The sequence below is a fragment of the Symsagittifera roscoffensis genome, chromosome 8 (genome assembly GCF_963678635.1).
Source record: "Symsagittifera roscoffensis chromosome 8, txSymRosc1.1, whole genome shotgun sequence".
Classification (NCBI taxonomy): domain Eukaryota; kingdom Metazoa; phylum Xenacoelomorpha; order Acoela; family Convolutidae; genus Symsagittifera; species Symsagittifera roscoffensis.
The window spans coordinates 35,530,972-35,667,449 of NC_087069.1; the positions used below are offsets into that span (position 1 = coordinate 35,530,972).

Consider the following 136,478-nt stretch of genomic DNA (forward strand, 5'->3'; position numbering starts at 1 on the left):
ATTTTAAAAGCCACATTTTCACTTTGGCATTCAAGAAAGTTTCAGAGCCAATCTATGCAAATACGCGAGTTTTGAAAGTGTTAGTTGAACATAGGCATAAGTTCGTGTATCTTTACCTGATTTTTCTTAAACAAACTTCATTTAAGTTCTCTGCTGTCGAATTTGTTGGGTCATTATAGCAAAAAATGTGATCAGTTGCTGTCAATAGAGAAAAGCTTGATTGAAATAATTTTCAATGAAATTGGCATTGAATCCATGCAGGTTGGTGGCTTACATTTTAACTAGCGTCGGATTCTTTTTTATTTTTAATATCATTCCGCGACTCAGAACTTATAGTCTGAACAAGGCTTTAAAGTCGTGTAAAAAGCCTGAAAATGTTTTTCTTTTCGGTCGCTTCAGTCTGGAAGTTATTCACAAAAGAGGAGATTAGAAGTGATGGTCTGGGCATAAGTCACGCAAAACTGGATGTTTAAGCAGCAGTAATTATCTGAAATTAAAATCGAGATCTAATTCATTTCTTAATAGGGATTGCCAAAGCGTTTCAATTTTAGTTATTTGACTTCTACGAAATATTTCGGAGCAGGCTACAGTTCTTGTCAATAAGCAAGTAGTCATTCGCTTGCTCTCTCGAACTTAGGAAACTAACACATTATTTTTGTGCAACATGATGAGAAAACATTTAGAAAAACAAACAAGGATAGCCGGTTACTGTGCTATTCGTCTTAACAAAATACAACACAGTTTTCACAGATTTTTCAAATGATTGTTTTTTTCGGCGTGGTAAAAGGAGCTTGAAAAAACTGGAGATTAGTTATTTTTGACATTTTAAGTAAAATAAGCAAATTGAAAACATTTTTGCAAAAAAAATACTTGAAAACGAAAAAAAAAAAAAAAAAAAAGAGTTTTTTTAGATTTTGCAGTTTTTTTTGAATCTTTGAAAATTTTGATTCCAAAAAAGCACAAAAATATTCAGAGTAAATTGACGTGACTCAAGTAAAACTATTTTTCTACGTTATAAATTGAGCTATTGTAAGCTATTAAGCAATTAAAATAAGACTGCTTGCTTGAATTAAAAGTTTCAAATCCGTTTTTCTCGAAATTGAAAAAACAACACATTTTTTTTAATGTGGTTCAAATCTCGACTGTAAGGGCTCTAATACGATATATCACTCAACCTAGTCCGATGATTATTTGCGGTACCTGATCTTGCGTGAAAAAAAAAAAAACACACCCGAATACAAAGTTCCTCCCCATTTTCAGTGACCGGAACAAAAATGTCATCACCCGATAATGGAACGAGCAAGATGATAACTAAGCTTCCTTCCTTGATGTGTTGCACAAACTTCAGAAGCACAAACGTCAGATTAATTTTATAATCGATTTTATACAGATTCTATACAGATTTTATACCGAGTTGACCTCCATTGACCAAACCTGCTAAACATACAATTCCATAAACTGAATCTATGAAAGAATACTAGTCATTCAAAATTCAAACATTTTCTTAAACTGCTGTCATCGAATTTAAAATAACTATTTTCTTGTTTTGGCATAAAACTCGGTGTTTCGTACTAAATATAAGAGAAAAATCTTTTTGTCAAAAATAAAATGATAATCATACAATTTTTGTTGTATATGGAAATTGTATGACTAGCGTTTTTTGATAGCGACAACAAAGTAGTTTTTTAAATTGCCCCACAATTTTTTTGTAATGTTCAACCGCAAACCGAGTTTTGTATTTCGTACTCAAACAAACATTTTCCGAAAGAAAATTTCTGCATGCAAAACTTCAATTTTTGTTTGCATAACTTAGTCCTGGATTCACAAAAATTGGATTTTTTCCCGTTTCTCCGGATAACTTTTTTTAAAAAACTCCTATTTCTTTTGCATTGCATGTTTATGTAAGTCTTGATCAATGTCTGATAGTTTAAATTCAAACATTAAAAATCATCAATTTTAAAAGTTTGATGCCTTCAGTATATCGTTTGTATAAGAAAACTCTTTTACATTTGAGGTCGTTTCAAATGCATTGTAAATGCGAGACGATAAACCTTTGGTGACTCTAGTTTTGAGTAAACCCAGATTTTTGTCACTTATGTTCGGAGAAATTGAGTTTTCAAAAAAATCATTTTTTTTATTTATGGGAAAATGCTAGTCATACATTTTCCATATATGAGTACTCACTAATCATAGACCTTTCAGCAATTTTCTTTACTTATGGAATTGCATGAAAAGTGCATGATTAGCATTTTTCTATATATGAAAATTGTATGATTATCATTATGGTCAAACCGGGAAACCGCAAAAAAAAGATACTTTCTAGATTATATACTCGATTTTTCTGAACTGTATAAAATCTCTATATTATCCATTTTAAGGTCTAATTGTTGGGTTACATACAATCGATTTTATAACAAGTAAAAATCTGTATAACAATCGATTATAATCGGTTGTAATCTTAGTTTTGCCAATGCGGGAACATATTAACATGTTTAAAGACTGTCTCTGGAATCCAGGAACATACAGACGCAAAATTGTGCGCCTATCAAGTGCACAGTTTGGCCTCGTAAGGCAGAATCAAGAATACTAAAGGACTTTCCCTGTATCGGAAATTTACGTTTCTTAAATAATATAGGTGGTTATTTTTCTGGAGCAACGTTGTCGTATAATTGAAGCCATTAACGAACTGATTTCAATTCAGTGTTTACCTGCTTGTTCCTCCGTCTGCTTAAAATTAGATGATTGAGAGCAGTTTTGTTCTAACTTGAAACTTGAACCACGTTTAAATATTTCAAAACTTGCAGCAGTGTTAAAACTAGCTGTTCAAGGAATCCGCAAAAGTCGGTCATGGTCTATAAAATCTGTCATGACCAAACCACATGCGGGTTTCGTGAACAAGGTATTGAACAAAACCTACGGAATCCGATAACAAAGCTTGAAAATTCTACATAAAATGGACAAAACCAACTTCAAAACTCAGTTAAACTCGAAAAAATCAAGAGACATTACAAAGTACAGACGTAGCGCCCAAACGCTGCCGCATACTGAAAACTGCCCATGCTGCGGTGGTCATCATCGCGCTGATCAAAATTTCAAATTCCATGGAACACGCCTGTATGAACAACGAGAAGACGTAACGTCAACATATGTAAGCTTCATCGATGCTTCAATCAATTCATGCTTCGATTAAGGTTCAAACGAAGTCGCGACTGTGAGGCGAAATCTCACGTTACTACTTACCTTTGCTGATCCAATTTAACCAACCAGTCAAACAAATAATTTCAAGTTCTGGGGTGCAACATTGTTGGTAGCCACCTCGATTCAAAAAACAACCTCAAACGAAAACTATCTTTAATTTCTGAGCTTTGCTAGGTTGTAAATTCTAAGATGGCCTTGAGACAAAAAACTGCACACAGTGACTTTAAATGGCAATCAAGAAGACTAAACTCCAGCTAAATCGAGCTTAGGGAGAAGATGAAAGAGTCGAAGCTCGGTTTATTAATCTAGATATTGTGGAAATCAGAAAAATGTTCTAGAAATTAAAGCATCCAAAACTTTGATTTTCCTCCTAGAGAAACAGCGGAGTTCGTACATGTATGGATTTAAATGAACGCAAACTATTAGATCCTGACTTCGATAAACCTATCAAAATAGACCCTTTCTTTGTTTGTATAGTCAGTCCACAATGACTTTGATATTCACGGGAAAAATAAGCTCGCATTCAAAATCAAAACTCATATCGCAATAGTTAGATGGAGTCTTAACGGTACAACTATCAGTTCATAGTCAACCCTTGTCAAGGCATTTTATGATTTATGATTGACGATAGAAGGGAACTTTGGGATTTGGGAGATCTCCTCGATTCAATTCCAGAAATCACAAAAAAGTTTCACGAATCTGATGATAGTAGTTTATACTATCTACTACATTATTGACATTAAAAAAAACAAATTTAAGGCTAAAACGATTGAGTGATTTTGATAGATCTTCAACAACTTGCTCTGGATAATTTTTATGGAATATTTCGATTGGTACGTGCAATTTTAGCCAACTCCAATAGCGCTGTATCCTGAAAAACCAATTTTGCCAGTCGTTTTGGAAAGTAAATCTAAAAAATTTCATCGTAGACTAGTGGGATCATACAACCCTGATAAATTATTTATCTCAGAAAGAATGATGCAAGTTATTGAAAGAATTGCTAATGTTTCACTCAACAAGTTGTCTCAAAAAAGGATCAGATGGATCATGAAGAAAACCTGCGAAATGGAGTCTCAAAACTTTTTTTTTCGTTGATGACTTTCATCGTGCAGCCAAAGATACTTCAGAAACCAGAAATATTACCACTGCTTTGCAAAAGGCAACCGGGAAAACATTTCGAATCATGGGAAAATGCTGGTTTTAAGTTGATAACAGCAGAATAAGATCAATGTGAATCAACCTGTAGAAAACTATGGAGTCCAGCGCTTTTGGCGGCAATTTTGCATCCAGCTGTCGCTCAAGTCAAACCTTCAATTTTTTGATGGCAGTGCAAAGCGTCAATTCAGCCACTTGGAACAATTTCTTGAGCAGATTTCAGATCTTAGAAAGCAATTACATCTTTCAACGACAGTTTTTTTATCAAAGCGACCAATGAAAGAACAACCGTCCAAATAGTGTCAAAATTTGATTAAAAAATTCAAGTATCTGATAGATCAATTGTCTACAGAGACGATTCATCGTCTCAAAAAAGTGTGTTTTTATTAAATCTACAAAAATTTTCTCCGGATAATCTTCAATTGATACTTTTAATTTAGCCAACTCTCGCTTTTGAGAAAATAGAAAAATCTATTGTAATGGAATTTCGTGGTGTAAATTATTATCAATGTAATTGATCCCATTTTACGCTCAGACAACAAAATTGGATTGAGAATTGATTTAAATCCATTTTTACCGCAAAAACATGATGCTTTATATTTAATTTGATATCCATTATAATGGTTTTATGATAAGAAGAATCGAATTATTTCACTTCGGTTGTTGTTCCGAATTTCGATACGAAAGTGACAGAATATTTGTGCTCGGGGTGGGTTTTTTTTCTTCAGACAATTTTCTTCAGACAATTTCTTCAGACAATTTTCATACTTTTTAACTAGCCATTTTGACGAAATTTTAACCAGCCATTTTTATATCATTCAAAAGGTATTGTTTTCCTGACCTTAAACTTGAAAAGATATTTCATCTGTGATCAATTTTTGTAAAGTTATGGGGGTTTAAAGATTGTCATTTTGGCCAATTTGGGACAATTAACGCTCGATATGTTTCGCGCTATTAATGTTTCGCGCCCGATATCCGTCTTGAAATCGTTCCAAATTTGTTGAAATAAGCTTTTTTGCCACAAATAATTTGTTACAGTGGGCGAAATCTATTCTTTTAAACTTTATATGGCGTGTGTGGGGATAATTTCATTAAAAAAGTCAAATTTTAGAAAATTTTAATTTTTTTTTATGTTACTACTGCTCGATAAACCTTAAAAGGCAGTCGAAACATTAAGGGCTTCGCCCTGTTATGAGCAGTCTTGTTTTGTTTCGTTTTGTAAAAAAAATATTAGAAAAAATCCGAATTGATGATATGATGTTAAAACACGTTCTAAAACCAAAAAAATTAGATTGAAAACATGTATCAAACCTAAACCAACCCCTCCTACCCCCACCCTGACCTGAATCAAATCAGCCAGAACGGTCTGGGGGGTTAGAGTTTGATTATGGCGCGGGAGGTTGGTTCAGGTGAGGGGAGTGGGTCAGGTGGCCAGGCGTGTGTGTGATGGGGTTTGCTTAAGAAAATTCTTGAAACGAACAAAATTGAGATAATGAGTTAGATAGAAACAGTATCAAAAATTAAACATGCGCAGAAGAAAGTTGAAATTGAAAACCAAGTAACCAACTTTAGCTTTAAACAAAAAACAACACTATACACATTGAATTTCGCACATTAATAAAGTGAGAAAAAAAATATTATAATGGAGTTTTATTGTCTTTATCTACATAACTGATACATAATCGATTAGAATTGACGTGCAATGGATTTGAACACATTGAATTTCTGAGCGGGCTGCTCTGTATTAGCAAAAAAAATCTAATTTTTCATCCAAAGCTATGGTGATCCAACAAATCCGATGAATTATGTGTTTCACTCAACAAACATTTCTCTCATGAAAATGTTTTTTTTTCAATCAAAATTTTAACTCAAAGATACACCGGGCAAAGATAAATCAGAAGCAGAAAATATTTAGGAATTTAATTTGTAGGTTTTTTTTGCTAAAATTGACAAGTAGTTTTGTATCATTTGAAGTCAATTTTAACAAAAGTAATCTTGCAATTTAAATTCAAAAAAAATTTTTTCTGCTTCTGATTTATCCTTGCCCGGTGTATCTTCGAGTTAGTTAAAGACGTGCCTGAGTAAAAGCAGAGCATGCTAGCAAAAATAGATGCAAACCCCGGATTTCCAATTGTAACTGGATTTTTTTGGAAAGATATGGGTAAGTGAAAAAAAGAGCACTCGAAGAAAAACATGTAAAATTTTTAGAGCGGAAAGCAGTGACAGTAGTAACCTCGGACGATACAGAAACACGATGCGGAATCAACCTAGGTACAGAAAGAGAGAGATAGCGAAACTGGAAAAAGTAGACAAACAAACATAGGCCAAACTCATAGGCCAAACTCAGGAGGAAGTCAAACTCATACTTTCGGGGAAAAAAACCAACAGCGCAAGAAGCTAGAAAAAAAACTGCAGCTACGAAATGCACTCTTGATGCGACAGGACTAAAAGTGGCAGTAAAAGAAAAAAGAAAATATGCCGACGACGCCAACTCTATTGTGACAGGGGAAACAAGAAAAAACTTATCTCATCTGAAGAAAGGGGGTTTTGAAAAAGACAAAAAGACACGCAAGGAGCGATTAGAAAAGGCAGAATAAATCATACAAAGTGGGATAGAGAAGATAGTTGAAAGGACTTGTTCGAAGGATAACTTTCTACCAGTGCCATGGACGAATTGGCGGAAACGTCAGCAGATCGATCAATCATTGCAGATGCACTGAGGCGACAAACCAATCAGATGAAGTGTTTAAGATTACCGAAACAACGGAAAACCCAAAAAAAAGCATACAATCCAATAAGAACAAGCAACTGGCAAAATATGAGGAACCGGAGAAACCCTCGGTAAAAGAAAATGAGGAGCAACCAGAAAAAGACGACGACATTTCTGAAGAGATACAAAGATCTTGCATTGGAAGCACTTTGCACAGAGCATTTTGCACAGGAAGCAATTTGGACAGAGCTAGCAGTAAGAAACCAACCGAGGGTTGCAACATAGCACTTTTTCCATCAACTAGAGTGGTATTTGTTTACTTGGAATTACGAGGCAAAGTCGTTGAAAATAGACAACATTTGGAGAGCCGACTGAACCACGGGCCTGGAAAATGAATCCTTATCAAAAAAAGTAAAGGTGAATGAACAGTCAGTGGTAAAGGAAAATTCTAAATGAAAAAACTTTCTGACTAGGTAAAACTCAGATGAGAAATAAAATGGTTTGATTATGGATATTTTATGGATATTATATCGCTAATTGTTACAATGTAGCGTTTATTCCCACAGGAGGGGGAATGTGGTACTGTTATGGAAGTAGCAAGAGAGACCAGAAATGTTATTGTTGTTATATGAGGTAATGTCGGTCAATGCACTGAGGCGGTCAGTGCACTGAGTTCAGCCAGAGTGATTGACTAACGACTGTATCTTAAATTTAGTTTGAGGCGATTTTGATATAGATTTCATTAAGAGGCCAGAGCATTCGGTGCATTGATTCCGCAACAGGCCAAACTCAGATTTGTCGCGGAATCTGCAACATTGCTACTTTTTTGATCTTCTTTGCTGTTTTGCATTCCACAAACGAAAACTTAAAAGATTGTATCGCTTAAAAATTTCTCCAAAAATAAGCGAATATGCGGAATCCGCAACTGTATTTGCGGAATCCAGAACACTTTGGGGAATCCACAAACAAATAATAAAACATGTGTTTAGTTACATTGAGCGGTTGCGAAACCCGCAACTGTAAGCGGAATCCGCAAATTGCAAGTGGAATCCGCAAATTTTAAGTGGAATCCGCAAATTGTAAGTGGAATCCGCATTTTGTTTGCGGATTCCACTCGAATTTGCGGTTTCCACTCGATATTGCGGATTGAACTTACATTTTGCGAAATCCACTTACAGTTGCGGAATCCAGAACAGCTAGGTTTATTTGATTGTAGCGGAATCCGCAACAAAACAAAATGTGCCAACAAAACTTACGTTACAGGTATTTGTACGCGGAATCCACGAAACTTTTGTAAGTGGAACCCCCTTAAATTTTTGAACTAACAGTTTGGCCTCGTAATGTTAGACGTTTTCGCATACTCGAATGAATAAGAGTCGTAATAACTTGAATTCACCATTACGCTCAGAAAGTTGTTTTTACCGATCATAGGATATCACGAAGTGTTCAGAGTTCAAGGGTATCCAAAGTGTATCCTTGGTACTATGGGACGATATCCATCTGCGGTTTAACAAACCATGAGTTGCTTCTGAAAGGGCATTCAGAGACAGTATTCACAAGTTTTGAAGGGGAGCGCGCACCTAAAATTACAAAAGCTTCTGCCAAAATTCACAAGTTTTGAAAGGGGAAAAGTGAACCAAAAAACAGTTTCAGGTTATCAGTTTACCAAATGGGGTCTCAAAGAAGAAGAAAAACTTGTTACATTTTAGGTGGCAATCTTTCTCGTTACGATCATAGTTAATACTTACTGCTTAGCGGTTGTTGGAACAAAGAAAGATCTACAATCACCGGACTATTTCTTGGTGACTTTTCAGTCATTTACAGATTTAATATTTTCTGGTTATTTGGCTCTCCTTTATTTCATATACGAGTTTTTTCTTAATGCAATTGTGGTTTGTTCTGGATTCTCAAACAATGTTCATCCGTTTACAGAGGACATCGATTGGTAATAATTGAAAAAGCGAAACTTCAAACCTTCAGTTTATCAATTTCGCGTCAATAACAAAGTTTAAAACAGCCGCATTTTCCTTTTCTTTTCGGAGATAAAGCGATGTTTTATAGCTCAAACAGGTTTCGCAATTTCAAAACATTGAGCCAACTTCGTTATCCATCGATGAAAACAATCTGCAACTTCATCACAAAACCGGGGTCCTAAAATTATTTCAAAAAATTGCACTTGGTTTCAGTCATTAAGCTGTAGACTTATTTTGTAATTGAATAAAACTAGCAAACCCGATTTCAAAAATCAGTCGGCTCGCAAAAAAGTTGTTGCTCTGATCACGCTATTCAAGCAATTATACTTCAAAAACTTTCAAGTTTGGCCATAGGGTAAATCGGCCGAACGTATTTCAAGTTATTTCATGAAGCAAGTGGATGGCAAAATGTTAAAATTTTTCTATTGAAGCCATTGAAGCAATAATTTTGAAGGGCTTCATGTCGTTTCTGAGGGTGAATCAGTCCGCAAAAAACATATTTTTCCTATGCAAGCTATTCAAACTATGAAAAATTTCAAATTATTTATTAAAAATTGGATGGCAAAACACCTAAAATTTTTTGAAACCATTCAAGCAAGAAAACTTTCAAATACTTAATGTTGGTTTTATCAAAATCTTTTGCGCAAATTTTAAATTTTTCTATGGCAGTTATTAAAGCAAAGAAACTTTGAGCAATTTCAGGTTGTTTTATTGAACAAATCAGCTGCGGAAAAATTGATTTTTTTAGTAAGCCATCCAAGCAATGAAAATTTAAAATTTTCCATATTTTAAAACGCGAATTGGTTTGCAAAAGATTTGAAATTTTCTATGCAAGTTTTTGAGCAAAAAAACTTTGAAATATTTCAAATTAAATCACAGAACAAATCAGTCCAGGAAAAACGAAATTTTTCATAAGCAAGTAATTCAAGCTAAAAAACTTTGAAATGAAGCCAGTCGGATGAGAAAAAATATAAGTTTTTCTATCAAAGCCATTAAAGCTTAAATTTTTTGAAGTTTTACAAAATTATCCATAGACCAAATTACTTTTCAAAGAATTCAAATTTTCCTAAGCAATCAAATCAAGCTAGAAAATTTAAAAGTTTTTAGAGCAAATCGGTCCGCAAAAAATTCAAGTTTTTCAAGGCAAACTGTTCAGATATCAAAAAATTGATTCAAAGCAAATCGGATGGCGAAAATGGTACTGTGTTTCCTATTACGCAGTTCCAGCAATGAAAAAAAGCAAGGGAAGTAAATCAAGATAGTTACCGAATGAATTTGTATTTCATAGTAACAAAAAGTTATTTTTTTCTATTGGGCCATTCAATCCACGAATTTTAGAAATTTTACAATTTTTTTACTGGCCGAATTGGTTTCCAAAACATTTAAGTTTTTCTTGCGCAAAAAATCAAGCTACGAAAATTTAGAAGAGATAATGTTTTTTCAAAGAGCGAATCGGTTCTCGAAAAGTTCAAGTTTATCTATGGAAGCTATTCAAGCTATGAAACTTTGAAACTAAGCAAACCGAATGGCAAAAAAGTGTAAGTTTTGTATTGAAGCCGTTCAAGAAACGAAGTTTTGAAGTATTAGAAAAAATCCATAGAACAAATATAATTTCGAAAAACTTAAGTTTTTAAAAAAACTCAAAAATATTTTGAGCAAGCAAGTCAAGCTAGGAAACTTTAAAATATTATGTGTTTTTGTAAAGCAAAAAATGTCGGGAAATTCTTCAGTTTTTCTAAACTTCTTCAAGCTACTAAAATTTGCAACTTAGCGAATTGGTTTGCGAAAAATTTAAATTTTACTGAATCCATTCAAGTGATGACATTTTAAAAATTTCCAACATGATCCATAACATAAACCTAATTGGTTTTCGAAAAATCAAACTTTCCTAAGCAAGCAAATCAAGCTAAGAAACTTTAAATTTTTTTAAGTTATTCTAAAGAGCGAATCGGTTTGCAAAAAACTTCAAGTTTATCTAGGATAACTACTTCAAATATAAAATTTTGGTTCGAAGCGGATCGGATAGGAAAAAAGTAAGTATTTCTATTGCAGCACTTCATATGATGAATTTTTGAAGTATTTGAATCTTTTGCCAAAATGAAATTGTTTTTCTGGGTAGCGAAAAGCTTAACTTTTTCTATTGGAACCATTCAAGCGATGCATTTTCGAAATTTTACAGGCGGCATCATAGACAGAAGCGGTTTTCAGTGAATTAAAGTTTGTTTTGAGTAAGCAAATCCAGCAGCGAAACTTTAAGATATGTATAACTTTTTCATAGAGCAAATCAGTTTGCGAAAAATTCAGTTTTATCAAAGCAAGTTATTCAAGCTATGAAAAATTGAAACAAAGCGAAGCGGAGGGCAAAAAATTTAAGTTTTTCTATTGGAGCTATACAAGCGCCAAATTTTTAAGCCGAAGTGAATCGGAAAACAAAAGAGTTTTTAATTTAATGGAGACAATGAAGCGATGAATTACTGAACCAATTCAAGTTTTGCTCATAAAACTGAAATGGTTCGCATAAATTAGAAATTTTTTATGCGAGCTATGGAGCAAAAATCTTTGAAGCATTGCAACTTAGTTTATTGAGCAAGTCAGATTGCAAAAAAAAACAAGTTTTCTGAAAACAAGTTTTTCAAGCTATAAAACTTTGAAAGTTTTCAAGTTATTTTATGAACCCAATTGGTTCGTCAAAAATTCAAACTTTGCTAAGCAAGGTATTCAAACTAAGAAATTTTTCAAAGGAAGCGAACTGGATGGCAAAAAGTGTATCTTTTTTTCAACGAAGCCATTCAAGTAATGAAAATTTGAAGTATTTCAGATTGTTTCATTGAGCAAACCAGTTGGCAAAATAATAAAGTGTTCCATAGTGAGGTCTCTGAGCAAAGCAAAAAATTTTTGAAAAATTTCAGGTTTGTTCATAGAATGAACTGTTCCGCCAAAGATTCAAGTTTTTCTTTGCAAGTTATTAGGTAAAAATTTTTGGCCCTTTTTCAATTTTTTTCATAAAGTGAAGCACTCCGCAAAAAAAAACTTCTGGAGTTAGCAATTCAAACTTTGAAAATTTGAGATATTTCAATTTCTTTTATGAAAACCAATGCAAAACATTTGGCTTTGCTATTGAAGCTTTTTCACCGATGAAACAACAAAATGTTGTCAAAAAATTAAGTTTATTTTAAACAGGCTAATCAAGCCATGAACCATTGAAACATTTCAAGTTATTTTATGAACCGAATCTGTTCGCGATAAGTTTTTCCTAACTAAACTCTCAAAGCTACGAGTTTTTGAAATGAAGCGAATTGAAGGGCTAGAACTAAAATTTTTCTGTTGACACCATTCAACGATGAAACTTTGGAATACTTCAAATTATTTCTTAGACCAAAAAATATCAATTAAAGCCATCCAGCAAAAAAATTGAAAAACTTCAGGTTGTTTCATGGAACAAATCACCTGGCAAAAGTTTGAAGTTTTTAGTCGTAAACTATACCAGCAATTAAATGTTGAAATGTTTCAAGTAATTTTGTGAAAGGAATCGTCTTGTAGGAAAGGGATAAATTTAAGATTTTCTATTTAAGCCATTCAACGGCTGAAACTTTTCTAATTCTTTCAAACCAAATTTTTTTGAGCGAGAAAATTAAGCTAGGAAGCTTCAAAACAAAGCAAATTGGAATGCGTAAAATGTAAGTTGTCTTAATGAAGCCTTTCATAAAATGCAGAAAGTTCCAAATTAATCTATAAATGGAGTTGTATTTCATGATAGTAAGAAGTCTAAGTTTTCTATTGGAGCCATTCAACCGCTGAAACAACTCAATTTCCAATTTCTATCAAAGAATGATTCGGTCCGCGAAAAAATCGCGTTTTTTAAACAAGCTTTTCAAGCTATGAAATATTAAATTGGTTCATTTTAATAAATAGACTGATTCAGTTTTCGAAACTATCAAGTTTTTTAAAGCAAATTATTCAAGCTATGTAACTTTGAAATATTTCAAGATAAATATAAAGAAACCAAAGACATTTTTGACCAAATGGTTTTAAAGAGTTAGCTTTACCATGCAAGCTCTTCATGAAAAAAGAGTTTGAAATATTTCAAGTTGATTTTTGAAAATAACTGAATTTTGAGCAAACTTTCATGAGCAAACTTTCCAACGTACAATTTTTGGAAGCTTTTCAAGTTATTTCATAAAGCGAATTGATTCAAAAAAATTGAAATTTTTTAAGCTAATTATGGTGTACTAGCTAGCTACTTGGAGTAAATTCAATAAGCTATAATTTTAATTGTAATTTTAATAATATTAAGTTATTTCAGTAACCGAAAATTTTAGTCGTGAAAATTATAGGGTTTTCTAAGCAAGATTCTCAAGCTAGAAAACTTTAAAATATGCAAAAAAATTTATATAGAGAGAAATTGGTTTGCGAAAAAAAACTGAGCAAATTATTGATTTGCAAAAAATCAAATTTTCTAAGCAAGCTATACATGCTATGAAACTTTGGTGTATTTCAAGTCATAACATAGGTGAGATGGTACAGAAAATTTTAAGTTTTTTGAGGAAGATATTCAAATGTTTCAAACCGTTTCGTATACTGAATCGATTTGCAAAACAATTAATTTTTTCAAGCAAGCTACTCTAGCTATATATATCAAGCTTTTTCATAGACCGAAACTTTAAAGCTTTTCTAAGCGAGGTGTTCATGCTGTTTAATTTAAATAAATTTCAATTTAGTTCACAGACGCATCTGGTTGGCAGTTAGTTAAAAAAATTTCCAAGCAAGCTATCAAAGTGAAGAATTTTGAAACATTTCAAAGTTTTTTTCTATAGATTGAATCGTTTTGCGAAATGTTTAAATTTTTCCAAGCGAGATAATAAAGATGTGTTCATGCGAGGTGTTCATGCTGTTGATTTTTAATAAATTTCAATTTAGCTCATAGCCGGATCTGGTTGGCAGTTAGTTTAAAAAAATTTCCAAGCAAGCTATCAAAGTGAAGAATTTTTGAAATATTTCAAAGTTTTTTTCTATAGATTGAATCGTTTTGCAAAATGTTTAGTTTTTCCAAGCGAGATAATAAAGATGAAAAAAATTTGAAAATAATTTTGAAAATAAATTTTCAGTTATCTCACAGACTGAGTCGTTTCGCAAAACGCATAAGTTTTGCCAGGCAAGCGATTCTGGCTATGACACTTCAAATAATTCATAGACAAGATCGGCTCGCAAAAACCTTAAGTGTATCCATTCAAGCTATTTAAGTCATGAAATTTTGAAGTTATTTCACAGACTGAATTGGTTCGCGAAACCTGTAAGTTTTTTTAAGCAAGGTTTTGAAGATAAGAAATTTTGAATTAATTCAAAAAGTTTCACAGACTGAATCAGTTTGCGATAAGTTTAAGTTTTTTTTCCAAGTAAGCTATTGAAACAAGAAACTTAGTATTATTTGAAGTTATTTCATCTTTTGAATCGGTTCGAGAAAACTTCAAATTTTCTAACAAGCTATTCCAGCGAAAAACCTGGGAAAACTTCAAATAATTATTAGAGCGAATTTGTTTGATCAAAATCAATTTTTTCCAGTCAAGCCATTGAAGCTAAGAAAAAAAGTTTAAAAACTCATTTAATTTAAATAGACTGTTTCAGTTCGCAAAAAATTCGAGTTTTTCTAAGCAAGGTTTTGAATCTAGGAAAATTCAAAATAATTCAGGTTCTTTCATATACTGAATCGGCTCACAATATTTTTTTTCAAATTTAACAAGCTTTTACGGCAAAAAAAACCTTGAAAAGGTTTCAAGTTATTTGGTAGAATGAATTTGTTTGTTGAAACAATAATTTTAAGACAAACTAAAAAAGCTAAGAAAATCATTTCAGACTGAATCGGTTTGCGGTTAGCTTGAAATTTTTTCCATGCTAGTTTTTCAAGTTTCAAGACTTTGAATAATTTTTTTTTTCGTAGACAAAATTGGTTCGCAAACAATCTAGTTTACGTCTGGGCACGCTGTTCTAGCTAAGATTCGATCATTTAAAACTTTTCCAATCAAACTATAAAAACAAGGAAAGCTAGAACTGTTTTGAAGAATTTCATAGGCTGAAATTATTCAAAAAAAGATTATTCTTATCTAAGTACTGTTCCTGCTATAAGATTTTGAAATATTTCAAGTTATTGCATAGACCCAATCGATTTTTCTAATTAAAAATTTCAATGCAAACTATTAAGGCTACAAAAGCTCAACATTTCAAGATAATTCAAAGACTGAACTGATTTGCGAAAAGACTGAAGTTTTGCGAACAAGCTATTTCTGCTACGAAATTTTTAAACATTCCAAGTTATGCCATAAAACAAATTGGGTGCTAACTTTTTTTTCTAAGCACGCTAATAAAAAAATACAAATTTGAAGTCAATCAAATTATTAATTTTTTTTGTACAGATTTGTTTCGCGAAAGTTTTAATATGTTTATCAAGCTAGTCCAGCAACGAAACCTCAAAATATTTCAAATTTTCTCGTAGGATGACTTGGTTAATTGGAAATTAAATCTTTCCAGTCAGGCTATTAGAGCATTAGAGCAAACTTTTTCAAGATTTTCCGTAGGCTGAATTGAGTCGCAAAAAAAATCAAGTTTTTTTCAAGCAAATGAGTCCGGTTACGACACTTAAAAATTTTTCAAGTTAATTTGAGTTTTTTTGAGATATTTCATAGATTGATTGGTGTCAAAAATGATTACATATTTCTTAGCACACTGCTCCTGCTTTGAAAGTTTGAAATATTTCAAAATAGTTCAAAGATCAAATCGGTTTGCTATAAATTTAAATATTCCAATGCGAGCCATTAAAACTACAAAAAATCAACTTTTGCAAATATTTTCAGAAATTGAATCGAGAAAAATTATTGTAAGCAATTTATTCCTGCTACTAAATTTCAATCTAAGTAACATTTTAGTTTTTTGGAAAATTTTTAAAAGTTCATATTTATGAAGTATTTAAAATTACTTGTTATGCTAAAATTGTTTTTATGTTAAAATTATTTGTTATGCTAAAATTGTTTTTATGGTAAAATTATTGATATGCCAAAATTTAATATGTTTGGCAAGCTAATCCAGCAACGAATGCTTGAAATTTTTCAATTTATAACGTAGACCGAACTGATTAGCTGAAAAGTAAGTTTTTCCAGTCAAGCTGTTAGAGCAAAGTTTTCGAGATTTTTCGTAGGCTGATTTGATTTGCAAAAAAAAATTCAGCTATTATTCAGCAAACAATACCTGCTTTGAATTTTTAAATTACCTTACGTTTTTTCAAAAACCGAATTAATTTGCGAAAAACCTTTAGTTGTTCAAGCAAGCCGTTCCGGCTACGAAACTTTGAAGTTTTTCAAGTTATTTTGAAAAATTGGCGTGCAACAAAAAGTAAGTTTTTCTAAGCAAACTTTTCCAGCCATAAAGCCTTGTTTTATTTCATCTAATTTGGTAGACTGATTGCGTTCACAAAAAAACTAAATTTTTTAAGCTTGAGTTTTTAGCAAACAATTCTAACTATGAATTTATGAAATTTTTGGTTCGCAAAAAGCTTATGTTTTATAAAGCAAGCTATTAAAATTTTGAAACTTTGAAAGATTTCAAATTTTTTCATAGGCTGAAGTAATTCGCGAAAAGCTTAAGTTTTTCCAAGCAAGCTTTTCCGGTTATGAAATTTTACAATGTTTCAAATTAATTCAGTGATCAATTTTATTCGCAAAAGTTTAATTTTTTCAAGCAAAGTATTCAAGACGAGAACTTCCGAAATTCTTTATGTTCTTCCATAGACTGATTCGGTTTGTGCTTAGCTCAAAGCTTTTCCAAAAAAGCTTTTCAAAAATTTCTAGCTATTTCGTTGAATAAACTAGCTAAAATTTTAATTCTTTCCTGGCAAGCTTTTAAAAACTCAAAAAAGTGAAGTACTTCAAGTTATTGGTAATACTGAATTTTATGTTTTAGAAAGCAAATTCATCTAAAAACCTTGAAATAGTTCATATTGTTTTGTAGAACAAGTTTGTTTGTAAAAAAACAGTTTCAGTCAAGCTTTTCAGCTAAGAAAATATAAAATATTTCGTAGACTGAATTGATTCGCAAAAAAAAAGTTTTTTGTAAGCAAACTTTTACTGCTAAGAAAAGTTGATTCATGTACCGAATCGGTTTGCAAAAATCGTAGGTTTTCCAAGCAAGCTATTCAATCATTGAAACTTAAAGCATTTCAAGCTATTTCATAGACTGAAGTGGTTCAAAACACATGTAATTTTTCAAACAAGGTTTTCAAGCTGAAAAACTTTGAAGTTTTTCAAATTATTTCATAAAACTAATCGGATTGCTATAAGTTCAAGTTTTTTCAAGCAAGCTTTGAAAGCTATGAAAGTTGGAAATGTTTGAAGTTGTTTTATATACTGAATCAGCTCGCAATAAATTCGATTTTTTGAAGCAAGCTATTCAAGTTATAAAACTTAAAACGTTTCAAGCTATTTCATAGACTGAAGAGGTTCAAAAAAAATTAAATTTTCTAGGCAAAACTTTCAAGCTGTAAAACTTTGAATTTTTCAACGTATTCCGGAAAACGAATCAGATTGCTAAAAGTTCAAGTTTTTTGATGCCAACTGTTAAGGCTTTGAAAATTGGAAATAATTCAAGCTAATTCAAAAACTGAATTGATTCACGAAAAAATTAAACTTTTTGATCAAGATGTTCAAGTCACGAAACTTAAATTTTTTTTTTCATAGGGTCAATTGGTATGCTAAAAGTTACTGTTTCCAAGACTGAAGGTTGTTGTTTTTAGATGATTCGTTTAAGACTGAAATAAATCTAAAAACGCAAAGTTTTGAATAAAAAGTGGGAAAAAACTGCCTAGTTTTGAAGTGGAGTTGAGTACAATTTGTTCAAAGAGCGTCGGATTTTTAAAAAAAATTTTCTGGAATTTTCCAACTTAAAAAAAAATGAATGAATCTTCTAGAAAATTTTTGCGTAAACGCCTCCTTAACTTTCATCAATTCTCCAACCAAGCACTAGTCGATTGACAAAAGAAAAATGAAATTTAAAAAAGCGAATTTTGATCACCAAACACCATGTTAAGCACAAAGTGAAAAATTTGGCTGGTAGTAACGTATAATATTACAGAATGCCTAAATATCATTTTGAAACAAATTTTTGAGATCTGTTAACTCGCCGCTTAAGCGCTGATAGCACAACCAAAAGTATCTTGTGTTAAGGTTCCAATTTTGCTAGTTTGACAATTTCCCAGACCCAAATTTTTTCCTTATAGAAATAATCACAGATAAAAATAACTTTGAAAAATCGGATCAAATTTTTGATAGCTTTCAGATGGTAAAAAATGTCCTCAGAAAGTTTATAGTTAAACGGACGCACTTCGTCTGAAGAAAATAATCATCGTGAGCACAAATATGCTGTCCTTTTCTCCGAAAGTTGGAACAATCTGAACGAAAAACGTATTTCTTAACCCATGGGCGGATCTAGGATTTTCATAAATTTTCAGAAAATTTGTTGACCTTTTTTTAGGTCAACAAAATTGTTTTCTTGAGCTCTCCCAAAGCAGTGAAAAGTCCCTATTGTGGCCAAAAGTTTTGCGCCGCTGGCAAAGTTTTGAAAAACAGGGCTTTTATAGGCACTTTTTGGAAAATTGCGTTTTTTTCGGCGCGCTACCCCCTCAAAATTAGTATATATTGGCGCGAAACGCGCCTTAATTTAGGGTTCGTCCCAAAAAATGGATATCTCAAAATAGCACAAAGGGAAGACCGTTTGGGTCGGCGGGGGGTCAAATCCCTAATGGGGGCCTCCGATCCCCCCTCCTAAATCCATCTTCGCTCGCCAGGTATACTATTTATGTTTCAGTTGCAAAACATGTCGCCCAAATCACGAACAAAAAACTGGTCCGTTTGTGTTTTTTTTTCATGTCTTCATGTCCTCAAGTCCGCCCCTGCCTTAACCTTCAATGTTTTCTCAGTCTTCAAGAAAACAGCTTCAATTTTTTTTGCTCGTCAATTTTTTAGGGCAAATAATTTTCATCTACGCTAAAAAGCTGTAACAAAATTAACAGTCGCGAAGTAGCTAAGACGCCAAAAAAATGATAAAAGAAAAATCATTCTCAAACCAAAACACTATTATAGTGAATTTTTTTTGAAAAAACGTGTTTTAGTGAGTTCGGTCAACTATTGCAAAAATAGTCCATTTTTAGTGGATCACGAAAACCCCAAAACAAATCAGTTTATGAAAATTTTCTGTACCGCATTATTATTGGAATATCTGAGACAAAAATCACTCTTCATTTCGGCGCGCACTGCGCTACCTTTCAAAAGTATGTGGTATTGGCACAAAAGGTGATTTAGGCTGAATTTAGTGCTTATGGGCAAGAAATGGCTATCGTAAAGTCATATTCATGGCAAGACTTTTTCGAAAAAAATGTCAACCCCGATTAGCACGCTATACATTTAGTCTTTTATCTAGTTATTTACTCTTTTATCTAGTTTTCGCTATCTCAAATCAGCTTACTTTTTGTTCCAAATTGCAAAAAATTTCTAAAAACTAATGCTCGGGGTAAACTTTAAGTGAAATCTTTATCGGCAATCAAAACAAGCTTGTTGCTTTTTTCTATAACAATTGAACGAAATTCAAACACAAACAAAACATTCAAACACAAACAAAACAAAACTTGACTTGTTTTTTTTTTCGAAAAGGTTTGGGGCCAAAAACTACTTTAAATATTGAGTTCAGATAAAACTATTGGTCTCAATAATTGAGTCCAGATTCAATTTAAATTAATTAATTACTTACGGTCCTGAAAATCAAGCAGCTGTAGGATTAATGAGCGTTTTGCGGATATGCGGAAAAAATACATTTTGTAATCACACTCACCAGCAGGGGCGGATTTAGGGGGGGGGGGGTAGAGGCAAACGGACGCCTCCCCCCCCCCTCAAGGATTGGATCCCGTGGATCCCCTGCCGACCCAAAGGGTTGCCCCTTTGAACTGTTTTGAGATATCCGTTTTTGGCTGACGGAACCTAAATTTTTTTCTAAAAGCGCTTGCGTTTACTTACTATTTTTAAGGGGGGAGCGCGCGCCGAAAAAACGCGATTTTTCGGTAAAAATTTTCCAAAAAGTGCCTTAAAATGCCTTTTTGCCAGTTTTTTCAAAATTTTATCAAAATTCTAGTGCTTTGAGAGATCTCGGAAATGAATTTGGTCCACCTAAAAAAAAGGTCGACAAAATTTCAAAAAATCCCCCCCCCCTCGAGAAAATCTTAGATCTTCCAAAAAAATAATTAGAAAAATTATACATCCTCGACGAAACAGAAATTTTCAAACTCCCCGAGTTCATTTTGATATACCTCAATCCCCATCACAAAACACTCCAGAAAACCCCATTGGTATATTACCAGAAACCCCTACGCTTCTTTCACAACGTAGCACCTCAAGCCTACCATCAGATTACTTAGGTTCAACACCAACATCTGAACAAATACGTGAAAATCCCTTTAACCCCCCAAACCAGGCATCACGACTACCATATTGGACAACACATTCATTTACACAAGGTGAATTAAATTTAGTCAATAATCCAATAGATATTTCTACGGATACAACAACATCCTCATCACTACCAGAAACATTATCACTACCATCAACACCATCAATACGCCAGATTTCACCACCACCTTTTAACTTAAATTTTCCAAATAATCTCGACGCCAGATATCGAGAACAATCATCAATAAATATTCCTTTAAGATTAGATTGGAATACATTTACAGCACCTCCACCATTATTTGGACAACATCAAGAAAGTAACCGCCTTCATAACTGGGCACTTAATAGATTACAATATCGCCAAGATATTCACAACGATATCCGTGATCACAATATTCAAATACTCCAACAAAACAGTTTACAATTAAAGTTTGAAATCACAGTTAAGTTAAACAATATTACCCAACATCCCTACCCATTAAACCCACCTAACATAACAGCTCAATCACTACCACCACCGTTTATAACTACTGAAGTAATATACAAATACGACAGATATACCAAAAACACAATTGGCTACATTACATTTTATAATCCATACTCAGGATTATCATACACATGTATATTCTAAAATTATTAATTTTTCTCCAACTCCTTTTTCTAGTAATCTCAAATCAAAACATAAACCCTTCCCCTCGTACAGGACCACAAGATTTATTAGTAACACATTACGATTGTGAAGAAAATGAACAAAAAACACTACACAAATATGCAATAAATCAAGTATCACAATGTGAAACAGAACCACAAGCTATAGAAACCACAAATGTAATAGCAGCACTCTATTCAAAAGCCCGAGCAACAACAGTTACAGGTTATAAATTCACAGCAACATTTTCCGAAAAGAAAGTACATTGTTCACAAGTCTCGAACGGAAACAAAAACCGACTTGACCATGAATCATTCTATCAGAGTAATATAGAACGTCTTTTACATCTCAATCCCGACGATTGTAAAAATGAATTACTTAGACTAAACATCACACAAAATAAAAACTCCGAAAGAAAGTTAGTTAACTTTCAAGTTTTTTCAGACTCTGTACATCAATCACAACTTGAAAGACACCAAGGACATATAAAACTAGACGACAAATACCCGTATAACGGCGCACACGGACGATTAACCTATGACCTACACGATAAACATTGGATACCACACATTGGTATAAATAACCCATCAAACTGCAAAGCAGACACAAAAAATAAAGGATACCAAGAAAAAATGTTTTTCGATTGGAAAATACAACTCGAAAAAATACAACTAACACGAGATTTATCAGATAATACAATGATCTATCAAGGAATCCGATTACCTTGTAAAAATGATCAAGGTTATTGCGACCCTACAACGAGAACACAAGCAACAATTGTTTGGTTCCCCGAAGATACATGTACAACATTTCAAGTAGCAAGAATACACGCTCGTATGATAAAATTTCACGAAAAATACTTTATACAATCAATTCCATATGAACAAGTACATCCATCACGAAAACAAAGTACTAATTTTAGAAACATACACAATATAGAAAATAAATTGACACGTTTTCAAATATATCAAGAAACAGAACTTGCATGTAAATACAGGAATCCACTTCACAGAACACAATACTCTGAAATATTAGTTGAATACGAAAAAGGATTCGACATGACCACTGGAAAAATAAAACTTGACCCATATGCCACAGGTCATCCTCCAAACGAAGGAACATCCTATATACCAGTTAATTTTGAAAAAAGCAACGGACAACCTGGTGGACATCTAAAACCCCATGACACCAGAAGCACACGCTTACAAGAATTATCACTAATGAATACTACATATTTCGGTAATATCCACTATGATATTCATTTAGATATGAAACTAGATTATACAATTAGCCGAATTTTTCAAGAAATGTCACTCTCCGAATTAGAAACACTACACCAACTATGCGAATTAGAACGAACACAAATATTACAATCACTTGCACTAGCAGTATTAAAAATACCCTATGCAGGATACTTATTATCTGGAAATAGATCAAATTTTTTAGACTATGAAGGAAACATCTTATGGTTTTATACTTGTACTAAAAAAGTATCACCACTATACGTTTTTGAAGATAAACGATGTTATGAAAGAATCCCTATCTTTTATAAAAAAAAAGTACATTTCGTGGATACACTTTCACGAAGAACCTATTTCTGGGATACCGCAGTCCCATGTGGATCAGAAAACAGCCACAATGTAGTACAACTAAACCCTGATGAAAATAAATATTATCTTCTCACTCCATATCCCACATTAATGCAATCACTCAAAAAATTTTCACCAGAAAGCATTCGCGCTATTGCTCGAAACCCAAATATAGACTTACAATCAATAGGAATCTATTCAAAATCAGATATTCAACATCACATTAGAACACAACAATTCCAAGAATTATTAACACAAATGGACACTATACAAAGACAATCAATAGATCAAAATTTACGCAAACTTGCAGAAACCGCAGGATTTGCCGATATCTACACGCAAGACTATAGCGGATATTTTAAAGACATTAAAGATTATATATATCTAAACGGTGAAAAATACCGTCCCCAAGATATATCACCAATTAACATTTTTAGCTTTGTTACACTCAAAAATGAGATCCTCGATTTTCTAGGATGGCCCTACTACATCTTAGAAAAATTGACTATTTTATACGCAATGTTTAACTTTATTGGATTTCTTTTCTCACTTTTAAAAGGAATCTACAACACATGTGCTATACACACACAAGTAAACAGACAAGCAAGCGTAGCACGCATACTCTTTGCAGGATTTTTTGGAATCTTTTCTACATCTATAAACAAAATTCTTTTAGACGCACAAATAAAAGAATATAACACAAAAATAGCAACACGACAAAATACATACGACGAAGAACATAACAATGTAGACATAACGCCAACGGCACCACAATTACCACCCCTACCAAATAACCATCCACTATCCCTAGTCCCACGAAATTTTCGAAATTTAGCCATCACACATAATCCAAATTTTCGACTCACCACATCACAAAGTCCCATCCAACATATAATGACACACCAGTCACAAGATCATAATACTTATGAACAAATTATTGAACAACCCCATACCACCGCTTTTCAGTCTCAAAATAATCATTTTTTTAGCCCACGATGAGCCGCCAACTTGGATCACTACACCGATCAAATTCCCACCCAACCAATCTTACCTCTCCAATCCCAATAATACCACTTTTTGCTTTTCCGCCACCCGATTTTCCATCTAGTAATGTAACATCAGGCATGAATTCCGACACTAATTCACACATCTCAGTTTTATATTCCATCTCACAACTCAATAACCCGAATATTGAAACCCCCGATGAATTTGCCGACTCAGAACCATCCCCATCCAATAATTTTCATAACTCTTCTAATTTTTCTCAACCCCCTTTTCAACCCATATTATCCAATAACCCTGACCCAATCACTTCCACACCCTCTTATGCTTCCCAAGTTACCCCAACCTACTCCTCACTTCATTCTGACCAATCATCTCATTCTCCAGACACCCCCCGAATCTCCCCAGAGCTAGATAATTTTATTACCCTTCAACAACAACCCTACCACCTCCATACCCCAACAATAAACCAAATCTCCTCCACAATAAATTCATCCAACCCCCCTACCCCTACACCCTCTTCAAATTATACTGAATCATTAGCACCATCATCCACATCAACTGAATCTTCACTCAACACTAATAGAGCTTACCGCACTTTTAAAAGAAAGTTCCCCAACCATCCTTTCCCAGCAAAACCAGGAACAGCCCGTGAATACATCAACCACCCCAAGCATACTAACACAAAAGAATTTTTAGCCATCACCTTACCCTCATTCCCACAATACACCTTAAACACCCCCCACGACACTAACGAAACACGCAACTTTGTAGATGAATACGTTTTAATGCCCACTCTCTCTTGGACCTCATATTATCATTTTACTAACCCTCTTTGCTTACCTTTATCTAACACTCACATCGATATAGAGCGAAATACGGACATGCTATATCGACTCACTACACCACTAACCGCTAGACAATTTACTTACGTTGGATATAAAAAATCACTAAAAACACACACTGCACCTAGAGCTAACGAATATACACTCGAATACTATGATCACAACATCATCAGAGCTAACCAAGATCAATTTTTAGACGACGATCGCTTCGCTAATCCACAAATTACCGAGAAATTTTTCATCAAGACACCATATATATTTACACTAAACATCTTCGACCGAAAGTTTGATCACATTATTTCAGAAGCACTAACAGACACACAAGCATACGAAAGTTTTAAAGAACGCTTCCAAATATTTTCACTAACCTTTCATTTCCTTGCACCACACGAAAGAGATTTACACAGCTCACACGATATTATGTTGCGCACTAAACAAACCCACACATATAGTTATTATCGCTTCATCCAAAATCACTTTGACCTACACACACCCTCTAGACAACCACACCATCGTTTTCAATTCATTAATTCCAAATACACTTCACCATTTTTCCTAAATTTCACATATTGCATTAAAGATACTAACCTTCATGGTATTCTTCGCAATTATGATCCCATAACCCAAATGTACATCTTCTGTCCCATCACCAAGACCTTCAACGCCGAAGAATCCCGACCCTTCCTTATCCCGCACGAGTTTGTACAACCTATAGAAATCCCAATTTTAGAATTCATCCACAACACTAAATTCAATCACAAATTATATAATCTAATCCAAAACACACCTTATGAGTTTGCAGTTGGCACTGAAGAACTAACCACTATCAAGGCACTTCAATTGCTTTGGCCACTGCTTCAGACTAAAAATATCATCCGCATCTTAGCTAAACTACTAACAACTTCCGATCTCATCCACGACATCTTCCCCCACGGTTTTTTCCCCGACGACTAACAGGTAAGTATGAATTAAATAAATATTACTAACTAATTAAAATATTAAAAAACTCACCATACTTTATCCATGTTTTCTTTAGGTTTTTAGCCTTCATCCGACAATCACCTACAAAAACCACAAAAGACAAATAAAAATCGCAAATTTCATCAAACAGATTTCAAAAATTCTATTAATCTCTTACACTTATAAATTTATAAATTTAATAACAATGCAGTAAATTCATTTCTAAAATTTTCCCCACAAGCAGTAAATCTAATTATGATGAAAATTTGTAACTTAAAATTCCCCCATAACTAGCAGTATTTCCAAATTCTATGCAGTAAATTAATAAAATGCAAATGCAGTACTAACCTTTTGATATTTTCATTCATTCGCACAGAAATTCTATCCACACTCGCACAGCTCGCCCACGAAGAATTGTTTAAAATAATGAATTTCAGTTTCAAGTTTTCACACTCAACAACTCTAACATATAATAACATGTTTCAAACCTTCCTTTAACCCGGTTGGAAAGGAATCATATACTAAACAAAACTAACCAACGCAGCTTACTAAATACCACAAATCATAGAATAACAGCATGACTAAGAAAAGGAAACCAACGGTACCCAAACCGGATTAACCCAGTTTAAAACTGGATAATTTATTCTTTTGAAGACTATTATAAAGTCTAAAAAAGAAATAATAAAACACAAAAAAGTCGAAAGACAAACCCATACCACGAACAATTTGCTTTTTGGAAAAAGGACATAACCAACAAGACATAAGAAAAACCACAACAAACCCAACATAAAACGTTGTCACATAACAGGACCCCTCATAAAAACCGCATGAAATCATACTCCCACTCCTGGCCTAACCCACCAGGAAGGACGTCCTGAGCATGCTCTATAGCCGGCCTAACCCACCGCGCTACATCCACGCTTTGTGACCACACCTCTATTTTTAATAAGAGCTACTCAAGGGTGAGTAACTCTTCAAAATAACCGAACTAAAACAAAAAGCTTTTGTGAAAACAACTAACTAAAATCATAATTAAAAAATATTAAACTAATAAATGTTTTATAAAATGTAAATTACATTATGCAATACATAGATCAGAATACAACACCAAGGACGAACATCTAAAGACAAAACGACCCCACTACACTCGAGAGAGAATGACCAACCACAATCGATATGCCACTCACAATCACAACTCAAAGGATTTAGAGTACGACTTGACTTCGCAGAAAAGGACTTCATTGAACTAGACCAATGACCACCTCGATGTTCAAGTATACGTACAGATCCGAGTAACCAGGCATCCCCTCCACGCACAATCTCCACGCCATTCCCAAACTAGATCAGACACAAAAGAAGTTCTCCACGCAGAACAGAAAAACCTGACATAGCCAACCATTCTGAAATCAGATTTGAGTTTGTTGCAAAGACTTAGTCGTTGTCACTAGAAGACACAACGTCTTATGTCTCTAACTCCAGCTTCCTGGAACTTCTTTAACAAAGAGGAAACGGAAGAAAATGATGTTCGCCAAAAACCAACGTCCATCATCCATCCTTCAAATTGCAGAAGAACTATTCTAAAAAACTCTGTAAAACCCGGATGGGTGGAACCTGATCTAAACTACATTTTATGATTGGATAAATTAGATATTTTACCAATGTAAAGTATTTAATATTAACCAATCATGATCCATCTAACTAACAACCCACTTATTTGTAAGTGCTGAAGTTACTTGTAATTTCAGCACCAGAGAGATTTGAATTTAACTTAGAAATTAGTTGGACTCTCCCGAGCACTTCAGCAGCCGCAATAAACCAGTATACCCTAGATCTATTGAGCCTAGCAGAGACTAGTTAAACAACCTGAGACTAGATAGTATAAGAGTAAGATTAGGATCGGTATTAGACTAAGAAGTTGCACGAATCTATCCGGCCGAAAATAAGATAGCGTGACGAGCAGACGGTGTACCCTATCCGAAATTACTCTATGAGTTATACACTCCAGTCCTAACTCACCTGCTCACGAGGGTTAGTTTAGATGTACTCTATGATTTAAGAGTCGAATAAAAAATAAAAGAACGTGGCTTGCATCCGCAGTTTTTCGATGAGAATTTGGCCCATTCCGCTTTTCTAAATCAAAAAGACATCAATTAACTACTAAAAGAACCAAAATAAATGATATGCAATTTCATGAACTTATCAGCTGATTGTATTCAATTTGGGATTTGTTTTGAATGTTTAACTGTTTGTCTGCTCAAGTAGTTTTTTTGCAATGCCTTGCTGTTTGCGAGTTCCTTGCTGTAAAATTTTCCTGTTAACCTCACGGCCAAAGTCAAAGCTCTTCTAATTGCATAGATTAGCCTGAATGAATCTAGCTTTAACCAGTGCCTTCTCAATTTTGATCAGAAAAGATGCAGCTCTGTGATTAACAAAAGTCAGCGATGAATCTGCGACGAATCAGCAATGCAAAAACACTGAGCTAAGACTAACTATAGAGGTTTCAGGGCGTATTCAGCGCTGATATACTACAAAATTTGCAATCATTCAGCAAATATTTAGCAATATATCAATGATGCAAAACGCTGGAACAACGCTGAAAAAAACGCTTAATCGGTGATCAACTCTGATTACCCAAGAAAGATAGCTGACAAAAAATGGCGTAGATTTCAACCTTGAGGTTTCGTCATAACAATATGAGCAAAAATTGAGATAAAAAGTAACTAGCAGAGTAGGGACATCATTAGGCTCCCAATAACTGACTGTGGTCTGATGTAATAACTGATCCAATAGAAAGGAACCCTAGTGTCAGAAATGGATAAAAATCAATTATCTATAGAAAACATACAGATTTCAGATCTGTTGTAGTTTTATATATTAAAACTTCGATTATGTAGTTTTGATAATCGATTATAAGGCTATTTGTTTTGCAAAAGTTTTATACAGCATATCTTTTTATATAATCATTGCCAAGACACTCTGAAACATTTTATCTGTATCAAATTTTTTGCATACTATAAACTGATTATATACACATTATCTACAGATTACCTACAGATTATCTACAGAATATATACTGATTATCTACAGATTATATACAGATTTTATGCAGACTCTATACATATTATGTACAGATTATATACTCATTTTCTCAACATTCTCGCCAATTAGATAGAATGAATATATTGAAATAAAAATATAAGGTAGGCTTTTTATCGAGATTTTTGTACTGATGTTTGATCTGACAAAAAAAATTAGATTCCTTTTTAATTAAATAAAACGCAGCAAAAAGCAATCTGCGTTATGTTAATTTTTCTAATTTTGCATTGATCTTTTTCTCAGAAAATTGCGCTGAAGAAGTTGATCTTTTAAATGGCATAAAGGGAACTTTTCCGGATTGCAATTTTTGTTGAATTTGTCAAAAAAATCATGATTTTAAGCCATTATTGATTTAGCCAAATTAATTAACTATTCAAACCACTTTTTCTCTTTATTTACTGGTGAAATTTCCTCAAATTCTGTGTTTGGTCCAAGCATATTTAGAATTGATTTTAAAAATATTGGAAAAAAGAGCCAAAAAATAAACAACTTAAAACCATTGTGTTCTACATTTCTCATACACTTTTGTTTTATTTGTTGTTAGAAAAAAACCGTTAATCTTCCATAAACTGATTGTTATTACTGACGGTATCAAAAACTCTTTATGCACTGAATTGAAGCATGTTGAAATTAAAATTTATAGTAATTTTTTGATAATTACCAAACAACTTTTGCCTAACGGTGTTTAGCTCTTCAGCTGCTTTGGAACAGAATTTAGGCATCAAATGACAATTTTTACACTAGTAAAAAAATTAAATTAGTAAAATGATTGCCAAGCTGGTAATTAACACAATATTTTGTTTTTCGCGAGATTTGAAGTATCCAGAGTTTGAACCATGCCCTTACATATTCAAAAAAGAATAGTCTAATTTTCATGGATAAAAGTATTTTCCAACTGTTTCTATATCTGATCTCTTATATAGTTAATACTAAACAAACTCATCAAACTTTGGTTGTTTTTGCTTCTTCAACCTCACAGATTTTGATAATCGTAAGGTTTTTCAAACTTTCAACATGAAAAAAACTTTCTCGAAATTGTTTAGAATCGTTTTGTAGAATTTTAGCCAGCTTGAAAATTTATGGTTCAATTGTTCCTTCAGAGTAGACTTCAAAAGCAGAGAAAAACCTAAATTGGTATTTTAGTTTCAATGAAATGGTCTTTTTTGGGAAAACTTTCATTTAGCTACTACATCTAAAGTTTTCGACAAGTGTTGATGTACATTGAAAATTATATGAAAATTATATGAAAACATTTTGATTCTTTCCAATCATTTTAAGTTGCAATGATAGTTGAAATTAAAGTTTTTTAGTAACTTTTTGATAAACGTAACAATTTTTGAATGTGCTTAGTTCTTCAACCACTATGAATTCCATATTAAGCATCAAATGGCAAGGTTTTTATGCATAAAAAATTCTAAGTTAAAAAATGCTAAGCTGCTTATTTAACAGGATTGGTTTTCCTTTTTCAGGATTTCCTAGGATTGCAGTGTGCAGATAAGGGCCATACAGATTCAAAAGAAGATAGTCGAATTTTAATGAAAGGAAAGTATTCCACTATTACTTTTACATCTGATCTTTTATATAATTCATAATAAATACGATCTTCAAATTTGCGCTAGATGTGTTTTCCCACTTCAGATAACCATCAGGGGTGTAAAGAGTGGGTTTCAAACGTTAAGTATGAAAACTAAATACATGATTCTCGAAATCTTAGCGAGCTTTGACATTTTTTTAGTTAATTGGTTCTTCAGAGTAAAATTTCGTTAACAGGAAAACCTGAACCGGTATTTTTCTTTCAATTAAAACCTTAAATTTTTCGGAGAAATTTTTTTAACTAATAAATCTAAAGTTATCAGGTTTTTGACAAGTGAAAGTTTTTGACAAGTAACACAAGTGAAAGTCATTTTAAAAACAGTTCGATTCTCTCCATAGATTTTTCTCATGGATTCCACCAAAAAATTGTAAGCATCAATCACTACCTTAATCTTTTCCAAACAACATTATTCTATTAAATACAAGGTGTAAGAGAGAGCAGTTGGCGTGCATAACAAAAGTGTTACAATGGTTTCTGAGATTGCTTAAATTGCCGCTGACACGACGCGTTAGAAATATGATAAAAAGCCCGAATTAAATATCCCAATTCAGTCCCGGGTTGATCAACCTAGAAAAATTCCCCTACGGTAGAATTTCTTTAAAAGATTTCTAGGAAAACTCGCTAATCTTACAACTTTCTCACAAAAATACTAAGGTTATTTTTTCAAAATGAATTTACTTTTTGAGAACACTAAAATTAAAAAAACCTTTCCGACTAAATTTTAGTGATTAGACTTTTTTTCTCAAAGTTCTCACAAAAAATTATCAAAGTAAATAAATTTGGTTTTAAAGTTTCGCAAATGCCGAGTCTGTATTGAAAAAAAAATTGTTTCATTCATTCAAACTAGGAAGAAAATTTTTGTATAGGATATTTCTTCTATCTTACAACTTTTCTTATAAGAAAAACTCTAAAATAGGAGCTTTTTCCTGCAAGTAAAAAATGTAATTTTGAAAAAAATTTGCCTCAAAATCTACGCGAAGAATCGGAAAACGATGAAAATAGTTTGTTGAGCTCATATTTATATAATTTGTTGAGCTCAATGTCTAAAAAGACATTCACCCAAAATAATTCTTTATAAAGTATCGAGTGTTTGAATTCGGATATTTTTGATTTTTGGTTATTTTTGAAACGTTTTAACATAAGCAAAGATATCCGAATTCAAACACTCAAAAGTTTATAAAATATAATCACAGGTGAATGTCTTTTTAATTTGAGCTCAAGATACGTTTTTAACTTAATGCTATTAAAAAATTGCCGTCAAAAACGCATAATTTAAAAATCTGGCATACATTTCTTCGTGGCTTCCGGCCTATAGTTGGAAAGGACAATTGTCGAAAAAAATTGAATTTTACTAAGCGTTTTCCACCTTTTGTTTTGCTAATGGGGAAATTCGCCATTAGTTTTAAAATCTGCATGTGCTTGACCGTCGATATTTTTCCGAATGTGGCGCCAAATCGATACTAGATGCTTCAGTGAAAGCATTTTACAAAATCGAATAAATAACTTTCCAACACAAAGGCACCTGGTATCTACTATTCAAGACACGAAGATGATTACTTTTACGATGGCTACAAATATACCAAAAGGCACAGTGACAATGCAATATTATCGATTTGGGAGGAAATCCGATTATACAAGAAAATTTTGAAGTATATTCCTGACTCGTTTTCTTTTTGGTCTCAAACATTTCTCATGACAGCTTTGGCAATCGAACGTTACATATTAATCGTTTTGGGACAGGATGCCAAAACTATTTTGAATTCCAAAAGGAGAAAACTATTGTATTCATTAACGGTTATTTTCAGTTTTGTCGTGCCATCTGTGCATGTGATAGATAGTTTCAGAGCTGAGTTTCTTGGAAAAAAAACACAATACGATTCGAGTAATTCGGATAATTACGAAAACTTTGCGTTTGTTGATTATTATTTCCTATCTGGTGGGAGGAGGAATGACCAAAGTGTAAGTATATAAATTGAAGTGTAAGCATATAAATTAATTGTGTATGTCGCTATCAGCAACACAGAAAAACAAAGTTGTTAATTGGTAACACAGGAAATTTGAATTTAGGTAACCTTTTTTCGGAAATTTTAAGGACGAAAAAATCAGTTTTTCGTTTCTGAGTTTTTCGGAGTTAATCATTGTTTTCTAGAGTAAACTAATTGAATTTTTTGCCTAGTTTTTCAACTGATCTAGCGTTTTTCATAATTTATCTTCATTTGAGTTACTTTCTCTTGAAGGAAAAACGAGCAAAAAGCGAAAATGTTAGATGTTTTTTTCTCTCAACAAGCAGAAATATTGCAGAGGAAAAATTCGAAAGACGATCAAGACGGTTTTTTTACGAAACACCTGATATTTATATGTTTTAGTATAGAGAAAAAGAGAAACAAAAAATCAAAGTACTGGCATTCCGGGTTGCGAAATCCGATACAATTCAGCAAACTGCATTATATTTAGTTTCAGGATTTAACAAGACTGCTCGTATTACAGCGAACGTCTGAATGTCCCAACTGCCTTTTAAGAGTTGTGGTCGTCTATTGAAATTGATGAAAATCAAAGCGAAAGAACTGATATTTAAAAATGTATGATTTTTTTTTGAAAAACAGTCCCAGAAACTTTATATAAATTTCAAAGTAAAATATTCTACATAAAAATATTAACAGACAAAATAGCATGCCTCTATTCAACTTAGGACACTTTTTGAGACGCATAAAACATCTAATACTGAATAATAGCACGAAAAGTACCGCGCTGTAATTGTCCCAACATGGCAATCTATAAACACCCATAACTTAATAAAAAATGATAACAAGCAAAGCATTTGTTTAAATTTTAGATTAGGATAATAATACTTTTCATTGGTAGAAGAAATTTCTGTCAAAAAAACTAGTTAAAAAATCTACCTTGGTCTGGAGAAAAATCACTCCGAGCAAAAAAAAATCACTCTTTCTTCAAAAATCTCAAAAAAGTGCCTTTCTTACTTCAAAAAAAAATTAAGATTTCGACATTACAATTTTTACACAGTTTTTGAATAGTTAGAGTTAAGAAACTGTTCTTGGTTTTTTCTTGCATTGTTTCGCTGATTTAGTAGAAAAGTCTTAGTTCAAGGTTGAAAGCATTTCTTTGAGTTTTAGGAACATTTTGAGCTTAAAGACGAACATGCCAAAACCTTTTTGATGATATTTCTTTGAGATTAAAAATTGTTTCCATGAAAATGTTGCTGAGTTGCAAAAGCTATTGATAGTGATATGTAAATAAGACGACAAGACATTAAGAGGGCAAATAAGCAAATATGAGTTATTACAAGCAAAACGAATAGTTCAAGCTTAAGCTGTTTGATTTTCTCAGCAAAACAATGTGGATATTAGCGTGTAGCCTTGTTTTAAAGTACCACCAAAAGCGGTTTCTGTCTTTGCAGCTGAGTTCTTATTGACCGTATACTTTTGTTAATGATTTTTCAATGTGCTTTTAAAAAATCTTAAAGAGATTACTTGAGTGGTAATTGAAAAAAATTTCTGTCAAAAAATGAACACTGACGTAATCACACAGGGGTCACTAGGAATGCTATTGTAAGCTACTTGGATCGGAATTTTTCTCTACAAAATGGCAAAAATTGGAAAACTGCCGTCATCTCAATGTTTACTGAAAGTTAGCCTCGATAAGCATATTCCAGGGTCGTTGTGAGTACATTGTGAGCTATTTTGGTCGGATTTTTAAGACAATGGTCAAAATGGAACCTCGTCGAACTCTCACACATGGACCAGTGTCAAAAAATTTTTTTAAATGGAGCACCGCGGTCATCTCAATGAATAATGAAATTAAATATGTGAAACATATTCTAAGGCAACCGAATATGATGTCAAAAGCTAGCTGGGTCAGAAATCCACAATTGTCAAATTTTTTTTTTAGAGAATTAGTAAAAGTAGCCTTGATAAACATACTTTTGGATCAACGCACATACATGATGTTGTAAGTTCATCAGTTCGGAGTTGCTTTGAAAAACAGATTCTAGACCATCGAACATGTTGTTTTAAGCTAGTTGTGTTAGAATTTCTACTGTTAGAATTTCAACAGATGAAGCAACTTCAATTTTGGCTAGTATGCCTGTCAATTGTTATTCTGCGTGAATCTTGCAAAGATAAACATACGTTACTTCGATTCATGCAAAAGCAACATAATCTTGCAAGATCTTGCAGGAAAGCATAATTTGCAAGATCTTGCAAGGTAAACAATGTCTGTCGAGTAGGGGCAATTTCTTGGGTTTAATTTTTTTCTGTAACAGAAAACTATGACAAAAAACCTTTGATGTCATTGGGTTTAGCATACTAATAAAATGCTGATTTGAATTATCCCGACAAAACGCAAAATCTTAGATTTTAAGACAGTATTTTCTGAAAGTGGATTGCTTTTTAGCTAAAATTGATCAGGACAAAACTTGCTCAGATTTCCAAAAGAAATAATATGGTGCAACTTATTTTGTGCAAATTTTGACCCAAAGTTCCCAAAAAAATTGAAAGTTTTTGGCTTTTTTAGTCAATCATAATTTACGCCGGAGCTACCAAGTCAATCTTAGACATAAGTAACTGTCTTTGAGCCTCTCACATGGCCCAACAAACTTTAGGAAGGATACAAGCTGTAAAACATGACTTTATTTAATTTATTTTTGTTTGAAAGACATAAAAGGTGTTTTAACTATATAAAACACCAATTTTCATTGAGAAACAAATTTTGAACTTTTTGCTCAGTTTTTTTAGAGATTAAAGCGCTCTTGATTTTTTTAGTCTAAGTAAGAGGCTTTTTTTAAATAAATTCGTTAAGGATTGATTTGGTAGTTCTGGAATAAATTCTGATACACTAACAAAGCCAAAAAACGATACATTTTGGGGCAAAATTCCGAGTTTTTTTATAACAAACTGCACCATTTTTAATTCTGTTAAAAATCTAAGCACGTTTTGCTTCCATCCTTTTTAACCTAACTTAACGTCAATTCAATTAGAAAAAAACGCGTGTTGAATTTCAAAATTAATGAGTTCTGTCCGAGTACTTCAAATCAGTACTTTGGTCGATTCCTTGATGCAGCATATACCAGGGTCGGATGAAGAATTGTCTCGAGGGGTGGGGGGGGGGGATGTTGTGTGTTGGTTTTTAGCGTTTTTTCAACAAAAACATTTCAAGTTTTTTGTCTAGTTTTTTAGATTGAACAAATCGATTTTCCGAGCACTCCCAGCACTCTATAAAAACCCAATTTTCTGCATCGCAGCCAAACTTTGAAAAAAAATCAGGTCAGAAATGACGTTGTTTGGAACTTTTTGACTTTTTTTACAACAGATTGTGATTTTTCGGCGCGCTCCCTTTCAAAGTTAGTAAATATTGGCGCAAGAGGAGCCTTTAGAAAAAACGTTGGGGAGCCGAAAACAAATGTCATAAATTAAAACTAAAGAGGTGACCCTCTGATTGGTGAAGGGTTTGAATCCATGAGAGAAAGGGGTGTTTGCACCACCGTTCTCCCACCCCCAAAACCGCACCTGGTATAAATTGTTCAAACTCCACAATAAATTCTTATTTTTAGATTTCGAATTCTTTTGATAGATTATTCTAATACCACAATATTTATAAGAGGACACGCTTATGAAACCGGTTTCTGTCTAACCTAAATATTTTATTATTTCAGTGCGAAAATTGCAAAGCTGATTTTACCGTCAAAGTGCTGATGCCGCTGCTTTTATATACACCTATGGTGATTGTATCCGGATATCTATACTGGAAAACGGCTCAAACTTTGAAAACTCTAAAGCACAATGACAGAAAAGATCTGCTGGCTACGTCTTTCATATCGCTTTGGGCTTGCTGGGTGATATGCTTGACGCCGTACACGATTAACACCGCATTATTCTTTTCGTTCAAATGGGATTATGTTGAGGATACTGGTTACGATGAATTGTATCATGTTGATTTTTACTATTTTCTTACAAAATCAAACTTTTTAGATCAGAGTCATCAAAATGGCACTTTTTATCAAGACATATCTGAAAAGCACAGACGCTTTTTCCAGCTCGAAACTTCTCTACGGTTGCTTAAAATATCCTACAGTTTCCTGAATTCTTTGTTGCTTATCATCCTGCTCAAACCATTTAACGAGCCACTAATCAAAATCTACAGGAACGCATTGAACAAGCTGAAGCAAGGAAGGAATGCCTTAAGCTCATTCGCGTCCAATAGGTTTCATCGCAAGAAATGAGAGCGAATCAAGCGCAAAAGATTTTCACCGAAATTTGTAATTCTATTTCTATCCAAATTCCGCACTCTCCCTCAATGTGTCGTACCTTTTAGCACTAAAAATATTTAGCTCAACAAATATTGATTTGGTCCCATATTTATATATGGGTTTGTTTTTACTAGCATCGATACATAGAGAAGGTTCAAGTATTTTTGACCATAATTTCTGATGGAGTTTTTTTTCGTCCTGCGGCTCTAGATAATAATTTGATTCACGCCACCCTGGCAGTTCCCTGGATTGATCACCTCTTTGTTCACCACAAGCTTTTTGACTATCCTTAATTTTATTTGCGCAACTTTTGCACGAAAAACGGTTGAAATTTACTGTTTATTAAAATTGATCTCATCGTGTAACCATATATTCTTCATCCTTGCAATCTTTCTCCTCGATATCATTCTACTTTTTTCTCACACCGTTTTATCTTTTTCTCGGTATCGTAAATTTTACTGCAGGTAATCAGTGCTCGTAGTTAACAAGTATTGCACCAGAATGCAGAAATTGTCCTTCAGACCATGTTTCTCGACACTGAGACCAAATTTTTGAAATGATAATCAAGACCAAAAGGGCGTTTTTAAGTTGACAGAATTAGTTCCCTATATTTTTTCCCAAAATTTTTGCATCGAGGCAGAAAAATCACTCTTCTTGATAGTTCCCTGACAAGGCCAGGTAGGCGAGGAGCAGTTGGGTATATCACTTGTGGATAGTATTGCTTGTCTTCATCAGTGAGTGGGTGAGGGGTTACCTCTATACCTCACATACCCACTACGTTTTCAAATGGGCGTGATGTGCTGCCTTGTTTATATAGCTTTGTTTGTATTTTTGTAGCAACCTTCAGTTCAAGTAAACTTGTTTCCACACTATGGTTAAGCCAATGATTTACAATTGGTTACACTAAAGCAGGGGAATTCCAGATACAATTGATAAACATGATCGCGATATTTAAACTTATACACGGGTTTTCATAATGAAATTCTTCGACCATGAACATACCCTCGCGGCCACCCTAAACACAGCTTAAAAGCGGAGCAGGTTAAGCGCGGCCAAGCATGCGGCCAGGCAGTGGGATTTAACATGGAGTCCACTTTTCAAGTACCCGGGATGACCGAAACTTCTTATCATACAATTCCCATATATGAGAAACTTCTTGTCATACAATTCCATACGTACAGAACATTGTATGAAATCTCTATGATAAACATTTTTCCATAAATGAAAATTGTATGATAGATGTTTTTCCATAAACCAAAAATTTTTAGTTTTTTCAAATTAATTTCTGAAAAGTTTTCGGTTGTGTTTGCAGCCGGACACAAGTGACAAAGACGTTGGTTACTCAAAGCACCAAAGTTTGGACGGTCTTTGCATTTAAAATGCATAGAAAATGACCTGCGTTCCGCTGTCTTTCACAATTGATATAACAAAAGCAACAAACTTTTAGTTTTTGGCAAAATTTTTTAATGGTGATTATTTTAAATTTTTGAATTTTCAAACTATCAGACATTGATCAAGGCATATATAAACACCCCATACAAAGGAAATAGGAATTTTCAGCGTTTATGAAGAAAACAAAGTTAAGTCAAAAGGAAATAAAAGCCAATATTATTGTAACCAGGACTACGTTATGCTCACAAAAAATTAAATTTTGCATGCAAAAAAAATTTTTCGAAAAATGTTTGTTTGCGTTTGAAATTCGATTTGCAGTTGAAAAAAAAAAACAAAAAGTTTTTGGGCCAAATTTTCAAAATTACTTGAAAAATTTTTGTGTCGCCATCAAAAAATGCCAGTCATACAATTTCCATATATGGGAATTGTATGATAAGCATTTTTTTTAAAAAACGAAAACCTCGGTTTGTTTTTACCAAACTGTTTTATTAGAATCAAACAGCCACAGAAATAAGTTATATCTTTTTTCAACCATTTTTAGAAATTGTATGAAAATTGTTTGACAAGCATTTTTGGTGTATGGAGGTCAACCCGGGTATATAGTCAATATCGCCATGAGGCGCAATTCAATTGAACGATTTAGCATAATGCGTTTCAGAATTTTCTGGTCTAGATTGAGCGGTAACTTCCGTCGTTACTGTTTGGCACCAAGAAAACTAGAACTGTGGTCACTAAATAAAACTAAGTTGGTTGTCTTCCACGGGAAACGAAGCTTCGCATAGCCGAAGTGTAAATTGCTCAAGTAAAGTTCTCGGAATAATCTAAGCGAATTGCTTTTGTCACGGGACAGTTAAACAGGTAGATGTAAGTTTTTGTTCTTCCGTTTTCTGCGACAGTAAACAACCCAATGCAACCGAGGCCAGCATTAAAATGTAAAAGAATTTCATTCTGTGGGATCATGATGCAAGCAAGTCCACCATTGGAGATGGAAGCTTCCAGCAGCAAATCGTCGATGCTATTTTGTGTAGGGAGTCTCGAAGGTCAAAAACGTAGCACGTCTGCTGAACAATGTTTGGAATGTGTTATGTTCCAAAAAAATTACATTTAATTTGGCACTCGAGTGAAAACAAACGTTTTATAACTCTTTTAGCAACTGCGTTTTTTGTGCACAATTGCATATTTAATATTAATCCCATTTGCGAAAATCAGTGCAAAAGTACTCAACAGCCTATTTTCTGTGACGATTTTTAATCTTCGGTGAGTTTAAGAAAACGAGGTCACACGAACAGTGGAATCAGCATCAATTTTCACTCTTCGGCTTCTGCAGGTCCAAACTTTTATTCATCAAATCTGTACAAGGGTCAAAAGATATTAATTTCTTCGCAGCTAAGTTTTCCAGACCGATTTCGATTTCTTAATTGTTCTTTTTTGACATTTCTTATATCATTCGGAGGTATTGTTGTCTTGAAAAAAAAACAAATACTTCTGTAAAAACAAGACACGTGACAAAACTTGAAGTGGACTTTCGAAAATTTGTTTTAAAAAAATTGATTTTTTTTTAATTTTTCAGAATAGAAATGGTTTATTTCTAACCTAAGATAAGAAATAAGAAATTTCTGTACAGAAAAAACGGGAAAACTTGAGGAGATAATCTACATAGAATTTCTATCTAGAAAAACAGCTTCCGCTCAGTACGGGTATCTCTTCTTTCAGTTTTTCCACTTACTCAAAAATTGTTTTTGTAAACAAAACGAGATAGTTGTCACATATTGTTTGTCTGTAATATCATTTCTATGTGTGCAATATCATTTCCCAAGGCTTTCTGATGCAAAAATTTGATCAAGCAGTCAAGGGTTTTTTTGAAAAATTTGGAAGATAGAACGCGGCGACGCTTAGAGTAGCAACTTTTTGCCTTGAAAAACCATTGCAGTTTCAAGCAAATGTTTCAACAAGATTAGAACTTTGTTATGTCTATGACTGGCTTCAAATTGGATACTTTTTGCATTGAAATTGTCGATTCACTTAATGCATATTTAGTCCATAGTTCTTCATTGTGAAGTTGAAGGAAATCTCAAAGGAACTCTTGTTTTGTCTCGAATCTCATGCTCGGGGAAGTTTTTAACTTTTAATGCAGCTAAGTACAGCTGTGCTGTCCCAGCAAAGTGTTTGTTTTAGGTTTCATTTAGTTGTTAGATGTTATTCGGTGACAAAGTGAGCTAACGAGCTGCTCCAGGAATAGCTGGTGGTAATTCTAGTTTGGATAAGCTAATCTTTTTGATCTACATAAATTGATACCTTTTGCTAGATCAAGATTTTGAAATGTAAACATCAAAAGGTTTTGATAGAAAGAAAAGCTAGGTTATTGTCAATCCAAACATGAAAATATTGGCGTTTGTTTTTCGGAAGCAGGTCAAACCATGCCAGGCCTTCTTTAAAAACTTCTTGCGGTTAATCTTACGGTTAGATTAAATGGGTGGTGCAAAGATTTAAAAAATATTCGAATAAACAAACCAGCACATACAGGAATTTCCGTATAGTGTAGTTTTCTCATGCAGTATCCAGTTTCATTATATTTCAGCGCTCGAAGACGTTTTTGTTTTCATTTCACATTTTACCAAGTGTTTGATTCTTTGATTCGTCTGTGTCGTCAGCTTGATCCAACCAAATCAATGACCACAGTTATTTGATTAGAAAAAAGTTTGAAAAGGTGGATTTAAAAAAAAATGTAAGGACATTATTGCTATTTTTCTCATTTCCAAACGACTGGAGAGGTTGTTCTTTAGAAACTGTATCATGTTGGCTGCATAATTTCTTCAGTCGTAGCAAATTCATTAGTTGTTTGCTGCGAACGATAGTTTTTGATGGATAGCACATCGCTCCAGATACCAGCCGTAAATAATGACACTGTTTTGTCGTGTTCAGTGTTGATCATTTTCCGTGATCGTAATGCACATGAACATGTTTTCCTCATCTGCTTTGACAACGAGATGGTTTTCTGCAAACCGTGGGTTCAAACCATCCAGGTTGTTAATAAGATAAGGACCATCTAGCAAGTTGCTGTTGAATTAGCATATTGTTTTTGAGTTCTCTTCGAAATTTGTTGCTGATTTGGAGCTCTTCAAACTTTTCTCGGGTTGTTGGCGTTTGAGACGCGCTGATGGGAAAAACATGAAAATGATTTGAATAGTTTTTGTGATGTCTTTTTCTAGATCTCTATGGCACATCTCTTTTTTTACAATCACTTTCGGAGGTTTAGAGGTTGTGATTTATTCGATTTGCAAGTGCTGAGTGAGATGACTTTGTCCTTCCACCAAAATTTTCTTTTGTTATTGGTCACCTGTATGTCGTATGGTTTCATGGATATTTGTTTGGTTCTGTTCATGACTCACGAGAGACAATTTAGGGTGATAGCATTCTATCCTGATGACTCGACTGATCAAATGATATGTAAATTCTCCATTGAAGGCTTTATAGCTATTTGAAAGAAGAAAAAATCCTGAAAAGTTTTCTATTCATGCTTCTTGATTGTCATATATTGTCCAGGTTAGAAGATTTCGTATGGCAACTTATTTTTTTTAAGGCCAGAGCTGAAGTTCTTGCATAACGATGTACTGCATTGCGTCAATGCATAAATTAACTTGAATGATGTTGCTTGGAACATAAGGATAGGGGTAAGGATAGAATGCACAAAATTGGTCGAGATCTGTTACTTGAGCATCAATGAAATGCCAGTTTTCAATGAAGTGAGCGTTGTTTAAGCGGAAAAAAGTTTGCTGCTGTTGTAATGCCTACTTTCAAACGGACTAGATTTGGGTTTAATGATGAGTCCACAAAAACTGTTGCTGCAGATAGAGTTGTTTGTTTCTCAGAGCAAAACGTTTCTCTATATTTGTTTCACTGAAGTTGTGGTCACGAAGCATAGAATGATGTTTGCACTTGCACCGGCAAGATACTTTAGACACGCATTTTCTTTTTGTAGTTTGGGTGAAAATTTTCCAAACTTCGGCTTTTCAGAACATAAAGATCTGGCTGAGTCAGCGGGCAGTTTTTAATATTGCAGATTGGGACAATGAGGCAGTGTTTGAATCAAAATTGATACTGCTACTGTTGCCTAAATTTTGATCTTTGCTTTTGTTTGGTTGTGTAAAAACTTTTTCTAGTGATTTGGATATCAACTATCGTTTTTTCTTGCATTATGAAAGTTACTGTTTGATGGGGGATGGATTTTTGGTGGGAGATGATTTTCAACTTTGTTCTTAGGCCCCTCCATGGCAAACCTACGATTCCCAGATATACTGAGCGTTTCTAAATCAGATATCCAATCTGCTTCATTTTTAGTGAAAAATTTAACTCCATGGATGTTCACAGCAATAAGCTGCCCGCACCGAAGTTTCGCCGATTATTATCGATTATCTGGCGATTTTGTGGTCGAACCAAAAATTATTATTTTAATAATCAATTATCTGGTGATTTTGTGGTCGCAGAGTAAAATAATCGGTTATATGGAGAAAACAATCCATTAAAAAGCTTTATTTTTATGACGATTATGTTGGAATTATAATAGATTATAAAAGATTATAAAAGATTATAATATAAACAAAATTGATATAAAAATTCGATCAAAAACACAAAAATGTGCGACCTCAACTTTTTCAAATTCTTAGTTGCCTGAGCATGGAAATATAAGATTTTTAGCAGTAAAACAAGCTTTTAAGTAAATTTCGAACTGAATTTCAAGTTTTGTTACGTGTCTTGTTCTTACATCATTCTCAATCCCATCAGAACTCGAAATAATAAATTTGATTTGAATGGGCGGGATGAGCGGCAGGTATGAAAAATGACTTAACTCAACAAAAAAGACTTCGTAAATTTGTTTAATTTGCATCGTATTGTAAAAAGGGATTTGGATAATGTATCTTAGAATAAAATCTAAAAGTCTTTTCTGTTGAATGAAGGCATCTTTCATGCCTGCTGCCAATCCGACTCATATTTGATTTGGTGAATACTATGATGTTTTTCTAATGTTTTTAATTTTCAGATCAAGTTTTAATGTTCACGATGATCATGACGAAGAAAGATTTGAACAACAAGAAACCAGAAATGTTGAAAAATACACCCAACAGAACCCAAAGCAAAAGAAAACACGCGGAAAAAGCCAGGAAAAAGGGGCACAGATAAGAATAGAGCAACAAATGCCCAAGAACTAGAGGAGCGGACGAAACAACGTACGAGAAGTAGCTAACGGGACATTACGCATTCAACAAAAAGGGGTAAAATTCATCATTGAGTCAAAAAACAATCAATATACGTTCAGTCAAAAAAAGCTGAGAGAAACATGAAACTACGATAACGAACCCAGACGGCCAAATGACTTGGAAACAAGGCAACAAAAAAAGGTCAGAGGTCGGAGTCGAGCAACGAAGGCCCAATAACTACAGGATCGGACGAAACAGGGCATAAGAAGTAGTTGAAGACGTTTTTGCCGGATCAAAGAAACAACAGAAAGATAGAAAACAAAAAGAATTGAAAGCGACGAAGAGAGGGGACAAAACACATCCAATAAACAGAGGGAACATTCATCATTGAAACAGAAATTTCTCAATTCACATTCCGCCAAAAACAGCTGACTGAACGATTTTCTATGATTTCATTGCATACTTTCGAGCTCAAATTTGGTTTATATTGACAATTTTCTGGAATCTTCACAATTGTGTTTGCACAAAATCTGATTTACAATGATGATTTTCTACATTTTGTTGCATATTTTCGAGCTCAAAATGTGATTTATATTGACCCATTTAATCATTTCTTTTAAAAAATTTTGCCCAAGATCTGATTTACAATAATGATTTACTATGATGTCATTGCATACTTTCGAGCTCAAATTTGGTTTATATTGACAATTTTTTGGAATCTTTACCATTGTGTTTGCAAAAAATCTGATTTACAATGATGATTTTCTTCATTTTTGTTGCATATTTTCGAGCTCAAAATGTGATTTATATTGACCCATTTAATCATTTCTTTTAACAATTTTTGCCCAAGATCTGATTTACAATAATGATTTACTATGATTTCATTGCATATTTTTGAGCTCAAATCTGGTTTATATTTACAATATTCTTGAATTTTTACTTATGTTTTTGCACAAAATGTGATTTACAATGATGATGTTTTGTATTTTTGTTGCATGTTTTTTGTGCCAAAAATCTTGTTCATTTTGATGATTTTCATGATTTGTGTCGTTCGGATTGAATTCAACTTTTGCTTTGAATTTTCATATAGCACGCTTTTAAGAAGAGAAAAATTAATTTTTCTGACAATATAATTACATTTTTTGACAACATAATCAATTTTATTGCAATTTTATGGCGATAGCAATAGTTTTTGTTGCAATTTTATGGCAGTTTTATGGCGGAAACAATAGATTTTATTGCAATTTTATGGCAAAAACAATAGATTTTATTGCAATTTTATGGCAAAATTAATCGATTTTATTGCGATTTCATGGCGATTTCAGGGCAAAAAAATAGATTTTATTGAGATTATATGGAGATAAAAATACATTTTAGTGGAATTACAAGGTAATATGTTTTTGATGAAAATAATCTATTTTCTTTTTATTATAATAGAAAATGTTGCTTAAATTGGTTACACATAATCGATTATAATGGCAATATTTTCGGCAACATTTTCTCAATATAATCTATTTTTATCCGAGAAATTTCGGTGCGGGTGGACTTTGGATCAGCGCTGAACCCATGAGCTGCTTTAAATAGTTGAACAATTGACTATTTGGTCCAATTCGTTTAAAATGAATAGTAAAATTTAGTTTTGCAATGGGTTTCCGATTTGGCCTCTTCAGCTGATGCCGCTACCAATCAATGTATGTAGCTGTTGTGATTCAGTATTTTTATTATGTTATAACCTTGACCTCTATTATCTAATTACGTACCAGTCAATGTTAACTCTACGAAGTCCAGTGGACTTCGGAGGACAAGTTGCTCTTTTGAGACTACAGTCAGTTTTTAATTCAACCAATACTTTTATTCTCTTTTAACTTTAGTTAAATACATTAGTTACCAGTGGTACATCTTAAATCTTTATTAGTAGCTCATTTAATTGTTATTTTAAAATGTCTAGTTGATCGTTGCTCTGTAGTGTCGCTGTTGTAACCAGGCCAAGTAAATTTGTGTTTTGGTGATTTTTGATAATTGATTGTTTGGGCAAAATTGAATGCTTTACATTATTGAACTCCCAGTATGAAGATCATTTGAGACAATAGTCATAATTTTTTGAAATTAATGAACGACTGTTTGGAATTTTTGCACTCTTCCCTTGGAAAATCTGGTATAAACATTGAAGACTGTACTGTAAGCCAAACGTTGGTTGTGGCGATTGTTCTAGAAAGAAACATAATGCCTGCTGTGTTGCAACAACTGAAGTTGGTTCTGAAATCTTCTTGGCTTGGAACCTAGCCGAATTCTTCTTGATTTAGAGACTATTGTGATCGGGTTATGTTTTAAGAGTCATATCTCTTTTCCGTTTTTAATTCCAGGATCATTGGAGTTGCTGTAATTGGTAAAAAGAACCTGGAGGAGACATATAACTGTGCGTCAGGGATCTGAGTGCATGACATGTCTGCTATACATCGATTCTTAATGTTGACTGGATAACGGTTGAGTGTATACAGTGATACTAGGTGCAAATTCTGAAGCTACTCATCCAATGCTAGTGGTTGAGTTTCCTTTGATTGGTCTTGGTGTTTCTTGCCAATGAGAAACTTCATCTCGCTTAACGCTGTTCATGATGTTTTGTTTGAAATACAAAAAAGTTTCTGCTTCATCAAATGATTCACCAACAAATGAGCAATCCGATTGATAAAATGTTCTTTTATTTTGAAAAAAATTGGTTTATTTCTAATTTTTATTTACAACTTTTGGTTTGCTCCCATTCACTTGTTTATTTATGTTATCTTGAACTTCGACTCAAACTATATTTTGACTGTGAGTTTAAGGATCTTGATTATAGTTTTAACTGGCTGTTTTCACAGCCCATCTTGTTCTTTGTTCATCCTTATAACTCTAGTACAAATTTGATTTAGTGCAAGTATCAGTTGGCTTTGGAGTGCTGCGGGGTAGCTCTGGGGGGCTTTTGATGGGTGGTGTTAAGGCAACGACTTAGAAAGTAAGGCAACGAGATAGAAAGTACCAACACTACTTGATTTTGCAAAGGTAAGGTTACATTTTTAGGCGCCCTAGTATTTCAACCAAGTATTTACCGAGCCAAATTTTCCTTTTTGGGCAAAAACGTAGGTTCAGAATCTGACACAAAAAAAAGTTTGGTTGTTTCCGCTCGGTTTTCCTGAAGATTCGTCCAGCGTTTTTCTTCAAACCTGGTCTGCTGAGATCAAAATTTTTTTTAGGACTTCTCCGAAATTTAGAACTGATTTCTGTTCCATAGCTGATGAAGAGCAAATTGCTGCTTGACAATCTCTTCTTGTTCGGAACTAGATCTTTATTGGTATGCACAACTTGTATATTGTTGCGTTTTTTGGCTTTTTCTCGAAATCTGAAAAATATCAGGTGCTTTGTTTTTGTAGCAATAGACTTTTCAATTGACTTGAAAACAATATTATCGTTTCTGTTCTCGAATTTATTTTAAAAAAAATTTGCTACGATGATTTTTTGTATGAGACTTGCTGATGTCGCCGTGCTGGATAACAATTTTGCTGTTTTATTTAGAGCGTGTCTGAGAAAAAGGGGTTGTTTTTTTGTTATTGTTCTTATTTAACCTTACTCTGTTAATTGCAATGACTCACTTCTTCAATTCACGCTGTCTTCTTTATAATGGGTTCTGGAGAGCGCGATGTAAAAAGTTTCCGAGAGTCATTGAGAGGTCTTAGAAAAAATTCGTAAGGTTGTTTCACCGGACCAGATTGAAATAATAAATTCAATGTATGTGTTCTTTAGTGTATATTTTTTAAAACCATTTAATACCATTTTAACTTTAGAAGCCGAGTCAATGTTTAATTTACGCAGAGAAGAAGAAAAGGAAAAATGTAGGTGCGGGAGCCCAATGAAAAGCAACTCTGTTTAAAAAACTTTGAACTTTAACTTTTGCTCTCAAAATCCTGAAATTGTTGTCACTCAAAAATTACTCAAGTTGAATTGACGGGATAAAGCGCCAATGATCACAGCCATGTAGTTTTTACGAGAATTTCAAAAATTAGACAATTAGAACAGCAAGCTGAAATTTTATGAAGGATCACAAAAATTTAACTACAATAAAAATTAGGGTTTAAATCTTGATTACGAGAATTCGAAAATGCACAAAGTTACAAAAAGGAGGTTGAATTTTTGAGAAGTTCCCAAAAGGGCAAGAACAATAGGTCTCTCACAAAATGAAAACATTTTAAAAGATTATAAACTATAGCAGGGCGGCTGGAAATATTGCGATTTTCGACTTTGCACAAAACTTACGCACAATTTGTTGCGCTCAATATTACACCATAAATTGAAACTGGGGGTGGGGGTTTAATTTTTGCGCTATTGCACAAAAGGTTATGCAAAATGATGTGCACAAAAACATTCACATACCTCATACGGGTCTAGGACAACAAGCCGACGGGACTTCAAGCCGAAGGGACTTCAGGCCGAAAATTAAACTTTACAAGCACGACGGGACTTCAAGCCGAAGGGACTTCAGGCCGAAAATTAAACTTTACAAGCACCTCAAATCATTATTTTTTAAAACGTGTAAAACGTTGCTTGTCAAAATCGTAAGCTATTTACTCCATAATAAGCGTTATTTATGACAAAGAATCACTTGGGATTGGTATCCGTTCAAAATATCAGCCGGTTTTTGAAATGCATAAACTATAAACAAAAAAACTTACCCTCAAACGTGTTTTACTTTTCAACTTTCCTAAACATCATTTGGAGGCTTAAATTTTATGAAAACGCTAATAATTATCGAATAAAGATCATGAAATTGAGAAATTCTTCAAAAAAGTATCAAATGAATCATATTTCATGACTTAGTGACAAAATTTTCGGTTTGAAGTCCCTAATTTTGCGATTCGGCTTGAAGTCCCGTCGGCTTGATGTCCGGCACCCTGATTTTTGACATAATTCTGGCTCCGATCTTTGTTTTGCCGAAAGGCTTTCCCGTCACCATTTTTAGAGTGTTGCAATTTCCACCCCTTGTCGCTCCCACTTCGGCTTCCAGTATCGGCATCGACATACTTAACGTCTCACTCAACTTCTGCCTTTCGATTTCCTGCTTTAGCCGTTGCTCGTTCTCTTTCGTCGCTAGATCTTGTTTCACTTTGTTGATGGCTTCCGCCGCTGCTTTTTCATAGTTGATCGCTAGAGGATTCTTGTTCTCGGCTTCTATGGCATTCTTAGCTTGCACTACAGCCTTCACCATTTTCGTCGGTAGTTCCGCACTCGGTGCCTCCGTGTTTTTTGTGTCAAACTCGGCTTGCCTGTTTCTCGTATTCTGCACCACCGCTTAAGCTAACTTATGTTTGGGATGACTTTGATTTTTTACCTGAAGTCCATCCTGAAGTGTCCCTCTTGATTTCAGAAGAAGCATCTCGCACCTATCTTGATGATCAAGCCACTATAGAACTCGTGTTCTTCCATCTGGCTCATGTTTTCCTCATCCGGTGCATATCCCAGACTCTTCATGCCTACGTCGTGCAGTCCGTCACATGATGATCCGCTGATCCAAAATTTGCGCATGAGCTACGTTTATCCATATCATCTCTAGGCTTGTACCATGACGTCCTCTGTGGTTGACTCCGCCCTTGCATTTTCCTGTAATCCGAGTATGAGTATTTCTTAGGTTTTATCAGCATGTACTCTCTTGACTTCTGTCTCATTTCTTCTGGAGTCGGTGCACTATCTTTTGACAGTGTATAGTACGTTGCTAACATTGTTCTCAAGCCGTCACTTTTTACCCCATCGATAAATTTCGAGGCAAAGCTGAAGTTCCTATTATTCGTTGATTCTTCAGGGTCACTCCTTCTTCTCAAGCTCTCAAGATTGTCCAGAAACCGATCAATCGATTCGTCGTCCCTCTGTCTTCTCTTTTCAAATTTCATCATCGCTTGGTGACCCTTCATACCCGACCCGAATCGGTTCAATAATATCTCGAAGATTTTGTCTGCAGTATCACGTTCCTCTTCCTTTTTTGCAAACACACATTTTAACGCCCTGCCTTCTAAATTGCTGGGTATCGCTGTGCAGGCTTGTCTCTCGTCATTCAAGTTGTCTTGTTCCAAATGTAGTCTCATGACTTCTACCCAATTGTCAATGCATCCATCTGAGTCATCCTTAAATTCTTTTGGCTTCTTGAAGGTTTTCCTGGATTTGCCACCTCCTCTTTCACTCGAGTCAGTGTTCCTCGTCGCGAACGCTTCTAATGTTCTATTCATCATCTTTCAGGTGCTAACCCACGTTATGGCATCAGGTCCCACATTATTGCTTGTTGTGGAATCCCCTGGGCCATTTGTCGTAGACGAGGTTCCACTCTTCATAATTGTCTTGGCCCCCTGTACCTATGGTCGCTGCACCCTGGGAAAACGGTAATGGCGTTGACTCTCGCTTGTTCCGTTGTGGTTCCACGAAGTCAACTCTGTTACCTTGCGTTCGATCTGTTACCGGCTTGTCTTGTGATGCAGAGTTTCTCAAGATGGCATCCAGTTTGGCCTGTATGGCTCATGAACTCTCAGCCTGGTCTCTGCTCATTGTGTCCATTCTCGTCTCCAAACTCCCTAGCTTACTGTTCTTAGTGTCATATCGTTAATTCATTACTTGCATGTCTTTTTTGATATTCTTCTCGCGGTCTTTGTCAGTGGCCTCTACCTTGTCTGACATCTGCTGAAGCTTCTCCTCCGTCGCCCTCACCAGATTGAAGTAGTTGTCGAGGTTTTCGTTTTTGTTGTATCTTATTTCCTTCTTTATTACTTCTCGATCTTCCTCACTGCACTTCAGTTTTTTGTCGATTTGTTCCTGCTTTGCCATCAAGTCACTTTGTTCAAGAAGAGGTGTTTTCTCTTGGTTTGCTGTTGTCCTACTTTCAACCGTTGCCTCGTGCCTAGCTGTTGCCACAAGGTCACCTCGATCATCGTCTTGATTATCCTCTGTTGCTACTGCAGAAACTGTTCCAAATGTCTTGCCTTTCTCGGTCGTAGGTGCTATTTCATCCTTCTCTCTTGGTTTCATTCCGACCATCACTGCAATCCTCTCTGTAAACGACGTTCTTTTTGTATGATAGTCCTCTTTTATTGTTTCTGACGTGTTGCTCGTTGTATCGTCTACAATGTCAATCGGCGAGAATTCTATCGTCTTCTTTTCTTGTTCCTCCACGTTCGGCATCGGTGTTGACTCTGTTGTTTTCCTTTCCACCTCATCAACACTCTGATCTGGTGTCTCTAGATCGATTTCTGTGGCAGGTACCGTTCACCCCTCTTCAGCGCTTACTCTCGTCTTGTTTTCTTTTGCGCTTCTTGTGTTGACCGTGCTCACTGAAAAGTTCTTTCTCCTTACTTTTTGGACCGACGGCATTGCTTTTCGTTGCGAAGAGTTATGATAAGTCTTTGACTCTAGTACTCTCCTCTCTGCTGTCGGTACCCTACTTCGCCTCATGGTTCTTATTTACATTTTTTTCTATCTATAATATTAACTTTTACAAATTTCTATTCTAAGGATAAAAATTATGAAAAGTATTCCTAATTTTTTTAAGTAAAAAAAATTGCAATTCGCGATCTTATTAGAGCAGATTTTTTTTGATTTTAATCGTTCTGACCGGTCCCTTGATTGCTCCGCTTAAGTATTTGGATGTTTCACACTGCCCCAATGCCTACCACGACCCTTTTCGCTCAGATTTCGGAACACTTCGCACGTCCCAGGACCTCTTGGTACCGTCCCAAGACTTTTCAGTAGTGTCCCAAGACTTTTCTGTACTGTCCCAAAACTTTTCTGTACTTCCCAAGACTTTTCTGTACTGTCCCAAGACTTTTCGGCACTGTCCGAAGACTTTTCTGTACTGTCCCAAGACTTCCTGGTACTGTCCCAAGACTTTTTCGCTCTGTCCCAAGACTTCCTGGTACTGTCCCAAGACTTTTTCGCTCTGTCCCAAGACTTCCTGGTATTGTCCCAAGACTTTTCCGCTCTATCCCAAGACTTCCTGGTACTGTCCCAAGACTTTTCCATTCTGTCCCAAGACTTCCTGGTACTGTCCCAAGACTTTTCCGCTCTTTCCCAAGACTTCCTGGTACTGTTGCACGACTCTTCCGTACCGTCCCAAGGCTTTCTGGTACTGTCCCAAGACTTTTCCGCTCTGTCCCAAGACTTCCTGGTATTGTCCCAAGATTTTTTCTCTCTGTCCCAAGACTTCCTAGTACTGTCCCAAAACTTTTCCACTCTGTCTCAAGACTTTTTGGTACTGTCCCAAGACTTTTCCTCTCTGTCCCAAGACTTCCTCACTTCAGTGTTGGGACACACGCACTTTCCCAAGACCGCTTCTTCCCTAGTGTTGGGACAAAATGATTTCTTCTTCTTCGTTGTTGGGACTCTTGAACCACTATCCTGGTACCACCACTTGAGCTCTAGTATAAAAACTTCCCCAATCTTATTAGAGCAGATTTTTTTTGATTTTAATCGTTCTGACCGGTCCCTTGATTTCTCCGCTTAAGTATTTGGATGTTTCACACTGCCCCAATGCCTACCACGACCCTTTTCGCTCAGATTTCGGAACACTTCGCACGTCCCAGGACCTCTTGGTACCGTCCCAAGACTTTTCAGTAGTGTCCCAAGACTTTTCTGTACTGTCCCAAGACTTTTCTGTACTGTCCCAAAACTTTTCTGTACTGCCCCAAGACTTTTCTGTACTGTCCCAAGACTTTTCGGCACTGTCCCAAGACTTTTCTGTACTGTCCCAAGACTTCCTGGTACTGTCCCAAGACTTTTTCGCTCTGTCCCAAGACTTCCTGGTACTGTCCCAAGACTTTTTCGCTCTGTCCCAAGACTTCCTGGTACTGTCCCAAGACTTTTCCGCTCTGTCCCAAGACTTCCTGGTACTGTCCCAAGACTTTTCCGCTCTGTCCCAAGACTTCCTGGTACTGTCCCAAGACTTTTCCGCTCTGTCCCAAGACTTCCTGGTACTGTTGCAAGACTTTTCCGTACCGTCCCAAGGCTTTCTGGTACTGTCCCAAGACTTTTCCGCTCTGTCCCAAGACTTCCTGGTGTTGTCCCAAGATTTTTTCTCTCTGTCCCAAGACTTCCTGGTACTGTCCCAAAACTTTTCCACTCTGTCTCAAGACTTTTTGGTACTGTCCCAAGACTTTTACGCTCTGTCCCAAGACCCCTTCTTCCCTAGTGTTGGGACAAACTGATTTCTTCTTCTTCGTTGTTGGGACTCTTGAACCACTATCCTGGTACCACCACTTGAGCTCTAGTATAAAAATTTCCCCAAAATCCAACCTTACTGGCCAAAAGTTTCAAATGCTAACCCCCCTGAATTATCTCCCTTTATTAATCTGACACCAGTTGAAATTCAACTTGTTCGCTGATGTGTTGTGATCACCTGTTCGTTAAAAAACTGATAAAATTGGTACCGAAAACGTAAAAACACAAACGATAAAAAATTATAAAAACGGAAAGATGAACCCACCTAAAATCGGAGATGACCAATGTCGCCTTTTCGTAGCGAAATTGTCTGGTACCTGATTGTCACGCGTTTTCCTCCCCCCTCTTAGCGATCTGCTAAGAGGGGGTATTGTACTTCCGGGTTTCAAAAACTGTCTATCTCCGTTCCCCCCACCCGATCCTACCAGGCTACCTACCTTAATTCGATCTTAAATTTGGATATCCACTCTCTATAATTCACGCGTGCAAGAATATAAAGTAACTAAATCGACGCTGTCGATTGATTAGTTACTATAACGTGTCCCCCCTTTTTACAATTTGCAACCGCCAACCTCTAACCTAACCAGCCCCCTTCTAACCTTCCCCCTTTTTAGCCCCCCTCTTAAGCCGAAAATTACCTTAAACACTGGGTGCTAAACCTCTCGAGAGAAAACCGTAGAACCTGTTTCCAAGCTCTGCTCAAGTAAAAACGTTCCTCAAAACGGTGGCGTTCCGCTTATCCAATTTTACACTTATCTCCTATAACGTAATATGGATTCTAACGATACACGATTGACCAACCAGAACACCTCTGTGTGTCTCCCTATGATTGTCCTGATTCCGTTCTGGTTGTCTCCTTGACTCGTCCAGCACCTCTCTCCAGCACCACTTTCCCACTTGGCTGGTCACCTGTTCCAGTCCAGTCTCCCAGTGCTTCGTAGATTGACCAAACCAAAACACCTCTGTGTGCCTTCTCTGTTCGGTCCCGTTGGTGCTGGATGTCCCCTTGTTGGGTCCAGCATTTGTCGGGTTCCCTTATTGTGAACCACTTTCCTGCTTGGTTGGTCATCTTTTCCAGTCAAGTCTCCAAGTGGTCCAGCTAAGTTGCAAGCTATCTGAAAACCCTCGACAACGCCCCACACTCGGGCACTTTTTTAACTTGCTGAAATGATCGAAACGATGGGTGTTATGAAAACAGTTTGGGTATAGTATTTAAATATTAAAAAGGTTTGATCCAACTAATCTGGTGTAAAAGTCACTGTCATTTTTTGTTTTATGGTTTTTTTCCTTTTTCTATTCTTTTTTGGTATTTGTTTGGCTTTTTGTCTTTTTGCTCATTTTTTAGTCCCCCTAGTTACCTCCCCTTACTCAATTAGCTAGGCCTTGTTCGGAGAGCGTACCTGGAAATTTTCTCGAGTTTTCTTAAAAAGCTATCACGTTACGACCGGAAAGTTTACACGTTCCCGCTGAACCGTGCCACCGGTACTCTAGAATGGGCATGTAGCCCGGAGCTGTGTCAAGTGGGTTCGACTCCGTAGTCATGATGTCTTAAAAACACCCAGGAGCGCCATAAAAACACTATGTAACCGTCGCCTACTTCGGTCACATATGAGGTTAAAGAAAAATAGGCCCTATAACCATTGGCTCAAGAGTCAGGGACACTATCTCTTGTGTTTTTCTACCTCGAACAGTCGGAGCCAATTCGGTTCACTTGCGACATGAGACTAAAACCCTTGTTACAGCTTAAAGGCCATTATTAAATTACCCTCCCCCCACTCTAGAAAATAAAACGTCCCCATACTTAGGTCTCAAAATACCCAAAATACGCAAAGGCCGTTAAAAACAGGGTCGGAACAGTCCGTACAGTTACTTTTTATTAGACAGTGGAACTTTGATCCATTTCAGATCAACATAACACTTATAAAACACACTCAAGAAAACTAAATTGGGTGCTCACATACCAGCACACTCGAGAATTGAGGTAACTAAATTAATCAGTAACTCTAGCATTAGGTAATTAAGTTTTAACTCAAGAAGTTTGTAATCAATGAATTCCAGCAAGGAAAATGAGTTTTGACTCGAGAAATAAGTTTTGGAACTGGAACATTGGGATACCCCAGCTGTCCACCTACTACTGAGGGTTCATTCTGGTTCACTTCTTATTTGTCTCTGCTCTGTTTACAATCGCTCTGCTTCCTATTCAGGATAGGGCAGCTCTACTCGCGTTTGATTTATATCTGGAAATTGCGAACAGCAATTTACCGCTGCTTTTTTCAACTACTTTCCCGCGATTGTCACTCGGTTGTTCTGATCTTGGATTTCTGAGATTTTCAGTTTTCGCGAGAAAGTTGAGCATGACAGGCTCAATTCGAGTTTTTGAAAAACTACATTTCACCCCAAAATTACGTTTTTCGTATTCCTCAAGGTCAAACTTCCAAATATGACCGACTGGCCCACAAAAGCAGGAAAATTATATTTGGGTGGTATCAAAAATCAACAGATACAGGTACCGTACTAAATTTTAGAAGCTGCGTCCACCTTCAGTACAAGAGAAGTGTGATTGAAGGAACTGTTCACCGGGTTTTCCGCAGTACGTCAACATGGGAAGAATATGATAAAGTTATGAAAATCAACTGTGAACAGTGTTTGGATAACCACTATCCGCAAAAATGGTCGTCGCGGGTTGCAACCCATGCCTTCGAAAAGATCATCAGGGAGGGCAAAAAAACAAAAAGAACATGGCTGAGAAAAAGAAGCCCTGTGATTATAGCAATGATTCACCACCCAACTTGATGGTCCAATAAAGGGGGAATCACAGTCAGACATTAGCAAAAAAAGTGTGCGATATCACCAATGCGCAGATAATATTCACGACGAGGAAAATGAAAACTTGTATGCCCTCTCTAAAATCCTCCTTTTCCAGTGAACTGAAAACAAAAGTGGTGTACAGACTTGAATGTTGGGGGTGCAAATCCCTCTATGTTGGCCAGATGGTTCGACATCTCACCACAAGGATTGAGGAACACCGGAAAGAGGATACCCCAGTTGGACAGCATATAAGGCAGTATGGTAGTGAGAGTGGTAAGTCTGAATTTAAATGGAAAATAATCGACCAGGCGTCCAGCAGAATCAAGTTACTTACATTAGAAGCGCTGCACATTAGGAAAGAGAGACCGGCAATTAACACGCGCGATGAGTATGGAAGTAGGGAGCTGACACTAAGGCTACATTTTTGAAATTTTTTTTTTTTGAAATAACTTACATGTTGCATAAAAATTAGCGACAAAACGAAATTGTAAAAATAAAAAAGGTGATAACTTTCAGAAATTTGTGACAAAATGTTTAAAATTGTTTCATAATAGATGTTACATAATTTCAGTAATATTTGTAAAGTGATATTTGTAAAGTAATATTTGTATATCAAAAGGAATCAAATTCTAACCTACTTATTAAATAGCTTCAGATAAATTGTTGATATATTGGGACAGCCGTGGTGGTCCCCTGCAATTACTTCAAATTACTTTGACTGGATTCATTTACCACTGCTAACGCTCGTGGACACTATTGGTTGGACACAGGTTGGTGGATCGCATGATTGTAGTTGGAGCAAGCTCATTCAGAAGGACCCTTGACTACCTACCCTACGATCTAAGGGTAAAGTATCGAAGACTAATTTTTGCAAAATTGGGAGGACTAAGCCTCAACTCAAACGACGTGAGTAAACTCAAGAAATTGCAGTGGTTACTTAGAAACGGTTCCCTAAAATCCAGAGAAATCATTCTCCGGCACGACGTGATAAACAATAGTATCACAAAGCATCCCAAAAATTTTAATACGAAGTGTTCCTCGGAGCAGTTAACTGAAATCATCACGAATTTTCAGCATCAAATAGCTGCAATTATATACATTCGTCGAAACGGTACCCTCACTTTTTTGAAAAGTTACGGAAGACAAAACCTCTCATCATCGACGCGATAAAACGATTTCTCCTAAACAAAAACAACAAAACGGCGTTGATACAGTTGTTGCCCTCTCTAATTTACATCCCCCTCCGTCTCTTGAGCTGAAGTTGCTCAACAAAGTACTTTCGAAACGTCACAACCTCCGTTCACTAGTACTTCAGCAAAGATCAAAATCCAGAGTACGGCCCACCAAATCAAAGAGAGCAGCAGCAAAGAAAAAACAAGCAGCCCAATCCTCATCGCACTAGTTCTGGTGAGTCTGATTTTCTTGAGACTAGTCTCTCCTGAGGTTTTTATACCTTGGAGTATCAGTCCAAGGGAATCAAAAAACTCAATAAGTCTTCTCTAGCCTGGTCTTCTCCTGAGGTTTTATACATTGGAGTGTCAGTTCTGAGACGATTTTTTGAGCAATATGGGCTCAGAAGAAAGACGCAGAAATGCTAGCGTCTCGCAAGCATCTGACAAATTTTGTAAAACATGCAAAAAGCCGATCAGAATTAAAAGTCAAATCTTTAATTGCATTGCCTGTGGCGATGTTATGCACATGATAAAAACATGCACTGGAATATCTGAAGCTGCCATCCTTGGAATTTCGGAGATCAGTCAGAACGTCCTCGTGCTCTGTAACTGTTGTGTTGGAAACAATAGGAAAGAGTCGATGATCAACGATTAAATGCAAACCCGTCCATCCATTGCCGAAACAAAACTCAATGAAATCGCCGAACAGTTCTCTACATTTAAACAAGAGATAGATTCACTAAAGCAAAAGATAGATGAAACAAACAAAAAACCACAAAACAGAAATGAACTAAAGCAACATGCCTTAAACAAACAGAATCAAGCTATAACGGAATCCGGATAAGAGAACTGCTTGAACTGGACTCAAAAAATTCAAGAGATAGACACGAACACGACTTGGAAAAGGTGAACAAACTGTTTGCGTTCTTAACAGTTGAAGCAAAAATCACAGATTTAAAACGTTTAGGAAAATATGAAGAAGGAAAAAGGCCACGCACAAAAATGTAAATGTATCAAATGAATGGCAAAAACGACTGATACTAATGCCCTTGGCAAAATTGAAAAACTACGACAAAACTCTTTTTGTGTCAAAAAAAAGCTCAGCCCAAATGAATTTCTGATTGAGAACAAACTTCTTATGAAAAGACAAAAAAAGATAGAAACTGGCGTATCAGCTAAAAACCTAGGGCTAAGGCACCTTGTCCTTTACCATTATGACGAAGAAAGTGGAAATTGGAAAAAAGTCGAAAGCAATTGCTACCTACTGTTGAGTACTTAAAAATTTTATGCCTAAATGTCAGAAGTACTTTAGACATCAACAGAAGAACAGCTCTATCAAATGCCATTTTACAAACAGACTACGATATACTATGCCTCGCAGAGACATGGCTGGTAAATGAAATACCAGATAAAGCTCTGCATTTGGCTGGTTTTAATATAATTCGCAAAGATAGAAAAAACTCCACTTTAAAAACCAATCACGGAGGTGTACTCATGGCGATAAAAGAAAATGTGCATTACGAAGAAGTTGATGCTCAAAAAGAAAATGAAGAAAGCATAGCGGCCGAACTAACAGGTGAAACTGGGCATCATCAAATTCTCTGCTGTGTTTATAATCCCCCGAAAAACAGTAAATACCAATGGAAACAACAAGACTTCTTTAGTTTGTTCGAAAACTTAACAAAATTACAAATACAACACAAGTGTAACGCAGTGTCGATTACGGGAGTTATAAATTTTGAATACACTCGTTGGAAAATGATGCACTCAAAGGACGAATATGAAAATACAGTGTTGAAATAGCTCATTGAACTTGACTATGATCAATTATTCGACTCCAAAAAAAGCAGCTTGATGTTTATTAACAAACAACCCTGGAGTGATACTCAACTGGCACACGTACCAAACAGCAACAAACACATACAGCATTGACAAAATTTCATGCTCAGATCATTATGCTTACTCTGCAACAATTGACATGGAAGCCAGTATCAAAGAAATAAACAAAGGTGAGATTCTGGCATTTAGCAGAGCCGATTGGACAGCAATAAATCAAGAGATTAAAGACAAACTTTTCATACCGTATTGTTACAGTAATGTAAATGAGCTCCTGTGTCAGTGTTATGCATGGTTATGAGACAAAATAAAGAACAATGTACCTAAGGTTACATCACACAGATCAACTCTCCCCCCGTGGGCAACACCAAGTACGTCTCACATGCTAAAAAGAGTACAAACTTTAAAACGGCGTATTGATCGGCAAAACAAACCTACTTTAAACAAACCTACTTTAAGCCTTATCCTAAAACACAAAAAACTGGAAAAAAATCTTCAAATAGCATTGACTGAAGATCAAGCAATTTACGAAGAAAGAGTAACAAGCAGTAGACGATTCAGTGACCTACAAAAATACTTGAACAAAATAAGTAGTTCAAGGCAATATCCCCAAAAAATGTTTTACAAGGAAAAATCCACTAGAGATGACACCCAAAAAGCTACATTTTTTAACGAATTCTTCATCAGTGTATATCAAAGGAATCAAATCTTAACCTTCTCGCACCAAATGCAAACTGTTCTCCTACAGAAGAAATCTGTACACAAATACACATTGAAGAAACCAAAATCGAATTCATGCTCAAAAATCTTTTAACAAATGAAGCATCAAGTTTTGATGGTATAGGTAATATAATTCTAAAAAATCTTTCTGAAACTCTGTCAAAATCGCTCTATCTTCTCTTCCGCACATTCATTAACAAGCGGCTCTTCCCGACCTACTGGAAAACAAGTCAAGTGCCCCCACTTTTTGAAGAAAAGAATAAGGCGTCAGTTGAGTGCTACCGCCCAATTAGCCTTTTATGCTCCGCCTCGAAGGTCTTCGAAAAAATTATCTTTGATAATATATACCCCAAATTTCAACTTTTCTTGGAAAACGCTTAATACAGCTTCCGGCAAAAAAGGTCAGCAGTACTACAAATGGTACAATTTTTGAGCAAAGTATATGAACTCTACGATGACAAAAATGTTCAAACACTATCAGTCCTTTATCTAGGTTTTTCTAAAGCCTTTGATACAGTTCCTCATAGTATTCTAATTGCTAAACTACAGAACATAGGCCTAGGCATTCAAATACAAGATATAATACAAGACTATCTAACAGATAGAATACAATTTGTGAAAATCAATAAAAACTCATCAACTTTGAAAGAAGTAACTAGCGTTGTACCACAGGGCTCAATTCTTGGCCCTCTACTTTCTATCATTTTAATCAACGATTTTCCCAAATGCATTGAGAATTCGGATTGTTTTCAACATCGACAAATGTTGAAAAATGGTGCAAAGATAATAAAATGCCGCTGAAAGAAAATAAATGTAATCTGTTAAACCTCAAAGGGAAAATGGAACTTAAACTATTTAATACAACTGTTGATACCGCAAAGACGCAAAAAGACTTAGGTATTTTAATGTGTGACAACCTTTCGTGGTCAGTAAATGCTGAAAATCGCATTTCAATAGCAATGGGAGTTTTTTACAAAATCAAACGGAATATCTCGAAAAAACATCATTAAAGTCAAAATTAAACTTATACTGTGGATGCATTGTACCAATCATAAGCTATGCATCGCAAACATGGCATCCGAACAAAGAGACACGTCAAACATGGCATCCGAACAAAGAGACACGCAAACATGGTAAAGAGACACGTCTTAACGTGTCTCTTTACCACGTTAAGACGTCTTGTTACTCTCATGTTTTCTATCGACAGTTTTTGTGAACACATTTGTCGATATTGAAGGACAAAAGACTTTGGCCTGACCAAGTTTCTAGTGATTGACGTCCCAGCAAGATGGCGAGAAAACTTCGGTCTGCCAGCAGCAGCGAAGCGACGCGAGATCCACACGCAGGACTGCTCACCCAGAAATCAGAAGACACAGCACCATGCGGTAATGCGGATTGCCCGCACAGCGGTATCGTGAGCTCGAGTGGCGTCCAATGCGACCAGTGTAACAACTGGTACCACATGAGCTGTGCCAAAACTACAAAGAAAGCACTTGCAGCAATGCCCAGAAACTCTCTATTTTACTGTCCCTACTGTGTCACCCCCTCGGTGAACGGATCAACTGGGTTATCTCAACTACTAAGTGATCTCCGGTTGGATCCGGTGGAAACTACTCACGAGGATCTTAAGGTGCTGCATGGGACAATCAGTTATATCTCACTCCATCAAGCCTATTTGAGGATTGTCACCTGGGTACCTAACCTGTTCACCCTTCCACAGGGAAAAGTAGGGAGTCAGTTCCTGGAGGAGTTCATCCGCATTCTGAAAAATTTGACTTCAGACCCAAAGAACGCTCACTCCGCCTCCTTAACTTTTCACTTGTTCCCCGCGCTTATGCTACAGAAACCATCTGCTCGCAGCAAAGTGAAAGAGCACAACAACTGTACTAAAGCCCGTTTAGAGCACTGGTCGAACGGCAATCTAGACGAAATTGTCTCTGAATGCTTGCTAATCCAGGATAAGTTTACAAGCAAGCGCCGAAAGGGAGTCGTCAACCTGTCGAAAACGTACACTGACCTTATCATGCGGGGTAAACTCACCCAAGCCACCCAACTCCTCGAAGGCGAAGAGTCTGGAGGACCTTTGCCCGTAGACGATGACCTCATCGCTCAACTGGAGAGAAAACACCCGGTCGCCGAGCCTTCGCATGCTGACGCCTTGCTCAAGGGACCCGTTGAACCTACTCCTGCATCGATATATTACAACATTACAGGCGCGCTTATCCACAAATGCGCACTCAACAGCACTGGAGGCGCGGGACGTATTCTTTGCTCCGATAGTTTTGGTAAATTAACCGACGACGTCTGCCACGCTCTCGCTGATCTTACCAGAATTCTTGCCACAGAGCAACTACCCGCTTCAGTGATGCAGCCCATAGCAAACTGCCGCATGGTTGGCCTGGACAAATCACCTGGCGTCCGCCCTATTGGAATCGGAGAAATTTTTAGAAGAATAATCACGTCCGCCCTTATCCAGTGCTTTCAAGACGAAGTTAGGGAGATTGTTGGCCCCCTCCAAACCTGCGCTGGTATTAGCGCCGGGATTGAATCTGCTTTCCGATCCATGCAGAAGACCTTCAACGCCGACGAGTGCCAAGCAGCCCTGTTCATTGACGCAGAAAACGCGTTCAATAGACTGAACCGCGGTACGGCTCTCCATAACATTGAAATTCTATGCCCCCAGCTCCACCCCTTCCTCAATAACTTCTACAAACAGCCAGCTATCTTGTTCGTAGGAGGGAAGTCCATCCTGTCATCCGAAGGCACCACTCAAGGAGACGTGGCAGCAATGATCATGTACGCCATCAGCATGATCCCCCTTGTCTATGATAAAACCGTGACCGACATTCACAAGAACTTTTACGCCGATGACGGAGCTGGTGCAGGGAAACTTATCCGTGTCAAAGAATGGTGGGAACTCATGAAAGTTCGAGGCCCGAATTACGGTTACTTCTCGGAGCCCTCCAAAACAGTACTCGTTGTCAAACCACAACACCTCGATGAAGCAGAAGCACTGTTCAAAAGTGACGGGTTGATTATTCGCACTTCGGGAAAGAAGTACTTAGGTGGTGTTATCGGCTCAACAGCTTTCTGCTCTGACTTCATCTTGCAAAAAACAGAGAAGTTCACAAGCATGGTGGAAAAGCTGACTGAAATAGCAGAGCAAGAACCACAAGCCGCATACGCTGGCCTTGTTTTCAGCCTGCAAAGCAAATGATCGTACCTTCAGCGCATCATGGAAACTCCCGCGGAAGCATGGCATAACCTCTCAAGCTCTATCAACAACTTGCTCGAAACCATATTTGGTTGCAAACTGGATCCCACGTCGCTCGAACTTGCGCAGTTACCAGCCAGGTTGGGCGGCCTGAGCATTCGCGACCCAATTAGACAGAGTGCTCTAATGAACCGGGCTTCAGAATACATTTGCGAACCACACGTGGACTTAATATGTACGCAATCTGAAAATCTTCCCTCTGGTTTTGAATCCGATCAGAAATCTAGAAGGGCTTATATTCGGAAACAAAACACCGAGACGCAAACAGAACTCTTGCAAACTATCCGGCCGAAGCTATCTGAGCGCCAAGACAGACTTCTAGAACATACGAGACGGAAAGGCACCTCAGCGTGGTTAACTACCCTCCCTATCAAAGAGTTAGGGTATGCTCTCAACAAAATGGTATTTCAAGACCTCCTCCACCTCCGATACGGTATCAGTCTTGATAACCTTCCCGTTGCCTGCGTCTGTGGGAAACCTTACGACATCACCCACGCCCTTAATTGCACCACTGGTGGTTTTATTCATAAAAGACACAACGAGTTGCGTTACCTGCTGGCGAACATCATACGCGAAACTTGCTTTGACGTCTCCATTGAACCGAGTCTCCAACCAGTTGTCCAAACTAACTCCAACCGTGCCGAAGATGGAGCAAGATTGGATATAGCAGCAAGGGGTTTCTGGCGGACCGGTGAACGCACTCTTTTCGACGTCCGAATTTTCAATCCCGGAGCTACCACCAATATCAACCGGAAAATTTCTGAAACCTTCAAACATCATGAACAAGAGAATGTGACATTCGACCAGAATGGCCAAAATGCAATTTATGCAGGATTCGAATTTTGAGCAGTAAGCCTTCCTAGTTGATGATTTCGAAGGATTAGCGACGTTATTGGAACGTTTAGCCAAACGGTTAGGGCTAGAATATTCTAGTATTTTAAATTTTCAAAAATTCGAATGATGACGTCACATTTCTGAGAAATGCTGAAACGGCCATTTTAACAAAAAGCGAGTGAAAAACAGAACAACTTTTATCTGCGATTGCGAACAGTACGAAAATCGAGATTGGAGAACGACAACGAACTACAGAATAGCAGAGAACGTTCCGAGTTGCAACTATTGTGCTGCTACAATAGTTGCAAGGCCGTTGCTAACAACGGTGAAGGGTGAGAACCAGCCTTCCGGATTAGCGAGAAATCAAGAGTAAGGAGCTTGATTCAGCGGATTCAAGAATCCGGAAGGGTCTCGGGACGGAAACTTTTGTTAACTCACATAAACTTTTAGCATCCTGTCATGTCCTGACTTGAATTTAACTGATATTTTGATTAGTTTTGACAAGGATGAGGTGCTAGGAGTTGGGGGAAAGGGTTGATCCATCTTCGATGGAGATGATGATTTTTATCTACTGAACAAAAACAATAGTAATATAATAAGTAGTAGCCCTGTTTTTAGGAGTGACCTCGTGGTCTGGGGATACTGAGACCCAGCCATGAGCTCACTATTTTTGCATGTAATTCAGTTAATTTGAGCGTTCTGGTCGAAGCCGGAGAACAGTAACGTTTTTGTCAGCCTGATGTAAGAAAGACCACCGAAAAGTACTGGCTTGGTAGAGACGGTGAAAAACATGCAAAGCTCTGTTTAGACGCTAGCCAGTCGTCTTAAGACTTAGTTTTGTTATCCGTCGATATGTATCTTCCGGGCGAATGTTACATGTATGTTTTTATGGCGCTCCTGGGTGTTATTCTTTCGTAACATCATGACCGGCGGAACCGTTAACGAGCACTCCGCGCCGAGCGGATGCTCACATTAACGCCCTTAATAGGCCTAAACTGCCGGGGCGGAAGGGTAGTTCGGAACGCGGAAGCCTTCCGGATTGCCGTGAATAGTTTTTTAACTTAGTTAAGACCGAAAATTCACGAACCAGGAAGGGTGGGGGGAATCGCGAACCCCTCGTCCCCTGAGTGGTTTGTGACCAAAAACACTTAAAGATATAAGTAAAACCAAACAAAAAGTAGTATAGTACCCAAGAAAAACAAAAAAACATAAAAAATAACCGAAAAAACCAAAAACAGTAAAAAAAGTAAAAAATCAGTAGAAATCATCCCCCCAGACAAGATGTGATTCAACCCCCCCGTTTGTTGTTGATAGATATATTGTTGTTACAGGCATTTATATCAGTCAGGATCCTTACGATCAATTTTGAGGCCCGTTTGTGAGGCTTGTACTGTAGGGTTATTTGAGCATTTAAGCACGTTAATGTTAAATTGCGCTCAATCCGGAAGGGTCAGCTGATTTGCGCTCAATTCGGAAGGGTCTTGGGTGAAGACCGATCCGGCAAGCAGTTCAAGGAGCAACAAGAAGGGGCTCAACGGCAACAACAATCGACTGTTGGGTATCGTTAACAAGTTTTGTATCCCTTTTGGTACAAAAAGTAAGATAGTAATCTGTGGGGGGCTCGACAGTGCTGCACTGTAGTGACCCTTCACCGAACTGCGAATATCCGAGTTAAGCACCTTAATTCGGATAATAAACAAACCCGGAGGGGTATAGTATTGCTAATATTATTATTCATATAGCCTATATTAATAGTCATATTACGTTTTTCAGTGAAAAACAACGAAAACAGACCGGTTTTTAGGGTCAAAATAGCGATATTTTGATCCCCCCACAAGTCGCGATTTTTGAGATATCGATATTTTTTGCAACGGAAAAAAGCGCTAAGTTAGTGTGTTACATCGTAACTGCACTACTGTAATAAGTAGAACCGGTTAACTTTAGTTCGGAAGTGGTTGGAACTAGTTTGGTACCAAAAACCAAATTTTCCCAATTTTTGATAGTAAGAAACACTAAAAATTTTGAAAAATTTTTGAAATTTTTGAGGTCGGACAGTAAAAATAGTTGTTCGGACAACGTCCACTAGTGAATCTACAAGTCTTAAAATCCGCTACCCGAAAGCCTTCCGGGTTGCAGAGAAATCGAACATAACGTGTTTGATTTGGTGGATTCATCAATCCGGAGGGGTCCAGGTAGCATAGTTTTTCGCAAATTTTTTCTACAAAAGCGTTTTAGATCGGGTCTTTTACATTGAACTAGAAGAGTATAGGCCTTGTGAGCTCATATCAATAATTTTTAGGTCGAAAGGACCAGATTTGCGGAAAAAGTTAGGCGGAACCTATAAGAGAGAAAATTTTTGAATTTGGAAAAAAGACGTTTTGGTTAATAACTTTGGAACTACAGAGCATATCGAGTCAATCTTGGTACCATTAGATCAGAAATTAGCTGAACTTACTAGTAGGAAAGAGAATTACTCGAAAAAGCGAGCGAGAAATTTTTTTGAGATTGTTTTTAGCAAATTACACAAATCCGGAGGGGTACACCCTTCACGTTTTATAAATTTTTCTGAAAAACCCTTATACCCCTACCAAAAGTTGATAGCGATTGAACTAAGTAACTTAGGACAGTTCTAGACAAAAAGGGAGGGCTGAAGGCACAAGACAACCATAGAAGAGGCGAAATTAGGCAAGTGATAAGACCCTTCACCGTTAGTGTGAATTGTCAAATGAGCGCCTTAACTTCAATCCGGAGGGGTCTAGGAAAGGATCCTATACCCTTCCCAGTTAATTCAAACAGCATAATAGCAACGCAGAACGTATCCGGAGGGGTATAAGCTGAAATTAAGAAAACTACAAAAAGCTACTTTGACAGAGCTAAGGGCTCCCAATCCGGAGGGGTCGAAATTTTTCAAAGTCAGAGGGGTCCGAATCCGGAGGGGTCTACTTTCCACAAAACCGGAGGGGTCCGAATCCGGAGGGGTCTTATAGTTGCTAATTCCGAGGGGTCCCAATCCGGAGGGGTCTATATTCTGACAGTCCGGAAGGGTCCTATTTGTGCCAATCCGGAGGGGTATCATTTTATTAAGGACTTAGGTAAACGAAAGAAAGACTAAAAAGCGAGAGGTATTAGGTTATTAATACACAGGCTAGGTATCAGTGACTGCACTGGTAACTTGCCTCTCAAAAAGAACCAGACTAATACAAAACAGGTCCGAACTCGGATATTCGCGACACTAAGTCTAAATTAAAAAGAGCGTGACTCATTGGTGTGGATTGAAACATAATACGTTTTTGGGAAAAGTGACTGCCCTGAGGATTTTAGTAGGTCTAGCTCGGGCAGTCCAAAGGCAGATAGGTAACACAATACTCGGTGGGTGCAATAGACGCCCACTTGAGCGAATAACTGCCTTCAAGTTTTGTCTGTTTGGTGCAGCACCAAGCAGGGAAAGCTTTTTCTTTAAAAGACAGGTTCGACTATTGTACTGCGACCGACTAAGAGTACAAGACACATACGTTTTTTTATATATACATTCATATTGTGTCAATATATATTTTTTGTTTTTTGATTTTAAATCAACCTAAACTGTGCTTGATTGGGTAGTGAGTACACTATCTTTTAAAATTGACTGATAACATCATATTGTGCTAGTTTCCAGATCTTTGGACCGATAATCGGTCAGTGTGAATAAATTTTATACAAACTGTACTCTGACAACATACAGGGATTCGTGGTCACTTTTTAGTAGAATCTGGTGAAATTTATTGTGTTGTGTCATTATTATTGTTAATAAAACTATAAGGTCTCTAGCAATTGAGTCAAGAGTAGGCATAGGAAAGTGACAAATAAAGAATGAGTTTAGACAAGTCAAGGATACCAAAACGAGGTAATAGCTCTAGGAAATTCATACCTGAAAAGCAAAGAAAAACGATGACCGATCCTTTTGTAGATTGGATCAAGCGGTCCCGGTCTGACAAAAGGGGGACGGTTTCAGGCAGAATGGTTGAAACGAGAAGTCAAAAGACCTCAGATGAGCGAAGAGAACTGTTAGAAGTGGAGGTCAATACGGACCATACCATGAATGACAACCAGGAAGTAAATGAACTGGAAGGGAGAGGCAGAAGGCTGGCGAGTGAATATACTCCGGTAGAACAAGGCCATGATTTTGCCACTTCCACCGGGACATTGGATCGAGAGGAGATGTCGGAACTGTCCGACATCTCAACTGAAGTAACGGCAGCTAGAAGATCTCCGACAGACAACACTATGATGGCAAGCGGAACTGGAAAACAAACAACCTCATCATCGTTCTCAGAAAGAATGAAGAACACCTTCGGAAACATCTTTCCATTCAGCATGGGAGGAGGAGCAGGAAACGATGGGGAGTCCCAGGAGGAAGAGGATGAAGAGGAGCAAGGGGACTTTGGATCTCAAGTCAGTCTCAATAGTTCGATCCAGGAGAGTGAGGCACACGTCGGAAGAGAGACTGGAACCATGGATAAATTTGGTGTAGTGACAACGATAAGCAAAGAGGCAAACACACCGGGCCAGTCCAAGGACTTCGCGATTAGGACAAGTTCGGAGCCACAACCTGAAGAGAGTAGAACCAGAGGGCTTGGCAACGCGTTAGCGGATCCTGAAATAGATAATGTTAAAACGTCAAGACAGAGAGTCAAGGCCCGGATCTCTACCAGCACGAAGCTACCTGGGACCGACAGAGTTACACCACCACTAGTGACGCCACTCATGGATAACGGGGCAGCACTAGAGGAAGCCTTAAACAACATAGTGGGCAGTTTAGGAGAACAAAATGAACAGATGTCGATAAGGATGAGTGAACTGGAAAGAGCAGTTCACATTGAAAGAGAAAGTCTGCGGGAAGAAATAAACCGCAACAGACAAGAAGTTGGCAGAAGCGAAAAACGCTTGAAAGAAAGAACGGACGAACATATGACGAGGAACTTGTCGCGAATGACAAGAGAGGCGGAACAGAGGGAGTTACGCTTAAGAGCCGACATGGAGAAGTTAAGAATTCAGCAAGAGCAGTCTCTTGGGTCTCTTGACACAAAGATAGACGCGATGATGGAGAGGCGAACTCAGGCTATCATGGATAGGTTGGACGGGCTACTAAGCAGCAAGAGTGGACCAAAAGAAGGAGAGCCGAACTCGGGAGGTCCCAGCAGGGAACCGAGGGTGAACTTCAATGAACATCAAAGGAGGAAGACAAATGGATCCACTAGAGGCAGGGGCAGTTCATCAGGCTATGCCACAAGGGGTAATACAGCATGGGGCCCGAACAGTAGAGCAAGTTCAACGGGGAACAGACAAACCTCGAACGAACGACCAACGCAAAGCACACATGCGACCGGGAGAAGCGATTCTGGCAACATGGGGCATACAAGCCCGAGGAGGAGTCACATGGGCCAAGCGGGAAACGCTCATGGTGATTCGGATTGCAGGGATGCACCGCACACAGAGCCTTCGACAAGGTGTGAGGACACTCAGGCGGGACACTCAAGGGATGCTACGGCAATGGCCACAGCATTTGAACCCCTGAACAGGTCTTTGGAGACATTCCTGACGCGGTTATCTAGAACCAATGAACGCAGTGAAAAGTCCAGAAGAGTCTTTAAGAAGCCAAGATGCTACAAGGACGAACCTGATGGCTGTATTGATACCTGGATAGAGGTAATGAAGCTGCATTTCGAGGAAGAGGACTTGTCGGAGAGACAGGAATGCAGCGCGCTCACCAGCAACTTAGAAGGGAATCAACGTGACACTGCTGAGAAAATCTTCGAAATCTTGTTAAACCGTTTCGGATCAGGGGTGCAGGGGCACCAGGCGATGATGCGCTTCGAGAAACGGAGGCAACGAGAAGATGAAACAATAGACAAGTTTCTCGATGATTTGGAAATGCTGAGAAGACGCAGCCAACCGGATGAGTCAAACCGAAGGATGAACCTGGCCGTAGCCTCAAAATTCATCGATGGTGTGAAAAATGATGAACTTCGTACGATGCTAGCAACGCATTACACACCACTATCAACTAATGCGCCAACACCGGAGGAGTTGAGGCTCAAATCAAAAGAGTATCTTTTGTTGAAACCTCCTTCGAGATCTGGATATTACAAGAACAATTATGGCAATTTTAACAACGGACCAGCTAACCAAGGGAACAATTGGTACAAACCGAGGGATGATATGGACAAGAGACGTTCTTGTGCTAATTGCAGTTCAACAGACCATCATGTGTCAGCATGCCCAGCTTACAAACAAGGCATGAAAGCAATAGGCTTTAGCCTCGAGGACGAAGATGCGTCAGAGTTGGATCATGAGGATTTCATGAGAGGAGTAATTGCGAAATTCGGCCCGAGGTGTTTCTTTTGTAACTTGGAAGGTTATTTTAAATCAGATTGTCCGCAATTCTGGGATGCAGTGGCAGACATCAAGCATCCAAGGCATGAAGAAGCTTTGTCAGGAGTGAAAGCAAGCAAGGCTCGACTTTTGAGCGAAGCAGAGGCACGCAGGAAGGACAAACCTCAAGAGCTGGCGGCAAAGAAAATGCAAGCAGTAACAGAAGAGGCACGTGAACCGGAACCAGCAACTGCGGCCGATGACTTCAAGATCGATTATAAGGCAGCCGCAAAGGATGCTTTAAATAGAGTACAGCAGGAATTGGTGACGAAAGAGATCGAACAAAAAGTGAAACTTGAACTGGAAAATGAAAAGCTTCAGGAGCAACTGAATACCTTCGAGGCAACGGAGTTCGAAGAGACGAAAACACCAAGCAGTTTAGATATGAAACTTAAAGTGATCTCCGGTAAGAGGTTCGGCATGGCGCCGCATGGAAAGAAGATACAGTCGATAATCTCAGTGGCTGGACACCAGGTAATAAGAAATTTGAGTGAACCACCAGAGTTCACTTTAATGCATTTGGACACATATGCAGATTATCTGAGGCAGGTGGAGCCACGCACTGAGTCGAGAGCTGTGCGAGCCCTACTAACGACGGGTGGCCCTCGCATGAAGAAACTTCATGGACGCTACTTGGAGGTCTATGGGCCGTATCAAATAATGCTGAACGTGGATGGAATCAGCATCTACACCAGGACTTACATAACAACAGATGATGACCAAATGGGGCAGATCTATTTGGGTGAAGAGGAACTCAAAGTCCGCAGGATAGGCCATGACGCCATGATGGAACAAGACGCGGTACATATTGGATATGAAGCAGATGTGACAGCACACCTGCTTGACACCAACGGAACAAAAATCGGAGTCACAGGGCTTCTGGACACAGGCGCGGTGGTGAGTGTGATGCCGATAAAAACCTGGGAGAGAATGGGCTTCACGCGGGAAGATTTGATTCCTACGAATCTCCGACTAGCCGCTGCAAATCGAGGAGCTATCTACGTAGCCGGAAGAACACCGGTGACGGTCCTTCACATGGGAGGACGGAACCTTTGGATGAGCTTCCTGGTGGTAGAGAATCTGGACGACGCCGACCAATTCATCTTGGGCAGAGATTTTGTCAGGAATTTTGACGTGATGATTGACTTGAACAACGGTCTAATACGGATTAGAAACCCGGACCGAAAGTATGTTAAGAGACCAATTAATAGGATAATAACAGACGAGAATAAGGTACCAGTTTTTTTGGATAGAAAAGTAAAATTACAACCAGGACAAGCTGTAGTAGCGATTTTTAGAATGAGAAATTTAAATTCGTTAAGTGATAGTAAACAGGTTTGCTTAGTACCGAATCCAAATAGTCAGAGTTCGGTGATTTTAGGCCGGAGCTTCTCGGTAACGCGAAACGGACTGTGTGTCAGTGTGTTGTTGAACACACTGGACACCACGGTTTCAATCCAGCGTGGAAAGAAGCTTGGCTACGCCTTGCCGATGAGGACCGACTATGAGGAGACAGAAAACTGGAAGAAATATAGTGTGAAAGACTGTCCTTATCATGCAAATAAAGATAAAATTTTAAAGAGGATTGATGAATTAAAATCTATTCGTAAATTGTTTTCAATGAAATCCGAAACGGACGACGGCTTATCAAGCTGCTCGAATTTTCCGGAACGCCCCTCGTCATGTGAACTAGATTCTCACAAACCGGTTTTGCCAGAAATAGAACATTTAAAAGGAAAAATAGGTGAGGGAGATTTTGAAAAATTGCGGGACCTCCTAGATCGGAACGCCGAAGTATTTTCAAAACATAAGGCGGACATCGGTTGCTGTAATTTCGTCGAACACGAAATCGAACTAGAAGAGGGCGCCGTTCCCCATAGGGAAGGCGCAAGGCGAATGACGCCACATAAATCGGAAGCGTGCCGAGCGGAAATAGAAATGTTGCTTGAATACGACATGATAGAACCCTCGAAATCACCATGGGCTTGCGGAGTAGTAATGGCGAAAAAGAAAGGGGGGCAGCTTAGATTTTGTTGCGACTTTCGTTACTTGAACGCGGTAACGATTAAAGATGCGTACCCGATACCGCGAATAGACGAGAGCCTATCCAAACTTGGTGATGCAAAGTTCTTCACCACATTGGACTTGGGTTCTGCCCTCTGGCAGGTTCCTCTGCGAAAGAAGGACAGGGAGAAAACCGGATTCGCGTGCGAATTGGGGTTGTACCAGTGGAAGAGGATGCCCTTCGGCTTGTGCAATGCAACAGCAACCTTTCAAAGGCTGATGGCTCAGGCTTTGACAGGAGTGACCAAAAAGTACGGGAATCTCTTGATGTGCTACGTGGATGACGTAGTCATAGCGACACCAACCCTGGAGGATCACATTGATCGACTCGATGAGGTCTTCGGATGTATGAAAAGAGCAGGCTTGAAATGCAAACCATCGAAATGTGAAATCCTTAGGGATTCGATCAAGTACCTGGGAAGAATGGTGGACCGGCATGGTGTGAGGCCAGATCCAGAAGCAGTAGAGGCTGTGCTGACATGGAAAGCTCCTAGAACGGACACACAGCTCATGAGCTTCCTAGGGTTTGCCAATTACTACCGAGAATTCATAAAAGGATACGCGGACAAAGTGTACCCGATGCAGAAGCTGATGCGCAACAAAGGGAAAAAGTTCGAATGGAACGATGAGGCACAAGTTGCTTTCGAGAACATAAAGCGGGAACTGTGCGAAGCGCCAGTGCTGGGCATGCCTACAGAAAAGGGCATGTATGTTCTTGACACAGACGCATCGGCGGTGGCCATCTCAGGAATATTGCATCAAGAGCAAGAATGGAACGGAAGAACAGTTCTCCGTCCCATTGCATACGGCAGCAAAGTCTTGAGTGACACAGAGATGAAATATGGCGCACCAAAAGCAGAAATGTTTGCAGTAGTTACCTTCGTGGAGAAGTACCGTGCATACTTGGGGAGCGCTCCCTTCAAGTTACGCGTGGACAACAGAGCGTTATCCTGGTTGAAGACCTACTCGATGGATCAGAGTTATATTGGTAGATGGATAGTAAGACTGGATGGCTACCATATAATAATCGAACACAGGATGCGTGATAAACATCAGAATGCTTACAGTCTCAGCAAGAAAACTGAGTTCTATGAAAGATTGGAGCAGAAGCAGGCCAATCAGGCGGAAGTAAAGGAGGGATTCTCGTTTCTGGACAAAGAAACTTATGAAGCGCTTCCCTTAACGAGATGGTTGGATAAGTCTGGACATCCAATTCCGGGGCATCCTGAGTTACCTGTAGAGAAAGCAGCCGAGATAAAGATCCGGTCAAGGGAGGACCCGGTCCCCTTGGATTTGTTGCTGCGCTCGAACCTGGTCCAGCAAGAACTCTCTCGCATGAATATAAACAGCCTCTCATTATTGGATAAAACGGTGCAAGTCACACCACAAGTGATGCGGATACTGGGTGGATTGTTAGAAAGAGAAGTGACCAGAGATGACCCCGAGTGGACAGCAGCAGTGGCATCGCTAACAGTCAGTGAGAAAGTGAAGATCATGCCGTCCAGACAACAGCACGAAGAGAACAAGAGGGATTGTAGGACAATAGTTCAGCAACTAGTATCCTCAATACCCCAGGAGATTTTAACCAGTACTTCTTACGGACAGAAAGGACGGGAGAGCGGCAAGCAAAAGAAAACTGTCACCTTTGTAGACCGGGAAAAAGAGGGTGAAGAGGTAGAACAAAATCTGCTGCAAGACTATTTGTCCGGGGAGAAGGATGAGGAGAAAAACCAGCGATCACAAGATCAACACCCGGGACAAGGAAATTTGTCCGGGGAGTCCGAGATAGACGAGAAAATTCCTGATGAGAAACAGGACCTAGAGAACAAAGTTTTGTCCGGGGAGTTCAGATGGATGCGAAGGAAATACGGACATGATCTGGAGGAGCGTGCAGTCTCCAGCACAACACCTTCGACGGATGATAAGTCAGAAAGCTCGAGAATGAACACCTATTCAGACAGGGATTCGACCTCGGGATCAGAACTGTCAGAACTGGCGATACACACGCTACTAGTGGAAACTCGGGCGAGAAACCTGGACAGAGAGGTGTACCAGGATCCTGACAGTGATCGCTACCTAATACCAAGCGAAAGAGTCTTTGACAACGCAGCGGATGACTTAGAAACGATAGCGGTATCGAAACGTTCGATAAGCCTGTTGCCGCAGAAAGAGGTAGTCAGGACTGATCTTCAGCCGTTTCAACAAGAAACACAACCGTTGGCGAAGATTTGGTGCGTTAAGATGGAAGAAGACACACATCGGCACAACGAGCTGAACAGTCAGATGAGAGTCATGAAGACGTACTTGAAGGCGAGATACAGACTCTCGGACCTTCTAAGGGCGCAGAGAAATGATCGCATGACAAGCAACCTAAAAAGGTGGATAGAAAACGGTGCACCTGACAAAGGTGACCTGGAAGAAGACAGCTATAGGATCCTGAGACAATACTTCATGCAGAAGGAGGGGAGATTATATCTGAACAAGGACGGGATCGTGGCCTGCAGGAGAAGAGAAGAAGACAAGGTCTTATACAAATATAACGCGATAGTGTTGCCGCAACTCTATCAGACAGAACTATTATTCAGGTCGCATGATCAGATGGGCCATCAAGGGATCGACAAAGTGTATCAGAGGATCCTGAAGCGCTTTGAGTGGCCTGGGATGAAAAAGGCATGCGAGAAATGGGTGACAGCATGTCTGTCATGCCAACAGGTCAAGGATCCTAAGAAGTTGCGATTTCCTTTACAATCAATTGAGTCGTCTGAATTCAACGAGGTGGTGCAGATAGATCACCAGAAGATATGCATGACAGACAGCGGTTACAACCAAGTCTTGGTCATGATAGATCACTTCACGAAGTATGCAGAGGCCGTGCCCTGCATAACTGCCTCGGCGGAAGAGACATGCGACCACCTGATCAATACGTGGATAGCAAGACACGGATGTCCAATGACGTTTCAATCGGACAATGGAACGGCTTTCGTAGGCGAGCTTACGAAAGAGCTTATGAGACGGTCACAAGTCGCTCAGGCTCACTCCACGACATACCACCCTCAGACGAATGGCTTAGTGGAAAGACAGAATAGGACGTTAGTGTCGATGCTGAGGGTATATTGTTCCAGGTACATGACCGATTGGGACAGATACCTTCCACAGGTGATGGGAGCTTATAATAGCACGCAACACTCCACCACTGGAGTCAGTCCACACATGATGCTGACGGGACACGAGAAGTCTTTACCCTTGACATTCTTCTACCCCGAGTATGAGGGAAAGAAAACATCCCCACAGGTCTACGTGAGGGATGTGATCAGACGCCAACAGGAGTTGAACGACTTGTGTAGACGAAACACTCAGCAGGCACAGGCAAGGCAGAGGAAAAGATTCGACAAGAAAGCAGCTGGTGCAAAGGCTTACTCGGTGGGAGACTACGTATGGGTATTTCAGAACGTTATACCACCGAAAGGGACAAAAAAGCTTCTGAAGAAGTGGAGGGGACCCTTCATGATTACAGAGGTGCACCAAGAGGGACGCTTTTATAGACTGAGTACTGGCCGAGCCGCCCACTACGAGAACATCAAGCCACACAATCCATCGACAGAAGACTGGTGTATACCTGCAGACATGGAAGAAGGGGATTATCTAATGATGGATCCTGCTTGTGAGGTCAATGAAAAAGGCACCAGGGAGAAGAACGATGGAAACGAAGTCGTAGAGGAAGGTACGGATACACCATTGGACCTGGATCCAAACGAACAGATCGAAGCGGACGATGAAACCCTGCCCTACGCAGAGGAAGATTGGCAGGATTCCGAACAGACAGAAGTTCCCAAGAACATGGAACCAGATCTTCCGTTCACGATGCAGACTCGTCAGAAAGACGGGACGAGACTAAGAAAGAAATACAATCCTTACGGTGACGACTTTGTAGTGGATAGGATAGATCTAAAGAAAATAGTGGAGGAAGTAGTGGGTTTAGAGGAAATAACCGTGTCACAGGACATTGACATAGTCGATGATCACAACGATGAGTGGGTTGACGACTGGTCGAAACCCGAGGTGGAGTTCGACGATGAGCAACAGCAGTCAAATGAACAAGACCTGACGAACCTGCGTGTCTTAGAGTGGCTGAACGAAATGACATCAGACCCTGAAAAGACCAGCGTTACGATTCAAGACGTAGATCGCGAAAGCGCGAAATACATTAAGACCGAACGAGATGATCCTTCCTGGGCTGCCCAGGAAGGACAACTTCTCATTCCAGCTTCTAATCTTGACTTAATACCCGGTATGCGATCGACGGGGACGCCGATGGATATTTTTGTCCGGGGAGTGGGGGTAGGACTTACCCACACTGAAAACTTGATAATAAAAAAATTGAGAATAGCAAGAGAAACAGGAAACTTAGAAGCAGAAACAGGCGAAGAACCTAAGAAACCTGACATAGGCAGGGTAGTTGAGTCATATTTTAACTTACCAAATGAATATTCAAGTAGCATAATACTAACAGACAGTGATTTCATACTCACAAACAGAACATGTGCGGTAGCAATCACCGCAGACATGAGTTTTAGGACGGCGCTAGCGGCAGATTTTAAGAGGGAATACAATAACGTGGAATTCCTTTGGAAGCAAAGACCAGGGATAGGGGGCGTAGCAGCCTTACCCCCGGCGGTGTCGCAGATACCGGGAAAGTACTTATGCTTCTTGGTAACGAGGGCGACAGAGAAGCAGCACGTGGACCCAGAAAACCTAGTCTTGTCTTTGACGAGGCTGAGGGACTTCCTTGTGGAAATGGACGTGAAGGAGCTTTCGCTTCCAGTGTACGATCCAAATAGAGGAAGACTGCATCCTCGGGAATTGTACGCGCTTGTACACGTGATATTCTCTGATACGAACATACAAGTGTATCTACATAAGAAATATTACTTAAGTATAGGCTGAGTGATGAGCGAGAGGGTGTTAGGCCAAAGACCAAGTTGCATGTAATATGTGATATGTGTGTTATGTTATGTTATGTGTTAGGTTATTAAGATCATGGGTAAGTAAGCGTTAGTGACCATGAACAACTAAATGACGATCTTGGGAATAGATCCAAAGTTTGGACTGTCCAATCTTAGGTCGAATTCCAAAATTTTAGAAACCAATTGATTTTAATAAATTTTAGGATAAGATAAATATCTTTTTATCTGAACTGTCTTTAAGCAAATTTTAACGATATATATTAAGGTGAAACTGACAGGTGTGACAGTCGTGATTCCTTTTCTAGATCCTGATTGATCATTTAATTGCTCACTTGAGTCAAAACTTGAAATCGAAATCAAATCAAACTTGGAAAGAACAGTATGGACAATTTCAACCTGGATGAATTGATGGACCTGGCAGAGGCATATGTAGGACCGATGGTAGATGCGATCTATCGTCGGCTGATCGATTGAGACTTCGCTCTGGAGGACCCAGAGGTGGTCATGTTGCTGACCGCCCTGATTAACATCTTGGGGCACGACAACCGTGGGGACCGCCCCACGGAAGTCCTGTTGATGGCAGCATATGGAGAAAGAGGAGTACTAGACCGCCCGAACATGAGAGTGATGAGGTGGAGAAACGGGGCTCTCTCAGGGAGTGACTTGGCGAATGAGCCTGGGTTGGGAAGTTCTAGGACTTACCAACCAGGTGAGATGCCAATGCCCTCCAAGCCCAAACCTGGGCTGACGAGAATGCATCGGGAGATGAACAGCGAGGCGACCTCGTCTGGTTCACCACTGAGAGCAGCTGTGCCACCAAAAGGGGCGAAAGTAACACAGAAGGTTCAGACGAACCAAACCATACAAGATCTGGACGAGATGAACGATCAGTGGAGAAGTACGAAGAAGGAGTTAGACGATATGACGAAGACCATGCTGGCGATGGAGGAAGACCGGGACATGTGGAGAAAGTTGTTTGAAGACTGCAACAAAAAGCAGGGTCAAGAGATCGAACGCTTAAGGCAGGAATACAAAGAGCGATCGGAGCAGGTGGCGGTGACGACGTCCATTGAGAAAGTGATACCTGCAAGGGATATTCCTCGTGGGCAGTCCCCGATGGAGCTCTTGACACCTCGAGAAATGAGTCAAACAACGGAGACACGGCTTCCAGCAGAGACGAACCGAGTAACAATCCCGGATACTAGTGACACCTTGGGTGATCCCGTCGTAGAACAGACAGTGAGAAAACTGATAGAGACAGCTGGACGACTGGTCGCTAACAAGAATGCACCAGGTTCCGGGGTGACTGCACCCTATGGAACGATTGACGATACGGGCAGAGTACAACTCTCCCAGACAGTAATCAGACAAGGGATGAGTAACGTGACACCACTCATGGGGAACTCGAGAATCCCAGAGAGGAAAGTAAGGAAGATGCCAGCGAAGAAAGTGTCTCGTGTAATAGACGTGCAGAAGAATAATCAATTGAAGTATAATTTCACGGGAGTTCCGGAGACAGATCCGAGAGCCTGCTTCAATCGAGCTACCTGGAGCCCGGCTGTGAACCTGCAGCAACCACCACTCGGGACATCTCACCTGATATTGGGAGACAGCTTAGTCAGAATGCTGTCGAATTTGAGGACCTCATGGGTCACCACGGTGATGGCCTTTGGAGGCGCGACGATTGCCCAATTATATCGCATGGTGGAGCTGATGAATCCAGGGAAGATACCCAATGTGATGATCTTAGTTGGGACGAATGACATCTCCAGAGGATCAGATGAGCAGGAAGCACTGTGGGAAGCAATGATGGTGTGTTTGTTTACTACTCTCTGGCAGAAGTTCAGTTGCGCGGTACTGACCGTTTGCACGGTGCCAATGAACGCAAGAAGCCTGACAGCATCAGGAAGGAGGCACCAACGAGAGAACAATTGCGGAAATTAGATTGTCTAAAAGATTTAGATCTTTTTGAGACAATGTGCAAAGTTCTAAACATTCCGATGGAAGTGAAGAAGATATGGGCAAGAAAACGATTGATGCCATGGTTCAGAGCTAACATGACTGCATGGTTGTACGAGTATGCGAAAAAGCATATGTCGAAACATGGCAGAGTCTACAGTGAATATCAGCTGGACATTGGGGCAGGAGCTTTCAAGCGAGCTTTCGTGACTCATCGGAATGCAGTGACCACCGCTGTGAAAAGAATTTCCAGGACGAGCGAGCGTAGTGGAAATGAGAAGGCAGGATGCTGAAAGAAGATTTGGAGAGAAACGTGACGTTGTGTCTCCACAACAGCTTCTGTAGAAACAGAGAATCAAACGTGGATCCCCTACCTTGCTGTAAACAGAGGGTGGAAGAGCAGAAGTGTTGGAGGACGGCTTCCAACAGCGTCCGGATAGTCAATGACGTGCTACAAGACACGGAAACCGAGAGTGCGGAGTCAGCGTCACAGGAGGAGGAAATGGAGCATTGACGAATGGTCGAGAAAACAAGAGGCGGCAAGAAAGAAAATTAGAAGAATTTAGAAGTTTTAGAACTTCTAAACGACGAAAAAAGAAGAGAACAAAGGGATGATGAAGAAAAGTTAAAACTCAGAATTGTTTTATGTGTGTGAAAAACTCAAGTGAGAAACCAAGCAACCAGTTGTAATTGAAAACTGAAACATTTAGTTGAGTTTTGAAATTGTTGCATTTATAAATTTGCATTTTGGTTTTAGTTGAAGTGGCTTTAGAGACACTCACTTATTATTTATTTAGAAAGGCTTGAGGTAAGAGTATATTTAAATATTCCAGCCTGCATGATTGTTTTTAATCACTTAGGAAGACTGATCACTTTGTGGTGACATGAAAAACTTGAGTAACTTCTTGAGGAGGGAGGTTGTTGCATTGTTCTTTCTAACCACAAGGTCTCTTGGTTTTAATATTCAGGACAATAAACAAGCAAGATTTCCGAAGGGAAGGAACATAGTAGGATAATTTTAGCTTGTTGGTTGGCAGGATTGTCCTGCAAGCCAACGCCTTTTAAATCTAGGAGAAAAAATTTTAATCGGGACATTGACACTGGAAGTCAGAAAATATGTTTTATCTTAAGTCATATCCTCAATGTGCAGATTAATGAAAGAATTTGAAGACTATAGTGATGTAGTATGATGCCATTTATATTCTGCAGTGAGTCGATGTGACGTAGATAAAAGTAATTTCGTGCATTTTGTAAATTCTGTTCGATGACACTGTAACCATTTAGAACATAGTGCGATTCAATGAGGACATTGACCGGACTGTCCGGGGAGTATGTGACATTCGACCAGAATGGCCAAAATGCAATTTATGCAGGATTCGAATTTTGAGCAGTAAGCCTTCCGAGTTGATGATTTCGAAGGATTAGCGACGTTATTGGAACGTTTAGCCAAACGGTGAGGGCTAGAATATTCTAGTATTTTAAATTTTCAAAAATTCGAATGATGACGTCACATTTCTGAGAAATGCTGAAACGGCCATTTTAACAAAAAGCGAGTGAAAAACAGAACAACTTTTATCTGCGATTGCGAACAGTACGAAAATCAAGATTGGAGAACGACAACGAACTACAGAATAGCAGAGAACGTTCCGAGTTGCAACTATTGTGCTGCTACAATAGTTGCAAGGCCGTTGCTAACAACGGTGAAGGGTGAGAACCAGCCTTCCGGATTAGCGAGAAATCAAGAGTAAGGAGCTTGATTCAGCGGATTCAAGAATCCGGAAGGGTCTCGGGACGGAAACTTTTATTAACTCACATAAACTTTTAGCATCCTGTCATGTCCTGACTTGAATTTAACTGATATTTTGATTAGTTTTGACAAGGATGAGGTGCTAGGAGTTGGGGGAAAGGGTTGATCCATCTTCGATGGAGATGATGATTTTTATCTACTGAACAAAAACAATAGTAATATAATAAGTAGTAGCCCTGTTTTTAGGAGTGACCTCGTGGTCTGGGGATACTGAGACCCAGCCATGAGCTCACTATTTTTGCATGTAATTCAGTTAATTTGAGCGTTCTGGTCGAAGCCGGAGAACAGTAACGTTTTTGTCAGCCTGATGTAAGAAAGACCACCGAAAAGTACTGGCTTGGTAGAGACGGTGAAAAACATGCAAAGCTCTGTTTAGACGCTAGCCAGTCGTCTTAAGACTTAGTTTTGTTATCCGTCGATATGTATCTTCCGGGCGAATGTTACAGAAAATCAAAAACTACCAGGAACGAATTTTGAACTCGGAGCACGCAAGTTTCACCCCCATTATCTATTCAACCAGTGGTGACTGCAGCAACCTGACTTCAACATTTATTTCCCAGCTAGCTCTCCTGACCTCTGAGAAGCGCGGAACCCACTATTCTGAAACTATTTCGTGGCTACGAACCCGTGTAAACTTTTGCATCTTTTGCATTATGAGAGGTGCCCTTCTTTGCATTAGAGGATCCCGCAAAATGAGAAGCCAGACCTGCTACAACCAAGATATTTCCATCAATAATTCCCTATCACGACGCGACTAACCTTTCCTCTATTCTCTTCGCCCCGTTGCTTTTTTTCACTGAACTGTTGTTCTTAACTGTAATTTGGTGCTATTTTTTCAAAGCTGATGTATAATACTTGTATATTGTACATATTTGTGGTTTTTCTTTTTTAATTGTCACCCGGCGCTCATTTTATTAATGTATAATATTTGTTTATTGTACATGTTTATTTTTAAATGTTCTTACTTTCATCTTAGTGAAATTTACTTTTTAGAAAAAAAGAAAATTAAGATAACTAAAAAGAGTACAAAAACGAGCGACTTCTTGGATTACAAATAACTTCAAAATGAGTTATACTGAAAGACTGAACTTTTAAAAGCTCCTTCCACTCTCAATGTACTTTGAATTACACGACATATTGTACTTAGTTTCACTACTCAAAAATAAACATGACATTGATTTGAATACAATTATTCATAAAAACGAATTACGAACGAGACAACAACACGTGGTGAGATTGCTGTTCATGCAACAAGACTGAAAAAGTCAAATGAAAATTATTATATACGTTCTAATACGCTATACAACTACTTTATCCAAATTGTGGACTTCGAAAATCAAGATTATGACAGCCTGAAAATATCTATAACAAACACGTATTGGAAATTCTTCAACAGAAATTTTGCAGAAAACAACTTGTTTATGTGGAAACTGCAACCCACCGGGAAAAATTATGAACTTATAAACGAGGGTTCAAAACCCATGGAGAAATCCTAAAGCCTACCCTTCTACTTCTACTACTACTACTACTACTATTGGTTGAATTTTTTAAATTTTGAAATAATGATGTGTTTGACACTTTTTATGATCTTTGATCATTTTGTACAGATAGTTTAGAATTTTTAAAACCTGAAGATGCACAAAAATGTGCGAAAACGTTTGTTTGAATTAACAATTTTACCGCACTCTCTAGTTTTTAATGAAGATTTTTTTTGCAACTAATCTGTGTTTAGTTATCATACTATAAGTAAACAATCTAAAGTTTGAACTTTTTAAACTAATTTCATTAAATTTATACACTTTACTGTTTTGATGCTGCGGCTGCTTTGTTCATTTCTGTTATTTCTTCGTCTGCCATTATAGGTTATTTAAGATTCGTTGTGATAGATATTCCTTTCTTGAATGTGAGAAAGAGCTTACATCATTGATTTCCCCATGCGGATTCATTTATCACCCTGTTTAAAGCAACTACGTTTCTTCTGCAAGAGAGTCTTTGGTTCGGGTCAGACAATGGCTGTAAACAGGTTTGCAGAAAAAATACCACTCGGAAACGAAATCTTAAACGTAACTGGAAACCTATGGAAGGGTTCAGGTTTGTCCTCAATTAGTTGAAATATTTTTACAGTTTGTTGAAACGGAGTGTAACATAGTGCTAAACACCTATGTTAATTACTCTCGCTTACTTACCTTAATAGGAGCTAATTAGACGCTTAATAGATTAAATTGTAAACTCATACTATGCCAATGACGAAATGTTAAAGTATATTTGCAAAAAATAAACAATAAGGAGATCATAAGATCAGTAACAAAAAGAGTGCCAGTAATACTCAGTAACAATTGAACTTTCAAAACTCACTTTGTTCAATCTAAGAAAGAAGGGGGTAGCCATCACAAAGCGCATCCCTGAGTTGAGGATTCAAAAGCCTAGACCGCACATCCAACAAACTTCATCACTCTAGAATACAAAGCAACACTTAACGCTCAATCAATAATAGCCAGAAACGGTTTATTACACGGAATTTTGCTGAAACTGATGCGCTTTTCTGCGAGACTACTTTCTTCTTTTGGTGTCTGAAAAAAGCGACAAGATCTAACCAGAAATCGAGAACACAGTTTTCAAAGAAATGTTTTCTTTTCGTCGAATAGTGGTCGTTTTAGCCTACTCGATTCTTCCGTTGCTTCTTGCTTTCAACCAATTTCACAACTTTTGGATTTTCCTTCTGGTCGTCATATCACTCTTGGGTGTCATTTATTTTGCACAAGACATTCTCCTATATCACTGCGACAATCCGCCAAATTCACGTCTTTATGTTCAAGTAAGTAGCTTTGAAACTTTTTCAGGTTCTTTAACTTCCCATCAATCGCAAATTTCTTAGCTTACTATTTTAGCTAACTGTGTGATTTAGTGTATGGTGACCGATCTTGAATATTTTTTTAGCTCGACATTGTAATTTTAGGAAGTTGATGTTTTTCTACGGAAACTGGAAAAAAAAACGTTTTTAATATATGTGTGAGTTATCATTTTGAACAGTTTTTTGTTTTAGAGCTTATCATTACAAACTCCGAAACATGCTATCGGAGGTGTTGATAATATCCAAATGTTGACAGAAGATTCGGTTGTTCTACATGGGTACCTGCTGAAAGCTGTGAACTACGAGCAACAAAATTATCCCACTATAGGTACATCTCAATTGCGAAGAAGCTTAATAATTGTTCTTGGCCATTTTGGTTATCAAAGTTTATCATCATAGCACAGATTATGAATTTGGACTTCGGCTCCTCTTATTTTTTTAGTATATGCCAGAGAAGAAATTTGCCCAGAAATGAAGATTTAATATTACGGTTAAATAATCTTTCGAGGCTGGGTATAATTGAGGTTAAGACACTGGGTGTCAAAAGCCCTAAGACAAAATTTTTTCTCTTAAATGGTAGCATCGGTTTTCGAGATGTGACGTCAGTGAGTTCCATCAGAAAAAAGCATAATTTTTGCTCACTGTTCTTACACTTGCGAGAGCTAGTGTCTTGTAATTGGGAACTAAACTTTTTTCTCGTTAACAACTTTTACAAATTTGTAAGAAATTGAACTTGCTTTATTATTAAACCTTAATAATCTCCTTCCCACTCTATCAGGAGATAATGCGGTTGCCTTGTCATTTTATGGTCTGGGGTTCGGGAAAAATTTTTGGTATGGGATCGGGTAAATTCATTAATCTATCCTTTTTTAAATCGTTTTTGGCCCACGGCCCAGCTCCCACCATTCAAACTTGATTTTTCCGTGAGGGGGAGAGAATTGTCATGAATTTCGCCGCAGCCATCCCATTTTCGGAGGCGGATCTAACTGGGTCCCCGCCAATCGTGACCGAAGCGGGATTCGAACCCACGACCTTGTGTTTAAGGCCGAGCGTCTCAGCCACGGCTTGTCACTCTCTGTTGTTCTCATTGTTGTAGCTACATAGATCTCTTCTCTGATTTGAACTTCTGATTGAATTGGAGAGATCGATTTTGTTTGAGAGATAGAGAGCGTTTACTTTCGGTTTTCGTCTTGTCAAATCTATCACTGCAGTTCCCCCAGGGTCTCTAGCGGTGACAGCGTTGCAGTGACAGCGTCTTCGTACTGGTGTCGACACCTCCTCTCTGCATGGCACGCCCAAGAGGGAGGTTTTTGATGTGGAGAAAGAATGCCCGTTCTAGGGGCCACGTTTTTTGGCGTGCAGAGAAATGAATGAAATCTATGCCCGGCTTAAGCTGGGAGTTTTTAGCTAATGGGGAGAATCGAGAAAAACTCCAGTTACGTGGGGTTATGTGTTAAGCTGCAGGCTCCTCCCATAAGCTCTCGATAGTAAGGGAGGTAGGGTGTACCCGGCAATTAAAGAGATGTTCGGTGGTGCGTGGTCCTATGTAACAGCTTGGGCAGACGTCGGGTACCTTGTTGATCAGTCTATAATGGTAACTAATTCGATGAGACGAGTACCTGATACTATTGGTGATAAGTTTTCTGATAATATTGGTGGTATTCTGCCAAGCAGCTTAGGTTTTTCGTTAAGAGATTTCTATAATTCTAATGTGAAGTTGTTGCATTTATCTTAGATAAACTTTCTTAGAGATGCTCTCCTGTTTTTCGATAAGCAGGTGTTCAATTTCAGGCTTGAATTTATGTTTGGACTAAGGTTTCGTTCTATTATTTTGCCTATGAATAGTAGGGTGAGAACTAGAAGCCCAGCCACTAACAAGACCATGAGTAGGTAGGTTGCTTTCGGCTGCTCGTTTGATAAAAATAATGTGTTGTTTCTTTTTGTTTTCTCGCCTCGGTCTATTCTGGTTTTTCCGCTCCTTTATCTTTTTCTCTCTTCTGCGATATAGGGTTAATGGAGTTTGGGCACCTGTCGTGGTCCAGCTGCGTAGAGGCATCCATTCTTTGAACCTTTGTCACTCTCTCGCTTTTATCAGTGTTGATATAAAAAATTTGATATGCGAATTCGAAATTAAGTTGTTTGATTAAAGTTCAAGTTTTTGCTGTTTCGTAAAAGAGGCTTAGGTCTTTTCCCCATTTGAAATTGTTGAGTAAGCATTAGAGACGACTTTTTTCATGAGGCTGTTTAGAAACGTTCAGTGCCCATGCCGTATCGATTACACGAATTTTGAGGTAAATTAGCCTCGACTCACACGTATGTCTGGAATGTTGGGCTGTTAGTTTTTCTGGTTCAACTAGAGAAACGGTCTCAGATAGTTAACGGTCTCAGCGTCGTTAAATTTCATTTTAGTCGGGTTTTGTCTTTTTTGCGGGGTTGCACGTTCCAGTCAAAGCCACAAACGCTGGGGTTGCGCAGACGTTTTCATCAGACTCAGCATACAGAACGTAGGGGAAACTTTTGGCTGTAAATTTGACGCAGATTTTTTACAGGCGATAGTTCATGGTCGTTTGCTGAAGTTCTATCAAACTTAGAAGAGGCAGTTGTTCCCGGAAACGCGAAAGCAGTTGGATCTACTTTCAGGGTGTGGGGGAATTCTACGGTAGTGGCAATCAATACTATTTCTGCTGGCAAGAAAAAAAATCGGACACTTGGCTCTCATTAGGTACAGACCGGACATTTTGGCTTCAGTAGAGACGGTGAAAAACACATAAGATCATATTCTGACGCTAGCCAATCGTTTTAGCATTAGGTGTTATTTTCCGTCTTGAGGTACATTCAGGGCTTATGTTATAGGTGGATCTCAAAATTCAAAAAAAAAATAGGTGGATCCAAAAAAAGCCAATACGACAAAGCTAGATTGAACAACATTTGAAGGCTGCTAGATCACTCGGTCATCAATCATTCAGGGGTAAATTTCAAATATCATAAAGCAGATTACAAAAACAAACGGCAACTTTTTCAGGCAAACAAACAACTCTTGTTCGCGTATGTCCCACCTTCAATTTCCGAGGAAACAAAGCTATCATGACTTCAGTATACCAGATTTGGGGGGCGGGGCGTATTTACTTTTCAACATTTTTTTAAGATCAATAAAATGGATTTATCGAGCGCACTATAAAGACCATAATTTGACAAGTTTCTGCATGCCTGGAAATTTTTGAAAAAGCAGATAAAAACGGCGGGCTCTTTTTTGATTTTTAAACCAACAAATCGCGTTTTTTCGGTGCATGCTCCGCTTCAAATTGATATACACTTGTTTTGATAACATGTAAACAACCTTTTTTACGTTTTGTAAATGAAATGGATGTTGCTTTGTTGTCGATCCATAGCGTTTTCCAGGCCCCTTTTCACTTAGCCTGGAGGTAATGCAGTTGCCTTTACACGCGGTTGTCTGGGTTTCGACTCCCGACCGGATCCTATTTTTTCAGTGTCTGAGGTAGGAAAGGAGACCAGCAACAAAATAAGAGGGTTCGAACTTGAGCAGGGTCGGATGTTTTTAGTGAACTTTTTGGTTTACTAGCTAAAATGCGTCCGCTCTATAAATTGAGGCATGTTAGTGGTAAATTTCTCTTTTTTTAAAATTGACTGGTTTTACTAATGCCTCATAATTGGCTTGCGTCACTTAGAAACTCAAGCAACTTCGCCTCTGTGTAAACTTTTGTACTTGGTTTACTGGATTTTTTACAATCTGGTTGGAACAATTGATGAGAAAGAAATGGCACATTTTCAGCAGTCTTCTGGCTGTCTTTTAGGCGGTCATGCGTTTTATTCGAGAGAGTTACAAAAAGTTCAGGCAGGCAGAATTAATTAAAAAGAGCAATCAGTGCATGTTAACTGAATTTTGCATGCAATTTTGATATTTCGGACAATCTTGATACAAATTTGGTCTGAAACACTTGCTTTTGCATGCACAGTTTTTCCAAAAAGGATTAATTGCTCTCTTTATATCATTTTATCTATCCGAATTTGTTTGCCCGAACTTTTTATTTAATTTTGTCTGTTGATCATAAGGGTGTTAGTTGAAGCCATTCAAAGAGTGATAAAGCCATATATTTTTTCTACTTAGTGTCATATAAGTTTTTTGATAAAATAAGTCTGTTTTTTTCCTTGCGTTCATTAACTTTTTCCAACTGTCTGTTGGCTTAATTTTTCTGAGTCGATGAACGTAGTGGAAAATCTTTTTTTAGTTCAGGATGATTTTTTCCAGGAAAATTCTAAAATAAGTTCACGCTCAGATTTGATTTTTTACGGTTTAACTTATGATTTTATGTTTGGCTTTTGGTTTCTTGTTAAGTTCAGTATATTCCCTTTGTTTAAAGGAAGGCAAAGTCAACTGCCGAACAGCAAAAGTGTAAAGATCAGGATCAGCTTCTATTTTCGAAAGTCGATTCTTATCGTTTTTTTTTCAAATTGAGTATAAAAAATTCAACCATGGTTCTTTTCGAAATTCAAATAGCTTCAAAGCCATAGAATTCTTACTTTGATTTCAAGTTTTTTTTTTGAATTCTTGACAGTTTTCCACTTGTCTATTGCCTAAGATGGTTATATTGTTAAAGTTGCTTACAAACCTTGTTTGAAAACGAATCTTTTTTTATGATTGAGTTTCGGAAGCTCAAATTTTGCCGGACAATTTTTTTGGGTCAATAAATTTTTAACCAAGTCTTGTCTGTTAAGTTAACACTTGATAATTGTGTTAATGGTAATTCAAAACGGGCGATTGCATTCTCTACAAAGTTTTTTTTACAAATCTGTAGAGAAAAACTTTGTAGAGAAAAACTCTGTTGATGTTTTTTAATGCTTGTGATTTCTTTTTTTCGACTACGTGACTTACGTCTCGTCTCGTTTCTTCCGGATAGCTGTCGTGCTTTTTGTGTTTTGCAAATGCCATCTGTGATGTTTGTTCATGCGTGTTGTTAGCATCTGTGATATTTCTTAGTGTGTGTTGTTAGCATCTGTTATATTTGTTCATGTGTGTTTTTAGTGTACCTGCATGGCAACGCAGGCAACATCGGACACCGCCTGCCCAATGCGACTGAGATGGTGGCGAAGCTGAAGTGCAATGTGCTACTGGTTGAATACAGGGGTTACGGCAAGAGCACTGGGAGTCCCTCTGAATATGGACTGTACTTGGACGCAAAGGCTGCTATCAATTTCATCAGAAGTAAGGTGATATCATATAGGGAAATATTTCAGGGAAAACTATAGATATACTCATACCATAACTTCCGATACATTTTAACTTGAAGGAGTAGTTATGCTGGCCTGAAGCGACATCTGATTCCATCTTTTAAACGAAATTAACCGATAGGAGTGTTAATAGCGAGGATCTTCTGACCATAGTTTTCATTTTTTTTGATCTTTTGGGCAGCAAATGGTTAATAATACTACCTTTTTAGTTCTTTGGGAACTTGTTTTTTGTTCATTTTGAGATGATTTCGGTAGATTTTGATCAAGTCACTACTTTTTCGGCGACCAGTTGGTAACTCTGATACTATGAATGATTTCGAATAACAATAGTAACCTAAGTAAATTGAGCATCAAGATTTACAGTGATTCTTTTGTTGCAATAGCGATTCACTGGCTAAAAGTTTGTCTGGAAACGGAATTGTCTGTTGTGGCACTGAGAGATTTTTTCAACTCTCCTTTTGTGATACCAAATCACGACTTTAAAAGCTTCACCAAATTTTGCTCATACGAACTGTCCTTGTGATGTCTAATTTAGCGTTGACAAATACACATCAGACCATAGTCACACCTGAGCACAACAACAGCCAGTTATGAGATTACTGATAGCTTCCTGTAACAAGAATGTGAAATACTCCAGCCAGAAATGTTCTTTTGTGACTCGTTGCTAAGAAAGATTAAAGTCTTTATCAATATTGAAGCACCTGTGTAGTTTTTCTTTGTAGCTCTAACCTCGGCTGAATGGGCTTATGTGTTATACATCAATCAACTCTTACGTTTTTTTTGGGATACCTCATTTTGCGTTTAAAATATCACTTCTGAATACAAAGCTTCTTCCCATTTTCGTGTATGGAATAATTATGGGAATGGTGAGTTTTTCTGCTTCCAATGCCATTAAATGTAAGCAAGACTTCCAATAGAATGTAGATGTTTGTGCATGTCCTGCTTATTAAAAAAAGTACGCTCGTTAAAGTAGCAAGTTTAGGGGTATGGGATTAGGGTTAGGAATTCGAACCCCGGCAATCCAAAGGATCCCGCCATTGTACTTCTTAAGCACATCTTTTTGCTGTCTGACCTCAAATTTTTCTAAATATTTGTTCTCCAATATATAAAAAGACTGCTCGTACCAGGGCGAAGCCCTGAATATTCCGACTGTGTGTTAAGGTCGATGGCGTAGTGTTCATTTTAAAAAGCAATTGACAAATGTTTAAAAAGTTGTAAATTTTTTGAAAATTAACCTCCGTAAAGTGATATATTTCGCATATAGAAAAGTTTTGAATACTTTAAATAGTGTGCCTCAACTCAATTTGGAACGGTTTCCGAGACGGATAAATTATCCACCCGCTTACGTGTTAAAAGCATGAAATATATCGCGCAATATGTTTCCTCATATGACCAATTTTGCAATCTTTAAACCGCCACAAATTGACAAAAAATGATCACAGGTAACATATTTTAAATTTGAGCTCAGGAAAACAACACCTTCGATTGATATAAGTAAAATTCCGTCAAAAATTGCCAAATAAAAAGTCAAAATTGCCAAGAGAAGAACCAACCAACCCAAGCACACATATTCTTTAAATTTCTTCGAAAGCTTACAGGGTACCCCAGCATGGGGGCCAGTTGAGAGAAAGAGAAATTTTTTTGCAGTTTTGGCGTCTATCACCTCCCAAAATATGGGCTCTCTACGGTTACTATAAGTTAAAAAGTGATGATTTTCAAAAAATCATTTCAAAATGCAGACAAATAGGATGAAATTATGCCGACGCTTTAAAATTTACGAAATTGTTAAACGAGCTATTGCATATAAATTTTTAACTACATTCGCTTTGTTAAAATTACTGCAAATTATTTGATTTTTTGCATGGATATCGCGATGTTTCTTTGACCCTGGTTCTGTGTCCCACCTTAGCCTTCAAATTTTTAAACTTCTGATTCGTGGAGTCCAACATTAAATCTTTAGAAAGGCGCAGAGGCTTAAGTGGCTGCCTTGAAATAGTATGGTTACTCCGAGATGCCAACCTTCAGTTCAACGGCGTTTGTTGTTCAGATCAAATCTTCTGCCGCTTCTTGGGAATGGTTCCAGAGACTCATAGGTAACAGGGGCTGCCTACTGTTTATTCCTGTTTCCTTTTTTGTAACTTCTCTGGAAGTATAGTGCAAGTATAGACTTTTTTAAAACCAGTAAAAATACTTGGCAGAGGTAAAACAAACAGACTTGGATCCAATATGAATGTGAAAGAATCTGGATCTGCATATGTGAAAGCATTGACGGCTGCCGGTTCAAAATCAAGAAAACTCATTGATGGCTGGGCATTGTTCGAGACAATATCAATAGCTTTCAGGAACTTTGCATATGTCTGTTCAGTTTTATTAGGAAATTGGACAAGGATAACTGAACTGCTTTTTTTCGTCTCTTTTCCGGAGTCAAGTGGATAGTATACTGCTACCGAGCGATAATCGTTTGCTGCCTGGTCTCTTTTCAGTGGATGCATGATCTAGTTCGCTTCAATTTTTACCGGACTATCATCGTGGCTGTGTTCGTTTTTGGTAGATGCCATTCCTTCTCCAGCTGTTACGACAAGCATTCGGCTTTTTTGTGATCTGTATCTTGCGCATCTCCATTGTTCAGTTGTTGTTTATTGTTTGCTTTTGAGAAATCGTGTCCGTCAATAATGAGCGTTCTTTTGAGTTGTTGAGATTTTCCCCCACGTAATTTTACTCATAATAATTCAGTTGTTTGTTTGCAGAAAAAAGGTTGACGCAATGACCCAAAGTAAAAATGCCAGTGTTTTCTGTCTCAATACCGATCATTGCCGAAGTTGTGCGATTAAATGACAAAAATTGTTTTAGATGATATTTGACGCTCAACTTAGACTATTTCGTGTTAGTTTTCTATCAGTTCTCTCGAGTTAGTTTTCTATCAGTTCTCAGAAAGATCTTTTTACCATTAGCACTTGCTGGTCCTAAAGTATACCCGATTTGAGCTTCAATTAATAAACTAGAAGTGTTAATTGTGGGACAAAACGGCATAGGACAAGCTGTCATATGGGGCAAGTTGGCACATTACAAGTTTCATGTGGGGCAATTTAGTATAAGGCAAGTTGACATAGGGTCATTTGTCCTGAATAGAACTGACACCGAATATTGTTCCACCGTCCATCCCATTATTTGCTATGACTATTTGAAATGTTCGCAGTGTGAACATTTGTCTTTTATCGAATTTATTTAGCCATGTGTATGTCAGGCAAAAAAATGTTGGAGAATCTTAATTACTAAGTTTTGCTTTTAGCTTCTAAGTCTTGAAAGTATTCATGGTACATTGACGATAGCTCTAGTATTTATTCAGTTTTTTCGCGAAATAGTTATTTATCTTCATTTTTTGGATCAACCGTACAACCCCCTCTCTCCCCCCCCACCCTAAGTGACCAACCGTAGAATCCCCCCAGCCACGTAATAAATTTGAAAAATATTTCTGTTTAATGTATGCATTTCAAACGAACGCGCTCATGGAATTGGTTGCCACAATTTTTATGTGGAATTGCATTTGAATGCTGTTAATAACCTAAACTAACGTATTTAAATCAATTTTCTCAATATAAACTTTTTTCTATAAATCTAAGGTATACTCAAAGTTATTTCCTGAAAAATCCATATTTTCTCCCCCCTAAATCAATTTGGGCGGTAAATTGCACAGTTGATGTTTTTTTATAACTGTGATTGCAGTTTGTGCAATGTTTTTGAGTATTGTTTCAATTCTGCCTCTGATCAAAAAAAACTGAAAGCTCCATCAAAGATATATATTTTTTAAAGTTTCTGTACAGTTTATGAAAAACAGCCCTTATCAATATTTTATATTTCATCAGCTTTGGAAATACAGTTTCCGGACAGTTAAAGCGCAAATTTTGAATAATTTGAAAAAATTCATATGCTAATCATGTTAAAATTTGTTCTCAGTCAAACACTTAGCAAAAAAGTAAATTTGTTTCATTATAGTTTGTTCGTTGTGATTCTTTTTTGATTCGCAATTTTTATTGAAGCTCCCCTTCGGTTAAATGTATATTTTTGTTTTCTCAGCAAAACTCTGGCTGTATATTTAGCTCACACAGAACTGGGCGGCAGTCAGATTGTTCTGTTTGGTCGATCTCTTGGAGGAGCAGTGGCTATACATTCTGCTACTAGCCAGTCGCTCCTCAATCTCGACAAAATATCCAAGGTCAGAATAAGCTGTTTCATAAGATTATTTTGTAAAGAGAGCTAATTAAAAACCGACCCGACAGAATTAAGTTTTAAAAAGTTTTTGCCATTTTTAATCAAATTTTCCATTTTCCAGTTTTAAATTTTTAGGCGACATTCATTTTATGAAGTGATCTATGGATGCAAAAATTTTCTGAAATAGGCTTTTTTTAAAAGTAATTCTGTCCTTCCCAGCGTTTTGCTACTTTAGTTGTTAATCTCAAATTATTGTCAATATTGCTGAGATTGAGTACATTATACGATCAAAAAGTTAGCAAGTTTTTGACATAATTTATGCGTTCTCAAGTACGGAAAAACAATTTCTGGAGGTCATGAGAGCCATTTTGGTGCCAACGTTTAAGAAAATTTGTAGACCCAAAGTTTTACTCATTCAGTTTTTCCCAGTAGCATTATCGGTCATATTGTTTGCTTGTGTATAGGAAGTGCAACTTCGCCTCTGTGTAAACTTTTGTACTTGATTTACTGGATTTTTTACAATCTGGTTGGAACAATTGATGAGAAAGAAATGGCACATTTTCAGCAGTCTTCTGGCTGTCTTTTAGGCGGTCATGCGTTTTATAGAGAGTTACAAAAAGTTCAGGCAGGCAGAATTAATTAAAAAGAGCAGTCAGTGCATGTTAACTGAATTTTGCATGCAATTTTGATATTTCGGGCAATCTTGATAAAAATTTGGTCTGAAACACTTGCTTTTGCATGCACAGTTTTTCCAAAAAGGATTAATTGCTCTCTTTATATCATTTTATCTATCCGAATTTGTTTGCCCGAACTTTTTATTTAATTTTGTCTGTTGAGCATAAGGGTGTTAGTTAAAGCCATTCAAAGAGTGATAAAGCCATATATTTTTTTACTTAGAGTCATATAAGTTTTTTCATAAAACAAGTCTGTTTTTTTTTCCTTGCGTTCATTGACTTTTTCCAACTGTCTGTTGGCTTAATTTTTCAGAGTCGATGAACGTAGTGAAAAATCTTTTTTTTAGTTCAGGATGATTTTTTTCCAGGAAAAGTCTAAAATTAGTTCACGCTCAGACTTGATTTTTTACGGTTTTACTTATGATTTCATGTTTGGCTTTTGGTTTCTTGTTAAGTTCAGTATATTCCCTTTGTTTAAAGGAAAGCAAAGTCAACTGTGGAACAGTAAAAGTGTAAAGATCAGAATCAGCTTCTATTTTCGAAAGTCGATTCTTATCGTTTTTTTTTTTTCAAATTGAGTATAAAAAATTCAAACATGATTCTTTTCGAAATTCAAATAGCTTCAAAGCCATAGAATTCTTACTTTGAATTTTGAAAGTTTGATTTCAAGTTTTTTTTTGAATTCTTGACTATTTTTCAACTGTCTATTGCCTAAGATGGTTATATTGTTGTAGTTGCTTACAAACCTTGTTTGAAAACGAATCTTTTTATGATGGAGTTTCGGAAGCTCAAATTTTGCCGGACAATTTTTTTGGGTCAACAAATTTTTAACCAAGTCTTGTCTGTTAAGTTAACACTTGATAATTGTGTTGATGGTAATTCAAAACGGGCGATTGCATTCTCTAAAAAAAATTTTTTACAACTCTGTAGAGAAAAACTCTGTTGATGTTTTTTAATGCTTGCGATTTCTTTTTTTTTGTCTATTTTTCGACTACGCGACTTACGTCTCGTCTCGTTTTCTTCCGGATAGCTGTCGTGCTTTTTGTGTTTTGCACATGCCATCTGTGATGTTTGTTCATGCGTGTTGTTAGCATCTGTGATATTTCTTAGTGTTTGTTGTTAGCATCTGTTATATTTGTTCATGTGTGTTTTTAGTGTACCTGCATGGCAACGCAGGCAACATCGGACACCGCCTGCCCAATGCGACTGAGATGGTGGCGAAGCTGAAGTGCAATGTGCTTCTGGTTGAATACAGGGGATACGGCAAGAGCACTGGGAATCCCTCTGAATATGGACTGTACTTGGACGCAAAGGCAGCTATCAATTTCATCAGAAGTAAGTTGATACCATATAGGGAAATATTCATGGAAAACTATAGATATACTCATACCATAACTTCCGATACATTTTAACTTGAAGGAGTAGTTATGCTGGCCTGAAGCGACATCTGATTCCATCTTTTAAACGAAACTAACCGATAGGTGTGTTAATAGCGAGGATCTTCTGACTATAGTTTTAATTTTTTTTTGATCTTTTGGGCAGCAAATGGTTAATAATACTATCTTTCTAGTTCTTTGGGAACTTGTTTTTTGTTCATTTTGAGATGATTTCGGTAGATTTTGACCAAGTCACTACTTTTTCGGCGACCAGTTGGTAACTCTGATACTATGAATGATTTCGAATAACACTAGTAACCTAAGTAAATTGAGCATCAAGATTTACATTGTTTTTTTGTTGCAATAGCGATTCACTGGTTAAAAGTTTGTCTGGAAACGGAATTGTCTTTTGTGACACTGAGAGTATTTTTTCAACTATCTTTTTGTGATACCAAATCACGACTTTAAAATGCTTCAACAAATTTTGCTCATAGGAACTGTCTTTGTGATGTCTACTTTAGCGTTGACAAATACACATCAGACCATAGTCACACCTGAGCACAACAACAGCCAGTTATGAGATTACTGATAGTTTCCTGTAACAAGAATGTGAAATACTCCAGTCAGAAATGTTCTTTTGTGACTCGTTGCTAAGAAAGATTAAAGTCTTTATCAATATTGAAGCACCTGTGTAGTTTTTCTTTGTAGCTCTAACCTCGGCTGAATGGGCTTATGTGTTATACATCAATCAACTCTTACGTTTTTTTTTGGGATACCTCATTTTGCGTTTAAAATATCACTTCTGAATACAAAGCTTCTTCCCATTTTCGTGTATGGAATAATTATGGGAATGGTGAGTTTTTCTGCTTCCAATGCCATTAAATGTAAGCAAGACTTCCAATAGAATGCAGATGTTTGTGCATGTCCTGCTTATTAAAAAAAGTACGCTCGTTAAAGTAGCAAGTTTAGGGGTATGGGATTAGGGTTAGGAATTCGAACCCCGGCAATCCAAAGGATCCCGCCATTGTACTTCTTAAGCACATCTTTTTGCTGTCTGACCTCAAATTTTTCTAAATATTTGTTCTCCAATATATAAAAAGACTGCTCGTACCAGGGCGAAGCCCTGAATATTCCGACTGTGTGTTAAGGTCGATGGCGTAGTGTTCATTTTAAAAAGCAATTGACAAATGTTTAAAAAGTTGTAAATTTTTTGAAAATTAACCTCCGTAAAGTGATATATTTCGCATATAGAAAAGTTTTGAATACTTTAAATAGTGTGCCTCAACTCAATTTGGAACGGTTTCCGAGACGGATAAATTATCCACCCGCTTACGTGTTAAAAGCATGAAATATATCGCGCAATATGTTTCCTCATATGACCAATTTTGCAATCTTTAAACCGCCACAAATTGACAAAAAATGATCACAGGTAACATATTTTAAATTTGAGCTCAGGAAAACAACACCTTCGAATGATATAAGTAAAATTCCGTCAAAAATTGCCAATTAAAAAGTCAAAATTGCCAAGAGAAGAACCAACCAACCCAAGCACACATATTCTTTAAATTTCTTCGAAAGCTTACAGGGTACCCCAGCATGGGGGCCAGTTGAGAGAAAGAGAAATTTTTTTGCAGTTTTGGCGTCTATCACCTCCCAAAATATGGGCTCTCTACGGTTACTATAAGTTAAAAAGTGATGATTTTCAAAAAATCATTTCAAAATGCAGACAAATAGGATGAAATTATGCCGACGCTTTAAAATTTACGAAATTGTTAAACGAGCTATTGCATATAAATTTTTAACTACATTCGCTTTGTTAAAATTACTGCAAATTATTTGATTTTTTGCATGGATATCGCGATGTTTCTTTGACCCTGGTTCTGTGTCCCACCTTAGCCTTCAAATTTTTAAACTTCTGATTCGTGGAGTCCAACATTAAATCTTTAGAAAGGCGCAGAGGCTTAAGTGGCTGCCTTGAAATAGTATGGTTACTCCGAGATGCCAACCTTCAGTTCAACGGCGTTTGTTGTTCAGATCAAATCTTCTGCCGCTTATTGGGAATGGTTCCAGAGACTCATAGGTAACAGGGGCTGCCTACTGTTTATTCCTGTTTCCTTTTTTGTAACTTCTCTGGAAGTATAGTGCAAGTATAGACTTTTTTAAAACCAGTAAAAATACTTGGCAGAGGTAAAATAAACAGACTTGGATCCAATATGAATGTGAAAGAATCTGGATCTGCATATGTGAAAGCATTGACGGCTGCCGGTTCAAAATCAAGAAAACTCATTGATGGCTGGGCATTGTTCGAGACAATATCAATAGCTTTCAGGAACTTTGCATATGTCTGTTCAGTTTTATTAGGAAATTGGACAAGGATAACTGAACTGCTTTTTTTCGTCTCTTTTCCGGAGTCAAGTGGATAGTATACTGCTACCGAGCGATAATCGTTTGCTGCCTGGTCTCTTTTCAGTGGATGCATGATCTAGTTCGCTTCAATCTTTACCGGACTATCATCGTGGCTGTGTTCGTTTTTGGTAGATGCCATTCCTTCTCCAGCTGTTACGACAAGCATTCGGCTTTTTTGTGATCTGTATCTTGCGCATCTCCATTGTTCAGTTGTTGTTTATTGTTTGCTTTTGAGAAATCGTGTCCGTCAATAATGAGCGTTCTTTTGAGTTGTTGAGATTTTCCCCCACGTAATTTTACTCATAATAATTCAGTTGTTTGTTTGCAGAAAAAAGGTTGACGCAATGACCCAAAGTAAAAATGCCAGTGTTTTCTGTCTCAATACCGATCATTGCCGAAGTTGTGCGATTAAATGACAAAAATTGTTTTAGATGATATTTGACGCTCAACTTAGACTATTTCGTGTTAGTTTTCTATCAGTTCTCTCGAGTTAGTTTTCTATCAGTTCTCAGAAAGATCTTTTTACCATTAGCACTTGCTGGTCCTAAAGTATACCCGATTTGAGCTTCAATTAATAAACTAGAAGTGTTAATTGTGGGACAAAACGGCATAGGACAAGCTGTCATATGGGGCAAGTTGGCACATTACAAGTTTCATGTGGGGCAATTTAGTATAAGGCAAGTTGACATAGGGTCATTTGTCCTGAATAGAACTGACACCGAATATTGTACCACCGTCCATCCCATTATTTGCTATGACTATTTGAAATGTTCGCAGTGTGAACATTTGTCTTTTATCGAATTTATTTAGCCATGTGTTTGTCAGGCAAAAAAATGTTGGAGAATCTTAATTACTAAGTTTTGCTTTTAGCTTCTAAGTCTTGAAAGTATTCATGGTACATTGACGATAGCTCTAGTATTTATTCAGTTTTTTCGCGAAATAGTTATTTATCTTCATTTTTTGGATCAACCGTACAACCCCCTCTCTCCCCCCCCCCCCCACCCTAAGTGACCAACCGTAGAATCCCCCCAGCCACGTAATAAATTTGAAAAATATTTCTGTTTAATGTATGCATTTCAAACGAACGCGCTCATGGAATTGGTTGCCACAATTTTTATGTGGAATTGCATTTGAATGCTGTTAATAACCTAAACTAACGTATTTAAATCAATTTTCTCAATATAAACTTTTTTCTATAAATCTAAGGTATACTCAAAGTTATTTCCTGAAAAATCCATATTTTCTCCCCCCTAAATCAATTTGGGCGGTAAATCGCACAGTTGATGTTTTTTTATAACTGTGATTGCAGTTTGTGCAATGTTTTTGAGTATTGTTTCAATTCTGCCTCTGATCAAAAAAAAACTGAAAGCTCCATCAAAGATATATATTTTTTAAAGTTTCTGTACAGTTTATGAAAAACAGCCCTTATCAATATTTTATATTTCATCAGTTTTGGAAATACAGTTTCCGGACAGTTAAAGCGCAAATTTTGAATAATTTGAAAAAATTCATATGCTAATCATGTTAAAATTTGTTCTCAGTCAAACACTTAGCAAAAAAAGTAAATGTGTTTCAATATAGTTTGTCGTTATAATTCACTTTTGAATCGCAATTTTTATTGAAGCTCCCCTTCGGTTAAATGTATATTTTTGTTTTCTCAGCAAAACTCTGGCTGTATATTTAGCTCACACAGAACTGGGCGGCAGTCAGATTGTTCTGTTTGGTCGATCTCTTGGAGGAGCAGTGGCTATACATTCTGCTACTAGCCAGTCGCTCCTCAATCTCGACAAAACATCCAAGGTCAGAATAAGCTGTTTCATAAGATTATTTTGTAAAGAGAGCTAATTAAAAACCGACCCGACAGAAATAAGTTTTAAAAAGTTTTTGCCATTTTTGATCAAATTTTCCATTTTCCAGTTTTGAATTTTTAGGCGACATTCATTTTATGAAGTGATCTATGGATGCAAAAATTTTCTGAAGTAGGCTTTTTTTAAAAGTAATTCTGTCCTTCCCAGCGTTTTGCTACTTTAGTAGTTAATGTCAAATTATTGTCAATATTGCTGAGATTGAGTACATTATACGATCAAAAAGTTAGCAAGTTTTTGACATAATTTATGCGTTCTCAAGTACGGGAAAACAATTTCTGGAGGTAATGAGAGCCATTTTGGTGCCAACGTTTTAGTGCTGTCCAGAATGACTTCCGATACATTTTAACTTGAAGGAGTAGTTATGCTGGCCTGAAGCGACATCTGATTCCATCTTTTAAACGAAACTAACCGATAGGTGTGTTAATAGCGAGGATCTTCTGACTATAGTTTTAATTTTTTTTTGATCTTTTGGGCAGCAAATGGTTAATAATACTATCTTTCTAGTTCTTTGGGAACTTGTTTTTTGTTCATTTTGAGATGATTTCGGTAGATTTTGACCAAGTCACTACTTTTTCGGCGACCAGTTGGTAACTCTGATACTATGAATGATTTCGAATAACACTAGTAACCTAAGTAAATTGAGCATCAAGATTTACATTGTTTTTTTGTTGCAATAGCGATTCACTGGTTAAAAGTTTGTCTGGAAACGGAATTGTCTTTTGTGACACTGAGAGTATTTTTTCAACTATCTTTTTGTGATACCAAATCACGACTTTAAAATGCTTCAACAAATTTTGCTCATAGGAACTGTCTTTGTGATGTCTACTTTAGCGTTGACAAATACACATCAGACCATAGTCACACCTGAGCACAACAACAGCCAGTTATGAGATTACTGATAGTTTCCTGTAACAAGAATGTGAAATACTCCAGTCAGAAATGTTCTTTTGTGACTCGTTGCTAAGAAAGATTAAAGTCTTTATCAATATTGAAGCACCTGTGTAGTTTTTCTTTGTAGCTCTAACCTCGGCTGAATGGGCTTATGTGTTATACATCAATCAACTCTTACGTTTTTTTTTGGGATACCTCATTTTGCGTTTAAAATATCACTTCTGAATACAAAGCTTCTTCCCATTTTCGTGTATGGAATAATTATGGGAATGGTGAGTTTTTCTGCTTCCAATGCCATTAAATGTAAGCAAGACTTCCAATAGAATGCAGATGTTTGTGCATGTCCTGCTTATTAAAAAAAGTACGCTCGTTAAAGTAGCAAGTTTAGGGGTATGGGATTAGGGTTAGGAATTCGAACCCCGGCAATCCAAAGGATCCCGCCATTGTACTTCTTAAGCACATCTTTTTGCTGTCTGACCTCAAATTTTTCTAAATATTTGTTCTCCAATATATAAAAAGACTGCTCGTACCAGGGCGAAGCCCTGAATATTCCGACTGTGTGTTAAGGTCGATGGCGTAGTGTTCATTTTAAAAAGCAATTGACAAATGTTTAAAAAGTTGTAAATTTTTTGAAAATTAACCTCCGTAAAGTGATATATTTCGCATATAGAAAAGTTTTGAATACTTTAAATAGTGTGCCTCAACTCAATTTGGAACGGTTTCCGAGACGGATAAATTATCCACCCGCTTACGTGTTAAAAGCATGAAATATATCGCGCAATATGTTTCCTCATATGACCAATTTTGCAATCTTTAAACCGCCACAAATTGACAAAAAATGATCACAGGTAACATATTTTAAATTTGAGCTCAGGAAAACAACACCTTCGAATGATATAAGTAAAATTCCGTCAAAAATTGCCAATTAAAAAGTCAAAATTGCCAAGAGAAGAACCAACCAACCCAAGCACACATATTCTTTAAATTTCTTCGAAAGCTTACAGGGTACCCCAGCATGGGGGCCAGTTGAGAGAAAGAGAAATTTTTTTGCAGTTTTGGCGTCTATCACCTCCCAAAATATGGGCTCTCTACGGTTACTATAAGTTAAAAAGTGATGATTTTCAAAAAATCATTTCAAAATGCAGACAAATAGGATGAAATTATGCCGACGCTTTAAAATTTACGAAATTGTTAAACGAGCTATTGCATATAAATTTTTAACTACATTCGCTTTGTTAAAATTACTGCAAATTATTTGATTTTTTGCATGGATATCGCGATGTTTCTTTGACCCTGGTTCTGTGTCCCACCTTAGCCTTCAAATTTTTAAACTTCTGATTCGTGGAGTCCAACATTAAATCTTTAGAAAGGCGCAGAGGCTTAAGTGGCTGCCTTGAAATAGTATGGTTACTCCGAGATGCCAACCTTCAGTTCAACGGCGTTTGTTGTTCAGATCAAATCTTCTGCCGCTTCTTGGGAATGGTTCCAGAGACTCATAGGTAACAGGGGCTGCCTACTGTTTATTCCTGTTTCCTTTTTTGTAACTTCTCTGGAAGTATAGTGCAAGTATAGACTTTTTTAAAACCAGTAAAAATACTTGGCAGAGGTAAAATAAACAGACTTGGATCCAATATGAATGTGAAAGAATCTGGATCTGCATATGTGAAAGCATTGACGGCTGCCGGTTCAAAATCAAGAAAACTCATTGATGGCTGGGCATTGTTCGAGACAATATCAATAGCTTTCAGGAACTTTGCATATGTCTGTTCAGTTTTATTAGGAAATTGGACAAGGATAACTGAACTGCTTTTTTTCGTCTCTTTTCCGGAGTCAATTGGATAGTATACTGCTACCGAGCGATAATCGTTTGCTGCCTGGTCTCTTTTCAGTGGATGCATGATCTAGTTCGCTTCAATCTTTACCGGACTATCATCGTGGCTGTGTTCGTTTTTGGTAGATGCCATTCCTTCTCCAGCTGTTACGACAAGCATTCGGCTTTTTTGTGATCTGTATCTTGCGCATCTCCATTGTTCAGTTGTTGTTTATTGTTTGCTTTTGAGAAATCGTGTCCGTCAATAATGAGCGTTCTTTTGAGTTGTTGAGATTTTCCCCCACGTAATTTTACTCATAATAATTCAGTTGTTTGTTTGCAGAAAAAAGGTTGACGCAATGACCCAAAGTAAAAATGCCAGTGTTTTCTGTCTCAATACCGATCATTTCCGAAGTTGTGCGATTAAATGACAAAAATTGTTTTAGATGATATTTGACGCTCAACTTAGACTATTTCGTGTTAGTTTTCTATCAGTTCTCTCGAGTTAGTTTTCTATCAGTTCTCAGAAAGATCTTTTTACCATTAGCACTTGCTGGTCCTTAAGTATACCCGATTTGAGCTTCAATTAATAAACTAGAAGTGTTAATTGTGGGACAAAACGGCATAGGACAAGCTGTCATATGGGGCAAGTTGGCACATTACAAGTTTCATGTGGGGCAATTTAGTATAAGGCAAGTTGACATAGGGTCATTTGTCCTGAATAGAACTGACACCGAATATTGTACCACCGTCCATCCCATTATTTGCTATGACTATTTGAAATGTTCGCAGTGTGAACATTTGTCTTTTATCGAATTTATTTAGCCATGTGTTTGTCAGGCAAAAAAATGTTGGAGAATCTTAATTACTAAGTTTTGCTTTTAGCTTCTAAGTCTTGAAAGTATTCATGGTACATTGACGATAGCTCTAGTATTTATTCAGTTTTTTCGCGAAATAGTTATTTATCTTCATTTTTTGGATCAACCGTACAACCCCCTCTCCCCCCCCCCCCCCCCACCCTAAGTGACCAACCGTAGAATCCCCCCAGTCACGTAATAAATTTGAAAAATATTTCTGTTTAATGTATGCATTTCAAACGAACGCGCTCATGGAATTGGTTGCCACAATTTTTATGTGGAATTGCATTTGAATGCTGTTAATAACCTAAACTAACGTATTTAAATCAATTTTCTCAATATAAACTTTTTTCTATAAATCTAAGGTATACTCAAAGTTATTTCCTGAAAAATCCATATTTTCTCCCCCCTAAATCAATTTGGGCGGTAAATCGCACAGTTGATGTTTTTTTATAACTGTGATTGCAGTTTGTGCAATGTTTTTGAGTATTGTTTCAATTCTGCCTCTGATCAAAAAAAACTGAAAGCTCCATCAAAGATATATATTTTTTAAAGTTTCTGTACAGTTTATGAAAAACAGCCCTTATCAATATTTTATATTTCATCAGTTTTGGAAATACAGTTTCCGGACAGTTAAAGCGCAAATTTTGAATAATTTGAAAAAATTCATATGCTAATCATGTTAAAATTTGTTCTCAGTCAAACACTTAGCAAAAAAAGTAAATGTGTTTCAATATAGTTTGTCGTTATAATTCACTTTTGAATCGCAATTTTTATTGAAGCTCCCCTTCGGTTAAATGTATATTTTTGTTTTCTCAGCAAAACTCTGGCTGTATATTTAGCTCACACAGAACTGGGCGGCAGTCAGATTGTTCTGTTTGGTCGATCTCTTGGAGGAGCAGTGGCTATACATTCTGCTACTAGCCAGTCGCTCCTCAATCTCGACAAAACATCCAAGGTCAGAATAAGCTGTTTCATAAGATTATTTTGTAAAGAGAGCTAATTAAAAACCGACCCGACAGAAATAAGTTTTAAAAAGTTTTTGCCATTTTTGATCAAATTTTCCATTTTCCAGTTTTGAATTTTTAGGCGACATTCATTTTATGAAGTGATCTATGGATGCAAAAATTTTCTGAAGTAGGCTTTTTTTAAAAGTAATTCTGTCCTTCCCAGCGTTTTGCTACTTTAGTAGTTAATGTCAAATTATTGTCAATATTGCTGAGATTGAGTACATTATACGATCAAAAAGTTAGCAAGTTTTTGACATAATTTATGCGTTCTCAAGTACGGGAAAACAATTTCTGGAGGTAATGAGAGCCATTTTGGTGCCAACGTTTTAGTGCTGACCAGAATGAGCTTTTGAGATCCGTTTCAAGAAGTGTAGTTGTCGTATCATTGAAGTTGAAAACTTTGCATACTGAACTTTGGATTTATCGAGTAGGTAAATTTTAAAATCGGGTATAGTTCTTTGCTGAAATACATAATCCGGTTCTGTTCTTTGAGGTGTACTTGAAAGAAGCGGTACAAATGTACTAGATATGATAAATTGCTCTTTTAGTAGCTGTTTATAAATTAAGCTAAAATATTAATTCAATGTGTGTTTCTAGAGCAATGGCTGTAGCGCTTCGGGAGACACCAACTCGCTGAGAGGAGAGAACTTAGGGTCAGCAGATGGTCTTCCAGTTGCCATGTTGATTGTGGAGAACACTTTCACCCACATAGCAGATGTGGCAGAAGTCATGTTCCAGATACCCGGATTCACCTTCATTCCAAGGTTATTGATTGCACATGTTTAAGTGGTAATGAACGCATTGGTTTATGACTTATTTTGGTCGTTTTTTGGTATTTTTGTTTACACTTGAATTTAATTTTTGTTTTTTTTTCCCGGTTCAAATTCAAATTTATTTGTTGAAAGGAAGGAAAACTAAACTCTCCAATAATAGAAATGCAAATAGCGCGAAGAAACGTGATTGGTTAGACCGCCTCAGGGATGCGACCCCTGGGGTGCATGTAATTTTGAGGTTTTGAGGGGAAGGGGCGCGCCGAAACATGCTACGTTATAGTCGGAGTCTTTCAAAAAGTGCCCAAAATTAGGTCGTTTTTTTTCTATAAATTCGTCTGCTGCATCGGGGAAAATTTCAAGCTTTTTACAGCAAAATTGGGTTTATCGCGTTATAAGAGCGCGGAAAATTAATATAGTCAAAGAGAAAAGTAATTTTCGAAAATCCGCCGCCTCCCCATTGACAAAATCCTAGATTCATTTCTGCTCAAAGAGCTTTAATGTGATCTATTTTTTTTCTTTGAAACTCAAATGTGGTTGTGTCTGTTAGTTAGAGAGGAAATCTAAAGACGATATATCGCGACAATACAATAGTGCTTTTTGAGGTTCGAATTTTTTGTAGGTGGGGATTGGGTGAATCTGTTTCTAAAATTAGTGTTCTGATTTAGGTTGTTTTACAAGAACAAGTATGCCAGTGTGGACAAGATGGGCAGAGTGGAGGTGCCCTCTCTGTTCATCAGCGGCCAAGCAGACCAACTGGTGCCCCCTCACATGATGGCCAATCTGTTCACCAAATGTGCAGCCACAAAGAAACGACTGCTCAAGGTCAGCCCATGCTCTTTTCACTGTTGTTGCTATTCGAATTTCGCTTGCAATTGTCTTCACAAAGCACCAAATGAAAAAATAATCGAATAGTCAAGCAGAAATAGGTGTTTAAAATTTAATGATTTTCTATTAAGAGGAGTGTTGGTTATAAGAAGACAGGTTCCGGGCAAAATTCATTGGTTCATATATTTCTTCTATAAAATGAGTCATAAACTAAGCTAAGCCGAGAAACTATTAATTAGTAGAAAATATCTTGTATATACACCCCTTTATCAGGCTTTGAGTTTAATAAGAGCTTTGGTTTTATTCCGCATAATTTTTAGGAGCTGGAAGCATTGCAGAAAACGTCTTCTCGAAGTATGTTCAGTCCATAATAAAAGGTTCATCGGGGCTTCAAGAGATATTTGAATCCATAATAAGAGGCTCAATGTTGCTTGAAGAGCTTGATCTATGATTAGCTATGGATTGAGAGTTGCATCTAGGAATTTGTATCTGTTGCTTCAGGTGAGAGGCGGAACCCACAACGAGACTTGGATGACCTCTGGATATTATGATTCCATTCGGAAATTCATGGACGAAGTGCTGACGTCACCAGAATCATGGCAACTGCCAATCAGATCGAATCATGGGGGCGGAGGAACACCAAGGCAGTGTATTATTCCACTAGGGAAAATATCGTAATTGAGCCCACTGAAAAAGATTTTATTTTGTGATAGAAATGGAATAATGAGCTAACTGCTTTAAAGTTTCCTCTGATATCGAGAAATGCATAGTGAGCAATACCCAATGAATTTTTAAATGTTCACTATAAAATAGATACATGGAATCTGGTGTGCAAGTAACTTAATTAACGAGTCTGTAAGAACCATATTATTTTTTGCGGTAAATTTTTGAATAATTTGAAGGCAACGGAATGAAGCAAAAATTCAGGTTTAAAATGTAAGATTAACAATACTATCAAAATCCGTAAAACAATACATTGTCATTTGGGATAGAACCAGTAACACTCCATCAATGGAGTCATTCGGAGGACCCTCTCAACCACTATCAGCTGCGAATATCAACTCACCGGCTCACTCAGTGTCGGTTGGGGCGAGGAGAGACAACGAAACGACAGAGGAGTTCAATTACCCTCAGAATGAGTTCGCAGACAATAACAGCAGACAAGTTTGAATGAAATATAGATAAGAGAAAGAGAAATCGAGATTGAAGAAAGAAATCGAAGTTCGCCGCTCAGTTATCGTGTTTTTTTTCTGTAATGAAATGTGAAATGTAGAGCTTAGTTAAATGTATTTTAATTTTAAAAAGCTGATTTACCCTCGATGAATTTGGCAATAATTGCTGACAAGTTTGAAATCAGAATATGAAAATCAAGTTTGATGTTGTATAAACGGGGTTGCGTACGTTTTCTCCTCTTTGAATTGAGGTAAAAGGATAAATTTAATTAAATAGTGAAGATTTTCTTATGCAAAAAAATTCTTCCGAAAGTTTTGTGTCATTCAAGCTTTGAAAACAGATACTTAACAACCATGAATTGATGTACTGCCTTCTTTTACCACAAAATATTCTTTGCAGGCGCGATTTTAGGGGGGGGGCACCGGGGGCACGTGCCCCCCCCCCCCCCTTTTGAAGGGAACCAAAAAAAGAACCAGTTTTTTCATACATATTTGAGTACATAATTTTCCGAAAAGCGCCTTCGGCGCACCATTTAATGACTATTTTTTCCTTGAAAAATCAGTTAAAGCGAAATATACCGGCTGGCAGAAGGAAGGGCATCTATCCGAAGTTCGCCAACCATCTCTTCAGCATCTTTGTACACATTGTCAAAAGAACCGCTCCCAGATCCGTCTCGCCATGTCTGTAGAAGGTTGCACACAGTCCGGATGTGTTTGAGACATCCCACCAGCTCGAGATCCACAGCTTGCAATTTGATGCTGACGGGCTTTGTCAGGATGAGCACATGTTTCAAGCACTGCAGAGAAATGACAAACTCATGACGGGAAATGGCTGCAAGAAGACATTGCCTCGGAGGCAGCTTCTCTGTCGTTCCACTGGCTGATCTGCTCCAAAGTCATCGCAATTGAGTCGTAGAGCTCTGCGAAGACCAGGACTGCATCATGTCGCTCGACCCATCTGGTATCCGACAGACGAGGTAGCACTGTGTGGGACGTTTCGGGGTGGACAGCCTCTACTGCTGCTTTGAAAACTTCTGATCGTTTTGCAGATCTCCTCAGATGGTTGGCTACCTTGTTGATGAGGCCGTCAGCCGCTGTAATAGCTGGAACGTTGCTACTTGATGAGATTACCAAGTTGAGGCAATGGGAGGCACAGTGCATCCAGATTGCACGTGGAAACAACTCACGAACTCGCGATTGCACACCGCTGTGAACTCCCGACATCGCCGATGCCCCATCGTAACTCTGTCCGACAAGGTCTTGTGGGTCCAGTCCAAGATGGCGGATTGTTGAGAGTATTTTTTCTGCTAGCCCTGAACCAGTCAAGTCTTTGACTTCCACAAAAGCCAGAAACTCCTCGTTGATTCGCCCATCAGTGACGAAACGAGCACAGAGTGACATTTGCTCTTTGCGCGACACATCAGTTGTTTCGTCTGCGATCACTGTGAAAAACCTCGCTTTCTTGATCTTCTTGACGATTGTCTGTTGTATCTGGTCTCCGATGGCCCCAATGATCTCGTTCTGAGACTGCATGTATTTCAAAAGTATTCATCCAGAACCGCTAATCACACATATTTCTGAAAAAGGCGACAAAATGAGGCGTGAATTTAACAGCTGTGACTCATTTTCGGAAAATCGCATTATGTTAGAAAGTGCCCCCCCGTTGAGAAAATCCTAGAATCGCGCCTGATTCTTTGGAGTATGTTATTTTGTGTGAAAATAACTATACCGTAGGCCAAAGTTCGTTCCCATCCCTGTGATCGAAAAAAATCAAATAAGCGAGGGAAAAAATGGAATGCAAAACTTTTGGAATGAACTTTCAAAGAAATTTCCAGTTAAACAGCTCAATTTATGAAAAAAATGCTATCTCTATTTGTACTTTTCTGTAACATATTTTTTGGTGCCAGCTGTTTAAAAGGGCGAATATTTGGATATTCCAGGTGACTGATTTTGGTATGAAATCACTTAAATTCTTGCACAATACGACATGATAAAAATTCGTCGCAAGCGACAACCGGTTGTATTTATAAGATGGGTAGCCAGTTGTTGTGGAAGTAGCACAATGTTCCGACCAGTCGTAAAAAATACGAAAAAAGTTATTTTTTTTTCAAATTAGTGTCGTTTTTTCTGCGTGGTGTGAGAAAAAGATCTGAACGAAAAACTAGAACTTAGGCATTTTCGAAAGAAACACCGCATACAAAGTTCCTCCCTATTTTTAGTAGTCTGAACCAAAACAGTGGACATGTTTCGGCGAATAATTTTGTTCACTTATGAGATTTTGAGAAAATTTTGTTAAATTTTGAGAAAATCAAAAGCCATCATACACGTGTCATTAGTTTTGAAAAATTCAGATCAGTCTTCCATAACTGTCCATAAGTAATGAAATCGAACTCGGATAACTTCATTTTGAGGTAATTTTACAGTCTTCATAAATAAACACTGGGAAAAGAAAGCCTCATCCTGTTGATGTGTTCATGTTATCCAACGCTTATTGATAATTGTATATTTTATCCCATGTTTCGTATGATGTTTGTTTTAATGACATAGCTTTGAATCTCATATATGTAAAATAATCTCATGAAATTTTATTTGAGTTTATTCGTCCTGCAGCTTAATTTAATTGTCGAGGACTGTTTTCTCGGTTAATTCCATTTGAAGACTTGATTTTTTCATAGTTCTTTTTTGAGTTGCCAAGGACTTAAGTTTGGGGCCTAAATTGAAAACAAAAAGTTCGTTACCAATTATTTAATTTCTCGAATATACCTCCATAAATAGTAATTTTTGTTCTCTCATAATGATTAAATCATGAGAGAAGAGTTGTTTTTCAGCTGAAGAGTTGTTTTTCAGCTGACAAAAAAAAATGCTCCTTTGAGGCAACTCCCCCCTCCCAGGGATTCGACCCCCTCCACTCAAAAGGTCCCCCTATCGTATTGTTTTATAACGTCGAAGATCGGCCGACCGACAATGAAAATTTTTTACAGACGGCGTTGGCGCGAATAGATATTAATTTTGTCCCGCTTTTACAAAATTTTGTCAACATAGGTTCTTGACCATTTTTTTTGCCGACAGAGGTTCATTGTGGTACTTTATGAAAGCTCAGAAAATCAATTTGGTCGACCTAAGAAAGTTATCGATATTTGTTCTGTACTCTTATAGTGAAAACGAATTATGAGAAGAATTTAACGAGTACTTCTGTGTATAACTTAATATTTTTTTTGCATCGATTCAGTTTTGTGTGCAGAATTTTCATAATTCGTCAAACTTCTAGATATTTAAAGACGCTAAAATCACCCATTTTGTAATTGTATGTAACACATGTTTTTTGTGATAGTTAAATCGCAAGTAAAGAACCAAAATTCGAGCGGTTCAGTTTGCCTCCTTGATTAAAATGTAGTAGCAATTGTTCGTGATTAATTTCAGATATGACTGCTGGATCCATTCCAGTCCCCACCGTAGTGCCTCTCAGAGTACCCGGTCCAGGGGAGTCCAAATTTCAAATAGATTCCAACACCAGGGTGGAATTGAGGAGTGCAGTTCCATCCTCGGAGAACGTGTCCATATACTACACTATCAATGGAACCAGGCCAGATCCGCTCAACAAGGGAAATCACTTGCATAAGAGTACATACTTGTATCAAGGTGGGTTTGAACAAGTAAGGTAGGAAAGACCGAGAAGTTATGGAATTTCCAAATTTGCTGAAGTTGGAAAAATTTGTTGATTGGGATTTGAGAAGTATTATAACAGCGCATGATTTACCTAACCGTATTATGGGCTCTAAAACATACATCGGTACTCCTTTGAAGTATGGTTCGGTTAAAAACCTCGTTTAGAAGTATGGTCCCATAAAACTAACCACTGGTCCTATATAAATGTCAGTGAAATTATATTTTATATTCCATTTTGAAGAAAAGATTGGTGGCAAATCTAACGAAGAATTGCTTACAAGCTTTCCTTTTTTTCATCAAATTGATATTACTTCAAGTCTACTTTAAGTGGTCTGGCGGGACTACACTTCTAAACGAGCTTTTGAATGGAACTCATCAAAAACGGCGGGACCATACTTCTAAACGGGGCAGTACAACAGTGCCGAAAAAAATAGTTCAACAGTGCCGAAAAAGAAAACGTTGCTCAACAGAGCCGAAAAAATGAACAAATTTCAACAAATTAAGTGCGGAAATCAAAAATTAAACGGCGATTGTTTACAATCTTAATTGACACTTGGAAGTCTTTCAGTGAGAAAATTTGCAATTTAGACGTTTTGGCGCCAAAATATTTGTTAAATTTGCAGTTGCAGACATTTTGGCGCCAAAATTGGAGTGATTTTCTTTGATAATTAGCGTCAGTAATTTCCCGCTCTTTAGAAAATGCGTTAAAATTATTCTGAAGTTTTTCCCAACTTTTTCGGCACTGTTTTACTTCGGCACTGTTGAACGGGTCTAGGACTACAGGCCGACGGAACTTCAAGCCGAAGGGACTTCAGGCCGAAATTTGAACTTTACAATCATCTCAAAACACTATTTTTTATCTGTAAAACCTTGCTTTTCAAAATTTTAGGCAAGTTTAGTCCATAAAAAGCGTTATTCATGACAATGCACCACTTGGGATTGGCATCCGTTAATAACATCAGCCGGTTTTTGAAATGCATACATTATAAACATCAAAAACGCCTTCAACCGTGTTTTTTTTTAACTTTCCTAAACATCACTTGTAGGCTTAAATTTTATGAAAACGCCAATAACTAGTGAAGAAAGATAACGAAATTCAGAAATTTTTCAATAAAATTTTTAAATTAATCATATTTTACAATTTGAAAAGAAAATATTCGGCTTGAAGTCCCTTATTTTACGATTCGGCTTGAATTCCCGTCGGCTTGATGTCCGGCGCCCCTGTTGAACGCCCCCTTCTAAACGAGTAACCATACGTCCTAATGTTTTATGTCGTGAACAATCCTCTTATTTTAAACAGACCATCTAAAACGTGTCACCAGTGTCAATCTTATTAGCTCCATAATTGAAAGTAAACGTAAACAAGACTGCTCGTATCAGGGCGAAGCCCTGAATGTCCCGACTGCCTTTTAAGGTTTATGGAGCAGTAGTAACATAAAAAATTAAATGTAATAAAATAAAATGAAAAAAAATTTTTTTTCTAAAATTTGAAGTTTTTTTTATGAAATCATCACCCCACACGCCATATAAAGTACAAAAGAATAGATTTCGCTCGCTGTAATACATCAATTATGGCAAATAAGCTTCTTTCAACCAATTTGGAACGATTTTAAGACGGATTAAATCTCCGCTTACGCGTTAATAGCGCGAAATATATCGCGCGTTAATTGTCCCAAATTGGCCAAAATGGCAATTTTTAAACCACCATAACTTTACGAAAAGTTATCACAGGTGAAATATCTTTTCAAATTTAAGCTCAAGACAACAATATTTTTTGAATGATATAAAAAAATTCCGTCAAAAATGGCTAGTTAAGAAGTCGAAATTTGTCTGAAGAAAAAAAAACCCACCCCGAGCACAAATATTCCGTTAATTTCTTATCGAAATTCGGAACAAAAACGAGTGAAAACATACCAAAAAATCTTTGTCAAAATGAAATCATTTCTTTATTTCCAAATTTTAAGTTCATTTTCAAAAAATTTTAGCGATTATATTTGTAATTTTCATCTAGTTTCTTTAATCCAGGTCCCTTCACCCTCCCTCCGGGAAAAATAACTCTGAAGGCGTTGGCCTGTCTGGCTAATGGGAAAGAGAGTGGCGTGAACACTAAGACACTTCACGTGACATTCGTAGATGCTGGGCATGGTAACGAGCAGGCTAATTGGGATGACAATGACATCAGTTTCAAGAGGACGATGGCGGCTGCTGGTGGCACTGGGAAGTTGAATGGTAAGTTGCAGACAATTTTGCGAAGGTGATTGTGGAATGTATAATTCTGGAAGGCAGGTTTGTGGAATCAAATATGCTAATCAGGAGAATGAAAAGTACAATTACTTACGGTAGTTTTTGTAAATGTAATGATATCTTGAAATATATTGCAATTTGACGTTTAAACAAGAAGCTGGATAGCCTTCAGTGTCCGCTCAAGCTGGTGCTCTTCAAATGTTAATTTATGAAGTTTGATATATTTTTTTAGCGCGCATAACTCGAGAGCAAATTTATAAATAGACATTATTATTTGCTTGTTTTAGCAATGAACACTGACACGTGGGTGCTCGCTGGTCCAACTTCACGCAACTCCATCGGACCAGAGTCGAAGTTGTTCAACAAACAGAGGACACCCCCAATGCCCACGACTTCTCCAGACCACCACATGAACATCACTTCATCCATGTCTCTTAGGAACTTCTCCCCCCAGAGGTCGATTATGAGGGAGAAAACGGGGGATCTGTCGTTCGAAATGAACACCAACAGGTAAATGAAATAACATGTACCAATGAGTGTCTCTTCAGATATGTAAAGCTAGGGAGTCTTGATATTTGTACCTAAGCAGCCTGGCCTCTTTTTTTTTCAAATGGTTATGAAGGAGATTTGAGGAACAAATTTTATACAAAAATTAGGATAGCCTACAAAAATGGTTGTTTTGGTCATATATAATCCCTTTTCAGGACGTTAAAAAATTTTCTCATTGAAACTCCAATTGGTCTGAAATTTTGGCTTTCAACTGCTTTTGCGTTTTTAGTCAAATTATTCACTTTTCTCTACTATTCTATATTGTTTGGTTTATATACCTTCTTGATTTCAGCTTTTTTGTTAAAACCCAATTAGCTCCAACCCAATTGTCCAGGAAATTACACCTATAACCTGAAACAAAAAGCAACGCGTCGAAAAAAAAAGAAGTGTACTTGCATTCTGCATCAGTTTAAACTGCATCAATGTCCATGTTTTTAATGTTTATCTTAAATTAGGTTCTATCCCAATCTTGCCGGTGACTTGCCCCCCAAAAGCACCCAAACAGCCATGCGAGTATCAAGAGAGACTGACTTCCTAAGATGCATCTGCTGCTACGCCAGGCGACCCGCAGATCCCAATGCGAAATTCTGCAACGAATGCGGATACCCTTGCTCGCCCTTGACTGAAAAACAACTACCCCCACCCGAGCCAGGCCAAATGGGACAGTGTATCAAGTGTCAATCGACTGTGCCTCTGAATACGGATAAATGTGTGGTTTGTGAGTTCGATTTGGCCCAACAGTTTCAACCACAAGCGACCTTGAGGACGACTGAGAAAAGAAAGTGTGTGGAGTGTTTCGCTCTAAACCCGCCAAGTGTAGATTTCTGTCTCAAATGCGAAGAGAAATTGAGTCCCCAGGTAAAAAAAAGAATAAGGATAGCCGGTTGCTGTGCAAGTAGCACAGCATGTTCCGACCATATTCATAAAAACTAGAAATAAAAGTTCTTCAAGTTTTTAATCTTTAATTTGGTGTCGTTTTTCGGTGTAAAAAAAGTTTTTTTTCCAGCCTAGTCGACCAATTTAACAAGTTATCACCGTTTTATAAGAAAAACCAAAAATTTCAAACTGGTTTTTCTCGGCACTGGGATTTTTTTTTGGGAATTTTTCAATGTCGTTCGAATTAAGACTGAAAGTGGTTTAATTTGATATATCACTCAAGTCCGATAGTTATTTATGGAAAACTAAAAGAAATAAAAACTAGAACACACCCGAATACGAAGTTCCTCCCCATTTTCATTGGTCCGAACAACAAGGATTACAGGTTGCTGTTCAAACAACACAGAACCTTCAGACCACGATTATTTTTGGACGACTATAGATAAACGACGCTTTTCGAGTTTTTAGCGTAGTATGAGCAGACAAACACAACTTTTCAAGAACTTTATTAATAGTGTCAATTGATTAGAGGTATCGTGACTTGACAGAATCAATAGTGAAATTGAAAACTAAATTTAATCTGAAAAAAAAATATGGCCTAACATTTCTTGCACGACTGAAAAGGTTTTAGTATGACATTTCACTCGGCCCATTCTGATGATAATTTGTGACGCCTGTTTTTACGTTAAAAAAATTGCGACCTTCTCGAATACCAAGATCTTCCCCTTTTTCATTGATTCCATTTATTTTTGAACCAAAAATTTAGCTGATATGGCTGGCTACAAAAAATTGTCATTCAGAATGGCCGCGCAGAACTGAGCTCAAGTAAAATATTGCTTAGGGCTTATAACTGTTGTGTAAAAAGATATACTCCTTTTTAAAATGTTACCATGATTTAGGTTGTGAGCGTGAAGAATAATTTGGACAAACCACCGATCAATATTTCAGCTCTGCTGATGGATGATGAATCGATGATGTCATGTTCCAAATGTGGTCGGGTCAACAGTGCCGATGCAAGGTTTCTAATTTTCAGATTTTTCATTAATATACAAAATGGCGAACTTCACTGGAAAACGTCGCATGTGACAGTTAGAACTGACTTTCTCTGAACCATCGCTTTATTATCATGACAGCGTCGCGACGTGAAAGACAACGTGAGAAAAAACAGCCAGATTTATAACCAAATAGACATTATCTACCGTGTCGTTATAAGCAGGAAAGCTTTCCTATGTCAATATTGGATTAGGTGTTGTGTTAATGGTTTGACTGTCCGAACACAATAGTTTCCCTACTATGAAGTTTTCCAATTTGGTAATTCATTCGATAGAACGGGCAGTGTTGTGCAACTCATAGGGGTTCGTTAGCTGTCACGTCATTGTTTCTAGTGCATTAAGTTAATATTTTTGTATATTTACATTCACAGTGTGAAATAAATTCTTCGCCTTCTCATGTCAAAACTTTTTCTCTCTAGGTTCTGTGATTGGTGTGGTACGAAACCTAAACATCCGACCACAGTCTCAAACTGTCTCAAATGCTCGGCGTCTAACCAGCCCTATGCTAGATTCTGCTCCACTTGTGGTGCAGTCCTGGAAGCGCCTGAGCGTCCGGATCCGAGGAACAGTGGACTGTTGCTGTCTGGATTACCGGTTAAAGACGCGATAAAGGTACACAAATGATGATGGATTTGTATAAATGTATTGTGATGGGATCATGCTTCTATCACAATTGGCAATTAGTTCAAAACTATCTTAAGCTATACCATTTAATGGGTTTAAAAGTCATCCCGTAGTTTTAACGGATTTTCTATTGTATCGTAATAAATAAGTTATCGAAATCGAGCTTGTTGAACTAATCAAGTTTTGTGTTTGCTCCAGGAGTATCAAAATTTTGACGACCCCTGTTTCACATTCAACAATGTTTTAGACGCTGGATAGTCGTGCAACGGCAACATGGCTTCAAATGAGTCACAGACAGCCCACTAAGATGGAGACGTCGACTGTCCAGACCCAAACGGTTGGACTGTTTTACCCGTCGACGAAGACGTTAGAAAAGTTTCTGGCAGAGGATGAATCGCGGAAAGTGTTCAAAGAAGAGAAAAAGGTTATTTTGGTATCATTCGTTTTAGTCATTCCTTAATGCTTTTTCTTCGTTTTAATTGGTTGAACTGAAAGGTTTTCACACTGAAGCTCGTGTATTGTAATATTAAGTCTCGGCTCTATGGCATCATCAAGGGTTAAACATTGATAAAAGTTTTTTTTGGTCGCTTTCAGAATTAATTGTCATCTAGTAAACTGCTGAGTTTTCAATGTCTTCATGCTGTGTGCTATGATGCTGAAATAGTTCAGAATTAGAGATTAAGCTAAGCTAAATTCTGAAACCCGCAATTAAACCGAAAACCGAAACTTTCAACTTAGTGAACCATAGAAGTAAAAATGTTCGTCTATAATTTCACCCTCCGCCACCAGAAAAACAAAATGAAAAGGATAACTACAAGTTTAAAATGACACGAGAACTTGATTCTTAGTAGAGCCAAATACAAGTTTGTTTGTAGGTTCCTCTTAGTGCGATTAGTCCCGGAAAAGGATACTGGCGACAAAACGTGGACTTCATAGCGAACCACCTGAAAGCACACACTCAAAATGACCAAGACTTCCGGAAGATGATCGGAGATCCCAAATTGGGTAAACTAATGTCGGCAACTATTCACGAAGACGGCCACGAGTTCAGTTTGGTGTTGAACTTCCCGATACGATCTGGGAATAACAGGGAAGGTTTTGCAGGTACGTAATAGTTAAAACATTTTTTTTCTGGCTGCTCCGATTTTGACAATTGAGTGATCAGGAACAAATTTTTTGTTCTTTCAAAATTAATGCTGAATTGGTGGTAGGTGCTAACGTTTTTGGTTTGAAAACAAAGAAAGGATCTTGTTAACTATTTACAGAACACATGTTTATGGACTATACGATGCTATCGCCCGCTCTGTATTTCGTAATCTGTATTTGTATTTCTTGCTGTGTTTTTATTATTTTTTAAATCACCATAAATGGTCAGTATTATAGTACTTTACGTCTAGATAATAATGTTCCGAATTCACCTAAAGAGATGCTCAGAAGGTCCCTGAAACCAGACCAATATTATACAGGACCCTGCGTTTAAACATGGTAGTAATCAAGAGAAAAAGTAACAAACTGGTTTTACAAAACAATTATACAAAAATTCTTTGTTAGCGACTCTTTATGCACGATTATAGCGTTCATAATTGTGTTTTGCAGCAGTAGCAATAACAATAGTTATGACTTATTCCAGGCGTGGGTGGGTTGTCATCGGGCCATGTAGACCCATTCAAGGGTAAGAACATGTCAATCAGCCGGAACACAGTAGTGGGTGGGTTCCCGACTAGGAGTGGAACAGGGGGGAAGCTGCTTTTGAGTGAGGATGAGAGTGAGACTGACCCTAGTGATGTGGAGACTGCGGTTCACTCTCTTGTGTCCCATAAGGATAAAGATATATTCGGAAATACGAAACAGAAAGTCAAACATACAAGTGAGTTCATTCTAATCAAAAAAGCTGAAACTGAATTGAAAAAACATTAAGCATTAAGTTCTAAGGGGGGGGGGGGTGTTTTTTCCATGAAACTAGAAAATTTGGCCGTTTTTCTGCTGTATCCTGCAGTTTACGAAATTTCTGTTATTTGTTTTAAGATGTGTTTCAAATCTACAATCGATGTTCATATTACTTCGTTAATGCTGTTGCTATGTCGTAACCACGTAACTCATATACACTTGACGGAGTTCCTAAGGGCTGATGTGAAAACTAATTTTCCTTACATAAATTTAGAATGTGAATAATCAATGGTTAGATGTTTTTTTTGTTAGAATTTTTCATTGGTTAATATGGTTTTGAAAAAAAGCATTTTCTAGGTATCTGGACTTTTTGTATCAGTTATCTTTGAAACTCCAATTCACAAACTATTTCAGAGAAGAAAGCGGCGCCTAAGAAGGCTCACAAACAAGAAAACAGTCATTTGAGCTCAACTAATCGACTCCTATTCAACGAAGTGAGTGACAAAGGATCGGGCGACGTAGAAACCCTCAAACAACTGCTATTTGAAGACGGCGCCGAAGTCAACTGTGCCAATTCGGCTAATGAGTCTCTTCTAGTTGTGGCTGTGAGGAACAAAAGGGAAGAGTGTGTGAAAACTTTGATAAGTCACGGGGCGGAACTGAACAGAAAAGGAGGACCCATTGGGAATACTCCGCTACACGAGGCTGTGTTACAGGTTAAATTGTGTAATATACTTCGTTTTCTAAGTTTAAGTTTTCTATACGTGGTCCTCCAAGCAGTCTTTCTGATCAAAACATGTGTATTTCTTTTCCTTGATGCAGTGAACTTTCATTTGTTTCAGGGCAATGTAGCCGAACCAATTGTGAAAGAACTGCTCTCGGCTGGAGCGAACACGAACAAGAAGAACGACAAAGGGCAGACGGCGATCTCATTGGCTAACGAGAAGGGATACGAGAAGATAGTAGAAGCTCTGGCTGTTAATGTAGGGCAGGAGTTGCTGGATAGAATGTATGATTCGAAACTGGATGCAACTGACGAGATGAACTATTAGTGTAAAAAGGAAAATATCGAATCGAAACTTTTAAATTGTAAAATAGCTCGAAAAGGTTTGTTTTTTATCTACTATGTAAATAAAAAATAGAGTAAAAAATTACATATTGTAAATAAAATGTACAAATTTTAATGGAAATCAGTAAATTGTGTAACGTGCAAACTGATTGAAATTTACGTTTATAATGGTAAAATTTGAATTGAGTTGAAAGTGCAAAATCTTCAACTGAACAAAATGTGACCTCACTAATTAGAATGAAATTATAAAATTGTTTTTTTTTTAACTATGCGGAGCGTAGTGTGTTATTCAATGCAACTTTTTTGCAACCTTTTTCCGTCGCAAATATTTGTGCTATTTTCATTTGGTGGCTCTTTTGCAGCGTGCTGCATAGGAAGTTTAATGTGCTTTGAAATTTTATTAAACATAATTACTAAATTCATCAAATGAACAGATGAAAGCTTATTGTTTCGTACCACAGTAAAAAATGAAAGTTAATTTTCAGAAAGTTTCTCTTCAAAACAGTTGCTGAAACATATGGGACAATCAACTGGAAACCTTGGATGTTTGAGATCCATTTTCTGTAGAGGTCATTTTTTTCAAAACTACTTCATTTTCTATTTTTGACCCTTTTAAAGCCACTTCTTGCAAGTGCAGCTTCGCCTGCTATAGATTTCGACTTTATCTGTGGCAAATTGCAAGTCTCGAAAAAAAATGAAAGCTATTGTGTCTCGTAAACTTTGACTTACAATAGTACTATAATGACAATATTACATTTTTCAATGACATTATTAAATTTAAGGTCTCCACCATTTGGGCGTACTAAAAGTACCAAAGGGGGACCCTTTGGGTCGGCAGGGGGTCGAATCCCTGAGGGGGGGGGGGGGGCGTCCGCCCCCCCCCCATAAATCCGCCCCTGTTCGGAAGGGTCTCGTTTTGGTGCCAATCAGGATATCAATTTTTGGGTGACAGACACGCTTATATATCAAGGCGCCCAATATATACTTATTTTGATGGGGAGCGGGCGCCGTGATAAACGCGATCTTTTTTGCCCAAAAGTTTCCGAAAGCCCCAAAAAACTTTCCTCAACAATTTGCTCGCAGCGCGCGGAAGGTTTTGTCAAAATACCGTTTTTATAGTGTTATATGATGTCATCATTTTGGGAGTGTTTGATACCGTCGTCACAAATTAACGAAAGTCCGACCGAGAGTTCATTGTAAGAATGCAATAGTATACTAGTCTTAATACAACTGTTGAATCAATAGTAAATTCAAAAATAAAGAGCAAATTGAGGGCAACCAATTCGAGTTTGAGAATGGGCAATGATTAATAACAAAAACAACTAGATAGTACTGAACACAATTTTCTTTATACAATTAAGTAATGATAGTATAGATATCTAATGAGTTGAACATGTTGTAAACAGTGTAACCATGAACATGTGTTATTCATAATAAACCAAAATCTGCTCTCGGCTATCATTATCCTGCAGAAAAACAAACTTCAAAATAATCGAAATACGTTTTTTCTTTCTATCCAATTTTATGAAAAATTTCATTGTTTGATCTACATTCTGCATTGATATGAAACTGGGATCTTGTTAACTATCCCTCCCTATTGCAACAGGTGGGAAATAGTTAACAAGATACAAAGTTCTTATATGCTTAACTGTCTTTATTTATAGGGAGGATTCGTTAAAAGGTACCATAGGGGGGGGGGGGGGGGGGGGAGGAATAGTTAACAAGATCCTGAAACTGCTAGCAAAGAACACAAAATATAACCGCATAATCTCCGAAGTTAACTTTGTTGTCAAATGAAAACTGGCCATTCTATTGATGCATTTTAAAACTATTTTATTTCTAACTGGGGTTCAACTTTTTCTGAAAATTTTCAAAGCAAGAGAAAATTTTTTATTGGTTTTTTTTTTCATATGAAAAAGAAACCAATAATCTCTGTTTTTTTTTCTACTTTCACTTGAATTTTAATAGTAGGGCTTACGTTGAGAGGATTATGAAAAGTTTTGACCAATCAAGTTGAGTTTTATCCTCACACTGTCAAGTTATGTTGTACCAGACGCAATGATCTCCAGTTTAACTGCAAATTGAAATGTCTTTCCTCCGGCGTTGTAAATCTTTGTTTGCATAGTTCCAATATAAGAAAATTTATTGCTCAATCGAGTGATTTAATAAAAGAGTATACTAAGATCGAGGGTAAAATGAGTGTTTTTTCTTCAATTTTGCCCATGAATTAGTAGTAATTGTTGTGGATTCTGGAAGTTGCTGGATTGAACTCCTTTTATATTTTAAAGAAAAGTTATAGATGTAGATTAGTGCTGTAAATCAGGTAGTTTGGTGATATGTCGGAGATGGCATGGATTAATGACAGTGCTTAGACTTTTTCAGAGCTTATTCTGTCTAAGGCCGACCTTTTTTGTTCTCCGAATACATTTTTCCAACTATGTTTTCCAATTTTGAGCCAAATTTTGCAAAAAGTACTGAAGTGGAAGATAGTCTAAGACAACAGAAAACAAAGAACACGCTTTCACGCTTTCGACGCACTTTTCATCTCATTTGTTAGTGAAAAATTAAATCCCACGTAAATTGATTTATAAAAACTTTGGATTTTTTTCGGATGATTTTGTTTGATTTTTATCCACAAACTATCTTTTTGCTAAAAGTCAACATTATCAGGTCACATGAATCAAAATAACTTTGAACAAAATTTTTTTTGCAAAGGTTTTCTATGTAACTTTTGTCAAACAGAATTTTTTTTTCATGTCTTCTTTCAGTTAATCGAAAGATACAGCTAATTTTAACCAGGTTTAGGCCCAGTTACAGCTTATTTGCAGGCCTTAACATTTAAAATGAAAAAATGATAGTTTTGACTTATTCAAGCAAAAATCTATTTCCTATGTAAACACTATGTGAGTATTCGGTAAAAATTGTTCCTCAAAATTTAAATGTGGAAAAGTTGAAAATTTTCCAGTGCCTACTAAAATAGACAGGGAACTCGGGCACTGAAAATCTGAAACTTGGTGTTAACTTTCACGGTAAAACATGTTTTATTTCTCATATACTAGGAATAAGACTTCTCGTATATCAAGGCAAATCCCTGAAGGTTCTAACTATCCTTTAATCCATATCCGACTGCCATTTTTGAGAAAAAAACATTGAAAAACGTTTGATTTTGCTTAAAATCAAAGATCAAGTATCAAAGTTTGAGTCGTATGAAACTAATACATCCGATTAGCTAAGCTTGAATTCAAAATTCAGTTTGGAACTTTTTTGCTGAGCGGGATAACTCGCCACTTATCAATAATTTGCGTAACATTTTTAAGTTTATGGATGAAATCATCAAAGAATAGTTTAACCCCGAGCATGGATCGAGTTTGATGCAATTTAGGCAACAATTCTCATGAAACTGGCTACCAAATAATTTATCTTCCTTGAATTGAACAAAAAACTAATTGAACGAAAAACTCATACCGGTTAAATTTTTCTATCGTTCAATTTTCTTATTTCAAATTAATCTATTAATAATTATTCAAATAAATTGTTCTTCTCTTATCGTTTTTGGGTTCTAGCATGGAAAAAAAAGAATTGAAATTTGCATTAGTTGCGGATAAATTTTTCAGAGAATCTAAAACAAGCGAATACAATATCAGTTTATTTCATCTAAAAATTACTGCTAGGCCTGCGTTTGATTTCTTTGAATTAGATATATTTATTTGCCATAAATTATCATAGTTACTTCATCGTTCATATTCTCCGCGGAAGTCAAATTGTCTGATTCAGAGAGTGATTAATCTGTTTAAGAAGGGGTTGGCCTAGAATTTTCTCAAGGGGCGATTTTAGAAAAAATTTAGAAATTTATGTCGACCTTTTTGTAGGTCGATCATATTGATATTGATTTTCCGAGCTCTCTCAAAGCACTAAAAAGACCCTGTTTTGCCCAAGTTTTCTGGGCCGCAGACAAAATTTGGACAATCTGGTCAAAAAAAGCGTTTTTAGACACCTTTTGGAACATTTTGATAAAAAATTGCATTTTCTTCAGCGCGCGCTCCCCCCTCAAAGTTAGTTTAAGTTGCGCCGAAAGCGCATTTAGTATAATTTTAGGGTCCATCACCAAACATGGATGTCTCGATAAAGTACAAAGGGGGACCCTTTGGGTCGGCAGGGGGTCGAATCTGTGAGTCTAAATCCGCCCCTGTGTTTAAGCGTTATTTTTCAGGCCCTAAAAATCTGTCTTGGAGATCAAATTGTCACAATATTTGAAATTTTTCAGTTTTCTTTCTGAAATAAGAAAGAACGTGTCTTGCTGTGATTTTAGCTATGATGATCTTGTGATTGCTCGGAATGTTCAGAAAACTTTTCTTCTGAATTTTTTTGTTTTCTAGAAAGTGTAATTCAATTTTTTCTATAAATCAGATGGTAAAAATTTAAGCGCAGGCATGAATTGAGAAGCGATTTATAACAACTTCGCTTTGTTTTCCGATCCAAAAAAATCCATAAACTATTATAAAAACGTGAAGTATTAACATCGTAAAATCGCTTTGGGCATAGCCAGGAACTTCGATACTAAAGTGCAGTTTACAACCCAGCTGTATCATGCAGTAATTGCGTGAAGTCGGAATTTTTCTATTGAAACGATATTCTCCTGATTGATCAATTGTCAATTTTTTATGAATTCGTACGAATCCAGAAAAAGAAATCAAAAAAAACTTGGGCGGTTATGCCATTCGCTGAAAAAAACGCAGATTGTTTTTTCTAGAAAAGGATTTTAAAACAGCCAGCGTTTTTTCCGCTAATCGCAACCACCCAAACTTTCTATTAGTCTATTTTATGGTTTTATGAAAATTGACAATCATCACTCAAAAAAATATCGTTTTAATAGAAAAATTCAGACTCCATGCAGTTATTGCATGATGCAGCTGGGTTGTAAAATTTACTTTATCATCAAAATTCTTGGCTAAGGCCAAAGCGATTATTCGATCCTAATACTTTAATACACGTTTTTACAATAGTTCATGGAATTTTTTTTGTATCGGAAATCAAAGCAAAGTTATTATAAACCGCTTCTCATTTCATGACAACAACCATAACTTTATTATTGATTCCAGAAAAATAATTTTCTTCCATTTTCTAGTTGTTTGTTCCCTTTGAAGACTAGCACGGGTGACTTGCTACATCCCTTGATTCCCTTTGATGCAAAGGGAAGAAAGAAAACTAACGGTCTTTTTTTTCTCAGTGGTCGACTTTAGTATTTGGGTTTTAAAATCATCTAATTGTTACAATTAGGGCAACATTTGCAAAAATAAGTAACACAGGGCGCACGAAAGCGGCGTTTTTTAAGTAAAAGTAAAGTCCGTATCAAACTTATGGTGCCATTCAAATAAAAATCAGAACTCCACGCTAATCAGATCTACTCAACGCTAATCATCAACTATTCGTAAAAACATGATACGCGCTATTTTGTGTTTTGCTGTTTTTATTCTTTTTGAATACAAGTGTTTAGGAACTACGCGAGATGAATTTGGGTGTCACAATTACCCTTTGAACGGAAATCAAGAGATTTGCATATTTTTAAAACTGGATTATGCAGGAACCTCTCTGTACCAGCTGCAAGAAGATTGTGGAAGGTAAAAGAGACCCGCAAAATGGTTTCGGATCGATTTAAATTGATTTTTAATCGTTTTTGAATTAATCTTAATCGATTAAAATTGTACAATTTACGAACTTAAATGGAGTGTAAATAGGTTTCATTTGATCTTTCTTAAAATTAAAAGTTTTGCATCAATTTAAGTGTCTGAAAAATATTTTTAAATCAATTTTGATGGATTGTCCGACACTCTAAAAACCATCAGAATTTTAATAAGATCCATTTAAATCCACATAAAGCAGATTAATTTAAGTGTCTAAAAATACGTTTTTGTTTTAATTTTTTGCCAACACGGCTAATAAAACATGCTATAAAAAATTATCCAAATACAATAATCGAATTTGTTCTTTTTTTCGATTACAAAAAACACACGTGCCAGATCTTACAAAATTTGAGAAAACGATCCATATACAAAACATATTCTAAGCTTAAAAATAAGCAATAAAAGTATTAAAAAACATATCAATTTAAATCAATATCGCGCAAAAAACAATGTGACAAATCAAGAAAATGGTCAATATAAATCAAAGTTTGAGCTCAAAAAAATGCAACGAAATCATAACAAATCCTCATTGTACAATAAAAAATTTTTTTCTCAGCCCGGACACTTAAATTGACAACTGTTTTTGGCCGAGAAAGTTATTATTTCAGTTCACTTGACAAAAGTTTCTCTTTTTATCTCGATTTTTGCTTAACCCTTCTCCACTTATCCCTTCACTAATATTCTTCCCTTGTTCACGTTTTCTCGCGCTCATACTGTTCATCATCGCCATTTTCCTGGCTGCCATTTTGAAACCAAGGCAATCAATTAAAATATTTTACCAAATATTTATTCTTTTACCCAAAAAATTAGAAGAAATTTGATACCCATTTGATAGCCGATTCTTTTGTGGCCTAGCTCTTTACCATACAGATAAGAAACTAAAACGCCTCGCAGAAGCAATCTAGGATTTTCTTGAGGGGCGGCGGATTCTGACAAAAATTAGAAAATTTTGTCGACCTTTTTATTAGGCCGACCGAATTGATTTTCCGAGCGCTCTCAGAACATTATAAAGACCCACAGGCATTTTTTGAAGAAAAAAAAAAACAGTTCAAAACGCCGTTTTTGGGGTACTTTTTCAACAAACAGTGTTTGATTTTTTTAAACAATGATTTGCGCTTCCCTTCAGAATTAGCATATATGGCGCTAAAGTCTACAAAAAAAGAAAGTTATAAAATAGTACCAAAAGAGGAGCAGGTGATATAGGTACTAATTTCAGACATCCGTTTTGGCTGAATGAAAAAAAAACTTAGGACGCCTTGGGCGCCACTGTATACTAACTTTGAGCGAAGCACGCGCCGAAAAAACGTGACTTTTCAGACAAACTTTTCCGAAGCGGCGTTCAGTGATGTTTTATAGGCAAAACAAACATTTGGGTTCGTTCTACAGGCAAATTAGTCAATTTTGTTACCTTTAACGACACGTAAAAAATGTTTCATTTTTTTCCCGTCATTGGAAAACTTGAAGAAAAGAAATAAGTTAAAAAAACTGACTTAAACCGATTTAAATTTAATTTGGAATAAATTTTTCATCTCAGATTTAAGGTTCGGATTGATCTTTTTCTCGTTGTTTTTTTATCGTTTCAAACCGATTTTAAAATAATGCAACTTGATCTGAATTTTTTTTTTCATTAAGATTCTTCTACTAAATCGGTCTCAACTTAACCTGATTTTTTAAATGTTACAGTCAATCCTATTTCGATTTTGCCAGTGCGGGGAAACTTATTCTTGTTGTTACATGCCAAGCTGTTTTTACAGAGGAATGAGTTGCGCTCGGTCTCATGTCTGGTTTCCAAAGACATCTTATACATTCATTATTTTTCCAACCATTGAAAATGGGGAGGAATTTTGTATTCGGGTTTACTTTAATTTGTTTTTGCTTTTTTTTTTCGTTTTCCTCGCAAAATCAGGTACCAAAAACAATCAATGGACTGGGTTGAGTGATACATCAGAAAAAAAACTCTCACAGTCGTGATTCGAACTAATTGAAACAATTTCAAAAAATGTCTCCCGTGTCTTGAAAAACCATATTTAATATTTTTGACTTTTTGTCTTCTTCTGAGCGAATAAAGCGATCGAGCAGTCTTTTTTAACTGCTTAAAAGCTTTCAAAAGCTCAATTTAAAATGTAAAAAATCAGTTTCTTTTAGTATCGTTAGTCTACTTTGAGTATTTTAGCGCCATTTTGGAGTCGAAATTTTCGAATTTTCAAAAACTGCAAAACTTGAAAAAAAAATTTTTTTCAAGGAATTTTTCCAAAAAAATTTTTTCAATTCGCTTAGCTTGCTATGACTATTGAATTTAGCTCTTTTTATCACACCGCGCCGAAAAAAATTTTGTTGTACTTTTTAAAAGATTTTAGGACTATGATCTGAGCATTCTGTGCCACTTGCACAGTAACCGGCCATCATTGTTGATTTTGTAACTAGATTTTAGTGACAAATGTTGCTTATCGTTTTTGTTACTATTTGCTGTAATTTTTTTCTACTTTTCAAAGAGAGTGACAAATCATTCAGGTTGGTTTCTTCCGGACTTTTCTCGATAGCCTATATTCAGTCGTCGTAAATTTATGGGGTTTTGAAGATTGCCAGTTTGGTCAAATTGGGTTAATCAAAGCGCGAAAATTTTGCGCTATTAATGCGTAGGCGGAGATTTTAATCTCCTAAAGAAATCGTTCCAAATTGAACTAAGGCCTGCGCTTCGATCTATTTGATACCTTTCAGGCAAAATTTCTGTTTTGAAGTTTACATGTGGTTTGGGGGATGATTTTGAAAATTAACACTACTACATGGGTTTGAAAAGGCACTCGGATCATTCAAGCGCTACGAGCAGTCTCGTTTTCGTTGATAAACAAATTGTATTAAAATCATATCGGTCTTGATTCGAATTTTTAAATACAAAACAATTGTATCTCGTGTTGACCTCCAAACACCGAAAATGCTTATCATACAATTCCATATATCAAGTGTGTGAAAAAATGCTTGTTATAAAATTTTATTCAATTTCTAAAAATGGTTGAAAAAAGATATAAACTTATTTCTGTGGCTGTTTAATTCTAAAAAAAGTCTGGTGATAAAAAAACCGATTTTTTTGTTTTTTGAAAAAAAATACTTATCATACAACTCCCACATATGGAAAATGTATGACTGCCATATATGGCCATTTTTCCAGTAATTTTGATATAACCCCAATTTTTTCCAACTGCAAATCGAGTTTTGTACGCAAACAAACATTTTCCAAATTTTTTTTTGCATGCAAAATTTATCTTTTTGTGTGCATAACACGGTCCTGGATACAATAATGTTAAGTTTTTTTTTTCCTTTTCGCTGTGTTTTTTTTCAATATCACTGAGAATTCCTATTTTTTCTGTATTGCATGTTTATCTCTGCTGATTTATCGCCCCATTCAGATCAGAAAGCAAAACGCATCGCAGAAGCGATCTAGGATCTAGCGATGATTACACGCCAATTTTATTTTTTATAGAGAGGACAGAGTGGTGCTCGGGCTCATGACTGATTTCCGACATCTTTTACATTCTTTATCGTTCCGACCATTGAAAATGGGGAGCAACTTTGTGTTCGGATGGGTTTTTTTTGTTTTTTCTTTTTTCTTTTCGTTTTCCACGCAAAATCAGGTACGAAAAACAATCATTGGAATGGGTTGAGTGATATATCATAGAAAAAGCTCTTATTTTGTCTGGATTCGAACTACCTTAAACAGTTTCAAAATTATCCCCGGTTTGAAAAACCGGTTTGATACTTTTGATCTTTCGTCTTATTTCGAGCGAATAAAGCGAGCGAGTAGTCTTATTTTAGCTGCTTAAAAGCTTACAATATCTTAATTTAAAAGGTTAAAACTCAATTTTATTTGAGTGTCGTTAGTTTACTTTGAGTATTTTAGCGTCTTTTTGGAATCAAATTTTTTGAAAACTTCAAAAAACTGCAAAACTTGAAAAAAAATTGAAACTTTACTCTTTTCAAGTAAATTTTCTAAAAAAATAATTTTCAATTTTTTAAAATTAAGACTGTTAAATTAACCTACTTTCCAGTTTTTTAGCTCCTTTTGTCACACCACGCCGAAAAAAAACGACAAAAATTTGAAAAAATTTTTATGACTCTGATCTGGACATTCTGTGCCACTTGCACAGTATCCGGCTATCCTTCTTGATTTTGTAAAGAGATTTTGGAAACAAATGTTGCTTATAGTTTTTGTTACTATTTGCTGCGAAATTTTTGTTCTACCTTTCGAAGAGAGTGACGAATCGTTCAGATTGGTTTTTTCTTACTAGCCTGTGATCAGTCGTCGTGAAATTATGGGGTTTTAAAGATTGCCAGTTTGATCAACTTGGGTTAATCAAAACGCGAATTTTTTGCGATATTAATGCGTAAGCGGAGATTTAAAGAAATAGTTCCAAACTGAACTAAAGCATGCGCTTTGAACGATTTGATACTTTTTTAGGCATAACTTCTATTTTGAAGTTTACATGGCGTTTTGGGGGATGATTTTGAAAAATAACACTACTCCATGGAACTGAAAAGGCACTCGGATCATTCAGGAGCTACAAACAGTCTCGTTAAAGGTACTCATGAACAAAACGAAACAGATTGAATTTTATTCTGCCGGTCCTAGACCAGCTAACCAATTTTGCACAGAAAATACATAAATATGGAAAACAATTATTGACTGTTTTTTTTTAAATATTAAAACAAGATTAATCAGGTTATAAAACCGGTATTTTTTTAACAAGTTTTTGTTCCTAAAAGTGACGGGAAAAAGGAATCATGTAAGGGTCCGTTCTTTTCGAGCCAAATTTGATTACCGCAGCAAGATTGGAGAATAGTAAAAGTGACATTGTACTAAAATCATATCAGGTCTTGATTCGAATATTTAAATACAAAGCAATTGTATCACTGTTGAGAAAAATTATTCATATTTATTTTTCAGACTAAAATAGACGAATTTTGATGTGAAATTGATCTCCCATGTTCTTCTTCAGTTTTAGGCTTATTTCAACTACAGCTTCCAATCTAACTACATTGCTTAACTAAATACTTACCAATTATTATAAACAGGGTATTGAAACAACAAACTTCGCAACAGCTTTTCTAGTTTTTCTTAGATTTTTTGGAAAAATTGTGTTTAATTTTCCGATAAGCAGGAGACTTGAATCTATAAGCTGGATGTTTTATAGGATCTGCAAAAACATATTTCTCCCAAATCTGCAAAAAAATTGACGTGCCCGATTATTTAACCTAATTGTCTACCATGCTTTTTTTACATGTCTAAATTAAAGAAATCTGCCTCTGTAAAATAATGTCCTAGGCAAGAGTCCAGGTCAGACTTGTTTTTTTCTTCACATATGTCGAAATTGAAAATTTAAAGGAGAATTTTTAATCGCCGCACTTTTGCTTACCTACGTATTTTTTGCCAATTTTTCAGAACATAGTTTTTGTTTCTTCAAAGCATAAACTTTTGTTGATTTGAATGATTTTTTCTATTTTTAAAAACTGCTAAGATACTAAATGATTTTTTTATATATTCGGTTCAAATTATATTGAATTTGTTGCTTCATTGAGGCAGAGAAAATAATGATTTACAAAATTTCATAGTTGAACGTTGTCTGTTAGTATTTTGGTATGGCTCAAGTGCTGCCTGCTCAAATATTTTCGGATCATTTAAGAATTTTTATTGGTTCTCACGTGTTCTGATTGGGATTTTTTTTCGGCTCTGATTTTTTTTAATATGGGATTTTTTTCGGCTGTGATACTTTCGTCTCAAATTATGTCTTCTAGCTTACTTGCTGCGAAGTTTTACTCATGTATATGTGTTAATTTTTTCTGAATTTTATCTGGCTGGAACTTTTTATTCTGATTGCAGAGCAAGCAAGTTATTGTTATTGTTGCGACCTTTTGGTAGAAAGTTTGTATTCGGGAGTGTTTTAATTTTTATTTTAAATTTGTTTTCCATGAAAAAATCAGGTAATACTAATAATCATCGTATTGGGTCGAATGACATGCCATATGGAGGCCCATTTTAGTCATGATTCGTCAGAGGAGGACAATTAGAAAAAATTTGAAAAACCTTCTTAGTGTTGAAAAAAAGCCATTCAAACAAACGAGCAAGAGAGCTTATTAATACTTTAAATAAGCCAGTTATTAAAAATTATATGAACCAAATTTTAATTTCTTGAACACGATTTGAAAAAACTCAGTGAAACAACAACGAAAACAAAAAATTGAAAAATTGTTCTGATATTTTTTCTGGACATTTTCTGTAAATAGTTGATTTCCGATTGCTTATTTCACTTTGACTGCCAAATAAGCTTAGGGTCTAGTTTTTGTACGGATCTTTTTATCACACCGCAAAGAAAAACGACATTAATTTAAAAAAAACTTGGCTCGGCTCGAAAATTTTGAGCTAATTGTACAGTAACCGGCTATACTTGTAGTTTTTGAAAAAGACCTCATTCCCGCTCATTCTTGAAAACTTATTTTAGAGACCGCGTAAAATATCTAATTAGTCTATTATTTAAAGTTGCGCAAGAAAGAAGCCTATTAAAAAGACTCGAGTTTTTTTTCATTTAAGTTTAATAGTTTCGTCAATTTTTTTTTCTAGTTTTTAAAAGTTTTTTGACAAAAAGACAACCAAACAATCTAATAAAAACATCCATTTGATTAATGCATTGACAACTGCCGCATAAAAAGCTCTTAAGCATCAGTTAACTGAAAAGTTCAACAAATTGTGAAGTAAAATGCAAAAACTTGGAGCTACTTTTTGTTTCGTACCTGAGTACTTTTTTGTATTCCATGTTGTTTATCGGAATTCTTTAGTTTTATAACGAATAATTTCAAGTCCAAATTTCCAAATATTTTTGTTGTTTACGGGGAACTTCTGGCACTAAGAACATTTCTCTCTCTGTCGTCCTGTAATTAAGTGACCTATTGTCTAAAACAGAGTTTTCTTAATCTTGTGTCAATTTTTATGCTTGTAGAGAAAACGGCACAAAATGTGGATTAAATGATTTTTTCTATTTTTAAAATTTGGTACGATACTATTTTTTTATATATAAATCTATTCGGTTCAAAATATATCGAATTTGTTGCTTCATTGAGGCAGAGAAAATAATGATTTACAAAATTTCATGGTTGAACGTTTTCTGTTAGTATTCTGGTATGGCTCAAGTGATGCCTGCTTAAAATTTTTTTTGGCTCAGTCAAGAATTTTTTATCGATTTTGATGTGTTTTAATGGCAATTAATGCGTTTGTTTCCTCAAACCTGGCAAAATTTGAAATAAATTCATGGAATATGGGATTTTTTTCGGCTCTGATACTTTCGTCTCAAATTATGTCTTCTAGCTTACTTGCAGCGAAGTTTTGCTCATGTATATGTGTTAATTTTTTCTTAACTTTATCTGGCTGGAATTTTTTATTCTGATTGCAGAGCAAGCAAGTTTTTGTAATTGTTGCGACCTTTTGGTAGAAAGTTTGTATTCGGGAGTGTTTTAATTTTAATTTTAATTTTGTTTTCCATGAAAAAATCAGGTAATACTAATAATCATCGAATTGGGTCGAATGACATGCCATATGGAGGCCCATTTTAGTCATGATTCGTAAGAGGAGGACAATTAGAAAAAATTTGAAAAACCTTCTTAGTGTTGAAAAAAAGCCATTCAAACAAACGAGCAAGAGAGCTTATTAATACTTTAAATAAGCCAGTTATTAAAAAGTTATATGAACCAAATTTTAATTTCTTGAACACGATTTGAAAAAACTCAGTGAAACAACAACGAAAACAAAAAAATGAAAAACTGTTCCGATATTTTTTCTGGACATTTTCTGTAAATAGTTGATTTCCGATTGCTTATTTCACTTTGACTGTCAAATAGGCTTAGTGTCTAGTTTTTGTTCGGATCTTTTTATCACACCACAAAGAAAAACGACATTAATTTGAAAAACTTGGCTCGGCTCGAACATTTTGAGCTAATTGTACAGTAACCGGCTATACTTGTAGTTTTTGAAAAAGACGACATTCCCGCTAATTCTTGAAAACTTATATTAGAGACCGCGTAGAGTTTGCAATTAGTCTATTAATTAAAGTTGCGCACGAAAGAAGCCTCTTAAAAAGGCTCGAGTTTTTTTTTCATTTAAGTTTAATAGTTTCGTCAATTAAGTTTTTTCTAGTTTTTAAATTTTTTTTGACAAAAAAGACAACCAAACAATCTAATAAAAACATCCACCTGGTTCATGCATTAACAACTGTTGCATAAAAACTGCTAGTATGATTTTTAGAAAAGTTTTAACAGTATTTTTGCTACATTGCACAATTTGATTACAAAAAAATTAAGTTTTTGATAGTAATCTCAAAGGCCATTTTTTAGGAATGAACGAAACTATGAGCTACAGTCACAGGATGTAGAAAAAATCGCAAGTTTTATTTTTCAAGCGAGAACATGAACAAAAGTTTCGTTGGTAAATGAACAAAAATTTCTTCGCGTCTTACATTCTTTATTACCTGTAAATTTTTCAAAAACTAATGAAGATTAACGGTCGAAAATTTTAAATATAAGGGTAGAAGCTATTTTCTTTACTATTGCCTGATAAAAACCGTAAAAACTATTCTTAAGACGCTGTCTGGCTACTTGATTAGAGGGCAACAGAGAAGTGTTCTTATAGCCAAAAACTCTCAGTAAACAGCAAAACCAGTTTGAAATTTTGGACCTAAAAGTATTGGTTGGAAAGCTAAATATCTAAGCTAGGCCCTCATCTAAAAAAAAGAACTAAACACTTTGTTTAAAAGCTCTTAAGCATCAGTTTACTGAAAAATTCAACAATTTATGAAGTAAAATGCACAAACTTGGAGCTATTTTTTGTTTCGTAGCTGAGTACTTTTTTGTATTCCATGTTGTTTATCGGAGATCCTTAGTCTTATAACGAATAATTTGAAGTCAAAATTTTCAATTCTTATTGTTGTTTACGTGGAGCTTCTGGCAATAAGAACATTTCTCTTTCTCTGTCGTCCTGTAATTAAGTGACCTATTGTCTAAAACAGAGTTTCACCTATCTTGTGTCAATTTTTATGCTTGTAGAGAAAACGGCACAAATCGCTGGAAAACTACGTGGTGCAACTTTTATGTTCCGTGATTTTACATGAATTTTGATCGACTTCAAACCGGGATAGAAGAGTAATAAAAAGTAATCGTGAAAGTTTTAGGATGCGGTTTGTACGAATTGCATCGAAAACCATTGCATCAGCCTTTGAAAGTAAAGAGAGTATCATTACAAGCATTAACCTATTTGTGAGAATGCAACAAATTTAATTGAGAAAGCAACAAATTTAATAGAATTTTTTACTGCGAAGTTGAGCTTACTGTTTTTTTCTTATTACACTTTTGCAATTGTTTTAGTTTGGATCAAGGCAGGATAGTTGAGCCCGAAAGCCGGTATGAAGCTCTTAAACTATGGCATTACTTGCAAACATATTTGGAAGACACGAACTCAGCTATGCTGCTGGGTTTTGCGAAAGATGAGAAGTTTTTAAAAAGTAGACACGAGGGATGGTGCAGCCTTTCTCAGACTGGGAAAACAATGGAAAATGGCATGTTTGACGATGATGAGCCTCCCATAGACGACGAAGACTCGTGGGCCAATGAGAGATGTGTTTTAGTGAAAAATAACTCGGAGAATAAAACTTCCATAGTAGCTGTGAACTGCCTTGATACCAACCACACGCTTGTCGGCGTATGCGAGTTTCGACTAATACGTGTACGTATTTCCGAGCACATATACTTTTTATATAAAATTTCATTCGAAATGTTTCATGAAACGCGTCACCTTTTCATGAAGTTTCTCAAGGTTTTTATTTTTTGCTTTACTAAGTGCTGAGCGCACATATTTTGGTCATGGGTTAATCCTAGCCTCATTTTTGGGATTCCAAACGACGCCGCCTTCCTTCAAGTGGTGCTATCGACTGTCTTGCACGTCATGTTGCAAGTGGCGTCAAGCCCCCCCCCCCGCCCCTCATGTGGGTCCGGGACGCTCAGAAGTCTCCGAGTTTTCGGTTACAGATTGTCTGAAGCCGGCCAGGCTGCTCCATCTGCTAACACTCACCTTACTCCTTCGCTCCGGCATTAACCCAGGCCGTAGTCCTTATAATTCTTCCCCTTGCAACCAAAACATACACCAAAACAAGCAACTGTCATTCATGTGGCTGGATACATTTTAAATGCATTGGCATTATTTTTCTTGAAAGACAACCACTGGAATTTTTACTACCCCCTCTACTATTCTTTGTATGTTTTCTTTTTCCCCGGAAACCCAAATCCACTTGTGATCTCCGAGTAACAATTTTTTTCAACCACCCAACAACGAACCTTTTGCCTACACCGCCCCCCCCTCCTACTCACTTCCAGAATCCTAGACTACAACAGTTTAACTAAAATGGAACATCTGGAATATCTCCCAAAATTGAAGCTTTCCTAGCCCAAAATCAAATGGATAACGCTTTTTTCCTGGAAACCAAGTTAAAAAACAAAGTCGCAGCCCCTCCTTAGGTAGTTTATACTCACTCACCCATAAAGACAGGAACAATGAGGGTGGTAGCCTCCTCCTTGCTATCCACGAATCTTTACAGTGGGAAAAACTTACTCTAAATCCCGACGGTATGTTAGAGGCTATGTGTATATCTGTTGTCAGTTCTTAGAAGAAACTCTACATACCCCCAGATCTTCTATTAATCACCTTCAGGTCATTCAAAAACAAGCCCTCCGTGTGTTCACTGGCTCAACTCTTATGAGCTCTACTACTCGCCTGCAAAGTGAAGTCGAAATCTTGAGCATTCCAAACTTTCCCTTTTAACTTCCCTCAGTTTTTAATATCCACATTCCGTTCAAACCGCACAAATCTTTTATATCTTTCATAACCCCCACCACCACGTCAAGTCTTTGACAATCCATTTTAGTGCTCTTAAAGACGACACAGACTCCCTTTCAATATACAAAAACCTGTCACTAAAGCTTAACGACTCAGAAGAAGCTTTGACGTTCGCTTTTACCACCACATGTACCTCCTTTAACAAAACCATACAAGCCTCGTAACTAAATTCCTAGCAGAAAACCATGCCTCAAAAATCATCTGTATTCCTTCTCAATTTGTGTTAGTTTTTATCGGAAAACGATTTATCACCAAACCGTGTTTAACCTGAAAACGCTTAAAACTGATTTTGATTTAAAAAACTGCAAAACTTTCTTGCATTATTGTCTAGTCGATTATGATTATTGTTAGTTACTTTGTGTGTTTATGTGAACATGATGATTTTAATTTGTACTTTTGATATTTGATATGTTTAGAATACCAAATTTTGCCCAGGGAAATATAAATGGAGTAACAATCTAGAAAAGTGTGTGACGGCCGGTTACTACTCAGCAAGGAGTCTGCAGCGAGCTCAAATATTATGTAACAGGTAGTTGTTTTTTTTTTTGAAATGAAAAACCGTTATTGTTTGTCAAACGATTGTCTCATATTGCACAGTTTTTTATTGAGGTAACTGGAAGAGTATATTATAAATAGTGACTATAACTTAACCATGCAATCTCAAAGAAACTTAGCAGTTTTAAATTGGAAGTTTTTAAACTAAAATTGGGATCAGTAATTAGCATCCTCCACCAGAGAGACCAAGTTACGATCCTCCTCACAAAATGCTTGGGGGATGTTAACTTGATCCAAAAAGAGAAAGTTTAAGTTTTATTAAATTCTTGTCTGATTTATCACTAGTATCAGTCACTTCTTAGTTTATCACAAAATAAAATTCTTCCTAAGCAATTGTTCCTTCTTAATTACAAAACTTTTTTTGACCGCTAAAGAAACCCAATCGTAGAGATAAAGGGCTTGGTTTTTTTACTACCCGGATCAAAATTTTCACTTTATGAAACGATTGTGAGTTAGCTCTGGTATCAACTCTGGAATGAAAATCTTTATTTGAGACAAAAATTGACACGACGCGAACTCAAAACTCCTCGAAGCATACATTCAGAACTAACTTTGGCGACAACTGACTAGGAATTTGAATTGGTTTTTCGTTTCTAACTGAGGTGATGATCGGAGCTCTCGAATCGAAAAAACCAGTGGGTTATATAAACCAGTCGAAGTATAAACTATCTACCATATTAGCCAGCCAAAGTTTTAAGCAGCTGCTATACACACCGGTCAAAAATGCGTAATTATTGATACTCGGGTCGAGGAGTTCGACTTATTTTTCGATTTTGAAGTTCAGTTTTGCGAGAAAGTGCAGCTTTGCGACTGAAAATCCGCGGTTGAGAAGAAAATTTAAGTCGAGCACAAAGTCGAAACATGCCCGATTCCGGCCGAAAGAGTCGAAACATGCACAATTTTGAACGAGATAAAGTCAAAACATAGGCCGAGAAAATCGAAACATAGGTCAATCACAGTCGAAACAAACCTTTTTTTGATCGAGAAAGTCGAAACATAAGTAGAGCAGGTTTTGGTACCGTTTCCAAAAACGGACTATATCACAAATATTTACAAAAAAAAACTTTAGAAAGGCGCAATAGAAACTGTCTAACTATCTGAGCTAATTGATTAATTTTGAAAACTATATAACGCCGACACTAAAGCTAAAAAATTTTAATTAGTTTGTTGAGAAAGTCGAGACAGTCACAACCCAGTTTTGGTTGAGGAGGTCG

At 36.9% G+C, this 136,478-nt stretch overlaps 2 protein-coding genes across 2 annotated transcripts; both read left to right on the forward strand.

Annotated features, from left to right (window-relative positions):
- The first annotated feature begins 55,763 nt into the window (after positions 1-55,763).
- LOC134853636 (protein ABHD13-like) lies at positions 55,764-106,535 on the forward strand. The gene is made up of 12 exons (XM_063869639.1): positions 55,764-55,774; positions 82,039-82,259; positions 82,826-82,983; positions 83,212-83,347; positions 88,061-88,240; positions 92,364-92,479; positions 101,144-101,189; positions 103,200-103,315; positions 103,965-104,131; positions 104,806-104,962; positions 105,467-105,609; positions 105,958-106,535. Exons 2-12 carry the CDS (start codon positions 82,103-82,105, stop codon positions 106,133-106,135), a joined length of 1,554 nt encoding a protein of 517 aa, XP_063725709.1. The 5' UTR covers positions 55,764-55,774; positions 82,039-82,102; the 3' UTR covers positions 106,136-106,535.
- Positions 106,536-109,552: 3,017 nt separating this feature from the next.
- On the forward strand, positions 109,553-118,308 carry LOC134853078 (double zinc ribbon and ankyrin repeat-containing protein 1-like). The gene is made up of 11 exons (XM_063869013.1): positions 109,553-109,776; positions 111,829-112,032; positions 112,335-112,557; positions 113,052-113,454; positions 114,372-114,490; positions 114,944-115,136; positions 115,396-115,572; positions 116,024-116,252; positions 116,779-117,015; positions 117,450-117,751; positions 117,878-118,308. The coding sequence occupies exons 1-11, from the start codon at positions 109,560-109,562 to the stop codon at positions 118,085-118,087; spliced, it is 2,514 nt and encodes an 837-aa protein (XP_063725083.1). The 5' UTR covers positions 109,553-109,559; the 3' UTR covers positions 118,088-118,308.
- The last annotated feature ends 18,170 nt before the right edge of the window (positions 118,309-136,478 follow it).

Coding starts and splice junctions, on each gene's coding strand:
- LOC134853636 (XM_063869639.1), top strand. CDS start 82,103: ATGCGGATTCATTTATCACCCTGTTTAAAGCAACTACGTTTCTTCTGC. Junction 92,480..101,143: donor ATCTCGACAAAATATCCAAG/GTCAGAATAAGC, acceptor TTTGTTGTTCAG/ATCAAATCTTCTGCCGCTTC. Junction 101,190..103,199: donor ATGGTTCCAGAGACTCATAG/GTAACAGGGGCT, acceptor CTGTATATTTAG/CTCACACAGAACTGGGCGGC.
- LOC134853078 (XM_063869013.1), top strand. CDS start 109,560: ATGACTGCTGGATCCATTCCAGTCCCCACCGTAGTGCCTCTCAGAGTA. Junction 114,491..114,943: donor GTCAACAGTGCCGATGCAAG/GTTTCTAATTTT, acceptor TTTTCTCTCTAG/GTTCTGTGATTGGTGTGGTA. Junction 117,752..117,877: donor TACACGAGGCTGTGTTACAG/GTTAAATTGTGT, acceptor CATTTGTTTCAG/GGCAATGTAGCCGAACCAAT.